This window comes from Cervus elaphus, chromosome 27 (assembly GCF_910594005.1).
Source record: "Cervus elaphus chromosome 27, mCerEla1.1, whole genome shotgun sequence".
Classification (NCBI taxonomy): domain Eukaryota; kingdom Metazoa; phylum Chordata; class Mammalia; order Artiodactyla; family Cervidae; genus Cervus; species Cervus elaphus.
In genome coordinates, this window is record NC_057841.1 from 9,127,186 (window position 1) to 9,264,161 (window position 136,976).

Consider the following 136,976-nt stretch of genomic DNA (forward strand, 5'->3'; position numbering starts at 1 on the left):
AGCCATAATTTTGGTGGGTGGCTTGGGGTCAGGGCTGGGCTGGAAGATGGTCAAAGAATAAAAAGATGGATTGGGGTTCCTCATCCTTGAAAGGAGAAATCAGACACCATGGGGGACTTTCAGTCTGGTGAGTGACTGGATGGGATGATCGGATGAGGATTAAAGGGCGGGGATTTGTGTGTGTTTCCTTCACTTTTATATTCCTGGTTCCTGGCACTTAAGTGAACCCGAACCTGTGACACTCTGTACCCAGTTACCTTATTTCCTCGGTTACGAAAGCAACACCTGGTAAACTCAGTGTGACAGCAAGGCCTTGATAGTTTCCTCTCCCAGAAATTCAGCTTTTGTTTCTGTAGAGGCACGTCCTTGGAGTGGGGACTCCCCTGCTGATTGTGGAGTATTCTGCAGAATGAAGGGCAATTTTGTGAGGGGTGTCCTTACCGAACTGACCCTGCCTCAGCTCACTGGCATAAGGCTGGCCCTCAGCCTCCACAAAGGACTGCAGTGAGACCACTCTGAAAGACCACTCAGTTTGTAAAGGCATCACACTGGGTTGGTTTTTTGCACCAACACTTGGCACACCAACCTAGCTGTTCATCAGAATCACACAGGGAAGCTTTTAAAAAAAAGTCATGTCTGACTTTTCATGACCCCACGGGTTGTAGCCCGCCAGGCTCCACTGTTCATGGGATTTCCTAGGCAAGAATACTGGAGTGGGTAGCCATGCCCTCCTCTGGGAGATCTTCCCCAACCAGGGACTGAACCCGGGTCTCCTGCATTGCATTATCCACCACAGAAGCCCTCTGGCACATAACAGGTGCTCAATAAACGTCTTGGCTGAATGAGCTAGACAAACTACAGAAGAGAGAGCTTCGCTGAGCGTGAAGGGTTTCCCTGCCTGGCCATCACCAGATCTGGCTCTCATCGTGGAACCCTGCCTCTGGAGATGGTCATATTTGAAGGGGGGCTTGATTCAACACCCATCTCCTGAGTGCTGGAAGGGCAGGGTGTCCTGCAGTGACTAAACAGTTTCTTAAATATTACCTGACCCGGGGAAGCTGCAGGTGCACACTTAGCTATAAACAGAGTGAGGCAATGCTCTCAGAAGAAGGAATATTGGCAAGCTCACAGCAGTGCTTTTCCAAGCTGGCCGAGCCCAAGACTCTCCAAGACAGCAAACCTGCAGCCTCCATCCCAAACCTCTAAGTCAGACACTCTAAGGGCAACACCGGAACCCTCCCCTGACTTTTTTTAAAAGCTTCCCTGTGTGATTCTGATGAACAGCTAGGTTGGTGTGCCAAGTGTTGGTGCAAAAAACCAACCCAGTGTGATGCCTTTACAAACTGAGTGGTCTTTCAGAGTGGTCTCACTGCAGTCCTTTGTGGAGGCTGAGGGCCAGCCTTATGCCAGTGAGCTGAGGCAGGGTCAGTTCGGTCAGGACACCCCTCACAAAATTGCCCTTCATTCTGCAGAATACTCCACAATCAGCAGGGGAGTCCCCACTCCAAGGACGTGCCTCTACAGAAACAAAAGCCTGCATTTCTGGGAGAGGAAACTATCAAGGCCTTGCTGTCACACTGAGTTTACCGGGTGTTGCTTTCGTAACCGAGGAAATAAGGTAACTGGGTACAGAGCGTCACAGGTTCAGGTCCTGTGAAAGCTTTCCTTCACAAGAGGGTTGGGTAAGCATCCAGCATTTGTTCCTCGCATGGCATGTCATGTGACATTGAAACAGACAACACTTTGTACCAAAAGACCCTGGGTAGCTTACTGCCATCATGGGCCTGGACACTACAGAGAATAGGAGGTGTGTGCGGAGCTTTGACCAAGGAGTCTCCAGGAGGCACCAAAATAAGTGCCTATTAGGGACTTGCTTTGTGGCTCAGCTGGTAAAGAATCCACCTGCAATGCAGGAGACCTGGGTTCAATCCCCGGGTTGGGAATATCCCCTGGAGAAGGGAAATGCTACCCACTCTAGTATTCTGGCCTGGAGAATTCCATGGACTGTATAGTCCATGGGGTTGCAAAGAGTCAGACACATGACTGAGCGACTTTCACATCGCTTGAACTATCACATGGTGTGTGCTAAGTCACTTCAGTCATTTTGTCCGACTCTCTGTGACCCCATGGAGCCCACTAGGCTCCTCTATCCATGAAATTCTCCAGGCCAGAATACCGGAGTGAGTAGCCTTTCCCTTCTCTAGGGGACCTTCCCAACCCAGGGATCAAACCCAGGTCTCCCGAATTGTGGCGGATTCTTAACCGTCTGAGCCACCAGGGAAGCCCAAGAATACTGGAGTGGGTAGCCTATCCCTTCTCCAGGAGATCTTCCTGTCTCAGGGATTGAACCCGCCTCTCATTGAGTCTCCTGCATTGGCAGGCGGGTTCTTTACCACTAGCTCCACCTGGGACACTATCATATAACACACCTGTGCTTGTATCTTTCGGCTGCTGTGACACATATCCACAAACCCAGTGGCTTATAGCAACCAAAGCTGACTCCCTTACAGTTCTGGAGGCCAGAAGTGCAGAACCGGTTTCCCGGGGCTGGATGCACAGTGTGAACAGGCCGGCTCTCCTGAGCCCCTGGGCAGCGATTTCCTCACTTCGTTCAGCTCTGCCGTGAGCTCCAGGCCACGTCCCCCCTCCCACACCCTGCGATCATCGCCTCCTTCTCTTCCGGAGTCTGATAGCCTTCTGCGTTCCTCTTAGGGAGGCACTTAGTATTATTTAGGGCCACCAGGTAAGCCAAGATAATCTCTCCATCAAAAGGTCCTTAATGTTGTCACATCTGCGAAGTGCCTTTTGTCACCTACGGAGGTACTCACAGATTTCAGGAAAGAGGATGTGGACGTCTCGGGGAGGTCACTGGTCAGCGCTGTGCAATACCGGCCTGAGCGAAGACCCAAAGGCAGGCACGGAGCAGATTCACTGCCTCCCTAAATGTAGCCACAGTCAGCCGCACAGAGAGAGGCACACTTTGTTTGATGAGAAGGAGAATTACGGAGCTGAGGGAGGCTTGGCCGGGGCATGCAGAAACAGGGGCTGCCGGGCTCTGCGGGAGTTGAGTGGGGTCCAGACCCGGGTCTGAGAAGGCCCAGCCCAGGGGAGGCAGCGGGGAGGAGAAGGGCAGAGCAAAGGCCTCGCTTCTGCAGGGATGTGTCCAAGGGGCCCGCTCTGCTCAGGACCACCGTGAACCTTTTGGGTCACATGGTTATCAGTGGGTTTCCCTGAGGCTCAGTGAGTAAAGAATCCGCCTGCAATGCAGGAGATGTGGGTTTGACCCCTGGGTCAGGAAGATCCCTTGGAAGAGGAAATGGCAACCCACTCCAGTATTCCTGCCTGGAAAATCCCACAGACAGAGGATCCTGGGGGGGCTACAGTCCATGGGGTCGAAAAGAGTCTAACATGACTGAGCGACTAAGCACGCACTCACACACACACTCACCATCACTGCTTCAACCTGCTCTGAAGATCGTTTGTGGCCTGAGCTATCAGGTTTCCGAAAGGAAATACTCGATTTTCACTTGGTTTATTTTGTCCTTTTAACCTAAAGCCACACTGCTCTGAGAAAATTTCTCCGTATGTGAAGCAAGAGTTCACTCAGGCACACACTGGGAAAGGGGGCGGTTTCTGCGCCTTGCAGCTGTGACTGTTGAAATAGAGACCGACAGCTTACACATCACTGGGAGCCTGTCCACAAGTCTTCCTGGGGAGGTCGCAGCGAGGGGAGTATTTTTAAAAAGTACCTCAACACTATGCATAGTAGGTCACGGAACTCAAACAACTGTATTTTAAGAAGAGACATTCTTTTCCTTAAAGCCATACGTGAATAATACTGTTTTTGTCTTGGACACCAAATAAAGTCTTTTAGGATGAAAGACTCCTTCGAGCTGCTAATGCTTGGAACCGACTTGGACGTGGGTGTCCGTGCCCCCCGCCCCGAGTGTGCGGGAACCGGCTCTTCTCCGCAGAGGCTCCCAAAGGGCCCGTGAGCTGTGGGGCCGGCCTGCGGCGCAGAGGAGAAGCCGGGAGGGTATCGCCAGCTCGGCCCCGGGGGAGCAGGGCGCGGCCTTGGGGCGCCCTCTGAGTCTGCGTCCTCAGGGAGGAGGCAGGGGCCGGCCGCGGGGCGGAGGTTCCCGGCTCCTGCGCTTCCGCCTCACAGTCCGCGCGCCCTCGTGTGGCTGGGGCCCCGAAGACCCGCACCCAGGCCGCTGTCGGACAGAGAGCCGCCCTGGGGCTGGACACCAACAGCAACAGGGGAGCGAGGCCTGGGGCCCGGCCCTCGTCCAAGCCAAACGCCCAACACGGGGGAAAGCGGACCCGGGGCCGCGGGGTCGGGAGGAGCGAAGCCACGCGGCCGCTCGGGGCTGCCGAGAGGAGAGGCTGCCGGGGCTCGGGCTCCACCCGCATCGCAAGGACCTCGGTCAGTGCTAGCCCCTCGGCCGCTGCCCGGAGCGCCGGTCGGATTGCCGAGGAATCTAACCCGAAAGGCTTGTGAGTGTTTCACAAGACCACATCTGCTTGGAAGAAGCAAAAGGAACAGACATTTTGCCAGGAACACACCCCGCAGGCCCCCAGGGCCCGAGCTCTGCGGCATTTCAAATGCTGTCGGTGGGCCCTGGTTCCCAGGCCTGCCGCGTCCATGGGCTTAACCTCCGCTGACTTCAGCATCGACCTGACCTCCTCCTGAGAGATGAACCAGACCCCATCCCCTAGGCCTCGCAGTTCCCGAGGCCTCAGGGGCTCTGTGGGCGCCACTGCCAGGAGCCCCGCCAGCCCGAGGGCAGCAAAGGCCACAAGGACCCTCACCTTGACCATGGGGGCCTGCCGGTGACCTTGGGCAACCTCTCCCCTTTCTACGGGAAACCTGTGCCCGGAAGCGACTTCCGTCAAGATTTCGATACCGCCCCGCCCCAGCCAGCAACCAGGGTAGCTCAGCTGGTAAAGAATCCACCTGCAATGCAGGAGACCTGGGTTTGATCCCTGGGTGGGGAAGATCTCCTGGAGGAGGGAACAGCTACCCATTCCGGTATTCTGGCCTGGAGAATTCCACGGACAGAGGAGCCTGGCAGGCTACAGTCCATGGGGTCGCCGCAGAGAGTCAGAGACGACTGAGCGACTCATACTCACGCCCTCATTCCCAGAGCAGCTGCACCTCTGTGGCTGTAAGACAGAGGGTTGACGGGCTCTCAATCTCTGGAACCTGGGGTTCTACTTCCCTCCAGGGCTCTTCCTTTCTGTCTGTCCCAGCGCTCGGACCAGGATGACAGGGAAGGCTGATTCTAGTGCAGAGATCTTTGGCTCAATGAGCGGAAGGAAATGTTTGATGTTTCAGTGGTTGTGGACAGGTTTCTAGAGTAAGGCCCAGGCCTGCCCGTGAGCAATGCTCAGGATAGATCGGTCAGCACTTCACGTGTCTTCATCCATTCCAGCTAATGTAGCAGATTTCGATTGACTGGCAGGGTGCGTATGAAGGGTTATAAACAGCAGACATTTATTTCTCACAGTTCTGGAAGTTCACAGTCCCAGCGTATCTGGAGTCTGCTGAGCACCCTCCTGCTGGTTCTTGGGTGGCGTCCTCTGACTGTCCGTGTGAGGTGGAGGGGGATGGGAGCTCTCTGGAGTCTCTGATGAGGAGCTAATCTCACCTGCGAGGGCTCCAGCCTCATGACCTGTGTGTGTGCGTGTGTGCGTGTGTTTGTGTGTGTGCGTGCTCAGTCATGGCCAACTCTTTTCGACCCCATGGACTGTAGTCCACCAGGCTCCTCTGTCCACGGGATTCTCCAGGCAAGAACACTGGAGTGGGCTGCCATTTCCTTCTCCAGGGGATCTTCCAACCCAGGGATCAAACCCACATCTCTTGCATTGGCAGGCATGAATTCTTTACAACGACTGCCACCTGGGAAGCCCTCATACCCTCTCACCTCCCAAAGGCCCTACCTCCTCACCCCACCACCTTGAAGGTGAAGTGTCAACGTGTGAATTTTCAGGGGACCTCAGACCTCAGTATCTTTCAAACAGCCATCCTGGAAGCCTCTGTCCACGTGCAGCTTCCAGGAAAGGGAGGCTGCCTAAGACAACAGCCACGACAGCGTCTACTGCCTTCCTCTCACATTGCCAAGGTCAAGAACCCTGGAGGGGAGAAGAGGGCTGGAGGCCAGGGCGCCGGAGGCCGACGGTGAAGGTGCTTCGTGGAGCCACACGAGGCTCAGCTGGCATGGGAGGACGTGGGGGAGGACCCTACCTGCTCCCACAAAGGCGGTCCCTGATCCAGGCTCAGACCCAGGGCGCTGAGCTCTGCGTGTGGCCGGGAGGAAGTGCTGTTACTGGACCCAGTGGCCCCAGGCATCCAAAGCCCGCAGGACAGTAACGTTCGGGGCTCCTCTGCCTGGATGATAGGCACGTCCTTCCTTGCGGACCCTGGAGCCGGGAGCTGACCTGTCTCGTTGGACTGGCGCTAATGGGGCATCAGTGTTGTCACCCGAGCCCCCGAGTCATAACATACAATGAGCTTCTCTCTTTGGGGGTGAGGGTGGCAGGTAATCAGAATCAGTTGCTGGAAAACACTCAAAAAGGCTCCCAGCCCACCCCTATCCCGCTTTCTCTTCTCTTTCTTCTCCTCCTTCTCATTCTAGTCCTCGCGGCTCCCTGGTGAGGTCGTGGGGGCAGGCTGGGGCCCTCCCAGCCCCAGGGCTCCTTCATCCTGACCTTGGGGGGCGCCGGGCTGTGCCCACGATGCGGTCTGCCGCTCCCTCAACTGGATACCCTGCACAGAGCCCAGGCCACCCGCTAAGAGCTGCTCAGAGCGATTTGGGTCATCAGTTAGATCAAAGAGGCATTATAGTCCAGTGAATGGCCGGCTCTGAATAGATGTGAAAACAGCTTTTGCTAGAGTCCCAGAGTACCAGAATCCAGGGGTGGCAAAGGACCTGGAACCAAACCTTTCAGTGCTGTAGGACCCCTCAGATCAGCCAACTGCTGGAATTCCATCTGGCAACATCCCAGCAGGTGTTCAGTCAACATCCCAGCTCTTCTAATGCCCGGGAGCTCATTACCATCCTAAGAGTCTCATTTGGTCATTTTAATTGGTATAAAAATTTCTCATATGAGTCAAAGTCAGTTTCCATTTAGCTTCTGCCCATTAACCTCATTTGACCACGGAGACTGCAGAATACATTTTTTTCCTCCTCTACACTCATTTGTTTGGCAAACATTTGAGAAGTTTCCAGAGAGCAGTAGGGGAAACAAGGGGCTTGGACAAACCTCAGATAGAATTCTCAGACGAAATTTGCTGATTTCTGCCTGAGTGGCCTTGGGCAAGTGATTTTATCTCACTGGGTCCCAGTCTCTGCCTTGTTAAGTAGGGGTTAAAAACACACTGAGCACTGAAGAATTGATGCTTTTGAATTGTGCTGGAGAAGACTCTTGAGAGTCCGTTGGACAACAAGGAGATCAAACCAGTCAATTCTAAAGGAAATCAACCCTGAATATTCATTGAAAGGACTGATGCTAAAGCTCCAATACTTTGGCCATCTGATGTAAAGAGCCAGCTAGTTGGAAAAGACTCTGATGCTGGGAAAGAATGAGGACAAAAGGAGAAGCGGGCAACAGAGGATGAGATGGTTGGATGGCATCACCGACTCAATGGAAACTTATGTAGCTCACCAGGCTCCTCTGTCCACTGAAGTTTGCAGACAAGAATACTGGAGTGGGTTGCCATTTCCTTCTCCAGGGCATCTTCCCAACCCAGGGATCAAATCCACATCTCCTGCATTGGCAGGCAGATTCTTTACCACTGAACCACTTGGGAAGCCCTTGCAAATCACACAAATTCATAAAAATCCTCTTTAAAATATTCTTTCTCCAAGATCCTTTTTCCTGTAGCAGCTGTTTCACTCCTGCTCTTTCTCTCCTTATCTCCTTATCCCTTATCCCTTATCTCCTCTTTTCTCCCTCTTATCTCCTCTTAAGCTTGGCCAACCATTCTTTTCTCCCACTCTGCCTCAAAGTTTTGTCAACCTGCACGCTCTGGCCCGGCCAGAGCAAGACAAGACCATCCAGTCTGTCCCTGTAGGGCCCCACGTCATTTTTCCACATTTCAGATCTTAGTTAATGGCTTACATCTCCAGTCGCACCACTTCCCACCCCTCCCCACTGGCAGGATTCTAGAGGGCACAGAGCCCCACCTGCCTCTGTGGTCCCCGTTGCCCAGGCATCGGGTGGCTGGTGGCACGAATGCTTGAGGAGTTCAGCTCAGTAACACCTGGTCCTCTTCCCTGTGGCCGCACTTCTACGACAGCCGCTGATCTCTTTGCCACGTAAACAAACTGGCTGAATCAAGGTTATGTTCCGAGCCACTGGGAGTTCCTCATTCCTCTTGACCTGCACTTGGGGGGTCGTGTATCCCCTCCTTTTGGTCTCCTTTTAGTAGGAAGCAGGACAGGGAGGACCAACTTCAAATGGTTGGTAAGCTACCGATTTTGAAGCAAATGTATGTCAGGGCTTTGTATGTTTCTGTGGGCTTTGCTCCCTGCTTTCGTTGGCTTTATCCCAAGCCTCTTGGGCAGTGGTTTTTGGCTCATTCAGTGAATGGCTTTAAATAAACTTCTTCTGTCCCGAGCATTTAATTTAGTGCTTGTCTGCATGTTGTACTCAGAGTACTCCTGGAAAGTGTCCCTTGTTAATGAATCTTTCTGTCCCTCAGCTGGCACCCTCCCTTGTGGGTGCTGTCCAGCCTGTTCACCTAGGCTGATGGAGAATCCTAACTGGTTCTCCCCTGGGGGAACTGTCTCTCAGATTCCATTTCCTGGGGTGTTGGGGGGATGATCTGAAAAATACGGTACTAGGATATCCACAATATTTAATCGCTCCTGATTAGCATACTTTTCTAATTAGAAAATTAGAGATATCACGGAAATATTTCATGCAAAGATGGGCTCAATAAAGGACAGAAATGGTATGGACCTAACAGAAGCAGACGATCTTAAGAAGAGGTGGCCAGAATACACAGAAGAACTGTACATAAAAGATCTTCACGACACAGATAGTCATGATGGTGTGATCACTGACCTAGAGCCAGACATCCTGGAATGTGAAGTCAAATGGGCCTTAGAAAGCATCACTACGAACAAAGCTAGTGGAGGTGATGGAATTCCAGTTGAGCTATTTCAAATCCTGAAAGATGATGCTGTGAAAGTGCTGCACTCAATATGCCAGCAAATTTGGAAAACTCAGCAGTGGCCACAGGACTGGGAAAGGTCAGTTTCCATTCCAATCCCAAAGAAAGGCAATCCCAAAGAATGCTCAAACTACCGAACAGTTGCACTCATCTCACACGCTAGTAAAGTAATGCTCAAAATTCTCCAAGCCAGGCTTCAGCAATACATGAACCATGAACTTCCAGATGTTCAAGCTGGTTTTAGAAAAGGCAGAGGAAACAGAAATCAAATTGCCAACATCTGCTGGATCATCGAAAAAGCAAGAGAGTTCCAGAAAAACATCTATTTCTGCTTTATTGACTATGCCAAAGCCTTTGACTGTGTGGATCCCAATAAACTGTGGAAAATTCTGAAAGAGATGGGGATACCAGACCACCTGACCTGCCTCTTGAGAAACCTGTATGCAGGTCAGGAAACAACAATTAGATCTGGACATGGAACAACAGACTGGTTCCCAACAGGAAAAGGAGTACGTCAAGACTGTATATTGTCACCCTGCTTATTTAACTTATATGCAGAGTACATCACGAGAAACGCTGGGCTGGAAGAAGCACAAGCTGGAATCAAGATTGCCGGGAGAAATATCAATAACCTCAGATATGCAGATGACACCACCCTTATGGCAGAGAGTGAAGAGGAACTAAAGAGTCTCTTGATGAAAATGAAAGAGGAGAGTGAAAAAGTTGGCTTAAAGCTCAACATTCAGAAATCTAAGATCATGGCATCTGGTCCCATCACTTCATGGCAAATAGATGGGGAAGCAGTGGAAACAGTGGCTGACTTTATTTTTATGGGCTCCAAAATCACTGCAGATGGTGATTGCAGCCATGAAATTAAAAGACACTTACTCCTTGGAAGGAAAGTTATGATCAACCTAGACAGCATATTAAAAGGCAGAGACGTTACTTTGCCAAAAAAGGTCCGTCTAGTTAAGGCTATGGTTTTTTCCAGTGGTCATGTATGGATGCGAGAGTTGGACTATAAAGAAAGCTGAGTGGTGAAGAATTGATGCTTTTGATCTGTGGGGTTGGAGAAGACTCTTGAGAGTCCCTTGGACCGCAAGGAGATCCAACCAGTCCATCCTAAAGGAGATCAGTCCTGGGTGTTCATTGGAAGGACTGATGCTGAAGCTGAAACTCCAATACTTTGGCTACCTGATGAACCTGTGAACTGGGTCGGTGCATCTTGCCAGGCCTCCCTTCCAGCCCTGTCCCATGCAGTTTGGGACCCTGAGGTAATAAGGCCTGTGCTGGTCCTTCTCATTCCCACCTTTCTCGCCCTCGAGTCCGGCACAGGCAGCGCCGCCTCCACCGGCTGCATGCTTGCTGAGTGTTAACTGATGGTCTGATACAAGGCTTCTCTTGGACATTGACTTTGCTCCACAGGAGGATGACAGCCCTGTCTTCAGAGGGTCCATCCCTCTCCCTCCATCTCCTTTGGTTTTTCTCTTACTAACAACTTCTTTATTCTTTATTATCAATTTCTACCTCATTTTCATATTTTTTGATTGCATGAGAAGCCTCCAGGAATTAGCAGAGGAAAGGGAGGAGAAAGACCACTAATGGCGAGACAATGTTTCTTTTATTCTCCAAACGCAGCTGTGAGTAGAGTCAGGAGGGGATTTTGGAACAAGTCGGGCAGCCTGGAACTGAGTTTTTGTAAGCACAGAAACATGCTAGAACTTCACATCATTTCTGCATCATCTTCCTCTGTTAGATGTGGCGTTTTAATATCCCTCTGCTCCTTCCTTAAAACAATAACAGCCCTTACATAATCTGGTGGCTGGACAGACAAGATAAGCTCAGCAGTTAGTTGTTTCGGAAGTGTGAATTTTAAGATTAGGAAGCAGAAAGGAACACGTTGCTCGGGAAACTCGAGACTCTCAACAGGAATAGATGGGCACGCTTCCATTTTCAAGGTGACCGTGCCAAAGCCTAGGAACTTTCTTTAAAACCAGAACCCAAAGTAATTCATAGTCCCTCTCTCTCTGTTTAACCTTAAAAGCTTTTTTTCCCCTTCCCTTGAATTGTTTGACTTCTATCAGTTTTAATACACTAAACAGAAGAGATGGGGGTGGGGTGGGGGTGTGGATGGCCTTTGGGTCCCCAGACCCAATTCCAGGACGCATGTGCAGGCTTCCTCATACCAGCACACCATTCTCAGATGCCAGCTGATGAATTCAACTCAACTCTGAGGCCCTCTATCCCGAGACAGACTCCAATTGCACAGGCCAAGGCCTCAGACCCAGAAGGCGGCCTCCACATCAGATACCAAACTCAAGTCCAGGTTGTTATCTGCACTTCTGACCCACCGGCTGTAAACCAGAGGCTCCCACCACCCCCAGTGCAGGTTCCATTCATGTGCTAGAATGGCTCCCAGAACTTGGGACACCTGTTTTCTCACTAGACCATCGATTCACTCATTGTTTAGTTGCTACACAACAATGCACAGGCATGAAATTAAAAGACGCTTGCTCCTTGAAAGAAATCTATGACCTACTTAGACAGCATATTAAAAAGCAGAGGCATTACTTTACTGACAAAGGTCCATCTAGTCAAAGCCATGGTTTTTCCAGGAGTCATGTATGGATGTGAGAGTTGGACTATAAAGAAAGCTGAGTGGTAAAGAACTGATGCTTTTGAACTGTGGTGTTGGAGAAGATTCTTGAGAGTCCCTTGGACTGCAAGGAGATCCAACCAGTCCATTCTAAAGGAAATCAGTCCTGAATATTCATTGGAAGGACTGATGCTGAAGCTGAAGCTCCAGTACTTTGGGCACCTGAAGCAAAGAACTGACTCATTGGAAAAGATACTGATGCTAGGAAAGATTGAAGGCTGGAGAAGGGGATGATGGAGGATGAGATGGTTGGATGGCATCAATGGACATGAGTTTGAGCAAGTTCTGGGAGTTGGAGATGGACAGGGAGGCTTGGCATGCTGCAGTCCATGGGGTTGCAAAGAGTTGGACATGACTGAGTGACTGAACTGAACCCTACACAGGCATGATGGCTTACATCATTGGCCACTGGTGGTTGATTCAACAGCCAGCACCCTCCCTTCCCGGAAATCAGGGGGCGGGACTAAGGGTTCCATTCTCTAATCACATGGTTCTCTTAGCAACCAGCCTGTACCCCTGCGTGGGAGTCCCTGATGTGTTTTCAGGAACTGAAGACAAGAGACCACGTATTATCTCATTGCCCTCATTGCTCAGGGAACTGCAAGGGCTTGGGGAGCTGTGAGTCAGAACTGTGGCTGAGTGACCAAGTATACATGTCTCATGCTATTTCTCATCTGAATGGCCAAATACGCTTTTCCAGGGATCAAACCTTCATTTCTTCTGTCTCCCGCAGTGCAGGTCTTTACCACCACACCACCTGGGAAGCCCATATTTTTGCTATGAAGCACAATATTGCCAGCAGGCACTGTAGCACACACTAGGATTCATATACGGTGCTTGTCAACACAAGAGTGAGTGAAGAGTGAAGGCAGGTTTAGATGCTTTAACAAGCATACGAGGTTACCTGAGGAAGGTGTGCCAGCCCCGTGGTTCTCAGAGGAGCATCACCTGGGAGCTTGTGGGAGATGCAGGTTCCCAGCCCAGAGTAGTGCATTCGAGAATCATCCTCCTCTGGGACAGTCAAGGAGTCTAGTCTGCAGGAACCGTTGTCATCCCTAGGTCCAGCTTCCACTGTCTGAGTTGAGATGTTCACCGGCAGGATCCCTCTCCCAGCCTCCATAACCCCTGCAGGTACATGCAGTTCCACGATTGGCGATGCAGTCCTTTTGTTATTCAGTTGCCCAGTCGTGTCCGACTCTGCGACCCCATGGACTGCAGCACTTTGAGGCTAGGCATTACTGCCCCCTTTTTAAAAAAGGACACTGAGAAACACTTTTACCTATACTGGGTTCTTTCTGTGGCTGCCAGGGCCTCCTCAGACCCAGGGCTATTTTGACTGTACAACCAAAGAGAGTCACAGCTCCTCCAAAGACATCTTGTGTCATTTCAAAGACTCAGGCCCTCTGAATTATTTTAATGTCATAGAATGAGATGAAAAAGTATGAGGAGGTTGGGATTGAGCACGTCAGAAAACTAACACAAGTACTCTGCATTTTCTGCATACAAACATCTCCCTGGGTTAGGGGTTTCCTTCCTCTATTGCTCACAGAACAGAGAGTGGCCTCCGGATTCCAGGTTTATACCCAGCTTTGGGCTAAGGAAGTGTCCCCTACATTTTACACAGGGAGGCGAACCTGGACTGAAAACCTGGAGAGTTCTAATCTCCCTCATCTGTAAAAGTTACCCAGGTTAACTTTTCTGGAGTGGAGCTACCTTCTCAGGGGAGAGGTGCTGAGAAATACTTATTTGAAAAGTATTTAAAAGTGCTTTTTGCAATTGCAAGGCCCTTTAAGTCTTGAATGGTTGCTAATCACTGTTTTCCCCAGGCTCCTAATTTCTCCAGGTGCCAGAGACCTGTGAGATTAAATGAAACCTTAGTAAATACCTTGAGTGCTGCATTTGTAATGTGGATAATTAACTGTGGTATTTCAAGTTGGGAAATCTGAGGCCGTAAAACATAAACTGGAATCCTCTGTGCTGCCCCCCACTCTCCCTTTGGAGCTCTTATTTATAAGAGAGGGAAGTAGCAGCGTTTCTTGAGAATATGCCTGGAGATCTGGAACTGGGCAAATGCTTGCAAGCCTGAGAAATAAGACGATGTCGTGGGTTACGGTCCTGAAGCATGTCTCGTCCCCTCGTGTCTCAAGGTGTTGGGCTCTGCCCCTTGTGCTTCCTGGCGTGCCCCTGGCAAGCCCCAGCTGGTCCAGGAGCAAGGGCATGATGCTCGTGTGAGCTGTGTGCTTGAGCAGTCCCCAGTGCAAGCTGAATGGTAAGGCACGGGTGGGAGACGAGGCAGTATGGAGAAGCCAAATGCCGGGAGCCTCAGGGAGGGGCGAGAAGCCCCCGGCCAGTGGCTGAGAGCCCCAGGGAGGACAGCCAGCCGGAGGCGGTGCCGCCGAGTTCCCCCTGCCCTGCCGTCCACCCGCAGAAGACCCCAGTGCTGTCTGCTGTCTCCGGGTCTCATTAATGTATGAGCATCTTTTCATGTGTTTGTGAGCCATCTGTTTGTCTTCCTTGGAGAAATGTCTGTTTAGGTCTTTTCCCCACTTTTTGATTGGGTTGTTTGTCTTCCTGGTATTGAGTTGTATGAGCTGCTTGTATATTTTGGAAATTAATCCTTTGTCAGTTGTTTCATTTGCTATTATTTTCTCCCATTCCGGGGGTTGTCTTTTCACCTTGCTTATGCTTCCTTTGCTGCACAAAAGCCTTTAAGTTTAATCAGGTCCCACTTTTTACTTTTGTTTTTATTTCCTTCAATAAAAAATAAATTAAAAAAAATGCATGAGGAATAATGCTTGAAAACACACAATGGTAAAGTTTCAAGGTGAATCAAATTGAGTAAAAACTAAGCCCTATAAAAAAGTCCATAAAATATGGGCATTTCATCAATATGAAAAGTGAAAGTGATAGTCTCAGTTGTGTCCGACTCTTTGCGATCCCGTGGACTGTGGCCCACCAGGCTCCTCTGTCCCTGGGATTCTCCAGGTAAGAACACTGGAGTGGGTGGCCTTTCCCTTCTCCCGGGCATCCTCCCAACCCAGGTGATTGAACCTGGCTCTCCTGCACTGTAGGCAGATTCTTCATCCTCTGAGCCACCAGGGAAGCCCTTCATCAATAGGCCAGTCCTCGTTTCCCCTCTTGTTTTAGCTTGGCGGCTTTGGGATGGCCGTGTCCAAGTTCAAGGTGGACACGAAACAGAGCAGAACAGCTGTTCTCTGTGGGCAGTGAGCGGCGCTGATGATGGGAGGGCGCTGACGTCCGCCGGCCCTGCCAGTCCCCCCTGCTCTTCTCCACGTACTCAGGAGGCCCAACTGACAGTGCTCCACATCCGAGGACTGTGTGTGTGAGTTCCTGAAATTATGAGAGCCAGCAGCCTCTGACCTTAAGCTCCACGTAAATAGGAAAGTGCAATGTTCTCAGCTTGGATTAGGAACGTCCTCGCCTGGGGCCTGGCAGGGAGAGCCCGATGGGGGCCAGGCTGTGGGGAGGAGTGAGTGCCGTCAGGGGCAGAGGCAGCCGCTGTGAGGCCAAGAGGGCTGTGATTGCCGCACAGCCTGGGGTCACTCCCCGTGTCCCGCCTCCCCTCCCTGTAGGTCCGGGTGCTCCGCCCACCCGAGAGGTTAGAAAGGTTCACACAGTCAATCCGTTCGCAATTCCCATCACAGGATAGGGTGGGGATAAATAAACGCAAAATGTTCATGGAAGAACTCAGAACTCTTTTGAAGAAGGGTGTTGTATTAGTCAACACTCTCCAGTGAAATAAAACCCATCAGGTATATGTACTTCTGTTAAACACACACATACACACACACATATGGAGGTTTATTATGAGGAACTGCATCATGAAATTGAGCAGCCCTGTGATCTGACCCCTGGACTGTAACCCGCCAGGCTCCTCTGTCCACGGGATTCTCCAGGCAGGAACACTAGAGTGGGTTGCCATTTCCTTCTCCAGGGGATCTTCCCCAACCAGGGATCACACATGGGTCTCCTACGCTGCAGGCAGATTCCTTACTGCCTGAGCCACCCAGGAAGCCGTGAGCAGCTGGTAACTGCGGGGCCAGCAGCTTAAGGGCAGTGACAGACACGCATCCGGAGAGGAGCTGAGTTGTGGCCCTGGCTCCCCAGCCCGTAGGAAGTGGAGGTTTCCAGTGTTCACTACAGAGACTAGAGGAATGCATGACATCTCCTCTCGTTAGGCTGTGGTTAAGTCAGGACTTGTGGAACTCAAACCAGAGCCTGGAGGAGAAATGAAAGTCAAATGTGAGGGCGATGGCTAGAGTGGGGCTTGGTGTGCCAACAGAGGCATGGTAGGACCTCAGAGGTGGGGTGGAGGCGGCTGACCATTTCCAGTTAAGCTGTGCAGAGAGATACACTTTTATGTACCCCAAGAAGAAATAACCATCAAAAGAGAATTAAAAGAGCCCTCAAGTTGTTCTATTTAAAGTTGATGCAGGCTGCCACATGACTCCGTAACCCACTTCACAGCTCCTTCTGTAGCCCACTTCCTCTTTCAAAGCACAAAATTCTGAATGATGGAAAAAAAAAAAACATGCCTCTTGTTTTCTTCCCTTTAAATATCACTAGATTCCTCAGAATTTGTGACTTTAAGGACTTAAAATAATTCAAACTACCTCTGCCACAGTGTCTTCACCCACTTTCATCAGCTGCTCCTTTGTTAATTTACAAGGCAGAGACCTGTACAAGAATATCTATGATCCAACTCAAGGGACTTCATCTTCTGCAACAAGAGAACTGACCAGTGTCTTAAAACTTACTAGAATTCCAATGTCGTGAGAACTAAGTTGAATAAATTCTTAGCTGAACTTCCCAGACACTATTACAATTATGAAAGGGAGAAGGTAGTGGGGTTAAGAGCTGGCATTAGATATCAGTAGGCACCCACATGAGTTTGGAGGCTATTTTTATGTTCTAACCACTTATGGAAAGCAAGGCAGAATCTGTAATTCCCAATTCATGATACTCTTCCTCACTGAACAAGAGCAATAAAACACAATGACTGTGCGTGAGACCAGATTTGTAAAGAGAGATGAATGGAGAGAGAACAGAAAAATGCAACGATTTCCTCCCTCGTATGAGATGAGAGTTTGAATTTGTCCTTGAGGCTGAACATCTTTTTCTTCTGGGAAGCCACTGCAATGGGGAAAGACCCTCTTCTGGGAAAGGAGATATGTGAAGCCATGTGGCTCTGGCTCCAACCCCTCTGCATGGTAATATGAAGGTTGTAATTATTGTGGCCAGTCACATTTCTTCAGATGGTGATCCTTTAGAGTAATTTTCTTTCCCAAATATGGATTTATACTGCAACGTGTCATTCAGCTGCTAAGTCATGTCGTATTCTTTGTGAGCCCATGAACTACAGCACGCCAGGCTTCCCTGTCCTTCACTGTTTCCCAGAGTTTGCTCCATCTCATGTCCATTGTGTCAATAATGCCATCCAACTATCTCATCCTGTCGTCCCCTTCTCCTCCTGCCTTCAGTCTTTCCCAACATCAGGGTCTTTCCCAGTGAGTCAGTTCTTCGCATCAGGTGGCCAAAGTATTGGAGCTTCAGTTCAGCGACAGTCCTTCCGATGAATATTCAGGGTTGATTTCCTTTAGGACTGACTGGTTGGATCTCCTTGCTGTCCAAGGGACTCTCAAGAATCTTCTCTAGCTCAAGAGTCTTTGAACTTTCACCACAGTTCAAAAGCATCAATTCTTCCCTGCTCAAATTTCTTTATGGTTCAACTCTCACATCCAGGCCAATATTTTATTATTTGTTTTTGTGAAGTCGCTACATTGTTCCTCAAAGGCAGTGTTGAGAAAAGTCCCCAGACTGTAGGAAATCTAAGCAGGTCTGACCTTCACTTCTCTGCTTGGAGGAGAGGCCACTGGAAAAGAAAGAGAAAGAAGAAGTCCGGCCGGCAAGGCCGGATAAGAAGGGGAAAGAATCAACTGGACTTGGGGTGGCCCATATATACGCCATACACGGGCTGTAACAAGTCTTGTATGAGACAAGTCTCAATAAGTTTAAAATAAATGACCACAGTAGACTTCCTAGAAAGCAAAAACAGAAAAAAAAAAAACATCTGGAAAAGTCATAAATATTTGAAAATTAATCAAGCTTCTAAGGAGAAATTTAGAAAAACTCAATTTAAACTGAATTGAGATGAAAGCACACGTTAAAATTATGAGATGTGCTTAAAGCATTGCCTAGAGGGACATTTATAAATGCTAAAAATGCTTGTGTTGGAAAAGAGAAAGCTCTAACACCAGTGTTCTAAGTCAGTTCACTCTCTGCATCATGCGACCACAGCCTCTTCACAGAAGCCCTTGTATCCAGCCTGTGTTCCTCTAACCCCAAGTCCCCCATTCCTTCTGTCCAGCAGCATCTCTCACTGCTCCTTCCTCCTTGCCTCCTTCTAGCCTCACAGACCTTCTTTAGTTAGACTCACCATGCCTTTCTCTGGTCTTCTCACACACCGGTTTTCCTCTGTCTAGACCGCTCTTTCTGGGCTTCCCGGGTGGAGCTAGTAGTAAAGAACCCATCTGCCAATGCAGGAAGTGTAAGAGACGAGGGTTCAGGCCCTGGGTCGGGAAGATCCCCTGGAGGAGGGCGTGGCAACCAACTCCAGTATTCTTGCCTGGAGAATCCCATGGACAGAGGAGCCTGGTGGGCTATGGTCCATGGGGTCACAAAGAGTCAGACATGAGTGAAGCAATTTAGCACGCATGCAGACCACTCTTTTACCTCCAGGGTGCATTACGAATTCTCACCCACAGAAATATCCTTAAAAGTCTCTTCTTTCTGGAAGACTTGCTGCTGCTCTAGATAGCTTCCATAATAGCTCATTGTATAGAGTCGGCCAAAAATTCGTTCAGTTTTTTCTGTATACTGTTGCAGAAGGAACTCTTAGGCTAACCCAACACCTCTTTTCTGGCAGCATTTAACATCTCTTCGCAGCCTGATTGCCTCTCTTCCATGCTGGATTTGGGGAGGATTGACTGGGTCTTTTACATCTGATATATATCTGGCCCATAGCACAGTTCCTGGCAGATGTGTGTTGTGTCTTTAGCTGCTAAGTTGTGTCCAACTCTTGCGAGCCCCTGGACTGTAGCCTGCCAGGCTCCTCTGTCCATGGGATTCTCCAGGCAAGAACACTGGAGCGGGTTGCCATTTCCTTCTCCAGGGTCCTGGCACATAGTAGGCGCTTTCTAAATATTTGACAAATGAATAAATGAAAGCCTATTTTTAGTGGGAATATGACCACTAAGTTTTTGGTTACAGTCGACGAGGTCAGGGTTTTAAGGTTACAGCTTGCAGGCAACATTGGTTATTTCCCAGCACCCACTTGCTGCTGCAGCTTAACAAGGTCCCTGAATTCTGTTTGGGGATCCACGTGGTTCCCAGGAAGTGTGTACTTACCGTGGCTCCAGTAGTTACTTAAATATTCACCTTTGAGAAAGCTCATCAGCTGTTGTGGTTTTAACTGCTTGAAACTGCAGTTTCTCAATTCTGAGTTAGTGGGACTCCCTCTGAGGCTCCAGGGCCCTCCCATTTCCTCGTCTCCCCGCGCTGAGAGCCGATGTGTGATGTTGTCCAGCAGTACCCCTCTCATGCTTCCCTGGGAGGAGGGTTTGGGAGGGCCTGGGGAGTCGCCCAGTGCCCTCGGAAGAGCAAAAGCAGAAACTCGGCACACATCCGAGGGCAGCATGCCTGATGTCGTGAAGAAGATGAAACAGATAAGAATAAAAGAGGAAAAAAACCAAGGGGAATTAACCTAAACAGCATCACTCCCGTGATAATTTTGTGTATGTAACGCAAAAGGAAACAGCTGTCTGGCCAAGAGAAAAAAAAAAAAACGTGTCTCGCTCCATCAATTGTTTAAAAAAATTGTATCGGAGTGTAGCTGATGCACGATGTTGCGTTAGTTTCAAGTTACAGTAAAGTGAATCAGCTATGGAAGTGAAAGTGGCTCAGTCCTGTCCAACTCTGCAACTGTGCAGTCCATAGGATTCTCCAGGCCAGGATACTGGAGTGGGTAGCCTTTCCCTTCTCCAGGGGATCTTCCCAACCCAGGGGTCGAATCCAGGTCTCCCGAATTGCAGGCGGATTCTTTACCATCTGAGCCACCAGGGAAACCACACGTATCGCCTCCTTTTCGGATTTCCCGTCGACACGGGCTGTTACAGACAACCGAGGAGAGTTCCCCGTGCTGCTTCTCTGGGGGCAGGAAAGGAGTGAGGTCAGGCAGAGACACTGAAGACGCTCTGAAGGGGACTTCCCCAGTGGTCTGGTGTCTGAGACACCATACCCCCAATGTAGGGGGACTGGGCTCAATCCCTGGTTGGGGAACTAGACCCCACATGATGCAACTAAGAGTTTGCATGCCACAAGTAAAGATCCTCCATGCTACAGCTAAAAACTAGGACTTGAGTGCTGCAACAAAGATGGAAGATTCCACATGTTGCAACTAAGAGCCAGTGCAGCCAAAGAAATAAGTAAATGAATATTAAAGAGGAGAAGCCACATGCACACCCACGGCTGATTCATGTCAATGTATGGCAAAAACCACTACAATATTGTAAAGTAATTAGCCTCTAATTAAAATTAATTAATTTTTTTTAAAAAGAAGAGACACTTCTGAGGTACTGAACCTCCCATGTATAGTTTATAAACTCTTTTGAATCCATGATATCTTTCACAATGAGGAGATTTTTTAAAGAGCAAGATGGGACTAGAAAGCAACAATTATCTTACCCTCGTTATTATAATGGTAACGGGAACAGCGTTTACTCTGTACGTCAGTCTCTCACTGTTCTGTGAAGGACTCAGACTCCTGGGCCATGATCTCTTTCTGGTCTAATGTTCTGTCATTCAGCAAAGTGCAGGCAGGTTTGAAGGAAACTTGAGGGGACATTTGGTCTATTTCTATACGTCCCAGAAGATTTGCCAGTTAATTAAAGCCAGTCTAGGCAAAAGTGACCCAGTTTGACTTGGAAATTCCACTCTCCCCTTCTCCAGGAAGAGATTACACAGCCTTGTTATGTAATCAACTTTAAATATCTGAAAATGCTTCCTTCTGAGTTACCCAGATGCTCTATGCTTTGCGGTCTCTCTTCAAACAGTGAGATGATGCTGTTGGAAGCAGTGAGATTCGAAGTTGGAAAGCTTCGGGAGACTGAGTCTAAGGGGAGCTGCCTGTTGGAAACGTCACGGTCCCCAACATCCAGAGGAAGCCGCCTACCCACTCCTCCAGCACCGCAAGGTGGAGACGCGACCTGGGAGACGCGCGTGCAGAGAGGGAGCAGCAAGGACTGCTGGGTGATGCTCTTCTTGGCCCAACAAAATCTTTGTCACGTTGGCAGTACAAATACAACTCGGTGATCTCTCAAAGGAGAACCCGCCTGTTGTGTGTTAATGTTCCTATATGCGAGGGAAACTCAAAACCATATGTTTCAATATAAATATTTTCTGATCAAGTAGAGCAAGCATTCTGGTTCTCATAGCCCCCAGATTTGAACTGCACTTGAAATCAGGTTAACTAGAGCTAAATTTAATCTTTGTGCAACCAGATTGGGTGTACACAACCTGGGGTATTGAATGTCCTACTTTATGTTGTTTTTATTCTCAATTTCATCTAGTTATTTCCTCAGGGACTGCAGAGCAATAGTAGGCAGCAAAGTAATGAAATGTGGTAAATCTGGTTAAAGAGAAATATGACTAAAAATACTTTCCTTTGTTTCATCTCAGCAGCCCCATATATAGCGTGGCTTTCTTTAGTTTATGAAGTATTAAAACTAGTTCTTAGGAGAGAAAAGGCAGGCTTGGATTTATTGCTCTGGGAAACATAGCTTGCTTAATGTTATAATATCTAAGAGTTCTTTGTTTTATAGATACGCCATAAAAGTCTAGGTCATAATCATTAACTGCCTTTTATGTGTGTGGGAGTGTGTGTGCACATGCGCATGTGTGTGGGGGTGCGTGTGTGTGTGCACATGTGCATGTGTGTGGGGGTGTGTGTGCACATGCACATGTGTGTGGGGGTGCGTGTGTGTGTGCACATGTGCATGTGTGTGGGGGTGTGTGTGCACATGCACATGTGTGTGGGGGTGCGTGTGTGTGTGCACATGTGCATGTGTGTGGGGGTGTGTGTGCACATGCACATGTGTGTGGGGGTGCGTGTGTGTGTGCACATGTGCATGTGTGTGGGGGTGTGTGTGCACACACGCATGTGTGTGTGTGCACATGCGCATGTGTGTGCACACGTGCACGTGTGTGTGCGCTCAGGTGCTCAGTCCCGTCTGACTGTAGCCCGCCAGGCCCCTCTGTCCATGGGATTTTCCAGGCAGGAATGCTGGAGCAGGCTGCCGTTTCCTCCCCCGTAACACTGTGTAGGGACCCACTAGAAGGACACGATTCTGCTTTGAAGAGTGTCTGGTGTTAGCATCTGCAGAGCTAACAATGTTAGCAAGCGTGTATACACATAGTTGTTTCTTATCCAGTGACTTTGTCAGGATGAACCTCTAGACACTGAACTGCTGGGTGGAGAAGCATGAAGCAGGGCATCACTCTGGGCAGGACGAGCTGAGCCTCACAGGGCTGCCTCGTGAACCCCACACCTCAGGGGGTACTGCCGCTGCCCTTTGTCCTTGCTGCTCGCCCCCAAAGGCAGCTCTCTGCTTTCAAGCTGCTGTTACATTCTGGGAGCCCTGGGCACCCACCATCCTTCAGAGAACTGTCAGAATGCAACCGTTATGAACTACAGCCCCATTTTAGCACCTTACAGCCCCAAAAGTAAGACCTTTCTGGCTTCTACGCTGTGTGAGGGTTTTCTGTTTTTTGGTATTATTTTTCTCAAAATAACACACACACATACCCCATGAAATATAACCTACACATTAAAAAGTGCATAAACATATAGATAGAGTTTAATGGACAATTATAAAGTCAATGCTTGCATAATATCACCCAGGGCAAGAAATGAAACGGAAATTACCACTGTTCCAAAAGGACTTCCCTACCATCTACCTGCCCAGGTTACATTCCCTCTTCTTCCTTGGGAGGCACCACTGTACTGGATTTTTAAACAATTTCTTTGTTTTCTTTTATAATTTTTATAATTTTATTTTCCTTTTTAAATTTCATCCCCAGGGGCCTCCCCGGTGGCTCAGTGGTAAGAATCTGCCTGCCGTGCAGGAGATGCAGGATGCTGGGGTTCGCTCCCTGAGTCAGGGATACCCCCTGGAGGAGGGCAAGGTAACCCACTCCAGTGTTCTTGCCTGGAGAATCCAACGCACAGAGAAGGCTGGCGGGCTACAGCCCGTGGGGCTGCAGAGTCAGACACGACTAACTTAGCACACGTGCACGCATTCATCCTTAAACAACGCGGTTGGACTTGTCCTCTTTTTGGACTACCCATGAATGGAAGCTCTTTTGTTATCTTGCTTCTTTATGTTTGTAAAATTCCTAACAGTCATTTAGATTGTGTTTGAGCTATTATGAACAGGGATAGTATGAAATCTTATATGTATCGGTGCCTTTCTGGACTCTGTTCAAGTGGTGTGTTAATCTGCATACCGATACCATATTGTTTTAATTATTACAGCTTTGTATAAATCTTGCTATCTGGAGAGCAAGTTCTCCCTTCTTATCTTTTTTCCTCTAAGAGTCTTTGTTTATTCTTGACTTTTACATTCCTATATCAATTTTATAAGAAGCTTATCAAGTTCTAAAACAAATATGTTGAAATTTGGATTGAAACCTTTTTTGATTTTTCCATCATTGAGTTCTAATCTATGAACATGACATAGTTCTCCATTTACTTGGATAGTATTCTTTAATATAATTCAATAAAGTTCCATTTCTTCCTAAAGGTTTTGGTATTTCCGATAGTTTTATGTGTCTGATACTATCTTAAGCTAAGTTTTGGCTTGAGGTTTCTTGGATCACCTTGGTGATACACATTGGGGCAGAAATCCACCAGGGGGCCCTTTATAGGTCCCTGGGGGAAGAGCGCATGGAGCTGGTTACTGAGGGCTTCCCTTGACTGTGGGCACAGCCTTCAGGGTCCCAGCAAAGCGCACGTGCCGCAGGGACCGCGCTCCTCCTCTAGGCTCTGTCTCTGCGGGCTCTGGACCTCTGCATTTGTCTCCCCTCACTCTTCAACGTCATGAAAACACAGCTCCATTTCAAGTGTGGATTATCACGTATCTTAGGAGCAAAAGTGATTTTGAATTCTCTGTTTACCTTTCTGGCTTTTTTCTTACTGTAATTCCTTATGTCATTTTGGTTCTTGGATGTTTCTATGAACTTTAAGAAAATTCATCCAGCGTTTTTAGTTGCTTTCCATGAGAGGGTTAGCTTGAACAACCTAGCATGCCATTATCAAAAACAGGAACTCCAAAAAGGTAGCTAGTTTTCAAATTCTGATCCAGACCAGAACAAGCATTTACCAAGCTGAGAACCAAAGGGAAATGAGGGCAGTGAGGCTGTATTTTCTTCATAAAAGTCCCATATTTCTTTCTTTTTGGTAGTAATGGTAAGGGGCAGAGCTAGAACTGGATTTGGAAAAGGCAATTTATATAAAATCCTTACTCTTAGAAATAAAACCTTATAATGATTTAAATAGCATGTTTTAAAAATTCCATTATGTTATTTATCTTAGCTAAACGATTATACTGACATATGTTCCCTCTGTGTGCAGACCCAGGATTTTATTTTAAAAGCCGCTTAACTCATGTTCTTCAGAGATTTAAATATTTTATTCCCAAACTATTTTAATGGTGAGATAAGTAGATATTTAATAAACCACAAAGCCAATTATTTTTTTCCCGGATTTCTCCTTGAATATGATTGCAGGTTTCAATTTTATAAAGGAATATATATTTCTTTTTTCCTACATTTGTCACCTTCTAAAACATGATATAATTTATTTGTTATGTTTACTATTTGTCTTTCTGCCAGTGTTCACTGGTATATCCCAAGCATCTGCAATAGCTCTTGGAACACAGCAAATACTAAATAAATGTTTGTTGAAAGAAAAGAATGTGAGACTTTGGGCTTCCCTAGTGGCTCAGGGGTAAAGAATCCACTGGCCAATGCAGAAGACATGAGTTTGATCCCTGATCTGGGAAGAACCCACACACCACGGAGCAACTAAGCCCGTGGGCCACAACTGTACAGCCTGTGCTTGTGAGCCCCAGAGCTGCCATGCTGAGCCCACACGCCCCAGGGCTGGGGCTCCACACCGGAGAAGCCACCGCAACGAGGAGCCCACATTCCGCAGCTAGAGAGGAGCTCCCCACTCTGCAACAAGAGAAAAGCCCACATGCCAGCCAAGACCCAGCACAGCTGAATAAATAAATAAATGAAATTATATTAGAAAAAGGCATGTGCAACTTTGAGAACAAAGGTTTTGTTAAGGGGTGAGAACCTAAAATTGTTTACATGGGTCCAGCAGTAAATGCATGTGAAGAAATGGAATCACAGAGGTAAAAGAATTTATTATTTATCCAAGCCTTTCCAGTCCTACTTACAGTCACTCTGACAGAGGGAAATACATCTATTTGAAGAACATTTCTTTCATTAAAAATAAGACACTATGATACCATGTAGGATACAACATAAGTATTTTAACCATCAACAAATAAAGACCATGACATCTTTAAGCACTTATCAATACTGACCGTTCGTAAGTATCAGCAAATACTCAATATATTGTCAGTTTCAGCATAGCAGCAGATGATGTGAAATTTGAAAAACAGCAAAAACTGGTTAGTAAACTGGCTAGTCAGATAAAAGTTAATCATTGACTAACTCATATTTCTTACTTGCTATGTAAGCAATAAATAAAATATAAATAAAATGATATAAAAATTATAGTAATATATAATAAAATACAAATAAAATAGTGATATAGTAAGCAAAATTGTGAAATTTAAAATATAAAAGGTGGAAAAAAATTTTAAATGTCTATGAAGGTGAGTTTTAACATCAATTTCAGCATACTTTGTTTTTAAATGCAATGGCTGATCTTTTCAGATTCTGCATTTAGGCAAACAAAATCACTTATTTATGGTTTTAAAGTTGTAATGGCACTAAAGAAAAATGATTTGGGGGCAGAGTTAGGGGTATCCCACAATGCATATAGATTACCAAAAATTTAAACAAGAAAATAATTAAATTTTCCTTAATTAGACTTGGAATTATTCTGGCTTTCAAAATTATAATCTTTAAAATGAAACAAAAACTTCATTGATTTCTCCACTGAATTTGAGCACAATGTGGCCTGAATATGGACTAGTAAATTATCAATCAATTTATCTTTATAGTAAATCATATATACATACACATATATGTATATGCATTTATATGTTATATATGTATATATATATTTGGTAAATTTTCATTTAGATATTATAAATATTACAAGATGAAAAATAAACCTACTCTATACCAGAAAATAGACTGATCCTAACATAAGCAGGCTTTTGCCATGTAGGCTAATATTTATCTAAAGAAATACTTTCCTATAAATTCTAAGTTTTAGACACTAATGGAATGAAGGAAGGGCTATGAAGATTTTGTATATAATGAACAGGAGGATACAATACACTACTTGATCAAGTGGATTTATCTTTTTAAATTACTTTGCTAAGTCTAATAGTAAAATAAATTTTAACTCCTTAGGCATGCTAACAGAACAGTGACAGGAAGGCAGTCTAGAGATACATGGGACAGGAGGAACACTGGTTTCAGGAATGAGTATGTGTTGTGGATGACTGATCAAGTCATCAAATATTTATCCTTATTAACAGCACTTTCATAAACAAATATTTTCACCATAGCCTCACAAAGTGACATACTGTTTTTTACTGCAGTCTACTAGTTGTCCATCATACTAGTTTTAGAATGAGAAAGACATATTCAAAACAGGGTTTAAAGCAGATGTACTTCCCTATGAAAATGGTAAAATAATTATAAAATAGAGATAATTCTGGAAAATAGAAATTTTTACAGCAAAGGTATACAGTAAACTAACAAGGTACAATTTCAAGAGCTATAATTATATTTACAGTTTTGAAATAAAATTTGTGTTCATTTTTGCCTTTAATAGCAATGGTTTAGTGAAGTAGTAAAAGCAGCAAGTCACACTGAAAAAATCTAAGTTCAACTTATATTTGACTCTCTACTAGCTCTTTTTTAATGAAGGACTATTTCAGTGGGACATCAATAAGGATTCTTGGTTTCTTTAAATATCTTACCACAACAATTATATCACATTTTGTAAATTAAATATCTAAAATGTTTGAAAGCCAGAATAATACTTGTTAGAACAGAAGCTCCATTTCAGTTTCCCTCTTTTTAAATATTAGACCAAATTTCATTATTGACATTTGCTTCGATATATTTATACTTCTGCATCTTGGCCAGGAACCCAGAATGGAATGGGACTGCTGGACACTAGACCACCCAGTCAACTGCAGTCTTATCATTGCAAGACTGAACGAATAAAATCTCCCTCCAGTATCCTGATTATATGATTGAAGGCTCTAGTTCTTCTGTGAAATCGATTTTATTTTTATGGAAGGCTTCCTGTTAGTTTGCTTATTAAACTAAAATGAAATTTAGTGATTCAACAAAGATATGGTAGACCTTCAAAATGTAATGTATATAAACACATTCTTTTCTTTTTCTTTAAAAATATTCTATGGTTTATCTGTAAGAGAAAACATATTTAGGCTAAAACCAAATGATGGGCTGAATTCACTTTAAATTAGTATAGTAAAAAAGTGTGTCAGTGATAAATAGATGAAACAGAGTGGCAAAATATGAACAATTCTTGAAGCAGGGTGATAGGTACTCAGAGGTTTTTTATACTATTATCCATATGTTCTGTGGTTGAAAATTTTAATAGTAAAAATAAAGAATCCAAGCAAGTTTCAATAATAAAAACAGTAAAGGTAAAATAAAGACATTTCCAATGAACAAAACTACTGTATAACTGGACATTTTGCAAAGATCTGTACCAGACTCATTATGTAAAGTGTGTTGTTATAGTGAAAAGTTGGGAACAACTTAAATGTCAATCATTAGGAACAGTCAAATGCAGTAGCAATGTATTTGATAGCAATGGAATACTATCCAGCGATGAAAAAGCCTGTTGAGTGAAAAAGTGTTTCCACAGCAGCATATGGAGCCTGATTCCATGTTCACAGGAGTGTGTGCATATCCATCCATTGTTCAGAGTGGTTATCTCTGCAAAGAGGAATTGCAGGTGGTTCTTTACTTCTAACCTTTTCTTGGGCCTGTTTTGTATTATTCAAAAATTTTACAGGCATATATATTAATTTTATATTTGGGGGATATTGTTTTCTATAATGATATCCTATGATTTTTCTCATCATGTTATTCTTCCTAGCTGATGGAATTATTTTTTTAATTGTTAAAAATTGTGTTAGGTCTTATGTGATTCAAAGAGGTGACTTATGTGATTCCCAGGTGACTCTAGTGATAAAGAACCTGTCTGCCAATGCAGGAAACTCAAGAGATGTGGGTTTGATACCTGGGTTGGGAAGATTCCCCTGAGAAAGAAATGGCAACCTACTCCAGTATTCCTGCCTGGGAAATTCCATGGACAGAGCATGGAGGGCTATATTCCATGGAGTCACAAAAGAGTTGGACAGGACTAAGAGACTAAATAACAAAAAATTCAAAGTGGCAAAGTGCTATACTTCTAAAATAATATGAAACTCAGAGTAGATTTCATTATCTTAAACAATGGAAATAAAAAAATTTTCCTCAACCACCTACTGGTTGTTTAAAGAAAGACATAAAAAACTACATGAAACAAAAAATTATAAAATAAATGAAAATAGACTTAATTATCTTTTGGTTAACTCAAATCAGGCTAAAATTCTATTAATTATGGAAAGAAATAGCATTTGGAAGAGAAAATAAGAAAATGCTTTCTAATTTGTTCATAATAAACTTGAACTGAAAATATTCCAACAATTCTATGCAGAAAAATATTTGTGTATATTTTAGTAACATGTCTGTTCTTAAACGGATGGCAGGACAAAATAAAATGCTTTTTCCAGATGCATGATTTTGTGATTTCAGAGCTGTGGACTAGCATTTTCAGCTAAATCTCATGTTTAACTCTAGTCAGCACTGTAAAATTCTTTGGAGTAAACTTGAACTTAGTGATTAACTTTGGAAACATCATTTGAGGTTAGTTATCTCGGGGGAGAGTCCAAAAAGTAGGTGTTCTAACGGCTGTGAAATCTTACATCTTTAGGCAGTCTGTTGCTGCAGTACCCTCCTCTTAGTCTGCCGAGACCCTAGAACACAGTGGGTGGGAGCCAGCGATGGGACCCCTCTACCTCACCCCTCTTTAGGGACCTCTTACAACCACCACAGCTGCTGCACACAGTCCTTCGTCAAGGGCTGTACTGTCCCCACCATTTACTATTTCCTAGATTTTAAGGCTTCAAGGATTAAAGGTAGCTCCTTTGGTACATGAGATTGGGGACCCCTAATCTTGGTGATTCCAATTTGGGTGATGTCACAAAAAACAACTCAGAAGGTATCAGCGAAGTTACCTGCTGGATATTTCCTTCTTTCACATCCATGTCCTAAGCTTTAGGAATGAGAGACTTCCTGGGTTTTGATCCGTCCAAGTGATGTATCTGTAACCAGATTGAAGAATCACATTTTATTATAAATTAATTGTATATACTTTCAGGTGTGTTAGATACTCTAATTCTCAGTGTGTTTCTAGAAGATCTTTGGCAAATCATTTATATCTTTATTTAGGGGGTTTAAAAGTGTATCACATGATGAGTGGCCCCAGATTAAAACTGCATTTTGGTTTTTTACCTGCTTCCTAGAAGCACGGGATTGTCCACAAAGGACAGTATTGGAGTGAGGCTTCTTTGACGTTTTTGGAGAGTCCTGACATAACTTCTTTTTAGACCTGGGGGCTGTTCTGCTGACTGTTAATCGGTGGTCAGTTACATCCGATTCTTTAGTTTGGTTAATTGACTCTAGCGGTTGGGAATCTTCGGGATCTGTGTCTGATTCAAAAATATGTGGCTGGCTTTTCACTTTTAGTGACTCATGGCTTTTCCCTAAAGTCTGTGTTATATATTTGCTTGTCAAATTCTCTTTTCCATTCACTTGGGAGCCAACAGCACTTTTTATTACACCTAAATTGCTAGTTGGCATCTGAAATACTGAACTATTAGACAGTTGTTTATTTTCACTTGAACTCATGATCAATGATCTTCCACTAGAAAGGGGCTTTTTTGTCATATTTCCATGGGACTCAGTGTTTTTTTCTTGCCGAGATCTACAAGTCTTGAGATTTACATTTTTAGCCTTCACCTGAATGCTATGATGACGTTTTTTAGCAGTTGGATCTAAATTCGGTTTATCGTCCTGGATCTCACTAGATTTAAGGGAAAACAACTTAGATTCTGTATCAACACGTTTTCTTCTCAGGTTCTCAGCTGGTAAGATACTTTTGTTCATCTGTAATGGTCGACTTTTGAAAACTGGTATGAATTTAGGGGCAATATTATGTTGGGGGCTAAAGTCTGTGTCTTGAACTTGAGCACTTCCTCTGTTGGGCGTGGGTACTCCCAGTACCATCGCGGCCTGGTCGGACAGCGGTTTCTTGCTGCTCTGCACAGACTCCGGTTGGAGGCGCAGAGCCGAGGACCCCGCGGGCTTCGGCCGGCTGGCCGAGGGCGCCCCCTTGTGGCCCGCAGCTGCTGAGCACGGCGGGAAGCTCGGAGCCCGGGCGGGTCCTGGGGAAGGGGCTGGAGCTGGAGCGGACCTGAACCTCTGTCCAGCCGTTAGATTGGGCAGCTTGACTTTGTTTTCCTGAAAGGATAAACATTAGAAAATGTAAAACTGTCCTTAAAGGAAAAGAAATAATTTATAAAATATCATCAAGATAAGAATAAAAAGTAACACTACAGTGTATAGAACAGCTAAAGAAAAACAAAAAACAAATGGGCCTTATTGAGGACATGTGTGTGTCTCTTATGACTTTTATCCTACTTTTGATACTATCCATACAAGTTAATGTTTTCAGATGAAGTTATGTTCTAAACTGTAGTAAATGAACTGTAAAACCCATACGCGTAGCTACTGCCGTTGTGTTTCAAATGTGCTCATGCGTCTGTCTCTCTTCTCTCCGTTTTTTTCCCTTTCAGCTTCCCAAAGATCATTTATCAGTATTGGTCACCAAAAAAAAAAAAAAGAGGACAATGTAGCGTTCTTATCTTTTAGTGTGCATGTTCACTCTCCCTAAGTAAATACTAGACTCTTTGAGGGTAGGAAAACCATGAGTTACTTACTCTTACATCCTTCACATTCTTAAATCCTCCACAGTTACTAACAAAACACTTATTCAAAGAAATTAAAGTAATGGAAGAGGCATTTACACTGGGCCTTTCAGAGTAAGTGCAATACTGACTATAGGGCGCTGACTGTCTTAATCATTTTGTCTTCTCATTGCCTACTAGAGTGCTGGTACCTGGAAGCGTTTTGGAAACATTTGTCAAACTGACTTGTCAGATAATATCAAGGAGAAACAAGTGTTCATAGACTTCTTAAACAAATTGTAAAAAAAATATAAAACATCAAATAATACCATTTTAACCATTTTTAAGGATACAGTTCAGTGGCATTAAGTATATCCCCCACTGTACTTCTGCTGTGTAATCATCACTACTATCTATTTATAAAACTTTATGCCAAACAGGAACTTTGGAGGCTTTAAGCAATAACTCCGTTTCCTTCTCTTAGCACTCTTTCTAGAGCCTAGAAATCTAAAATGAACTTTTCTCCTTTGCAGCTAGGATTCAGGATGTGATTTAAGATCAACCAATCAGATGCACGCATAGTATATATGGAAGAAAGAAGTGAGGTAAAGTCATGCTTCTGTAGTTTCTGCTGAAAGGTCTACTTATGGATGACTTTGGAATTTTGGTGGCAGAGTGAGCAGAAGTCCAAGTGTCCACTCACCAGCTTTGTAGATGTCTGGAAACAGAGTTTAGGACAGTCACTTTCCTGGCGTGGATCACATTAGGTAAACATACCACATGCGCTTTACCACACATCACCAACCTCACCCTACGAGGCTTTCCTCTGTACACAGGTGCTACCACGGGGAGGATGATTTCTAAATTTGCATAAAATTCTATCTCAAAAAGATGCTTTGTCAGAAGTGACTAACATCTTAAAGTGCCTAGACTGAATATTTTCTGTTTGACAAAAATATGGTTCAAGAATTAAGTTGAAAGCAATTACAGAAAATCCAAGAACATTTTTAGACTCTTGGTTTTTATAAACTGTAATAACTGTTAAACAGCATCCATACTACTTGAGATACAAAAAGAAAAACTCAGTCAGGCAGATTTATATAATAGGTTACTTGTATTCTGATATAAAACTCATCTAGAATTTGTATCTGAAACATTTACATTCATGTCCAGTTTTGTCTTCAGGAATATACCTAAATATACCTGAATATTTTCCAGGAATATACCTCTGATGGAAATAATTTCCAGGGTTTTTTTTTGCCCCCGAGCCTGTCAATATATTATTTATGCATTCTTTCAATTTCTAAAATATAGTAAATAGCTCAAAGGGGGAAACCTCTAGGTTTATATTAAAAAAATCTTTAAAGGCTACAAAAAGGGCTTATGTAAACAGCAGATGAAATCATAAATAATTCACAGAACTTAAAATACATAAATTGTCAACTAACCAAAGCTTTGTGAAATAATAACCTAAGAGAAAACATATGCTTTACCACATTATGACCACTATTCTGCCAGGTGTCACTGTGGCTTAGGTGACTTTTAATTTCTAGAACTGCATACAATTTATATAACTTTGTACATTAATGTAAAATTACAGAGGGAAATCAAAAGCTTTAACCTATATTTAAATAGATATCAAATAGAGGTCCAGAATTAAGGAAATATTTAAATAAAGCTTGAAGACTAACCAAAATGATGGATCATATGTGCTTTATCTATTAAAATTTGGTTCTGTGCCTTGCACCACCTGAGTGTTTCTTTAATTAAAGTCGAACCAGGATTCAGTTAAGCTCAGATTTAGCTAGAGGTTTGTGGGAAATATGGGTCTTGGAAGAAAGTGTTAAGTTTCAAAGACATGACAACAGGGAAACCATCATTCAAATGCAAAAAAAGGGAACATTTTCCAGGGTAAATGATCCATTTTTCCCAGCAAATAACTGGCATAAATAAAAGGGAAAGGAGTTTGGGATGTTATATAATAAAAGAGATCTAAAAGATATAACAACCAAATTAAGTGAACCTTGCTTGGATTCTGATTTAAACAAAACCTCGAAAATAAATCTTTGAGATAGATAGGGAATTAGAGTATGAACTAGGCTCAGATGGTAATAAATCTGCCTGCAATGCAGGAGACCCGGTTTCAGTCCCTGGGTGGGGAAGATCCCCTGGAGAAAGGAACAGCTACCCACTCCAGTATTCTTGCCTGGAGAATCCCACGACAGAGGAGTCCATGGGGTTGCAAAGAGTTGGACATGACTGAGCAACTAAGTACACACACACAGAGGAATTACTGTTAAATAATTTTTTAAAAAGCTCTTATTAGAAAAAGACACATATTAATGCTAAAGTCTTTACAGATTAAATAATAGTACATCCTGGATTTGTTTTAAAATATTACAGTTTACCCCGCATTCCAAAAATATGTCAAGGAGTAACCAGATGGTAGGCATACAAGAGTTCATTATACTATAGTAACTTCTTTTATGTATCTTGGAGAATTCTCATAATTTTTTTTTTTAAAGCTAATTGGGCTAGGCACTGCTGCTAATTTATGAAACCCTTTTTTAAGTCAGTTGAGTTTTTTCAAGCAGTTTGATCCATTTATTTTTCATTTTTTAAATTTATTCTTTTTTAGTACTGCATGACTCTTAGACCTAACAAGGTGGTAGCAATAACAGAAACTAACATTTACTGAAGGTTTAAATACAAGCATCTGTTCCAAGGAGGATTATCTAATCTAAAAATAAAACCCACAAAACCCTGTGCAGTCTGGTTCTGGGAAGGAAATGGTGATATGCTGCGTAGAGCTCCTTCCAGAAAGGGGGATCCCCGCTGCTGGGTGCTATCAGCAAACCTCCTTTGGCAGTCAGCCCCTGCAGAGATGGCCTCAGTTATGGATGCCCATCTCACTCAAGAATTTGCCTGTCTCGAGGTGGCCCAAATCTAACAACAGATTGGAAGGAGGCATAAAGCCCTGCTATTTTGGCCAATGCAGAACCACCGTGATTGGCCATTTTAGTACCTGCTTTGGTTTTGACTTCTCCCTTCACCCAATCTTCCTTCCCTGCCTCCCATGGGTGTTGATTCCAAGGGTAGTTCTCAACAATCATCACACACACTGGACTCTGTTTCAGAGCAGGCTACCTGAAGAGCCCAATTTGTGATGAGCACTAGCATTACCACTACTGCAATGCCCCATTTTACAGCTGGGGGAACGGAGGCCCAGAGAGATCAAATAACTTGTCCAAGATTATACACAGGCTTCCCTTGTGGTTCAGCTGGTAAAGAATCCACCTGCAATGCGGGAGACCTGGATTCGACCCCTGGGTTGGGAAGATCCTTTGGAGAAGGGAAAGGTTACCACCTTAAGTATTCTAGCCTAGAGAATTCCATGGACTGTATAGGTCATGGGGTCGCAAAGAGTTGGACATGACCGAGCAACTTTCACTTTCAAGATTAAATAAGTAATAAGGGGTTCAAACCCAGGCAGCCTGTCTCCAGAGCCTGAGATCTTAACCACAAATCTAAACTTTCCAATTTTAGAACTAAGAATCTGATTCTTCAGGTTTCAGTTTTAATTTTACAATGTATTTAATTGTGTGGCTTTGGTTGAATTACTTGAATGCTGTGAGCTTCAGTTTCCCTTTCTGCAAAATTGAGGAAACAATTTTTTACCCCAAGAGTCTATTTTGGTAATTAAATGAGAAGGCATACAGAAGGCGCTCAATAAAACTGGGTAGGAGAAATTCTTATCGTCAGCGTTCCAATTGTCAGAGGCAATATAAAGACCAGAAATTCCACATAAGTGTTATTTTGCATTTGAGAAGCAAATATTCACAAATACATTGTCTGCATTCACCATTTCCAAAACAGACATGGGCTAGAAATATTAGGTAGTCAATAAATATATAAACATATTTGATAAAAGTGCATGATGTAATGACACGTCTTCTAAATTCTTCAGATTTAGACTTGGCCAACAACTAAACTCTTTAAAATGTTATGTCTGGTCAAAATTTTAAGATTCATAAAGTTCAAAAAGACATCAGCTGGTATTCATTCACCCACATGCCCTTCCAGCAAAATGGCCTTACCCATAGTACCTGATATCTTGGCTGTCATGCTTTTGTAGCATTTATATGAGGTGCTGACCCTTAACCCAAGGACACTAGACCCCCATGCTGGCTAGTGACAGATGATGTGATCTGGCTTGAAAACATAAAGCAAAAAATGTCATGAGGCATAGTCTTATAGCCATAGCAAGTCAACATACATGAAAGCCTAAGTCATTTGCACAGTGGAGGCTACAATAAAACAAGGTGCTAGTAGTCAAGAAAGGAGACTCAGCAATATTCCAGTAATCCATATTATATCTCAAACTGCTCAAATTATTCAAACCTTTGTCTTTCCTTCTGATGAAAACATATTATATCTGTCATGTAAAAGAAAGATTCTTGTTGAAAAATTTAAATTAAATATACATTTGTTCTTCCAAAGCTTCCCTTTTGATTTTGTTGCCTTTTGACAAAAAAATTGTATCCTATTGTGTGTGAAGATAAGTCATCTTATTTTCTTCATCAGTACTGCTTAAACTGCTACTTATTATTTTTTTTATAAATAAGATTTCACTTAGCATATCATCTTACAATAAAAATGCTCTCAAGTTAATTCAATTTCTATCAATTATTCAAAGGCTTTCTCAAAAGAACTTCAAAGAAAACTTGGATTTATATGAGGCTGCTGCTGCTGCTAAGTCACTTCAGTCGTGTCCAACTCTGTGTGACCCCATAGATGGCAGCCCACCAGGTTCCCCCGTCCCTGGGATTCTCCAGGCAAGAACACTGGAGTGGGTTGCCATTTCCTTCTCCAGTGCATGAAAGTGAACAGTAAAAGTGAAGTCGCTCAGATGTGTCCAACTCTTAGTAACCTCATGGACTGCAGCCTACCAGGCTCCTCTGTCCATGGGATTTTCCAGGCAAGAGTACTGGAGTGGGGTGCCACTGCCTTCTCCTTGTACGAGGCAGATGTTTCCAAATTATCTTGTAAGATCATTTATTCTTTGATTCTTTGAAAAAACACGTAATGAACATATATTAAGTACCAGGAACTTAGGATATGTTCTCTGCCTTCTAAGAAGTCACGTTACATTAATTAGAAGAAAAACAACTACCATAATACCAAGGTAAATACAATAATAATAGGAACGACAGTACAAAAAAACAAAGAGTATCAGGGAAACACTGAACGGAGGGGAGAGACCCAGCACAGTGGGTTAGGCTGTCCATCGCTGACGGCAACGATCCGAGCAACACACGTGCAGAGCGTGTCCAAGAGAACTCGGTAGGACATGGAAAACTACTCACCTGCAAATGCAGTGTGGTTAGTTCTTGTGTGCAGTAGCACGGTTTAGTTGTCATCTTTATGGGAAATCCACATATATGGGGCAGTTTAGATTTTAAATCTGAAAGAAAGCTTTTCAACACACCTTCCATATCTACCCTTGGAAAGAACTGTATGGGTTGACTTCTGATGCAACTGAGAGGGTACCTGAACATTGTTAAAGAACAATGGAGTATATTTGCAGATAGGAGACAGCATTTTTTTTTTAACTGATGTAAAAAGGTCTTAAAATTGTAACTGCTAAAAAGGCACAAATAACTAAATCCTAACTACTTTAAATTTTAACTTTCACAATAAAAACAACTCACAGTAGTACCCTTATTACTATATGGCTCTCACCACAGACAGGCAAACTAATGATTTATAGAAAAGACATTATGATCTTCATAGATTATAAATGTAAATATTCACAGTAAACAATAAACAGGTTGCATTTCCAGGAACAGTAAAAATTCAGCACAGAGAAACACCACATATGAATTGCATTCAAGCTCTGAATGTGGTTCTTTGAGCGAAGCAGTTAACTTTTTCAGATATATAACATTCTGAAGACTTGGAATAATGTCTTGGTATTTAATGAAGGGGAATAATTGATAGCTGTTAACTTCAACTTTATATTAAGATTTGGGTTAGGAAGTATAGAATACAGAAAGAGAACACTAGGCTCCTCCCTCTTCCTTTTAGAGACCAGCTGGTCAGAATACAAAGAAACAAATACGATGAAACCAGTATTAATTAACATGGGAGAGTTTCGCCTGAGTACTTGTGCTCTCTCCGTGTGTAGATTTTTAAAAATAACATCAAGAAAAATATTTTCTCAAATCAATGAGGTGCATTAAGTGCTATTTAAATCCTCTAAACTTTGCCTGTGAAATTATTCTCCAAAAAAGAAATTTTCATTGACATTCTTTCAATTCCACCCTTTCAATATGCCACTGGAGGGAGCCCTTGGCTAAGGAGAATCCTATACAATTATTTTGTTCCTTTCTACTAGGAGTCATGCCTGGATCCTAGGGTGGGCAGAGAGCATCTGTAAAGGATATGTGAAGATCCTTTCTCCTATCATTTTGAAGTAGATGCTACAGTATATTTTAATAGTTCCAAGGTCTTCTGGAAGCTTATAGCCGTACTAAAAATTAAGAACAAAGTTGAAATTCTTTTGAGTGAAAGCTAAAGTTAAGGTTAAATTACAAGAAGCAAAATTAAATAGCTACTAATGTAATATATATTTCTATTCCTTACCAGGCCATCCCAGTGCATCTGGAAATCTTCATATGAGTGGAAAGGACAGTCAGGGGGTATAGAGTGAAGAATACTTATCATTCGTCCCATTTTCATACTATGAAAAATACAGTTGGTAAAATATTATGAGCCAGTGCTTAGACAGGGAGCTTCCCAGGTGGCACTATAGTGTAAAGAAACTGCCTGCCAATGCAAGAGATATAAGGGAACTGGTTTCGATTCCTGGGTTGGTTTAAGTCAACTATGTGATTTGGAAAGCATTCAAAAATTTTAGCAACTATCAACATATAAGTAATAAGCTACTCATTTGCTCCCAGTTCTAAATTAACATTGTATTAAATTCTTAATAAAGAACTGTTAGGAAAAACAAAGTTGAACTGATGCAAACAATACGCCAGTTACAAACACCCAACTATGACTAACACAGTGTTGCCACACAGACGTAGGCCTGGTGATTTCAGACTTCAGGGAGAAGTCTGTTAAGAGTTGAATGAATCGGAAGCAAATCTATGTTCCCTATCTACCTCTTCTCTGCTTCTCTGCTTCAATGACCAAGTTATAATGCAGATTCCACTACTTAAGTTCTTCCTAATCTGGTTAAAATTTCATGCTAATAGTCATATTTATGTTAGTAACAAGTCATTTTTTTCCCTTGAAAATAGTGCAAACTTATAACTTAGCTCAAATCAAATGATAATGAATCATTAATTATATGTACACGTTTATAAGGTTTTATTGATGTTATATATAGTTGTAATTTCATAATGAGATATCTAGAAATTTTACTGTTTTAAAATGAGCTCTAATAAAGATACAAATGTGTAATAAAATTATTTTAGTAATTTGATGGCTTCTGCAAGTATGACAATATTGTTTCAGTATCTTTTTAAAGTTATAATTCAGTTTCCAAAATCCACAAAAATGGTTTATACTTTGCACATAATAATGTTGAAGCAAAATAGGAGAAAACTACTGTATCCCAAACCCACCCCAGATAATACAAACTGAAATCTCACCTTGGCAGAACATAGCACCAGTTGCTTAAAATGGACTGTTCCTCAATAACAGCACTCTGGTTAGTTTCAAAATTCTTTATAATACTCTGAGAAATATCAAATTCTCTTAGCTTTTGATAGAAATAAGAATTTAATGCATAAGTCCTCCAAAGAATTTGGCAAACAAAAGGAAACATTTAAAAACACAGATTTCATTAAAATAAAAAAAAAGAAAGATTTATCACACATACACCATCAGTTAAGAAACAGTTTCAAAGTCTGTTACATTGAATCATGTATAACCACTTTACACAAGGTAATCAGTGTTTCAGCTCACCCCTTTTCCTCCTCTACACAGTTTATCAAATATTTCATACTTTCCCTCTTATTGTCCAAAGCCAAACTCCTATTTTGTACTTACTTGAACTGGCTTTCAGTTTCTTTAATTATGTTAAGTGGGAGTTGAATTTCTGTCCAAAGGAAGATATTTACATTCTGTCAGAATAGCTTCTTAATTAAATTTTAAACAAATTTTTTAAAGTAGAGGATGAGGATGTGTTAGGAAATTATACCTTCCTCTGGTCTTCTGGAAGCAAGAGGACAGAACCAACAACTGCACTCTCTTTTTGTATCCCTTCTCCAAGATATGGAATGCTTTTTTCTTTGGTGCTCAGGTGCCCTGTCTGTGGCAACTACTTGCCACTTACAGTTTCCTCACTCTGGGTAGTGTGGGCCATTTTCTTACAGCGAGGCAGAAGTTGGAGAGACCTCAAGTGAGGTGCAAAATAAAATATTAACGGGTGGAGGACACTGTGTTTAGAGAGAACATTTCACATCCCTCGCTCTTATTCATTCATCTTCGGGGAAACAACATTCTAACTCTACTGCCTGCGGCTTCTCAGTGAACTCCAGCTGACCCAGCCAATTTTCCAATTCCTGGACAAGCCATCAGCATTATAACAAGGCCCTGGCTTAAAGCACTGCCCCCCACACTGATTTATCTGCATTCTGCCAATACAAACCTTACAGGCCTAGATCTAGACCCCTTTCCTCCACATTCAATGACTAATCCTGCTCTGAATTTCCATTTTATTTCTGAGATTAATGGAGATACTAGAAATGTATGTGGTGAGGCATAGTGTGGAGGTTTTAGTGGGTGAAAGATCACAGCGGGTTTGGAGCCTTAGGGAGGTTCCTTGTCAGTACAAGATATTCACTGGCTCTGTGACAGAGAAGAACCAACCTGAAATATATGTGATAGACCATTCTCAAGCCCTGTCTCCCAAGCCTGACCTTGAAAGGTGTAACACTTTCCATTCATATAGAGATAGAAAGCTGTGGAACCTTTGTCTTGCTGGAGGTTTATAGGAAGATCATGACTTGACCTACAAGGACAGCTGCAATAACAAAGGCTTCAGGCACCAAGAAGTTTGTAACAACCAGCCACACCCGCTCCCTCTTTAGTATAAAAGCAGCCTGAGCTGGAACTTGCTAAGATGGCTCTTTGGAACACTAGTCCACCATCCTCTCCATCTGCTGACAGGTCTTTGCCCAAACACGTCGTGTTTCAATCTACTGGCCTGCCATGCAGCGAGCAGTAAGAGTGTGGACTCAGTAGCAACTCCAAGTACTTATACTCAGGTCAGCTTTCCTACTGGCTTACATAACTGTTGAGGGCCAGAACATAGATCCCATTCATTTTTGACTTGTCTACTGCCTTAACATAACAAGTAATCAAACAATGAATGAATGGAGAAATGAGTGGAGCGGCGTTTGAGCTGGTCCCTGAAGAACAAGCAGAGTGCATGGCACATCAAGGGGCACATCAAGGGGCACGCTAAGCAAAGAAGAGTCTTCAGTCCTGTGCCTGGGCTTCCTCAGTGTGGCCACTGTGGGTCATCTGGGCTGGAAGACTCTTGGTGGGGATGGAGTAGAGGTGCTCCGGTGTGCTCTGGAAGACTCAGCGGCATCCTGGCCTCTACCCACTTAACGCCGTAGCAACACACCCTCCCACCGAGTGATAGCCCAGTTTTCTCCAGACGTCACAGATGTCTCACAGGGAAGAAACCACTCATTTCACCCTCCACCCCTCTCTGTTGAGAACCACTGTCACAGAAGAAGGAAAATAACAGTCACTGAGTTACCATTAATGTGAAAGTTTCTATACTGGGTGCTATGAGAATAAGCAAAATAGAAGATAGATCCTTTTACTAAGAAGGCAAAAAGTGTTAGGTGTAAAAAAAAAAAAAGATGAAAAAAACCGTAACAATGCCAATGTGGGTTTATTATTAATATATTTAGTATGAGCTGAAATAGCACTTTTAATATTTGGAGGTGAAAGAAAAAGCAAAGAGCAGGTGCTGAGGCAATGCAGCGTTGTGGAGTCTTGAATGCTACCTAAAGAGATTTTTGAGCAAAGGAATAACATAATCAGATCTGTGTTAGACAGACAGAATGATGTTTTCTTTGGTAAACAGATTTAAGACAATATCAGTATGTCAAGTATTTAATAATATGGATTTTGATAATAAATTTCTCATCACTCTTGTTAAAAATTAAAACTTCCTAGCATATCAGTAATGATAATAAATAAATTAATTATATAGTAATAAAAATACATTAATTATATATAAAGAAATAAAAATATGTGGTACCTGAGGTGGTGGCAGTCTGATTGTGTGAGCTTCTATGCTTAGACAAACTTGAGTTGCTGTTACATTGATATCTAACTCTGAAAATAAAATATTAACCATGAACTTTCTGGAATTATTACTCCAGCCTAACAAATTAAGTATTTTAGTAACATAAGAAATTAACTCAATTTATTCAAGTTAGAAATTCTGTTAAGAATTGATTTTTTTTACACATGGTAAAATTCAATTAGTCACCTTATATAGTGAATATATTTATATTTTTTGATGGTCTACAGATGAGACATCTAAAAGAAGACAAACGCACAGAACAGTACATATGTGGGTATAATGTGTAGGGCACAGTTACAATGAGAAAAATGAGACATCCCACAATTGAGAGGAAAACTTAGCAGACACCTTCTAGAAGCCTGACATTTATTATATGTGAAAAATGAAGACTCTTCTTAAATCAGAATAGGTACCATCCCACGTTTTTGACTTACTAACAAATGTCCTCAAATATACTGGCAGATATATTTCAAATCTTTCAGAGCCCCAAGGCATCTGTCTTGCTTTCTCATAATTAAAATATTGAAGGCAAAAGGAGAAGAGGGCTGCAGAGCATGAGATGGTTAGATAGCATCATCGACTAACGGACATGAATCTGAGCAAACTCCGGGAGATAGTGAAGGACAGGGAAGGCTGGTGTGCTGCAGGCCACGGGGTCTCAAAGAGTCGGACCTGATTCAGTGACTCCACAACAACATCTAAGTCAGATAGTGCTACCTGAAATAAAGCATGCAGGGGTTTCTGGTGTACTGGTAATGTTCATTTCTTGATCTGAGAACTGGTTCTAAGGATATTGTAGTTTGTGAAAATCCAATGAGCTATACATCTACAGCTTGTAAGTTTTGCTACAGAATATTACATTCAGTAAAACTAAAAGAAAAGATTCTAACACCTGAGTGAGGAGTGTTGCTGTCCTAAACTGCTCTCTTTACCCTCTGACAGCTTAGTCTCCTGACAGTGTCTGGGGACAGGCGAAGAAGTCATTCACCCAGAGCTGGAGCACAGTGACTGTCACTGCCCAGCTTACACACGAACCCAGAGCAAGAGGGGCAAACGGGCTTCAGCCTGAAGCCAACTCAGACAGAACAGTCCGTGGGTGACATGGAGATTTAAGGCTACGGTCAAATGCTGGTAAAACCACCATGACTGACAATGTCTACTTGGCTTAGGATTCCCATCTATCTGCCATCTCTGGACTACTGATAGGAATGTGTCTATCTGCAATAGAACCACGCACATCAACGAAAGAGTTAGATTAGACCAATCTGTGGCTCTTCAGGCAATCTTTTTTTGAAAACAAGAATCATGTACTCAAAAACCCAAAGCTTTTACTTACAACAGTACTAAAGAATTCTTATAATATGGTTCTAGAGACTATACATTATAAATACCTGCAAAATTAAACTGTTTTAGTTATAACTTTAACTAGAGATATTAAAAATGTAGCTTTTATATCAATTAAGAAAAGTGAATTGTTTTCTCATGAAGTAGAATATATATTTTTGAATCAGAAGTGGTTTCCTGAGTGAAACTGATTATAACAGTATCTGATTAACTTTTGATACAACCTAATCATCAAGATTTTAACAACCCAACAATCTATAACATTTTTAAACAACTATTTTATTAATGTTTTATCTATTAACTTTTATATTTTTACTTACCAACAGCACTTTGCTTTCCCATCTGAGAAAGAAATTCTCTTCCTTAAAAAATTCATAGAATACACCATATTATTAAAACTCATAAATCATGCTTAATATAACTTCCTTATGCAAAGTTATCAAAGCTGCAGAAAATGCTTTACAATGCAGTTTTATACAAATGAATATCTGATGATAGTTCAGAGAAAAAAATATAACACTCAAAAATATCTTTTATATTAAAAAGACAGAAATACTCAATTCTTCCTGCACATATTTTTTCCTGGTATAAAATAGTTAGAAAACAGATCACAACACAAAATTCAGAATAGACTTTTGGTTCCAACAACACTAATAATTTGTGTTCATTTTATTATAGTGCTCCATAACTTATATTTATTCCTTTTTAAACATCAAGTATTCTATAATGAAACCACTTTTTTTCCATAGAAACACTAGGAAATCTCCTCTGGATATAATCACAAAGGAAGGAGAGGACACCTTTGTTGATGGGGGCTTGCTTAAGAATGTTTGGTTGGGGCTATGCTTTAAAAACCATTCCCTGTGGATACATGTATAATATATGTATGGCTGAATGTTTTTGCTGTTCACCTTGAACTATCACAACATTGTTAATCAGCTATGCCCTAATACAAAATAAAAAGATTTTTTTGAAAAAAAATTCCCTAAAAACAATATATTTTGAAATTAAAAACAGACGTACATAATAGAAGTAATCTGGTTCAGAAAGCCCTAATGATTGAAAGAGATAAAGTCACCTTGTACCAAGAGATGGCCAGCTTTATTCCAGGCTGGAGCAAGTCTAGCTGTGAGTGAATATGAAAGGCAGTTTTGAAGAATTATAGGAATTACTTGCTGTGGAGCCTCCACCTAAAAATATTAAAGCACAAAATATGGGCAAGTTCACAGTAATTGTTATGCTATACTATAAACTCAGAGAAAATGTCTGTGTGTTTAGATCACCTCCCAACAAAACTGGGTTATTCTGGGTAGAAGTTACAGCCATCACTCCAGCTAATCCTATCTGGTTCTGAAGTTAAAGAAGTGTTAAAATAAATTCACTTTGATACTATGACTGTAATGGCCAAATTCTACCAGTTTATCCTGCCCCAATAAGCCTAAATCTTTGGAGCTCATGTGCTCCAAAGCTTACACTTTACTTTGTATTCTGCTCTGCACAGAGGAAGCCTTGCCAAACTACACTGTAACATGTTTCATTACTGTTCACTCTAGTCCAATATCAGAAAAGTTAAATGTTTACATGGGCACACATGGAACCAGCAGTATGCATGTGTTTGCACCAGATACAATGCAACAAGTATCTCTACTTGCACACAATTTTCAAAGGTCAGAATATTCACTTAGGACCAATGGGATCCAGACACATTGTCCCACTTGAAATAACTAAAACACTGGGTAAGTTAAATGAAACAATGTTTCACAAGACACAGGCCATCAAGCAATAAAAAAAGACAAACCCCTAGGAGTTGGGAAACGCATGAGACCCCAGCATATTGATTAAAGAGGCTTTCCAGGCTGCAGTGCAGGGAAGGGGAATCCTGGAAGAGGCAGCCGGCTCCCTGGGTTGAATGGACAGAACTGAGAGTCTAGGGAGGCCACGGGAGCTACAGTTTGGAGGGCAAAGTATTGACAGAAGAGAGCTTCACAGAGAGAAAACTCTGAGATCAGCAGAGTCCCTCCTTGAGTATTCAGTTGCATATGGAATAGCATATTCATATGAGGAAACACTCAGGGCTGTTTGCTATACAAACATTCTTGCAAATGCAGCCAGAGAAAACACTGCCAGGGCCTTTGTTAGCACGACAAAAGTGAGACAGCCAAGAACTGTCACCCAATAAATAAAAAGGAGGAAAATATTTTTCTATGTTAAGATTCCCAAGGGCAAGAAGTTTATCAGGTTCCCAGCTTTACCTCCAGAAACAAGCAAAGTGCTCAGTATATCATAGATGTTCAATGACTATCTGCTGTGATTATTACTCATGTACAAAGTATCCAGATGAAGACAAATTGAGCATAATCGTGAAGGCTCAACACAGGTGAGAACACTGCTTTCCCACGGATGGTAAATGATGGCTAAAGTCAGCTTTCAGGTTATTCAAGTATTTCTTAGGGAAGTGCAAAGCATCTCTGGGTATTATTGAGACTTCATCATTCTCCTATAACTTAGGCATTTCATCTTGAAGATGACCAAAAACCTCATCATCCCAAACTCCACTAGATCTAGGAACAGAGGCCAACAGTGATGCCTGGACAGGCTGCTAGAATACCCAAGGATGCGGTGCCTCAGACACCCACGCAGAGACATGATGGGAGCTCCAGCAAAGTCTCAGCAGCCTGAGCACTGAGACACGACAGGTGCTCTACCTCAAGTATTCATTTCTTTTTTCTTTGCTAAGATCCAGACACTCATCACCATGGGGAATAAAATCCATATTTTTTTGTTCCCTTACTTATTAGCTATATGATTGTGGGCAATTTTTTCACCTCTCTGGGTTTCAGTTTATCTGTAAACATGGGATATTCACTTCTTGGAAAATAGAGATGACAAATGAAATTATGTCACATAAAATGTCTGCAAGAAAGTACCCAATAAAATTAAGCCTCTTCCCCCTTTCTCTATTAAATGTGCACAAATAAATTGTCCTGAGAGAAAATATCAGTTTTTTCACATGCATAGAAACAACTTATAAGAAAGGTATTCTAATTTTTGTTTACTGACAAAATAAGTTGAATGTACAAAATCAATAAAACAACATCTGGAATTATTATCCTTTTAAAAACTTACCTTAGCTCTGTATTTTTCCATATAGGCATGAAGTTTTCCAGCTTTATAAAATGTTATCTATTTAAAAAAATCCATATTTATAAAAATGACTTAAATATATTATTAAATAATGCACTACATAAAGAATTTAAACATTTATACAGCAGAACACAGCAGAGGACCATCATACTAACAGTTTCTATGCTCTGGAGAAAGAAGCAAGTGATAATCATTCTCTTCCTGAAATATTGGATTGACCAAAAAGCTCCTTTGGTTTTTAAGCAAAAATAAAAGACACATTTTTCATTTTCACCAAGAACTTTATTGAACAATGTATTCATCATTTTGTTCTGCTACCTTCTGCCATTTTTCAGGCAACTTCATAATTCCATCCTCCAAAAACTTTTTATCTTTTTGAGCAAAGAACTATTCCAGGTAACTTTTACAGTCTTCCAGGAAACTGACATTTTTTTCCATTAAGAGAATTTTGTAAACAAAAGGAAATCTTAAAGTCCAGTTTCTTGTGAGTATGGCAGATGAGTCAGAATTTCCCACCCAAGCTGTAGCAGCTTTTGCCTGGACATCAAAGGAACATGCGATCTTCTATTATCTTGATGAAGAATATGCCTTTTCTGTTAACTAATTTCAGACACTTTTTGTCAAGTGCTGCTTTTAGTTAGTCTAACTGGGAGCAGCTTGTTGGAATGAATCGTTTGGTTTTCTGGAAGGGGCTCATAATGGAGAACTCCCTTCTAACCCCCGCCCCACCCCCCCCCGCCCCCCCCCCCGCCCCGCCCCCCCCCCGCCATATACACAACATCACCTTCTCTGAATAAAGACCAGGCTTAGTTGTGGTTGGTGGTGGTTCATTTCATTTGTTCCACAGTCTTTTCAGTCCCACCTTATTTTATAGTATCTATTTTTCATCACTCATAACAATTTGTTTTAAAAATGGAAGCTTTTTTTATGTTTAAGTAGAGAATTGCATGTAGAAATATGGTCAAGGTTTTTCTTGCTTAACTTATGTGGAACATAAACACCAAAGTGATTAACATAACCAAGCTGGTGCAACTGATTTTCAGTGCTTGATTTGGAAATTTTGAGTTGACATGTCAGCTATCTCCCACGTGATATAACGTTGATTGTTCTCAATTAGTGTCTCGATTTGATCGCTATCAACTTCAAACTGGTAACACCAAAGAAGCTGAAGTTGAACAGTTCTATGAAGACCTACAAGACCTTCTAGAACTAACACCCAAAAAAGATGTCCTTTTCATTATAGGGGACTGGAATGCAAAAGTAGGAAATCAAGAAACACCTGGAGTAACAGGCAAATTTGGCCCTAGAGTACAGAATGAAGCAGGGCAAAGGCTAATAGAGTTCTGGCAAGAGAACGCACTGGTCATAGCAAACACCCTCTTCCAACAACACAAGAGAAGACTCTATACATGGACATCACCAGATGGTCGACACTGAAATCAGACTGATTATGTTCTTTGCAGCCAAAGATGGAGAAGCTCTATACAGTAAAAACAAGACCGGGAGCTGACTGTGGCTCGGATCATGAACTTCTTATTGCCAAATTCAGACTGAAATTCAAGAAAGTGGAGAAAACCACTAGACCATTCAGGTATGATCTAAATCAAATCCCTTATGACTATACAGTGGAAGTGAGAAATAGATTTAAGGGACTAGATCTGATAGACAGAGTGCCTGATGAACTATGGATGGAGGTTCATGACATTGTACAGGAGACAGGAATCAAGACCATCCCCAAGAAAAAGAAATGCAAAAAAGCAAAATGGCTGTCTGAGGAGGCCTTACAAATAGCTGTGAAAAGAAGAGAAGTGAAAAGCAAAGGAGAAAAGGTAAGATATACCCATTTGAATGCAGAGTTCCAAAGAATAGCAAGGAGAGATAAGAAAGTCTTCCTCAGCAATCAATGCAAAGAAATAGAGGAAAACAACAGAATGGGAAAGACTAGAGATCCCTTCAAGAAAAGTAGAGATACCAAGGAAACATTTCATGCAAAGATGGGCTCAATAAAGGACAGAAATGGTGGGAACCTAACAGAAGCAGAAGATATTAAGAAGAGGTGGCAAGAATATACAGAAGAACTGTACAAAAAAGATCATGACCCAGATAATCACGATGGTGTGATCACTGACCTAGAGCCAGACATCCTGGAATGTGAAGTCAAGTGGGCCTTAGGAAGCATCACTACAAACAAAGCTAGTGGAGGTGATGGAATTCCAGTTGAGCTATTTCAAATCCTGAAAGACGATGCTGTGAAAGTGCTGCACTCAATATGCCAACAAATTTGGGAAACTCAGCAGTGGCCACAGGACTGGAAAAGGTCAGTTTTCATTCCAATCTCAAAGAAAGGCAATGCCAAAGAATGCTCAAACTACCATACAATTGCACTCATCTCACACGCTAGTAAAGTAATGCTTAAAATTCTCCAAGCCAGGCTTCAGCAATACGTGAACCATGAACTTCCAGATGTTCAAGCTGGTTTTAGAAAAGGCAACCAGTCCATCCTAAAGGAGATCAGTCCTGGGTGTTCATTGGAAGGACTGATGTGGAAGCTGAAACTCCAATACTTTGGCCACCTGATGCGAAAAGCTGACTCATTTGAAAAGACCCTGATGTTGGGAAAGCTTAAGGGCAGGAGGAGAAGGGGACGACAGAGGATGAGATGGTTGGATGGCATCACCGACTCGATGGACATGGGTTTGGGTGGACTCTGGGAGTTGGTGATGGACAGGGAGGTCTGGCGTGCTGCAGTTCATGGGGTCGCAAAGAGTCGGACAGGACTCAGTGACTGAACTGAACTGTACTGAACTTCAACTCATCTATCTGGCCATGGAGCACTGTCCAGAAAGAAATCCCAGCATGAAACTTTGTAAACCACTTTCGATATGTTCAATCAATCACAGCACCTTCTCCATACACTGCATAGATCTTTTTGCTGTTTCAGCTGCTTTTTACCTTTCTGGTATAGTGTTAGTCGCTCAGTCACGTCCGACTCTTTATGACCCTGTGAACTGTGGCCAGCCAGGCTCCTCTTTTCATGGGATTCTCCAGGCAAGAATACTGGAGTGGGTTATCTTCCTTCTCCAGGGGATCTTCCCAACCCAGGGACTGAACCTGTGTCTCCTGCATTGCAGGAAGATTCTTTACCATTTGAGCCACCAGGGAAGCCCACCTTTCTCATATAATAAAGTATAATTTACTGAAAGTGTTTCTTTTTTCTTCCATCTTCAATATTAAAATGGCTACACAAAAATGTATCAAGTTTGATTTTTTTAAAAATGCATGCTGATATGACAGCTGTCACAATACAGTCTAACAACTGTTTCAAATGAAGTGAAAGACAATGAAGCACTACAAGTGTCGTTTTACAGAAAAAACCAAATGAACTTTCTGGGAAACCCAGTAGAATCTATGGGTACATTCCTTAGTGAAGAAAGCCTTTCTGGAAATGAACTGAATCCAGAAACCATATAAAGTAAAAGGCCAGTAAATTTCATGTAATAAATATTTAATACCTTTCTTATTAAGCAATAATTTCTTAGACATGAATAAGGAAAATGGACACAAGTGGAAGATCAAGAGAAAGTTCAAAACATATTTTTATATGGTGACTTTCTTCTTCTTCTTGCTAAGATTAGGATACTCATTTCCTAAGTTTTTCAGGTAGAAAAGAATATAGAGACCTTACTGTCTACTTGTTCACTAACATCTTGTCTTTCTTAAAAATATTAAGAATGAGAAGATAAAAAATGGATATAAACCTAAAACCTAAAGAAAAATAAATAAACTAAAGATTTTGAACTATCTATCGGCATTATTAATAAATATTAATTTCTGGGAAATTAAAATCTCAGAATAAGAGCTATATACAGCACCAGAAAATATATTTCTTGTTCTAATTTTACTAAGTAAGAAAAACATTTTAATGAAATTTCCAAAATAAAAAAACATGTTGGCCCAAGTTCTTTAAACACAACTGGAGATCTGTTGGAACAAGGAACTTCTTTTATATTAAATGTAATTCTAAAGAATAAAATATAAAGAAGGATTAAGTCTGTGCTATCTTAAAAACTATGCCATTAACATATTTTATCCATTGATAATCTTTATTTTAACATCAATGACAGAGAAAACTAAATACGAATTCAGAGCCACAAAAATGGATCTTAAACATGAGGTATATCGAAGTTAAAGTCTGTTAATGTTTTGATCAACCTACAACACAATGTAATTAGTCTTCATAAGCTATCTTCAATTTGAGCTATAATTAATACCCAAATTAATGCTTATCAATATTGCTCTAAATAATTATAAATGATACTTTATAAAATGTTACAATACTAACCGCCATCACCACCCAAATTTGGGTAAATATTCCAGGTACAGGTGATGTAAGGATATCTTGGTGCAAAAACAGCAACTGCCTGTGGAGATGAAATGCATTCATTTTAAACTGGACTGCCCACTCTCTGTTTTCATTTTATCAGAACATTTAAATATTGCTAGTTCCAATGAAAAGTTTAAGCTTCTTCTAGGCAGGGATTGTATTATGGATTTCCATATGATTCTCCACACTTAGCATGGTACCTTGAATATTGTAAGCAATCAGCCAAGATTTGAATTGAGAGAACTATAAAGTTTTAGATATGATATTAATATAAAAACTTGTCTGCACATCTGTTTCTTATCCCTTTCATCTGTGAACTAAAATTTCTCTTTTAAAACTCCATTTCTATTTTAAGTATAGACTTGAAAAAGTCTAAGCACTATGAAGACTTCAGTTCTTCTAACTCCTATTTCTTCCATTTTCCTTTTTTTTTTAAAGTGGTGGTCAGAAGCACTGGAGAAAAGAGTTTAAGGAACAGTGTAGTTATCAACTACTTCAATGTCAGAACTATTGACTAGATTATTTTCCTTCAAAAAGGAAATTTTTTGAAGGAAAATGAAGTGGGTAGTGGTTTTAGTTAAGTATTCAAAAGACAAGTGAACTTACAGCAACAATCATTACACTTCAAATTACCATCAATAATTTTATTAGAAAAGATGGTAAAAACACAAAAGGGAATAGAGGTAGGAATACAAAAATTTTCAAAATTATTAATCATCAAGGAAACAAATTTTAAAGGCTAGGAGTGCATGTGTGTGGGGGGTTACATCAAAACGTGAGATGGGTCAACGTGTTTCTGCTAGGCTCATCTTTGTTGGCACTGTGGTGCAGCAGGCTTATGATTTTTTTTTAATGTTTATGTATTTGACCGTGCTGGGTCTTAGTTGAGGCACACAGGATCTTTTAGTTGCAGTGTATGAACTCAGTTGTAGCATGCAAGAGCTAGTTCTCCAATGGGGGATCGGACCGGGCCCCCTGCCCACGGAGCATGGAGTCTTAGCCACTGGATCACCAGGGATGTCCCCAGTACGTGCTTGTACAAGATGTGCCTTTGTCTGACACAACCACGTCTTTGTCTTTCTGTTCTAGCCTCTTTGTCAGTTATTGGGACAATGAGTCAAAGCACCCCTCTCTATGGGCAAGACCACCTTCAATATGAGAGTGAATGGCAGAAAATCTCTCTTAAGGTTTTCTACTTACTTGCTTCCCTAAGGGGTCACAAGTAAATGCTCAGTGGGTATCAAATTATACCTTAGCAGGAAGGGTACAGATTCCTGGATGTACTTGAGTGGGAAAATACACAGTGGTCAGAAGACAAGTTTATAAAGAAGAGCAAAATGGAGGACACCCAAGAGTATTTTACTTCTGACTCCTAGCCATCTTATAAGTGTTTGCTCCTCTCTAAGAAATTCAATTAGAGATAGAATCTTGTTATGTATTCTAAGAGTTCTTCCTTGAGTGTCTCAAACAATTTAAGGGACTAATACATGGTGGGTCTTCAGTGTTATACTTTAGGCGTCAACTTCTGGAAGTGTTTTCCAAAGACTATCTTAGGTTAGATATTTCAAGATAATTCTTGGAGAAATATTCTTACATCAATCTGAAAATCTAAAAATTATATTAACCTAAAATGTTTATGGTATCTCCTGAAGTGCTTCATAAATAGTAGGTACTTCATAAACAGTTATTAATGATTATCTCCCAAAACTTAAGACTAAGTTTTGACTTAATCCATTGATTTAATTCATCAATGTCTATAAAATTTGATTAAAATAACACACAAGAAGCCACAAATACAAAGACTCAACAGTGAGATATTCTATATGAAGTACTTTAAGTCCTCCCTTAAATGTAATTCAATATACTTGGTCAGAACAATACTGAATTCCTTTATTCTAAAATTGTATAAACAGATTTAGCAAATGAGTATCTTGCTTTAAAGGCGATACTATTAAAACAGTTCTTACAGATGTAAAAAGTTTAGAAAGTATTAGTTACAAGATTGTGTTTTTTTTACCTGCATATCTTCATTTGTCTGCTCCTAATCTCAGTGTCTGCCACTCCGTTATGCAATATTATCTTGACAGCACAGAGTTTGTGTAAATCTGGAAGTGTGATGAAGAACAGTGACTGCTGCTTAGAATCATTCATATTTTCCTGTTGACTGAATGCCTCAGTAATCAGGTCTTTAAAAACAAACAACAATAAAAACATAGTAAACTTTTATTTATTTTACCAATAGGGTAAAGCATTTCAATCCATCACAGAATATTTGATATTGCATTGGTATACAATGGCAAAAACAAGTTTAGCAAATATTAGCAGTTAAATACCATTTACACTTTACCTTTGAGGTTTTCTAATGATAACCTAGAACTTGGGGGGTACAAGTTTTATTAGGATATAATTCATATCACATACAATTCGCCTATTTAACATGTATAATTAAATGGCTTTTACTACATTCACAGAGTTGCAACCATCACAATACACTTTAGAACACTCTGCCACTCCAAAAATAAAATCTATAATTTTAAACCTGCAGTTCTATACAGCAAATAGAATAATTTGAGTACAAATATCACAAAGAACCACCAGCAATGTGCATCAAATGCCTACTCTGTTCTGGGTACTAGATATGTTTCTGCTACATTGTTTTTATTTAACAAATTCTTTCTAAAATTTTTGGTTATTAAGTTTCTCTTTGTTTTCAGGAAAACAAAATCTTTCCTATGACAACAATACTTCTTAAAAAAATCAAAATGTAGAGCAAAGCCTTCTGCTATTTTAAGTTATCTCTATAAAGCATTTCAAAGCTGAAGAATATATTTTTCACCATTTTACACTAAAGAAAATTGTTTACTGAGATCTTTAAATTGTTATCTAGTTTCCTTTTCCACAAATTCCCTGGCTTTACAACTTCTCTGTGGGACACATTTTACAGTTGATAATTCACAGGGCATACCTTTGGGGTCTGTCTTACATATAACAGAAAAGAAAACTGCAATGTGAAATGATTTAAGCTCAGTTTCTCTCGGATACACAAACATATCCAGGGAAGGTAACTGGTATTCTGGTACTTCAAACTTTTAAGCATCCACATATTTTCTCTCTTTAAGAAAAGAAGCAGTAACACAGTCCTGGAATCTGGAGTGTGAGCAGCCTTAGGTCTGATCTCAGTAACCAAATACCCTTGTGGTGCCATTTGACCAATGGCAGCATTGCGCTTCTGGCTCCCACACATCTTTCTTATTCAAGTACCACAGTGCTTGAAATTTTCTTCATTAAAGATCATGGAATTCTTTTAAAACTGCGAGTACTCTTATAAAGATTAAAACAAAGTCACACAAGGTGTTAATTAATTTGGTGTACCTAATTAAGAAGATTTCTGATAGTAAAAATAGAAATATTCCTTCCTTCTCTCTGTTTTTCTACTTTCTCTCTCTATGCTAAATGCTTACTATTGTGGAAAAAAAATTTTTTAAATGAAGCACAAAGTTCCAAGGCCAACACAATCTACTTCACCAAGGTAAAGAGCATCAATAACGAATGAAGTAAAATAAAAAACAAGAACTGATTACGGCTTGGGCCCAGAAGTACAAAAGTGCATGTTAGTGAAAATAGTTAGACAGTTAAAATGCAGATTTGTTGCTTTCATTTCTGAAACACATTTCCCACTAAAATTACTTTCTGCCTCAGTTTTCCTTTAAATATCTTACAGCAAAGTCACCAAAAAATTCCTGTGAGTGGTCCTCTCCTTCTCTTGTCAACTTCAAAGACTGATCAGAAAACTGTGTGTAAACAACTCTGACCTGTTCGGGAATAGGCAGGAATTTATTTAATTTTATTATTTAGCATTACACGAAAAATTTTTTTTTCAATTCATAACTGGCAGAACTTACAAATTAAAAAGTACAAATTTCTTGCCCTAGATTGTGTAAGGACTGCATTGGAAGGCTCAAAATTCGGATGATCTGTTAACAGATTGTTTAGAGAGTAGCACCTTTTAAGCCACTCCAGTATTCTTGTCTGGAGAATTCCATGGACCAAGGAACCTGGTGGGCTACAGTCCATGGAGTCACAGAGTGAGACACGACTGAGCGACTTCACTAACTTCACTTACCTTTCACATCCAAGCTGATTAATGGAAAACTTGCCGGCTACAAAATAACATTTTGATCACATTTCTGCCCTGGTTATAAGTATTACAGTAAGGAACAGGTACCTACAAAATTGTCCATTTGATGACTCAAAACCCCAAGAGAACCAAGGTCATCGTGAGCGCCCAGTCTGTGAAGTCAGTGACCTGCTGGTTAAGCAGCGTCCAGCCCTGCCGGAGCTTCACTGCTCCTCCCTCTATGGAGCCTTGGTGGGAAGAGGCCTGACTGGGGGTCGGATTCCCACCGGCCCTACACACCGCTTCCAAGGTCAACAGGCAAGTTTCCTCCCCTGGGGCCTCATTTTCTTACGCACTGCATGGAATTGGTGGAAATATCTCCAAGGTCTTTACTTACGGTAAGTGCCTTATTTAAAAGGTGATTCTATAAATTACTGATTAAATTAGATGCCCTAATATTGGAACCCGTGGGCCTTCGTGAAAGAACGAATCTTGGTTCCTTTCTCTTTCAAAAGCTACAATTATCTCTTCAGCAGGCGCCTCCTGTCAAAGCAAGGCCATCAAAACCGCTCAGGAGGCGACGCCCGAGCCTCGCGGTGAGGCAGCGGCAGGCTGGGAGGCCGGCCTGGAGCAACCTCCGCAGCTCCCTCTCTCCCTCTCGGGCTCGTCAAGCAGTCGTGTTCCGGGTCACGCCCAGCCCACCTCAGTCTCCTGGCCTGCGTGTCCTCGCTCCTCAGCGCCCTCCCCGTGGCTCAGGGGTACTGTGTCCAGCATTCCTGGCCATCCCAGACCTCCCCTCACCACCCCTAGCGCCCCCAACTTACCCCAACTTATCCCAGCGTACCCCAGCTCTCTCAGCATGCCCGGAGGGCTCCCAGCATACTCTGCGTGCTCCCAGCATGCTCTGAGCGTTCCCAGCATGCTGCTGTGTACCCGTTTTTCCCGCCATAGCTTTTGCTGGCATGAGCCATTCATCCTGCACCCACGGTTCTCTGAGAGAGAGCTGGCTTTGGCGTTGGTGTGGCCCGGCGCGAGGCCGTTGCCGTCTCCCAAACAGGGGTAGGATGCATCCTCAGGGTATGCCTCTGGGGAGGGCCAGTGACTGAGCCCTGCGCTGACTAAAAGACGGGCTGTCTGGCCTCCTTCCCACTTTTGTTGTGTTTGTTTGAACTTGTCCATAATAAAAAGCTTTGAAAAATTATGTTTTTCAGAAGTAAAATAGATTGAAGATACAGGTCACAAATTGGGAGAAGATATTTTCATGAAAGTAATCCACGAGTGGTTAGTTTACGGACTATATAAAGAACTCTCACAGATCAGTTAGGGTAAGACTGTGTCATAGAAAAAAGCAGTAAAGTCATGAAGAGGTATTTTGCAGAAAAAAGGATGGCTTATAAGCCTATGGAAAGGTACTCAACATTGTTAATTATCAAATCTAAATAAGACCACAATGAGATACCATAGAATTGACAAAATAGTAAGGATTCAGGATTAGATCCCCCATACACTGTTGGAATGCAGGAATGAAAATTTGAAAATAATATGATGTAATCTTCTGAAGTTGAATACTGTAACATACCCTTAGACTTAGAAATTCCTTCTATACACTTCCCCTAAAGAGATTCTTGCATATGTGCACCAAGAAATATGTTTGTAGCAGCATTGTTTGTTGAATAAAGTAAGTAGCTACAACAAGCAAACAAAATCCCAAATGTTCAGGGACAAGGGAATTGATAGATAAACTGAATTATATTTACATAATTATATATTATATGGCAAACAAAAAATAATGAACTACAGTTATGTGCAACAACATGGGTAAACCTTTCAAAATTAAAATGTGAACGTATCATAAGTATACACTTGGATGGTTTTTCAAAGATGACCATCCTTATATACCTACCACCCAGATCTAACAGTAGAACATTATCTGTATCTAGGAAGTGCTCCTGGTGCCCTCTCCTAGTCACTTACCCACTTTGTTCAAGGTAACTAGTGTCCCAGCTGCTAATACTATACATTAATTTTGCTTGTTTTGAAGCCTTATATTAATGGAATCATATAATACAAACTCTCCTGTGTCTAACTTCTTTTGTAAATATGTTCATAAGATTCATCCATATTGTTGAGGGTAGCAGTATTTTATTCATTTTCATTGCTGGATAGGATTCCATTGTGTGTATATATTTATCCTTTCTGAGGTTGAAGGACAATTAGATTGCTTCTAGTTTAGAATTATTATGAAGAACGCTGCTAAGACCATTCTTGTTCACTTGCTATGTTCACCTTCTATTCAATATGGATGAATTTTTAAAAACATGATTTTGAAAAAAAAAAAAACAAAACATGATTCTGAATGGGGAGGAAAGTTCCAGAAGACTACATACAGTATAATCCCATTTTTATAAAGCTCAATCATTCTCCAAGAAAGCTGAATAAATTGTTTGTTGATATATCCATATGGGAAAAACTGTTTGTTTTTTTACTAAGCAAAGACATGATGAACAGAATTCAGGATAACAATGATTTTGGGGAGGCAGAAGAATGGGATATGGGAAGAGCCCACAGTCCCCAAGTCAAGTGAAGTGTTCATTGGTATTTATTTATAGTACTTGGCAGAACTCTGTTAGCCTTTGCCCTGCTTCATTTTGTACTCCAAGGCCAAACTTGCCTGTTACTCCAGGAATATCTTGACTTTTGCATTCCAGTCCCTTATGAAAAAAAGGACATCTTTTTTTGATGTTAGTTCCAGAAGGTCTTGTAGGTCTTCATAGAACTGTTCGACTTCATCTTCTTCAGCATTAGTGGTTGGAGCATAGACTTTGATTACTGTGATATTGAATGGTTTGCCTTGGAAATGAACTGAGATCATTCTGTCATTTTTGAGATGGCTTCAAAATATATATGCACATCCACTTACATCCATAAGTAATGATATAATGTTTTATACATAATGATGTAATGTTTCATACATAATAGTGGCCACCTGGGCTCCCAGGTGGCGCTAGTGGTAAAGGATCCCCCTGACAGTGCAGGAGACATGAGACACAGGTTCGATCCCTGGGTTGGGAATATCCCCTGGAGGAAAGCATGGTAACCCACTCCAATATTCTTAGCTGAAGAATCCCATGAACAGAGGAACCTGATGGGCTACAGTCCATAGGGTTGCAAAGAGTCAGACACAACTGAAGTGATTTAGCATGGCAAGAATTTTCATTCAGAGAAAAACTTTGCTCACAGGATACATTTTGATGACAAGCTTGTTGGCAAGCCTATTCAGTTTTCCAGATATGAGTTACTTAAGTTTTCCTTTATCTCACTCACAGGCATTCAAGATGGGATGGAATCCTAAGAATTCTGCCTGATAGTTTGACTGTATATATCTCTTTTATGAAGATTAAGATCATTGTATTGGTTTAGATCATGTTTAAATTGTCAGGACATGCAAAGATAAGACCATATTTTGTGAGTAGCCAAGTACCACATGAAGATGAAGGTCACTTCTAAAAAAATTACCTGGGGAAGAGTCAGCTGTTTAGACAGGAAACTGGAACTAGGATGACAAAACCTTGATGGTTTTAGGGCTGGGTTCAGCATGTCTGGAATTTGAAGAATTTGGATGTCTAAGATTGTATTTATGGGCAGAATATAATCCGCTGCCCTCAAACACACAGAGGGAGAGGTGGACTTGGTAGGGTGGGTCCCTAAAAAGGGTCCTCACTGGGTGTGAACCTCACAATCACTTGAGGTTTGACAATCAGACAGACTTTTTGAATTGGCATCACTGCTTCGTTTATTAAAGGTGAATGAACTATGTCAGGTTCTCATAGTGAAAAATTCTTTTATGCTATCCTTTAGTAAAGTTCATTTGAATATTCTGGCCCTGCTGTAAAAAGCAAAGAAAGGGTTCTGTCCACACGGATGCCCGTGAGTCAAGGAGACAACGTAGTATTCACAGGAGGTACTGGGGAGTATCAGCAATCAGAGAGAGAATCGGGGACAGAAGGATATGGAGGGATGCAGTTGTGTACCTGGAAACAAACGTTTACTTCCTTCTAGCATCAGCCTCAGAGGTCCTGTGTGTGCATGCGTGCTAAGTGGCTTTAGTCATGTCTCACTCTTTGCAACCCTATGAACTGGGCCCTCCAGGCTCCTCTATCCGAGGAATTCTCCAGGTAAGAATACTGACGTGGGTTGCCATGCCCTCCTCCAGGGGATCTTCCCAACCGGGGATCAAACTCGTGTCTCCTGCATTGGCAGGCGGGTTCTTCACCACCAGCGCCACCTGGGAAGCCCTAGAGGTCCTAGATGGCAATTTTATTCTGGTAGGAAACTGAGTTTCTGATATTGGGCCCCCAGCTTTTGAGAACTCTACTGCCCTCTCCATCATCCATGTTACTTGTACACTTAGGTGGCTGCATTGAGCACCTTGGACTAGTGTTAAATCCACTCATGCATTTTAAATTATTTACATTCTGCTGTTTGCTTTTAGCATTTTTCCCCTAATTTCCTAGACCTAGAAAGAAATAAAACTGTTTTACTTTTAATAGTGTTACCAAACTAGGTTTGTCTGACATGCAGCAAGCCAAGTGAGGTTTGGCAGAGAAAGGGTTTATTCTCAAGGCCACCAAGTGAGGAGAAGGGAGAACAAATCTCATATCCACTTCCCCAAAGGCAAGGCACTTGGGATAGTTATGGGATAAATCTGAGGTGGCAGGAGCATGGGGAAACTGGAGGCAAGAAAGGTGAGGTAATCATCATTGTGCAGCTAAGCCCCAGACTTCTTCATGGGACACATGCTCAGAAAATAGTGGCATTAGTATGTTTTTAGGGTGGAGGTTTTGGCCTTCTGATGTTAAAGGTCACCAAGTGGACATTTTTACCATCTTAACCAGTCTTAACTGGCTGGAGATTGAACTGGACACAGCTGACTCCAAGTTCCTAATAAACAACTTGGGCAAACATCTCTTATTATTTAGGCCATGTGACACTTAGAGACACACAAGATTTTGTAAAAACAAAGCAAACTTGATCAGTGATAGCAGGTTACAGGTGTAATAGAACTAACTGATGATTACCCCCAGTTTCAGTAGATGTCCATGGAAACATTAAAAACTTGGCTGATGTTCTTGCTAGTGACAGATAAATTAATCCATATTTCTCAGTATGATTATTGTATAATTATGGTTTCTCCAATACTTACTTGCCCTCTTCTGTATCACATTTATACCCTTATTCATTCAAAACTATTTGTTGAGCATGTGCTGAGTGCCAGGCACTGTGCTAGGCTCTGAAGATACAGATGTGACTAACCATTCCTGTCCCTGAGGAACTTTTGGTCCAGTGAGAAAGACAGACACATAGACCGGTGATGTAGTGAGTGTGTGATAGTCATGACTGGAGAATAAAGGAGCAGAGAGAGCATTACTTGTAGGGGAAGGGTGTGGTCAGCACATGCCTCAACCACAATTTACTCCTAAGCTGAATCAAAAAAGGCCCTGAGTCTTTGGCCAGGATAAAGGGGGTAAGGAGAATAAGGGGTAAGAGGTAAACTTATGGTAAGTGTCAGAGGACAGGGCTTGAGCAAGGATATGAAAGTGAGGAAAGAATGCTACATGTGGGAGATCTAAAAATAGCTCACTGTTGCTAGGCTATGAGGCTTGAGGGGGAAATGACAAAGGATGAAGCTAGAGAGAGGAAGCAGATATTGAATGATCTTGGATGATCTTCAAATTCTCGGTAAGGAATTTGAACTTTAGTTGTTGGGAGACATTGGAAGGTATTAGACAAGTAGTCTCAGATGGTAAAGAATCTGCCTGCAATGCAGGAGACCTGGGTTTCACCCCTAGGTTGGAAAGATCCCCCTGGAGATGGGAATGGCAACCCACTCCAGTATTCTTGCCTGAAAAATCCCATGAGCAGAGAAGCCTGGCAAGCAACAGTCCTTGGGGTTTCAAAAAGTCGGAAACAACTGAGCAACTGATACTAACACAGACAAGTAATGATGTGATCAGATTTTAATTTGGGGTTCATTACTGATGGAAGATGGGTCTCAGAAGTTCAAGACTAGAGGCTGGAAGAAACTGTAAGGGAGTTATTGTAAACAGATAGGCAGCTAATCATGAAAGGCAAATCTGGGGCAGTGGTAGTAGGGATAAAGAGGAGACTGACCTGTATGATTCCCAGTCTTCTGACTTGGCGGGCCTGATGATGATAACACCATCAGCTGTATTTCATAGAACTGTCTAGAACCCTGACCTCTACAAAGTTAAATAGTGTATCTGGAATTTTCCTTATCTATACAATTTTACTCTGTTCTATTTACTTGTGCTGGAGACAAAAAGATTTTTAAAAGTAAATTTAATATTGCAATCATGTACAATCAAACATTTAATCTTTTTATTTACCTGCTCCTACTTAAAGATGGACATATTAAATACAAGGAAATATGTAGGAATACATACAAGAAAATATGCCTAAGAATGTATTTACAATAAGATTTCCTACATATAATTAGCTTGCCTTGTCTGAAGTTACTGAGGAAAGTTGCCCTACCTCAGCAGTGAACTTATGACATTTGTATTCTTTGTGATCAGATGATATCTGTTGCTCTCTGCTCCTCATTTCTGCCTCTGATATTCAATTGATTAGAGATTATCAGCTGACATTCTGGTGTGTTATAAATATACATGGGTAAAAACAACTTCAAGTCTATTTTAGAGTGAATGAAACTTTAAAAAATTTAGTAAGCTTTGGAAATTATTGCTAATAGATGGGGAATTGTTTGGAAATCAACTACATAGGGATATATACTAGAGAAATAGATATTTTTAGAAGGGAACAGTTAACCTATGCTAACATATTTAAAAGACACGGGTTTAATGCAAATTATCCATGTAGATAATTTGAATTGGAGTCCATCTTTGTAGAGTGCCCATTTGTCAAGGGAATCTGCTTTCTATGATTATAGCAAATATAATGATTTGTCAATGGGAAGTAAAGAGCTGCTGAAGTGTGTCTTGTGCATGAGTGGCAGGAGGAATTAGAAAAGGAATAAAAACTGTAATGATGTTTCCTTATTTTTGCTTTTTAGTAGAAGAGTGAGTGCTTTCTACAGTATATTTCACCTGAGGAACTTCAGGAGTAGAGTTGGTTTTCTAAATGTTTATTAAAATTTCTTTGCTGGAGGGAACGTCAGGAAGTTTGTAAATATCTGTATTCCTTTTAATTTCTTAGAGTTGTTTCTAAGTTTGCCTAAATTTACTTCACCTTGGTGGAGATGGAAATGGCATCCCACTCCAATATTCTTGCCTGCAGAATCCCATGAACAGAGGAGCCAGGGGGGGTGCGGTCCATGGGGTCACCCAGAGTTGGACACAACTGAAGTGACACACTTCACCTTGGAGCACTTGCCATGTAGGATGTTTCCTTATACCTGTGTTTTAAAGTAAGGAAGTCTTGTTTGATAATAGCATTTGCTAAAATCTGTTGATTTCTTTCTTTGTGCCAGACCCTGGCTAAACATTTTATAAACAATGGCTTAGAGAGTTAACTGATTAGGTCATAGTCATGCATCTGATAAGTTACTAAACCAGGAATAGGATCCAGGTCACTGGCATCAAAGTTTTGTTTTAACCACTTCTGGAGTTACTCAGAACTGGCACTGAAATCTGAAACAGTCTTGACATTGGATTATAGAGGCAGTTGTCACTGACACACTGCTCTGCCAGAGTTGTGGGGAGATTCAGCAGACCTGGGAACTGTTAGGCAAATGGTATACATAACCTGATTTACTGTTTTTAAAGCATTTAGGACAGTTATAACACTAAATACATGTATTTGAAAAGAGGAAAAATCCCAATTCAATAATCTAAACTCTCACCTCAAGAAACTAGGGAAAAAAAAGGGACCCAAAGCAAGCAGAAGGAAAGACTCAATAAGGAGCAGAAATCAGCAACCAAAAAAAGATAAAAGAAAAACACTGGAGAAAATCAGAGGCCAGAATCAAGCTCTTAGAAACAAATCAGTAAACCAACAACCTTGTAAATTAACTATACTTTTTTAAATTTATTATTTTAAATTATTTATTTTAATTAGAGGCTAATTACTTTACAATATATGGTGGTTTTTGACATACATCGACATGAATCAACCATGGGTGTACATGTGTCCCACTATCCTGAAACCCCCTCCACACCCCTCCCCACCCCATCCATCTGGGTTGTCCCAGAGCACTGGATTTGGGTGCCCTGCACCATGCATCAAATTTGTACTGGTCATCTATTTTACATATGGTAATATACATGTTTTAATACCATTCTCTCTTATCATCCCACCTTTGCCTTCTCCCACATAGTCCAAAAGTCTGTTCTTTACATCTGTGTCTCTTTTGCTATCTTGCATATAGGGTCATTGTTACTTTCTAAATTCCATATATATGCATTAATATACTGTATTGCTGTTTCTTTTTCTGACTTACTTTACTCTGTATAGTAAGGCTCCAGTTTCATTCACCTCATTAGAGCTGACTCAAATGCATTTTTATAGGTGAGTAATATTCCATTATGTATATGTACCACAACTTCCTTATCCATTTGTCTGCCAATGGACATCTAGGTTGTGTCTGTGTCCTAGCTATTGTAAAGTGCTCCAGTGAACATTGGGGTGCACGTGTCTCTTTCAGTTCTGGTTTCCTCAGTGTGTACGCCCAGCAGTGGTATTGCTGGGTCATATGGCAGTTCTATTTCTTTTTTGTTTTTTTTTTTTTAAAGGAATCTCCACACTGTTCTCCATAGTGGCTGTACTAGTTTGCATTCCCACCAACAATGTAAGAGTGTTCCCTTTTCTCCAGCATTTATTGTTTGTAGACTCTTTGATGGCAGTCATTCTGACAGACTTGAGATGGTACCTCATTGTGGTTTTGATCTGCATTTCTCTGATAATGAGTGATGTTGAGCATCTTTTCATGTGTTTGTTAGCCACCTGTATGTCTTCTTTGGAGAAATGTCTGTTTAGTTCTTTGGCCCAGTTTTTGATTGGGTCGTTTATTTTTCCAGTATTGAGCTGCATGAATTGCTTGTATATTTTGGAGATTAATTCTTTGTCAGCTGCTTTGTTTGCTATTTTCTCCCATTCTGAAGGCTGCCTTTTCACCTTGCTTGTAGTTTCCTTTGTTGTGCAAAAGCTTTAAAGTTTAATTAGGTCCCATTTATTTATTTTTGTTTTTATTTCCATTACTCTGGGAGGTAGTTCATAGAGGATCTTGCTGTGATCTATGTCAGAGAGTGTTCTGCCTATGTTTTCCTCTAACAATTTCATAGTTTCTCGTCTTACATTTAGATCTTTAATTTATTTTGAGTTTATTTTTGTGTATGGTGTTAGGAAGTATTCTAGTTTCATTCTTTTACAGGTGGTTGACCAGTTTTCCCAGCACCACTTGTTATAAACAGATTGTCTTTTCTCCATTGTATCTTTTTGCCTCCTTTGTAATTTTTTTGAAAAGCACATTGAAAAAAAGAAAGGAATTACATATCATAAGCAGGTAGGGCTTATTCCAGAGATGCAAGGCTGGTGCAGTATTTGAAAACCTGCCCCATTGCATCATGTGAAATGGATAAAGAGTATTTGGAATGTTTGGGAACTTGTCTTCTTGGCCTTGCACTCCTACGGAGGAAGCAAGCAAGGGGGCAGGAAACCAGGAGCAGCAGCAGCCAGTGGAAAGAGCTGTGCCGGTTCAGGTTTCCTGGGGGATGACCTACACGTGTAATGCACCCTGTCCTTCTTTTTGGAAGTAAATACGGTTGCTGAAAAAGGCCTTAACAAAAATCAGACTACTTTTTTTTTTTTTTTTAACGTGAGGGAATTCTCTCCCCCGCCTTTTTAAAATGGAACATTTATAAATCTTCCTATGGATGCTCAGCTGGGGAGGTACTGCTCCAGGCTCTATTCCAAGAGCTATCAATCATTTAGAATTTACCTTAAACAATATAGCAGTGAGAAAAGACAGAAGACACTAATAGAAGTACTCGCCTACTCAGGGGTCAAGAGAGAATCACTTCAGAGCGACCGGCGTCCTCAGAACCTACACTTGAGGCCGCTTTTGCTTTTACGGAACAGTTCCCGGGTTGTTCTTTTTCTTTTTTTCTCCTGAGAGAATGGGGCAGTTCTGGGGCGGGAGGGGATGGGTCAAGCAGTCACAGAGCCCTGCTCCGGGCAGCACACTCGTCCGGCCGAGGCGAAGGGGGGAACTGCGTGTGTCCACGTCCACCAGGTTGCTCTGCATCTCTCAGCCTCGCAGTCCACGCCTACACTCGCTGCGGAAGGACTGTGTTACAAATTAACGAACGCCCAGGTCTGACCGGATTGGGAAACCGCGGCGATTTTGATGTGGGGTCGCTGCCCTGCACAAGGTGGACTCCGCGCGGGTCACCCCGCCACATCCACGCGATCCCGGACGCTGACCCCGGCGCCACCGCCTTCTGCGCAGAGACGGGGAAACCCCGCCCCCCGCGCGCTCCTAAGCTGTGATTGTGAAGGGCACCTTCTGCAGCCAATCAACACCCGCTCACTGGGCGGGGCCCGCCTGGTTGGTGGAGAGTGTCGGTCGGGGGCGGGGCCCTTGAGCGACAGGAATTCTGACCAATCATCGGAGGCCATGCTTCGGCCCCTCCCCTCCTCCGTGCTGGCAGCCCTGCCTGGGAGCCGAGCCCGGCAGCGGGGCATGTCCCAGGGCGAGTTCGCAGAGACTGCCGCTCTTCTCCGTCCCGCTCTCCTGCTGCCTTTAGGGCCTTAGGCTCTCTGCGTTAAGAAATGGCCGGGGAGTCCAGCAAAGCCGTTAAGTACTACACCCTGGAAGAAATCCAGAAGCACAACCACAGCAAGAGCACCTGGCTGATCATACACTACAAAGTGTACGATTTGACCAAATTTTTGGAGGAGGTGAGTTGATGGAGGCAGGATGCCGACCGGGGCTTGGGGGGGCTCCCTGCCGAGACTTGCCTCGGCTGGGGGCGGGGGGGCGGGATTGATCTGCGCACGACTCCGCGTGCACACCGGAGTGTGGTCACCCGCGCGGGATCACCGGGCTCTGCACACCTGGGAGCTCTCCCCTCATGCACACGTCTGTGTCTCTGCCTCCCTCTGTGTGCGCGCTCCCTGAGTGCACAACTGGGAGCGGACTCCGAGTTTGTACCCCTGAGTCTGCGCGCCCGCGTGTTTGTCCCCGGAGGCTGCACCTCCGGGTGTGAACACCTGGGGGCGACCGGAGGTGCATAGGTTCTGCGGCCAGGTGAGCCAGTTTCGCATCCCGCGGCGCGCCCTCGTACGGCGGGAGCCGCTTCCCAGGACCGTGCGCGGGCAGGTGGGAGATCCCCGCTTCGCACTTGGTGGGGAGCAAAGTCTCACGTGAAGTTGAGGGCGCAACCACGGGAGGATTTTTGAAGGTCCTGTTTATCTTGAGTTTGCATAGGCCAGGTCTTCATCTAGGACCAGGGTCATGCCACTTATTCCTGGAGTGTATTCCTAATTGGAGCCGGCGCCACTCCACCATCCACGCCCGGTCACCCGCTGTTCACCTAGAAGGCGCCCACTGACATTTAAGCTATCCAGTGCTGACTTCAGAAAGGCGCAGTACTGGACTCCAGCGAGCGGCTGGGGTGGGGGTTGGGGGTCGGGGGGCGAGTGGCTGAGGAAGGAGGGAGGGACAGATAAGTGAACAGAACCAGTGCGACTTCACCCTTAGGCTTGCGCTTTGAGAATTGTAAAATAGCTGGGTAACTTAGAGGAAAGCAATCCTTTGCCTTGATTCTTTGCATTGATTATAGTTTTTTGCAATAAATTCTAAGGGGTTTTTGTTTGCTGCCTCTGGCTGTTTTGTCACTGTGTGTGTGTGGGAGGGGGGGGGTTTAGTCATAAATTTTTTTTTAAACAATTTTTTATTGGAGTATAATTGCTTTACAATGTTGTGTTAGTCTCCGCTATACAACCAAGTGAATCAGCTGTATGTATACATACATCCCCTCCCTAAATATATTTTTTAATTGAAGGATAGTTGCGTTACAGAATTTTGTTGTTTTCTGTCAACATGTAACACTCTCCTTCATTCCCCCAGACAATAAACAGGAATGTTTAGTGATGGGAATTCTTTACATAGCTTGTGAGAAAAATGAAGATAGAGGCCTGGTCTGAGCTGGATCACAGTTTGTATCAGAAGACATTTGTTTTGCAGAGAATGTTTAATTTTTTTAAAGTTTGAAGTTGTTTATTAGCAACATATTTTACTGTTAAATTGTCACCAGGTGATGTACCAGAAGATAAAATAGTGTCTTGATGTGGTTAAGAGTGGTTTATAGCATAGGGTCAAATCTGTCCTATCCCTTCTGCTGAGCGACAGAGCTTATTTGCTATAGACTTCAGTCTTGCATCATAACATCAGGCCTAATTGATACCAGATGTCTACTTACAACTGTTCCTTCCCCATTCCCACGGTGTGTATAATTGTGGGATTTTAAAATCCAGTGTGTACTTACTTTATTGGTGTCTATAAAAAAGAATAGTATGAAAAAGTGAAAGTGAAGTCGCTCAGTCATCTCCGACTCTTTGCGACCCCATGGACTGTAGCTGGCCAGGCGCCTCCGTCCAGGCAAGAGTACTGGAGTGGGTTTCCATTTCCTTCTCCAGGGAATCTTCCCGACACAGGGATCGAACCCAGGTCTCCCGCAGTGCAGGCAGATGCTTTACCGTCTGAGCCCCCAGGATGTTTTATTTAATGAAGCACTTGCCACTTTTTCTCTTTTGTAGGGTCTGTCGTGTTCCTTGCTGCCTCACTCACCAGCCGTCAGTATCATCCCCACCCCCTCACCCCCACCCCAAGACAACCAAACATGTCTCCAACTCTTGTCAAATGTCCCCTTGGGGAGAACAAAGTCACTCCTAGTCGAGAATCACTGCCCTAAGGTATATCTTGCATGACTTTTTTAATGGATACATTTCTCAGAAGATAAGAGATTATTAAACTGTACTATAAACCATTTACTTTTATATTTCATTCTTATGAGGTAGAAAAAGAATTGCACAAAGTTTCTAAACAAAACCGGAAGAAATGCAAACCAACTGATCAGTGGGTCAATTAGCTGCCAGCAAATTCTGTTTATTTCTCACTCAGTTTTCAAGACTCTGTTTAAAAGGAGCTTGGGGAGAACGTCTCTCAAGAAAAAATGTGATGAATTGCATTTATCACTAATATTTGATAACTAATACTTGTAGCTAGGTAACTCAAAACTACTGTTTGTAGTAAGATAAATAGAAATAAATTTATAATGGTTCCTGTATACCAAACTTTTCTTTGGGCTTCCCTTGTAGCTCAGTCGGCAAAGAATCTGCCTGCACTGCAGGAGACCCTGGTTCGATCCCTAGGTTGGGAAGATCCCCTGGAGAAGGAAGTGGCAACCCACTCCAGTATCCTTGCCTGGAAAATCTCATGGACAGAGGAGCCTAGTGGGCTGCAGTCTATGGGGTCACAAAGAGTTGGGCACGACTGAGTGACTAACAAAGTGCTCCTTCAGAGCATATTATCTACCTGTAACGCATTTGAGTCAGTTCTAGTGAGGTAGTGAGGTAGATGAACCTAGGGCCTGTTATATAGAGCAAAGTAAGTCAGAGAGAAAAACAAACATTGTATATTAATGCATATATATATGTATATATGGAATCTTGAAAAATGGTATTGATGAACCTATTTTCAGGGAAGGAACGGAGACACAGACAGATAGCAGACTTGTGGACACTCGGGAATGGGAGAGAGTGGGACAGGTTGGGAGAGCCGCTTTGAAACATGCACATCGCCACATGTAAAACAGATAGCCAGTGGGAGTTTGCTCTTTGACACAGGGAGCTCAAATCCTGTGCTCTGTGATAACCTAGAGGATGAGGTGGGAGGTGGGAGGGAGGTTCAAGAGGGAGGGGACATAGGTGTACCTATGACTGATTCACGTTACTGTATGGCAGAAACCAACACAACATCAAAAAGCAGTTATCTGCCAATTAAAAAAAAAATTTTTAAAAATTTAAAAAAAACACTTGAGTTTGGAACACCGCTACCCTCTGGTACTAACACCGTTCCTTTTGATCAGTGGTCCAGAATCTGCCAAGTTCTTATCATGGAGACTGTGGAACTTGAGAGGAAAGAGATACCCTTTCTATTCTCCAAAGCTTCCGTTTGAGGAAGCAGGAGTAACACAGTAAACAATGCAGTGGGCAGGGATTTAAGCACAGAAAGCTGCGCTCTACCAGCCAGAGTCTAGTCCAGTGATGGGGCGTGGACCCAGAGCGGCTGTGTGAGGCGTCAGGCTTGGGCTCTGGTGAGTAGGACCTAATGTCAGTGTAACAGATGGGCTCCCAGAGCTGGTCTGGGTTCGGCTAAGAACCAGGACAGTGGCTGTGCAGTGGGGCCTCTCAGAGGTGAAGGCGTGCAGCGAGCAGAGAGGCTCACCAGCCAGGTCTCTAGCTGGTCATCCGCAGTGCCGACCTTCCCAGAACATCTGATTTCACTTCGGAGGGGCCAGCTGTTCTGTTTGCTGTTATCACTGGTTTCCCTTTCTGGGACCATCTCTGATTAATGCCGTGTCATAGTCTCTGGCTTTTGGCCCCCTAGCCCAGCCATCCTAAGATTCCCCCCGTGACTTCCTGCATCTTAAACACACATCTCATTCAGAGACCTGCAGGGGGCTCTGCCGGTATTTCACGTCTTCCTAGACTCCTATTCCATCACTCTATTATTCCAGTGCTGTTTAATTCCATCCCTTCTTCTGAAACAAAGAGCCCGGAAGATCTGTTTCTCCCTGCTTGCACTGCTTCCTTTCTTTCATCATTTAAACTCCAGAAATTCATTAAACTTTCGCATGCTAACTAGAGAATATTCTGTGTGTGTGTGTGTGTTCAGTTGCTAAGTCTCTCAGTCCAACTCTTTTGTAACCCCATGGACTGTAGCCTGCCAGGCTCCTCTGTCCGTGGAATTGTCCAGGCAAGAATACTGGAGTGGGTTGCCATTTCCTCCTCCAGGGGATCTTCCTGATCCAGGGATTAAAACTGCATTTCTTGCGTCTCCTGCACTGGCAGGCGGATTCTTTACCACTTAGCTCCATCAGAGAATATTTTGCTTTCCCTAATTTACCCAAATATGAAAGAAGTTTGTTTTTTGTTTTTTGCCTTCCTACCTCTAAAGTGGACTTTCAGTCTTTATGGCCTAGATTTCCTTATATATCATAGCTTTATATGCAGGTGTGCATTCAAGTTGACAAAGTGTGTATTGCGATGTGTGGAAGGGAGTCCTAGTCTATGCCTGTGCTCTCTGCCCCTCATGTGCCTTATTTAACGTAAAATAGCAGGATGACAATGGTACCAACTTCAAAGGGTTGAGATAAGAATTAAACAAAATAATGCTGGTTAAACAAACAGCACGCCGGCAAGCGTGTGGTCCGCACAGTAAATGGAAACCTCTGTACCTGCGCAGGTCACGCATGGGCGCGGCTTCTGCAACGTTGTATGTAGCCGAGTGTGAATATGAGATTGTAGGTGAAGGGGTAAGTTTGGCACGTGATGTTGAATTGAAACAAGAGAGTGTTATGAAAATTATATCCTCTGGTCGAGAATACCAGTGACGCTTCTGAGTTGTGCATTGAGCTCCATCTCCTGGAATAATAGTCTTATAAAGCTGTTTTGTTTTCCAGAGAAGAGGAGACACCTGAGAGGGAAGACTGGTTCGCATTTGCTGGCAATCTGAATAGCAGCAAGTGTTTGGTTACTATCTGACACTGGCTACCACATTCTGAGCCTTGTTGCCTACGTATTTTGAAAAAGGTGGTTTGTGTTTTTTCAATTCTGATTTCTAGTCTATGAAATCATATTTGTGAAGTTGAGTCTTGTCATTTCTGACTGTGTTGTTAGTGAGGTTAATGATTCTAGAACTTTGGGGCCGGGAACAGAAATGATTTGCTTTTCCCTTTCTGCAACTGAGGCAATAGCATTTATCCAGGTCTCACCAGTACTGTGGAATAGGAGAAGAAAGTATGACTTAATAGATGGCAGTAATATTGCTTTCAGTTCAAGTCATTACATGTTTCATTTGTGAAACAGACATCTTGAAAAATATTAAGAAGCATAATACTTAGTGTCAAGCTGCTCCCCTTCCTTTATATGATCAAAATGGAAATGTTTCTACAGAATATTTTCTGGTGGGCTTGGGGATCTGGTGCTCTGTTTCTGCACCTTAGATGTTCCTTCACAGCTTTCTGCCTCACGGAGCTGTCGGCCCCTGACTCACTTCTGCTTTTGGAGTCTTAGGCAGTGCTCTCTATAGCAGGTTTTGTTTTAGGGACTTACTTTCTGTGGTTTTCCTTCAATACAGCTACCCACTTTGCAGAGACAAATGGTTCCAAGCCTGGGGGTCCAGGAACAGAGTGTGGGTGCGGGTGCCTACAACTCAGTGTCTTTAATTTTGAAAGACACAAAAGACCCTACATCTTTACCCTTGGTAGGACTGTCATATTTAGTACTAAAATCCAAAGTGCCTTTGCCTTTTTTCGAGGAAGTTGGATAATACTCTGAATCTTATACTATTAAAAAGCTACAGTTGCAAATATGTCTTTGAGTATGAAACAGAAAGGTTATTATTATTCAACATATGTAGTTTAGTAAATAGAACTCAGAAAATGGGAAATCCGTAGGAGGGAAATATAAAGGGGGCCCTGGTGGTAAAGGTAGTGTAGGCTTCTTGGTAAACGGGCATCAGAGCCTCAGCTCACATGGCGTTGTGAGCCTGAGGGCAGGGCCTCCTGTATAGTTTCTGCTTATGTCTGTGGAACTTTCTGGTGCTTTTGAGAAGAAGGCCCAAGAGTGCTTGTGAGGCTACTTTGTTTTGTAACAGTAAAAAAAAAAAATCAAACACTTGACATTGTTGACTTCTGGTGTTTGTTTTTTAAGGTGGATAGAAGTTATGACTAAGAGAGACAGCTTATGCCGGCCAGTTTAGATAAGTCAAAGAATAGATAATGCTCATTTCTACTCAGTGCAGATGTCTGTTACAAATCCTCCAAAGCCACAGAAGACAGCCAGTAAGTACCAGTTAATATCATGGAGTCAGAACAGCCCCTGTCGCATTAGACATTCATGGGAAGGTATTGCGGGGGGTTGCGGGTGAAGAAAGCCAGATCTAGTCCTAGTATTATTTTTTAGATGACCTCAGGCAAGGCAGGTAAATACTTTAAATCATTTTCTTCATTCCTCTGTGGAGAATATCCTGTACCTGCCTGTACTTCAGATTTGTGAACACTGGAAGAAGAATGTGTGTGAACATGCTTGGAAAAGTATGTTAATATTTCACTTAGGGTTTTCTTATGAAATAAGTGCCATAATTACTTTTTGTCCTGCGGTAGGACCAATATTTTCTTTGTAGGAACACATCTCGGAATTTACAATGATGTGCTCACTTCAGCAGCACATACACAGAAATTGCAGTGTTAGCCAGTAAATAGGAATGGTTCAAAATACAAATTCACTAGAAGTATGTTGTTCAGTCACTCAGTCGTGTCCAACTCTTAGGGACGCCATGGACTGCAGCACGCCAATCTTCCCTGTCCATCACCATCTCCCGGAGCCTGCTCAAACTCATGTCCATCGAGTCGGTGATGCCATCCAACCATCTCATCCTTTGTCGCCCGCTTCTCCTCCTGCGTTCAATCTTTCCCAGCATCAGGGGCTTTTCCAGTGAGTCAGCTCTTCACAGCAGGTGGCCAGGGTACTAGAGCAAAGTATTGGCCTGAGGTAACAGCAGACTAGCTCAGGATTTAAGATGTAGCGGCTCAAAGCCACAGTTCTGAAGTCGGTTTTCTTGGGAACATTTGCTTCCCTGTGTTTATTGGCGGGCTGCTTGCGTCTTGCACTGCGTCGTGAACGCAGGAGGGTGAGTTGGAGAGGTGGGCAGGGAGCAGGTGGCCTGTGCTGACGCGGGGAAGACCTGGAAGCTGCCTGGTTCAGGGCGTGGGTGGCCTGACCGCCTAAGGTGTCAGGCGGCCCTGGGCCCGTGTGCAGGGCGGCAGCCGCTGGCCCTTCTGTGCTGAAGGCCCTGGCCTGCCAGTGTCTGCCTGCTCTTGCTAACTGTGGGCAGGCTGTTCTCTGAGCTTCATGCAGCTCTGTAACAAACTGGCCAGGACACCAAACAGATCCAGCCTGCTTTCAGAAAGTGTTAAGGCATGCTGGGCACATGCCTTCCCCTGGTGGGATTGACAGTGACAGAATGGACACTTCCCGAACGTTGGCTGACCCTCAGCGTGTGCCTGATGGAACTCTAAATGCCCTTTGTGTGTACACCCCTCCTTCACACTGATGCTTTTACTCCTCGAAACCATCCTTGCAGGTTGTTGTTGGTGGTGGTCGTGGTATTCACCTTTTTAAAGCAGGTTGTTGGTGGTGGTGGTCATGGTATTCACCTTTTTAAAGGATAAAAAAGGTGGCTTGGAACGTTCAGTAACCTGCTCAAGACATTCCATTAGTGATGATAAGCCAGGGTTTAAATCTGGGACTGTGACTCCAGTGATTTTGCTAATTCTGTGATTAGGGTGTGAGAACTAAGGGAACTAGTACAGCTTTAAAAGAAAACAGTCATCCTGTTGGTCCACAGTCGCTGTTACTTACTTTGGGATTTCCTCCCCAGCAACTGCCATCCTGGGGTTCTCCTTAGGAGCCAGGGAGAAAGCGAAGGAAATTGGTGAAAGAATGAGAAGAAAACCTTTGTAAGTCAAAAGGCAAAAATGTGCTTTTCTCTCCACCCCTCGCTGTCATTTTACTGTGTCGCCTTCTAGAAGGTGGCAAAACCAGCCATCGCCCGTTTCCTCAGGGGAGTTTTCGAGTAGATTCTGGGGGAGTCTTCAAGGATGACTCCTCGTGTTAGGATTTGTTCTTCAGGATGATCTGAAGAATCCGTATTATTTCAGTCAGGAAGCAGGTGTTGGGCATGGGTGCAGAGGCTTATTGTTGTTCTCTGGAGGCCCTCTTAAATAACTGGCCTGGAAGAGCTTGTCCTGCATGGAAATCGGATGCGGCTTCTGCTCTGATAAAGCCCTTCTGTGGGTTCAGTTGACCCCTGCCCGCCCCTCCCCACCCCCTTGCTGATTTCGGTCCTGTCCCCTGCACTGTGGGTGGAGCCGTGTTTCCTTGACTGCCAGCATCCACCCCCGCCCCCAGCAACTCACATGTGGCTCTGGGGGGCCTCGGGCAGGCCTCTCCCTCCCTCCTTCACGCCGTTTCCCGTCTTCATCCTCCTTTCTTGTGACAATAGTTCTTAGACTGTCTTCCCTTCAGAGCACGTGTCCTGCAACCCTGCTGACTCAGACGGTAAAGAATCCGCCTGCAGTGCGGGAGACCCAGGTTCAATCCCTGGGTCAGGAAGATCCCCCGGAGAAGGGAATGGCCGCCCATTCCAGTATTCTTGCCTGGAGAATCCCATGGACAGAGGAGCCTGGCGGGCTACAGTCCATGGGGTCGCAAAGATTCAGACACGACTGAGTGACTAACACTTTCACTTTCATCACATTGGCTGTTGCTTTATGAGTTTTCAGTTCAGGTCGTTATTAAGCTGTTATTATACGAAAGGATGTAATTTCTGGAAGGACATAAAGAGCTGCATTTTCTGGAAACAGACTGTCGTTTCTGTTCCCCGTGCGTCTGGAATAAAGTGCCGCCCTGTCCTGGTGCCGGAACCTCAGCTGTTGCTTCACCACCACCTCGCCCCATGCCTTTCCGTGTCCCTCACACGCGGGGCTTGTTTCTGCCCAAAGACTTGGTGCGGCTTCCCTCTGCCTGGGTGTCCTTCTTTCATCACGCACTTCAGCTCGCGGCCCAGGGTCTCTTCCCGGCACGGGGATTTCCTGCCTCTCCTGCAGTGTCAGAGAGTTCCGGGCTCTGTTTCCCAGTTTGCCTCAGCTGACTCAGCCAGGGTCACGACTTCAGCTGTGCTGACAGCTCCTGGATTTCTACCTCCAGCTTACAGAGACCTCCCTCCCTCCTACACTCTGGATTCTTGCATCTGAAACCCACTTCACGTCTCCACGCAGATCTCTGGCACGCTTCTCAGACCCAGCGTGTTGGACTGGGCCGACCCTCCCTCTCACGGTATGCTCCGCGGGCACCTTCCCCGTCTCAGTGAGGACAGGCCCATCTGTTTGCTCAGGGCAGAAACCCTGGCGTCCTGTCTGACCTTCTGTCTCTCTCATGCCCACACTGTGTCCCCCAGAACATTCTCTGGGCTCAGCTTTTATAATTAAGCCAGAATCTGACTGGTCTGTCTTCTCTACATGGCCTCCCTGCTCTGAGCACCATCACCTCCTGCTTGGTGGCCTTTGCCTCTGACTTTTACTGTCTTATAGTCAAGTGCTATTTAAAGATGTCAGATCATGTCACTTTCCTGTTTAAACATCTTCAGGGGCTAATGACACCACTCAGTTTAAGACTTTGGATATAGCTGCAATAATCAAGAAAGTGTGGTGCTGGCCCAAGAGAATGTACATAGATCCGTGGAGCAGAGGAGAGAAATCAGAAATCAGTTCCGTTTAGCTCAGTCGTTCAGTCGTGTCCAACTCTTTGCGACCCCATGAACTGCAGCACACCAGGCCTCCCTGTCCATCACCAGCTCCCAGAGTTTACTCAAGCTCATGTCCATTGAGTCAGTGATGCCATCCAACCATCTCATCCTCTGTCGTCCCCTTCTCCTCCTGCCCTCAATCCCTCCCAGCATTAGGAGCTTTTCAAATGAGAAAGCTCTTTGCATCAGGTGGCCAAAGTATTGGAGTTTCAGCTTCAACATCGGTCCTTCCAGTGAACACCCAGGACTGATCTCCTTTAGGATGGACTGGTTGGATCTCCTTACAGTCCAAGGGACTCTCAAGAGTCTTCTTCAACACCACAGTTCAAAAGCATCAATTTTTCGGCGCTCAGCTTTCTTCACAGTCCAAGTCTCACATCCATATATGACCACTGGAAAAACCATAGCCTTGACTAGACGGATCTTTGTTGGCAAACTAATGTCTCAGCTTTTTAATATGCTGTCTAGGTTGGTCATAACTTTCCTTCCAAGGAGTAAGCGTCTTTTAATTTCATGGCTGCAGTCACCATCCACAGTGATGTTGGAGCCAAGAAAAATAAAGTCTGACACTGTTTCCCCATCTATTTGCCATGAAGTGATGGGACCAGATGCCATGATCTTAGTTTGCTGAATGTTGAGCTTTAAGCCAACTTTTTCACTCTCCTCTTTCACTTTCATCAAGAGACTCTTTAGTTCTTCTTCACTTTCTGCCATAAGGGTGATATCATCTGCATATCTGAGGTTATTGATATTTCTCCCAGCAATCTTGATTCCAGCTTGTGCTTCCTCCAGCCCAGCGTTTCTCATGATATACTCTGCATATAAGTTAAATATCAGAAATAGATGCACACAAATGCTTCTGACTTTTGACAGAAATGCAAAAGCAATCTGATGCAGGAAGGACAGCCTTTTTAACAAATGGTGCTGGAACAATTGGACATCAGTAGTCAAGAATATAAATCTTGACCCAAACATCACACTTTTTACAAAAATTAATCCCAGGTAGATCATTGATGTAAATATAAAATTTTTAAAACTTTCAAGAGACTTAAGATTAGGCAAAGAGTTCTTAGACATAACAGGGAAAGCATGATCCATAAAAGAAAAAGTGGTTAAATTGGACTTCATAAAAATGAAAAAAAAATCTGTTCTTTAAAAGACACTGTTAAGAGAATGACATGACAGAGTCATGAACCAGTAGAAATCTTTTTCTAATCTCATATCTGACAGAAGACATATTTAGAGTATATAAAGAATTTTCTAACCTCAACAATAAGGAAACAAATAATGCAAATAGAAGAACGGGGGAAAAGACTTGAACAGACTTTTCCTCCAAGAAGATATATGAATAGCAAATGTGAATGTGAAAAGATATCCAACATCACTGGCTGTTAGGGAAATGCAAATTAAAACCACAGCTACTACAACATAACTGTTAGATTGGCTACAGTAAAAAAAAAACAAAAACTCCAGGTAACCCAGATGCTGGTGAGGACATGGAAATCCTGAACTGGTCATGCATTGCTGGTGAGATACAGTGGTACAGACACATTGAAATCAGTGTACACATTTTAAAATCTATGCTAAACGTAGACTTACTGTGAGACCCAGCAGTAGCCCTCCTTGACATTAGTCCTAGAGAAAGGAAAACTTATGTCCTCGTAAAAGCCTATATGCAGATCCCAGCAACTAGAACAATGCTGGCACAGAAAGAGGACTTGACACTGATTAATTGAACGAATAATTAAAAGTCGGTAAGTATAAACAATGTCAGACAATAGATGTCTGACAATGTCATACAACAGAATGGCTGTTGGGCTGGCAGCTTTACTTGTCAAGCCCCAAACTGCAAACAGCTCACATGTTCCTCACTGGGTTCCTGATTAGACTGGTAGATTGTGGAGGGAGTATCCCAAACCGGAAACAGCTCACATGTTCCTCACTGGGTCCCTGATTAGACTGGTAGATTGTGGAGGGAGTATCGCAAACTGGAAACAGCTCACGTGTTCCTCGGTGGGTTCCTGGTTAGACTGGTTGACGCGTGGAGGGAATACCACTCAGCAATAAAAAGGGAACAAAGCAGCCAGTGGCTCAGTGCTATAGAATCTACCTGCTGCTGCAGGAGATGTAAGAGATGCGGGTTCGATCCCTGGGTTGGGATGATCCCCTGGAGAAGGAAATGGCAACCCACTCCAGGATTCTTGCCTGGGAAATCCCATGCACAGAGGAGCCTGGCCAGCTATACTCCATGGAGTCGCGAAGAGTCAGACACGACTGAGTGAATAAACCACCACCACCAAGGCATCTCCAAGGAACTGCATCACTTGCCACCCAGTTGCACCTGGTTCTGTCTCTGGTATCTCAGCCTCTCTGGCTGCTGGCACATCCTACATCACACACGTTGATGCCCTTGCTCTTCTGCGAACTTGTCAGGACTCCTCCCCCTGTATGGAAAGTTATCCCCCAGATCCCAGCAGGCTTCCTCCTTCACCTGTTCCACAAGGCCTCTCCTGACCCCCGTTTCCCACCGGCCATCTCCCCAGGCCCCTGCATTCCTGACCCCACCACCCTGCTCTGATTCCTCTTTTTCCCTATCACCTTCTAACATACTGTATAATTTATCTATCATGTTTGTGGTTTATCTTCCTGTCTCCACTGGAATGTATACTCCGTGAGTGCAGGAGTTTCTTTCTGCTTTATTCCCTGGTTATTTTATTCCCTAGCAACTGGAATAATGCTGGCACATAGAGAAGGCTCAATAAATATTTATTGAATGAATAAGTACAAGTTTATAAGTGCAAAATATTAGAAAATCAATGCAGAATGGCTGTTGTTCTACCTTGAGTAATTTCCTGACAGCTTGTTTCGTTTCTCTCTTACCTCTAGTTGCCTGTTGTAGCCATTTTTTTTTTTTTAATGCTAGCCGTAAAAGGAAAGACAGGCGTGACGATTGATGTTGAGGACACGGTTCCGCCCTCAGGCGCCCTCTCTGTCCCCCTTGGGTCTCAGCTGTCACCTGTCCCGTGCTCTCATCTTCTGGCCGTTCCAAGTCCAGGTGGATCCCAGAGGAGACAGAGGGCCAGCCCCTTCTAGAGCGTGACCCATCCTCCTCTGGGCTCTCAGCCTCGGCGGCTTTGCTTGTTCTTACGAGGATCGTCGAGTTGATTCAGGTCACGCAGTGTGTGGTGTGTGTTCCAGCTCCTCTCCAGGCCTCAGTGTCCCCTGCTCTTGTCCCTCAAAGGCAGACATGGCCCTGCCCCATCCTCTCCTCCAAGGTCATGACCTCTCCATCAGGGACTTAACGTTCCCTTCAGGGGCCAAAGGAGTTGCTGTGTCTCCAGTGAATTTGCTTGTTTTACCTACTGAGACATGTTTAGTGATGGTAGAATTAAAAATATCGATCCAGGCACACTGACTAAATGCCAAGTTATCTCTGATGCATGGTAAATTTGGAGCCACACGTTTACTGTCTCATCACTAAAAGTAATGATTTTGCTTTTCGTTTTTTTAAGGAGAGAAACTAATAGCATTATATTAGCAGCTCACAGCTGCATTGCTTATCTCCATCCTGGTGACCTTTAAGAATTATTTCACGCAGAAAGTGTTCTTTGTCCTTACGATATGTTGTTTCTGTGAACTCTTGTCATTGATTCTGTGGCTCAGTAGGATCAAGTCAGTTAATTATTCTGCAGAAATCTCTTGACAATGAAGGGCAGGATGGAAAGAAGGGGTCTTTTGGGGGTTTGTTGCTGGAGTTGAGTTTGCAGGGTCCAGGTGCTGTGTGAGATCTGTGCAAGGCTCTTTCTGGCAATATTGAATGGCGTGGTGAAGAAAGGGAACTAAGCTGATATTACTGGAACACCTGTTGCACACCAGGCATTCTGCTAGTTATGTCATTTAATCTCTGAAGTTTAAGTGGGAGAGGTATTTCATAATGGAGGCAAGGCAGGTCAGGAAGAACTGGTCCTTTCCTGGGTTGCTCTGCCAAGACGTGGCGGGGCTGGACCTTGAATGTGGCTTCCTCTGCGTCCAGCCCAGGCGTCCTTCCATAGCATGTACCGCCTGTCTGGGCTTGGGCAGCTGAAGACCAAACCACAGCCACAGTGCCGGGGCTTGTGGACAGACCGGAGGGTCTGACTTAACGTTTTGACGAGTGACTTGGGCAAGTGTTACCTATAAAGTGATTGGGAGGTGACGTGCTTGAGTTCCTTTCTCATTGCCTCCACCCCGCATCCAATAACAAAAACAAATGAGAAGGTGGTCACACAGCTGTCTTTATTCAGGCAGGATCCAGTTATTTACAGTACCTGCAGTTCCTCCAAGTGCCGTTGTGTCTCTGGGCCTTTGTGTTCTCCGTTTTCTTTGCATGGACCATCCCCTGAGAACCTTCCACTCCACAGTCCAGGCGGCCCCCAGGGGCCGGCTTCTTGCCTCAGCTCCAGAAGCGCACCGCCCTCCCGCCCTGTGTCCTGGCTCGGCACCGGCGCTGACGGTGTTGGCCCTCCCTGGGCTGCACATCGCTGCGGTGTGACTCCCTGAGGGTCGTGGCCGAGCACAGAGCCTGGCATGGCGCTTGGCAGATGTTTGAGTGAGCAGGCGCGTCTCATAAGCCAGCCAGGTGAATGCAAAGATGGGTTTGTATTACATTTCATCTCTCATCTTCAGAGTGAAATGAGGAGAATTACTCCTTGGAAGAAAAGCTATGACCAACCTAGACAGCATATTAAAAAGCAGAGACATTACTTTGCTAACAAAGTCTGTCTAGTCAAGGCTATGGCTTTTCCAGTAGTCATATATAGATGTGAGAGTTGGACCATAAAGAAAGCTGAGCGCCAAAGAACTGATGCTTTTGAACTGTGGTGTTGGAGAAGACTCTTGAAAGTCCCTTGGACTGCAAGGAGATCCAACCAGTCCATTTTAAAGGAGATCAGTCCTGGGTATTCATTGGAAGGACTGATGTTGAAGCTGAAACTCCAATACTTTGGCCACCTGATGCGAAGAGCTGACTCATTGGAAAAGCCCCTGAGGCTGGGAAAGATTGAAGGCAGGAGAAGGGGACGACAGAGGATGAGATGGTTGGATGGCATCACTGACTCAATGGACATGAGTTTGAGTAAACTCTGGGAGTTGGTGACTCACAGGGAGGCCTGGCATGCTGCAGTCCGTGGGTACGCAAAGAGTCGGACACGACTGAGCAACTGAACGGAACTGAATTCAGGTGATGCCTGTGAGCCTCTGGCCCAGGGCTTTGAGGGCCCAGTGAGAAGCTGCACGGAGGCCCGGGGCGGTATGGACCCGAGGGCCCGCTCCCTCCCCAGTCCGTGGGGAGCCGAGCCGCACAGAGGTCTGAGGGTCCCACCAGCTTCATGGCCTTCACCCTCTGCCTTCTCAGAAAAACAACGTCTAGAAATGATAGGGACCATTCAGCTATCTTGTTGTTGTTTTTCCTAAATCTTATGTAAATTGATTGCACTCCAAAGGATTGTTTTCATTTTTGGCTTAACTATTGAAGATAATCTCTCTAAATAGTTTTTTTTTTTGCCTAGTCATTGTTTATAGATGGTCTATTTGTGCCGCCTTTTCTGGCAGTGTTGAGTGTTTGAATTGAAAGGTCCTGTTTAAAACTCCAGAACTGGTGGACTTTGGATTCACATAAGATTACATTTACATGGAAAGGATTTTGCTGCTGTTGTGTTTGTTTGTGCTCAGTTAAGCACGTCCTCAAAGGGAATGCCTAAGACCCGACAGGTACTGCATTGCGGGTCTACATACCCTGTGGGGTTTCTTACTGGGAAAACCTCGCATCCAGATGGAGCCCTGAGATAGAAACAGGTCTGTCTTTGTAATCTTCCTTAGTTGGTGAGGCCGAGGAAGGTGGGTTCCCTGATGGCTCAGCGGGTAAAGAACCCCCCTGCCAATGCAGGAGACACAGGAGATGTGGGTTTGATGTCTGGGTAAGCAAGGAAGGAAATGGTTACCCACTGCAGTATTCTTGCCTGGAAAATCCCATGGAGAGGAGCCTGATGGGCTACAGTGGGCTACACAGCCTGTGGGCAAAGCACACACGACTGATCACACACTCGGGATAAGCCGTGGAGTTCCGCAGCTTTAAACGGGCCACGTGTCTTCTTGGTGAGATTCTTGGAAATTTGGTTGTGAATAAAGCTGGTCATGTAGTTTCTGTCAGTGTGGAGTTAACCCTGGTAGCCTTGCTATCTCTCCTAAGAGAAGCAGTCCCATGAACACTTGAGCTCCACCTGCACTGAGCACTTTTTTCAGATCAAAACAAATTCTTACCAGTGGAAGTATTTGGAAAGAGGTAGGGTGCATGGGATCATGGCTAGTCTGGCTTTGTAAGTGAAGAGTGACATGCTGGTTATCAGGTTTAAGTGTGTGGATTTTTCACAGCAGGTAACTCAGTGGTGTTTACCTGAAAACACTGGTGTGGCACTGTTAATTAAAGGTGAAGTGAGACTCTAAAGTAGCACAACATTGTAAATCAACTATATTTCAATTTTTTAAAAAATGAAGTGAGAATCTGAGCTTGTTTCTCTTAGCATTGTGCAAAGGACTATAAATAAGGCTTAATTCATCATGGATATTTGGAGCCCTGTGAAGAAAAGTTTACCAAATTCCTAGTATTTTCTTCCCTTTTGAGTTCATTCTTTAGAAATCAAGGCATGCCCCTTTTAGATCGTTGAGTACCATACAGACTCTGCCAGGGTCATTAATTCACATGACCAGGTAGTGGGGAAGGGTGACCTCTCCTTTCCGTTGGTCGTCTGTCATATTAGCATATTGAGGGTTCCTTGTCACCTGTCCTCCAACTGGAATGAGCTGTCCTTTCCTTGGTATTCATTTAACACTTTTCGTTTTCTGCCTTATTTGCATTCCTCTCATTTTTGTACATTTGGCAAACCATTGACTTTGTTACATCCTAAAATTCAAAAGTACAGTTACAACTATATTATTAGATAAAGTGTAACTGCAAAGCCTAAGAGACCACTTCTGACCTTTAGTGATTGTAATTGGAAGGCTAAAGTTGTAAAAGATTTATGTTAGATTAATACAAACCAAAGTTCTGTATGAGATTCCAGTTTTTATTGCACTATCCTCATACAGACAAGAACTTCCTACTCTCGCCCTGTAATGCCCAAGGTTGGTAAAATGGTCAAACAGGTCATACTTGATCCTGAAATCTGCCACAGAGAAGAAGAGTGGTTTGGTTTGTGGTCATCTTCAGCTTTTGTGGTGGCCTCTCCTTGAATGAGTCTGTTGACAAAAGCTTTTTCTTCCAAGACAGTTTGGCTTATGTTGAGCTCCTCCTCTATCCAATGACCCGTAGCTATGGGCCTTCCCACCTTGAAACCAGGCACTGCCATGACTGTGGGCTCCCCTCATGCCATCACTTGTTTATCATCACCATGCAGAGGAGCATGCTTCTTGACATTCAGAGCTCATCTTTACTGTCTCGCTCTCATACGCGCGCGCACACACATACACACACACACGATGAATAAGTGCTCATGTCTTTCACTGCAAATGAAATCCTTTTCAGTTTTCACCTAGGTTGTCCCTGTCTCTTGAAAAATATTTGCACTGTCTGCAGCTACACTTTCCGATGTGGTAGCTAGTAGACAAAAAGTGGCTACTTAAGTTTGCATTTAGGCACTCAGTTGGCTCAGTCATGTCCGACTCTTTATGACCCCATGAACTGTAGCCCACCAGGCACCTCTGTCCATGGGGTTCTCCAGGCAAGAGTACTGGAGTGGATTGTCATGTCCCCCTCCAGGGGATCTTCCTAACCCAGGGATCGAACCCTGGTCTCCCGCATTGCAGGCAGATTGTTTACTGTCTGAGGCACCAGAGAAGCCCTGGTTGGTTTAGTCACTAAGTCGTGTCTGACTCTTGTGACCCCATGGGCTGTAGGCTGCCAGGCTCCTCTGTCCATGGGATTTTCCAGGCAAGAACACTGGAGGGGCTTGCCATTTCCTTCTCTAGGAGATCTTCCTGACCCAGGAATCAAACCCGGGCCTCCCACATTGTGGGCAGATTTTTTACCAACTGAGCTATGAGGGAAGTCTCAAGAGAAGCTCTACTTAAGTTTAAATGAATTAAATACAATTTATGTTGTTTTTCAGCTCTATTTCAAGTGTTCAGTAGCCACTTGTGAGTAGTGGCTACCGTATGGACAGTTTAGACATAGAGTATTCCATCACTGCAGAAAGTTCTAGGACAGCACACACCGGAGCACTCACTGAAGCAGCTTTTGTGAAGAGTTGCATTTTTGTTGGCTTGTTTCCATACAGCTATGACATTGGGTGGGATTGTTTACCTCATAATTCCAAGCCACTTCTGAATTCACATCTTACTGGAAACCAAATTTCTAATGTCTGGCAACAAAATCATGCTTTATTGTGTTGTTTAGTCTCTCAGTCATGTCTGATTCTTTGCCACCCCATGGACTGAAGCTTGCCAGGCTCCTCTGTCCATGGGATTCTCCAGGCAAGAATACTGGAGTGGGTAACAGTTCCCCTCTCCAGGCGATCTTCCCTACCCAGGGATCGAACCCAGGTCTCCTGTACTGCAGGCAGTTTCCTTACCACTGAGCCACCAGGGAAGCCCTGCTCCACTGTACTTCTTGATTTTTTTCTTCACCAAATGTGACCTTAAAAAGCCATCTGTCACACACACAAAAACGAAGCTTTTATCACAGTTGCAACAGAAGATGCTGCCTCAGAGGTCAGTTGAGCGTTAGCTTGCTGCTCTGTGGCGTGAATGAGGGGCAGCTGGGGACGCACTGGCCGCAGCGAAGGCCGGTCCACGGCCGCCTCTCAGGGACAGGGGCTAGACTCCTGCTCCAGCAGTGATGCTTGTTACTGCGTGCTGAGGCCCAGTCGGGGCTCTCGGGTCACTCAGGAATAGTCAAAACTCTGAGGCTTTATCAGTGAAGGCCAAGGTCTTTCCTGTGTTTTTTCCTTCAGCCTCAAATTCATTGTATGCTTTTTCAGAATCCAATCATGTCGATTTTTCGTGTACTTTTGGGTGTCCCACACAATGCTTTGCACTTAGTAGTAGGAAATATTTTGATTAAATGGATGAATCTATTGGCAGGGCAAGAACAGAGGCACAAATAAGAGAATAGACACAGCGGGGGAAGGAGGGTGGGCCACACTGAGAGGGTAGCGTGGAGACACACATTGCCACGTGTGAACTAGACAGCTAGCGGGAAGCTGCCGTGTAACAGGAGCTCAGCCCACTGCTCTGTGGTCATCTGGAGGGGTGGGGTGGGATGGGGCGTGGAACGGAGGTTCGGGAGGGAGGGGATGACGTTGTTATGGCAGAGACCAGCACAGCATTGGAAAGCAATTATCCTGCAAATAAAATTTTAAAAGTGAATTAAACAGTAACTGAATATGGAATTATATGTTTTCTGAATGGTGTGAACTGTTGTATAGTTCAGGGAAAGGAAAGGGGTGTGCATGAGAATAGCTGCAATGGGAGGGTTGTGGTCACTTAACCAGTTGTATGCACTAGTTCTAAGACCAGCGTGTAATCAGCTCTGCATGTTGCCTTCCTGCAAAATTACTTACAGATGTTTCTGTAAATATCTGTATTTTACAGATATTTCTTGTATCTGCCAGGTGTCAGGGACTGAACTAGGTATGGGCAATGGTGATGAATGAGGCAGACAAAAGCCTCCATCCTCCTGCATCCTGCAAGTGACTGATAAAATAGGACTTAAAATGCAGGGAGGGGCTGGGGGCCATCTGTGGGGACAGTGAGGGGTGGGGGTCATGGTGTGGGGGGGCAGGGAGGGGCTGGGGGTCACAGTGTGGACAGTGAGGGGTGGGGGTCATGGTGTGGGGGGGCAGGGAGGGGCTGGGGGCTACGGTGTTGGGGGGACAGGGAGGGGCTGGGAGCCCTCTGTTGGGGGGACAGGGAGGGGGTGGGGGCCACAGTGTGGGGACAGTGAGGGGTGGGGGTCATGGTGTGGGGGCAGGGAGGGGCTGGGGGTCACAGTGTGGACAGGGAGGGGTGGGGGCCACAGTGTTAGGGGGACAGGGAGGGGCTGGGGGCCACGGTGTGGGGACAGTGAGGGGTGGGGGTCATGGTGTGGGGGCAGGGAGGGGCTGGGGTCACAGTGGGGACAGGGAGGGCCTGGGAGCCCTCTGTTGGGGGGACAGGGCAGACTCTTTGGATGCGCAGCTCGGTGAAGGTCTGTGGAAGGCTGACGTGAGCAGAGATAAAGGAATCTCATCAAGGTCAGGGAGATGAGCATTCCACAGGAGGTGGCTTTGTTTCTGAGAGGGAGAGCCATCTTAGCAAGTCTGTGAGCCGGCCCTCAGGCCGTGTGGCTGGGACTCAGATGTGGCCCTTGGAGGGTGAGGGGAGACGTGCAGTGGCGGGGGGCATCCTCAGTTCATCACTAAGGTGTCTGCCTGCCTCTTCTACTTTACCTGTTGCCTCTCTTGCTTCCACTCTGGCCAGCTCCCCTGGACTTAGCTGACATCTGAGCATCCTCATGGCGTGAGGGCGTCAGGAGAGTGGCCTGAGGGGAGGATCGAGATGCAGCAGTGGGCCAGGCAGGGCACAGTTGTGGTCGTCTGTTCAGGGGGTGCTGCTGCTTTGATCTGCAGTGGTAGCGGGGGAAGTGGGGAGGGGAGGTTAGATTTTCAATATGTTTTGAAGGTAGCCCACCAAATTTGCTGATGATGGGGATGAAAAGGAAAGAAGAATGAAGTTTGATTTCTAGTTTTTGGCCGCAACCACCAAATACAAGGGCTTCCCAAGTGGCTCAATGATAAACAACCCTCCTGCCAATGCAGGAGACCTGGGTTTGATCCCTGAGTCAGGAAGATCCCCTGGAGGAGGAAATGGTAACCCACTCCAGTATTCTTGCCTGAGAAATCCCATGGACAGAGGAGCTTGGCGAGCTGCCATCCGTGGGGTCACAGAGAGTCAGACATGTCTGAGCAACTGATGCATGGTGGCAGCCATCGCTGAGAATAAAGACTGTTTACTGGGGGCAAAGGGCAGCGTTAAGCTTGGGTTATGTTATGTTCAGGGTGCTCCCTAGATGTTGCATGCGTGGGCAAGTAGGCTGTTGCAGGTGGGAGGAGTCTGGGCTCAGGAGCAGCCTGAAGAACTGCATGTAACTAGAGAACAGGTGATGTTCTGCGTGGGAGACCAGGGGAGCAGGTCCAGGTAGGATGGGAGAGTGCCAAGGACTGAGTGCTGGGGCTGAGACTCTGAGAAGGTCAGGAGTGGCCTGCGGGGTTGGAGGGAAACTGGGAGAGCCTCTTGTACTGGAAGCCATGTTAAGAAAGCATTTCAAGGAGCAGAGATCCACTGCCAGCGTCTCCAGAAGCATTGATGCTGTGAGTGGTAGGAGGCCGGTTGTGATTTCAGTGCCTGGTAGCCACCATTCTGTTTATCCCACAAGAATTCACCTTGTCTCTGTGAAAGTGTCCTTAGGAACGGGTAAAGGTTGTGATGATTGAAAGTGAAAGTGAAGTCGCTCAGTTATGTCCGACTCTTTGCCACCCTGTGGACTATAGCCCACCAGGCTCCTCTGTCCATGGGATTCTCCAGGCCAGAATACTGGAGTGGGTTGCCATTTCCTTCTCCAGGGGATCTTCCTGACCCAGGGATTGAACCCAGGTCTCCCGCATTGCAGGCAGACACTTCAACCTCTGAGCCACCAAAGAAGCCCAATGTGATGATTGACGTTTTCTGAATTATGGACTATGCCGGTCTTTCATCTTTTAAAGTCTATTTTATATTTATTTCCCGGAAAATAGTTCTTAAAGACAAAAAGGGTGCCAAAAACGAAAGCTGTTCTGGTTATTTTATTGGTATTGCCTGGTTTGTATCTGGAGATTCTCCTATGTTACCGGTGCACGGTGGTACCTGGTGACCTGATAATAAGTAGTGACTTCACGGAAGGAGATACGGAGTTACTGGCTTCCAGATGTGTGGACACAGTGAGTGCGGGGGTGAGGGCAGGTGCCTCAGGAAACGGTCCACCCCCTAAACCTGGTCTCCTTTGCTCACTGTGGTGTCTGGCATAGCTTGGTGTCTGGCACATGGAGACACTCAGTATGTGTGTGGAGTCAGTTAACTTTGTGTGCCTGTGCTCAGTCATGTCCAACTCCTTGTGACCCCATGGGCTGTAGACTGCCAGGCTCCTCTGTCCGTGGGATTTCCAAGGCAAGAGAACTGAAGTGGGCCATCATTTCCTTCTCCAGGGGATCGTCCCAACCCAGGGATTAAACCCATGTCACTTGCATTAGCAGGCAGATTCTTTACCACTGCACCACCTGAATTAATTTTTGTTTGTTCAGTTGTTAAGTCGTGTCCAGCTCTTTGCAACCCCATGGACTGCAGCATGCCAGGCTTCCCTGTCCTTCACTATCTCCCAGGGCTTGCTCAAACTCATGTCCATCGAGTTGGTGATGCCATCCAACCATCTCATCCTCTCTCGCCCCCTTCTCCTGCCTTCAGTCTTTCCCAGCATCAGGATCTTTTCCAGTGAGTCAGCTCTTCGTATCATAGGGCCAAAGGATTGGAGCTTCAGCTTCAACATCGGTCCTTCCAGTGAATATTCAGGGTTTATTTCCTTTAGGATCGAATGGTTTGATTTTCTTGCTGTCCAAGGGACTCTCAAGAGTCTTCTCCAGCACCACAGTTTGAAAACATCAGTTCTTCCCATATCCTTAACAGGACCCAAAGTTAAGGAACTCATGAGTGAAGCCACCTACACAGAGGAAACAGCAGTCTGTGAATTTGCATAATTTCTGGAAATAGTCATTTTGTGTCTCCCACATTGTTGCTTCTGTACCTCTCAGGCTGTGCCCAAGAACAAACAGACTGACGATTAACAAACCGCGTTTGTTGCTGTCACAACCTTGGAGTTGCCTGAGGGAACTTCAGGTTGGCTTTCAGACTGAGCTAGCCTGTCCCTCCAGGGCAGCTTCCCACATCTGATTGGATTCTAGTATCCTGTGTCCCAGTGGAAGACTTACAGAAGTGTGGAAATGCGTACAAGATGTAATGTTATTAGTCATTTAAAAAATCATATTAAGGAAAGATAGTCAATGACATTGCAAAGTATTTAATAAAAATGCTGAATAATATTTATTGGTTATATTAACACATACATTAACACGCTTATTTTTCAAAAATTATATGAGATAAGTACACTATTTTCCCAAGTTCACAGTGTAACGCTAGGCAGTACTGTCTCTGTATATATTATAGTCTCCTTTTTTTATCTAATGAGTCTGTATGCCTTAGGTAATGATCATGATTTTCTTTTAAAAATTATTCATACATATACGTATATGTCTGGAGGAGGGCATGGCAACCCACTCCAGTATTCTTGCCTGGAGAATCCCATGGTCAGAGGAGCCTGGCGGGCTACAGTCCATGGCGTTGCACAGAGTTGGACACGACTGAATGGGCTTAGCACGCGTGCATGCACATGTATATGTATAGCCAGTCTTCTCTGGATGGTGAGATTATGGGTGATTTAGGTGACTTTTATTTTCTTTCTTGTGCTTTCCAGTATTTCTGTACTGTAGATGGATAGCTTTTACAAGTAGTAGAGAAAAAATTAAGTAAATTTCTTTAGCCCTAGATATGTCTAACCGGTAGGAGGAGACATAGGTTTCAAAACACAGCGACTGCCCACCCTTGTCCAGTGTTTCTGCCTCTGTGCCCACCCCTGGTGGGAGAGACGAAGAACAGCCTATTGTCAGTCAGGTAGGGGAGAAGACTCTGTTCTCTAACTGGGCACTTGTGAGTGACTGGCTCAGGGCAGGGTGCATTTGATCTCAGAAGCTTTTTCCCCCTGCAGAAGTGTTTAGGATGACGTAAGCAAGCACCTCCTTGTCTTTGTCTGAGCACCCTCTTCCCCAGCCCGAGAGTCTCTGGACGTCTTCAGCTGTGTCGGCGCCCGGCCGCCCCGCCAGGCCCCGGTCCCTGCGTGGTGGCTGTCCTGGGCTGCACCAGGGGAAGCAGCCGGGCTGCTGAGATCTCAGAGGAGGCTCTCTCCGCCCTGCCCCCTGTGGAACTGGGCTCTTTCTTCTTTGCCCCTGTTGTTCCCTCTCAGTCACATGTCCCCCTGCCACCATCTGGAGTAGGTCTCTCCTACACGTGTTTGCATTGCTTTGTCTTCCTTCTGGAAAGTGAGTCTGTCCAGAGGCAGGGACTCATCTGCTTGCCTGGACGTTGCCATACTTTCCAGGCATACAGAGCACTTTTCAGAGATGAATTGTCTTGCATGTAGTAAGTCCACGATTAGACAAAAGAAGTCACAGGTGAAGGTATATGAATAAGTTAAAAATAGATTGGGTAAATATTGAGAGTCTGCCTGCAATACAGGAGACCTGGGTTCGATCCCTGGGTTGGGAAGATACCCAGGAGTAGGAAATGGCAACCCACGCCAATATTCTTGCCTGGAGAAAGCCATGGACAGAGGAGCCCAGCGGGCTACAGTTCATGGGGTCACAAAGAGTCAGACACAACTGAGCAACTAACACTTTCACTTTTGAAGATTGAGAAGAGTTTTATGGCAAAGCAAGGGGGACTTTCTCGAAGGATAAAAATGTGTGCATAATGCTTTGATTGCTATATGAATAACTGGGAAATGAACATCTTACTGTTGGAGAAAGTTTTTCTGTACTTTCAAGTAGGAAATTGAATACAAAGGAATTGTTTCATTTAGGAACAAGTTAACACTCTCACACTGTCACCTATGATGGCCAGAATAACCTTTTTGGTTAAGTAAACCAACCACTTCCTTTTAGCTCATTTGCCTGGAGAAAAATATTCATTTTTCTCTCTCTTCTTCAAACAGCATCCTGGTGGGGAGGAAGTCTTAAGGGAACAAGCTGGAGGTGATGCTACTGAAAACTTTGAGGATGTTGGGCACTCTACAGATGCTCGAGAATTGTCCAAAACATTTATCATTGGAGAGCTGCACCCAGTAAGTACCTTATGGGGGGGCCTTGTTTCTCTTTAAGGCTACGGCTTGACCTTTGGCTTGACCTTACTCAAACCTGTAGACTTGCATATTACAAAATGTAAAAAGGAATAAAACAAAAAAGCAATTCCTCCTGACTGTAGAACACCATTTCATCAAAAAATAAACTGACCAGAAATTTCTTTGCACTCCCTGGTTACATTTTTCATGAGCACTCAGAATCCTCTCATCCAGGGTCAGGTCCTGGGGACAGTGCACCCCAGGCTCTGAAGTCCTCTGAGCAGCAGATTTTAGAAGGTGGGGTGTTGACCCAGAGTAGTGTTATTTTTAATTTTTTTCTTTTTTGACCAAATTATCTTTCTTAAGAAGCTCGTTTCTTTTTTTTTTCTTTCTTTATATTTATTTAAAAAATTTTTTTAATAAACAAAAGTTTTTAAAATAATGAAAAATTAAAATTAAATTTTGAAAAATAAATATATAAAAAGAAACTCCTTTCTACTTTTGTTAGTTTGAGGATATTTTAATTCTAAAATGTGATTTAGACATTTTTTAAAAGATCAGCTGTTAAATGAATAAACCCTGCCTTCAGTAAAACCCACACGCAGTCCTCATCCTTCTGACTCTACCTGAGACCTTTGAGAACATCTCCCTTGGTGCTAGTCCATGGACTGACTTTGGGAAAACAGAGGCTTGTTTCAGCTCTTCTGTAAACCCAGGGGTGTAATAGGAGTTTAGGCCCTTGTGCAGCATTTTGAAATGTGCATGTGTGACTGCACTCAACTGTCAACCAGCATTGCCAGGAACTTTAGAGATGTGCAGACCTGGAGTGTGGAACAGGCAGGCGGGACCCCGCACCTCCGAGAGGGCGTGGACCTCCCCTCCGAGCCAGTGCCTGCCTGTCTCCTCCCCTGTCTCTGGACATGTTACCAGTGGCCCACCCGAAGGCCTGGAGGTGCTGCTGGAAGTGGGCCCCAACGAGGAAATAACAAAGCAAAGAGCCTCAACCCCAGTGAGCACGCCGAGAAACCCTATAAAAAACACCCCGTGAGAATGTGTGTTGTGTCTGGTTGTTGCTTCTTGTAATGGCCGTGGGTGAGGAAGGGTTGAAGCAGGCTCTCTGGGGAGGGCCTGGAGCTGTTTTAGAGCAGTTTCCATTGAGTGAGAAGGTGGGGTTTTGGGTGGGAGGAGATGGTACTTTGAGAAAGGCAGCTTCATTTCCCGGGAAAGTTTATTCACCCACATATTTTCATCTTTATCTTCATATTTTCCCGAAGTGATGTCGTTTGATGGTAATCGGAGAGGACTGCCCTTTAAATGTTCCCTCCTGTCCTTATTCTTTCCCTTCTTGCGGGGTTGGAGCAGGTGAGTTTCCAGGCTGTGGCTGTAGCATGTTTGACTCACCTGTGATCAGCCTTTGTTGTTGAGTCACTAAGTGATGTCCAACCCTTTGTGACCCTGTGGACTTGCAGCCCGCCAGGTTCTTCTGTCCATGGGATTTCCAGGCAGGAATACTGGAGCAGGCTGCAATTTCCTTCCCAAGGCGTCTTCCCGACCCAGGGATCAAATCTTCATCTCCTGCATTGGCAGGCAGGTTCTTTACCACTGAGCCAATCACCCTTTTAATGCACTTTATTTCAGATGGAGGTTTGAGTAGATTATGACCCTACAGTTGAGAGACTGCAGGAATTCACTGACTATACCACACATATTGCACACTCACACACGTGTATATGCACACATCTGAAAGGGAGTTTCAGAGGACAGAAAGGAAAAATCTAATTAGATCTCAGCTGCTCCCTGAATTACAAATCAGAATCTAATAAATGTATATACAGATCAGCATATAAATATGACTATCCCAAACGCTATTTTAAATTTTGGAACTCTAGATTACAATACGTCTCAGCATTTTAAATTGTTGCACTCGGATGGATCAAACTGGGTATTTAATAACGGGTAGAACCTAAAATGCTAATTATTGAATAGCAGTTTTTAAAATGTCAGTAAAAGTGAACACTTCAGAAATGGTAGTTTTGTAGATGTTTTTCCTTTCATAATAGGCTTTATTTTTTTATTGCAGGATGACAGATCAAAGATAACCAAGCCTGCGGTACGTGTGACCATCTGTGGTATCTCGGTGGCTACATTATCTTCGCTGTATTTCATACCTGTCAAACTGGAGGGCAAAGGTCATTTACTTACCTGAGACCAGCGCAGGTCTTTCTAGGTTAGATGAATATGTACCCTGTTGGCTCAGCAAAATTTTTTATATGTTTAGATCCATCAGTATATTTTATTAGGATAGCTTTATATTCTTCTCGTAAGATTGTCAATACTTAAAATAACATTTCCATCATCATTATCAGCAGATACCTTTTGAAGGGCTACTTCTGTTTTTTATTTACATGAGTAGCCTTGTGCTTCTGAACTGAACATTTGACATAAGTCTTTTTTTCGGAGAACTTAAAATCTCAGGAGAGCCTTCATACTTAAACCTTTAAGGTGTCTGTCAATGTCTTCTTCATCTCCACATCTCTGGGACATAGTAGGTGTTCAATAAATATTTACTGGTTGAATTTAATGCTAATTAAAAAACATTTTGATGCATTTTTCCTTAGGAAAAGAAAATAATTCCAGTAATGTTCATTTTATGCCCTGGTTCACCCGCCCTTCTCTCTGAACTGATCAGCTCATTTGTATGACCTAGTACCTTCTTTGAGGCTCCCTTTTGGATTGCTGAAATTCTGGGGGGCTTGAAGTCTTTTGCTTTTTCTTCAAGGGAAGAAGTGTAGTTTCTCCTGTTAGGTGTTCAGTATGTTATCTTGGCACATGTTGTTCAGCTATAGTAAAATGAGGATTTGATAAGGCTCATCACCTGAACTTAGAACTGACATAGATCCAACTGTGTCCTGAACCGTGATTCCTGCCAGCAGAAAGCACCAGTCAGAGCTAAGGTCTCCTACATAATCGCTTTACTCCCGAGAGACACACTCTTTCCTCCTGTAGAACATACATGGCTTTGCTTACTGCAGAGCAGAACTGGGGGAATGCGGGGCTGGAACTTGCTGGTTTTCAAGGCCAGAAGCAAACACATGGACACTTTTCTAGATTTATCTTTCTTGTGCTTCTAGCTTACCAGAAGAAGAGAGTTCCTTGTTGTGTCTGTATAACTATCCATCTGTTTCCAGGCTGATAAACGTACACTGTGGTCTGAATTTTTGAAATGTTGCCTGCTTAAACTGTTTGAATTGTGAAACAAGATGCACCAAAGAGTATTAGCTTGAACCTGCCAAAGGGAAACAGATTGAGTTGCCACGTTAAGGTATTTGTATTAATAAATACAGAGACAGTGCAGTTTTAAGTGAGCAAATCCAGATCTATCAATTTGACATGGAGGATATCAGTAATGGCAGTACCTACTGATAGGTTTCTGTGGTTGCTATCTTAGAAGCTTTGCTACATAAGTGAGCTGATTTGATTCTCAAGGTATCATAGGGGAGCTCCTGGACCTAGCAGAGAAAGTGTAAAGAATGAAAGTCAACCTTGTTCCAAGCTTTGACTTTGTCAAGGTCACACACAGCAGAACCGCTCCTGTGGTTTAACCACCCATTTAAGGAGTAGTGCTTGCGAGTCTCTCAGGCCTCTGTAAGCTCTGACCTTTGCATAAGAGCATCGCTCCATCAGCAGTATTTTTAGGGAAGCCTTCCAGTGAAGGAATGGGCTTAGTCAGATGAACTTATAAATGATTTGCATGGGCTTTGCATGAGAGCTTATCACGTGTTGATTTCATTGCTCACCTTTTCCTACCTGAAGCTGAGACCCTCAAGTTCACTGTGTGAACAGGAGGCACAGCCTGTAATAAAGACTGAAGTCTTTTCCCTGTCTTCCTTGATAGATTTGTCAGTTGCATACCAAAACCCAACTGGGGCCCAGTGCTGAGTGGTAATTCAAACTTGTCTTAACGCTGAAGCATCCCTGGGTTATTATCTAACAGATAATAAGCAATCAAAAAATGCGTATTGTCTTTTACAGTGCACCTCTTTAGAGGATCTTTGTTGTTGCTGGTGGTGACCACACCCTAGTAGTGCATTCCACTCACGATACCAACGAAGGTGGAGGAAGGCAGGCCAGCGAGTTTCCATGCAGAGTTGTTAGCACGTTTGGTGCAATGCATGTGCTGGGTGTGACAAAATAACCTCTGTTCACTGTTTCAGGCTTAGCTTTCTAGTGTGCCGATAACACTTCACCTTAAATGGACTGTTGCATTTGTTTCGGAACTGATTATGTCTTTAAATGTCTCTAATAGCTAAATAATATTTTCACACTGTCCAGTTACCTCTTGTAATCCTTGTTCATTTTATTTGCCTATACAAAATGTGAAAACTAATCGTGCAGAAGTTATGAATACTTTTGTAGTCTCTGAGATTTAATGTTGCTTCAAAAGGTAATGACTGTGAAGTTTTCTTTTTGAATGACTGTGTTTTTCCCTCCTCCTGTGTCAGGAATCTTAAAGGCCATGTCTCCAGGTTGGTGGGTGTCATAACTGCTTTGCCTGATTTTCCCCTGGAAGCTTTCAGTCTTTTTACGGGAATGTCTTTAACGCGCTTTGCTGTGTGTAGCATTGCCTTGCTGCAGATCATTGAGCATTTGCCAATGCTTTTTTACTTTGTGCTTTGGGAAACTACAGCTGCATTATTTCCGTCTACCTTCCTACTAATGCTTTTGCTGGTGTGGAGCTTCGAGAGTGCTTCTTAACAACTTTTCAATCCCGAAAAAGCTTACATCCTACTTGGTCTTGGTTACCCCATTGTTTGGGGCAGACTGTCTTCCCAGAGCCATCTGCAGTTCATTTTCATGGTACTGATAAGAAGGACCTCTCTCAGAAGGTGTTGGAAGGTAAACCAGGAGATAGCCGTGAAAGCCCCTGGCATTTGAGGATTTCTTGGTGGGTGACGGTGTGATGTCAGCCAGTGAGGCCGCCAGTTTTTGTTTTTAAAAAAAAACCCTACCAGAGTTAAAGAAGACCAGGAAAGGTGGTCCAGACTGTTACAATTTATGCCACTTCTTTTTTTTGTTTTTTTTTGGTTGACACATTTTTTTAATATAATCTGGGTACACTTTTACTTCTATGAGATTTGATGAAATAACTGATGTTTTATTGAACATTTCATTCCTGCTTTTGAAGAATGAAACTGGTCTCCTTAAAGATGATGATACATTTTTTGTATTTATAAATGATACCTGTGTTCAGTTTCTACATTAAGCATTTATGTCTGTCATAAATTTATTATTTATGCATTAAGCATAAATGTCTGTCATGTACAGAATTAGGTATCCTATTAATTTTTAACATTTTCTTGCAAATTTTCAGGTTATGTTCGTAAGTAATTTAAATAGAGACCCTTCTTAAAAATTTTTTCTTCTGAAAAAATGGTGAGTTTGGGTATATAAGTGAAGCTTATGATGTCATTTTTCCTTCAGACTTTTTTTTTTTTTGAAGAATGCATTGAATAAGAAGAATGAATTGAATAAACTGTTGTGGTCTTGTTTTAAAGCAGATTGAATTGAATGAAGAGTCAGTGCATTTGTCAATTGAAATGAACAGTCAGTTGAAATAAAGCAGTCAATTGAATGAACGTTCAGATGTTCCCTTTAACTTACCTTTTTTTGTGTTTCAGGAAAGTATTATTACTACCGTTGATTCTAATTCCAGGTATGTGGTAGTTTTCTTTAAAAGTATGACTGATCACAAGGCTCCTAGAATCAGAGTTGGACTGGGGGCTCTCTCCCCACATCCGAGGCATCTCTGTTGCTTGGGCTCCCACCATGCTCCTCTCCGTGGACAGGTTGGGGTCCTCTCCACTTAGCACCCAGACTACCCAGGGCCTGCCTTCCTAAACTGTCAGATGGCTCAGACATTTCAGACAACCCCCCGTCTCACACTGCTGCCGCCCCTACCTGGAGGAACAGAGCAAATGGAGGCTCCTCCTCCCCACTGTGGGCTGGACAACTTTTTATCTTGAGGCGAATATTCCATCTCCTTCCTCATTTGATATGTGGCCAGTTTCTTAAATTGTTATGATTATATCTCCCTAAGTATGGTTCGGTTTTCCCTTGTCCCTTTTCTAGTCTGTCCTGAAATTGAACTCAGTGATCCAAGTATATCTTGGGTCACTTGTTCTAGGCCCTTGATTTCTTCATAGTTTAAGATCATATTGATAGCTCCCAGGTGGCCCAGTGGCAAAGAATCTGCCTCCCAAAGCAGGAGATTCAAGTTCAATCCCTGGGTCGGTAAGATCCCCTGGAGGAGGAAATCGTAACCCACTGCAGTCCACGGGGTCGCTGAGTCAGGTGCGACCTCGCATGCACAGGATCATCCTGACATTTTTGGCAGTTCTACCATCCTTAGACTGCCATCAAATACAATTTTTTTGGACCCAAGCTCGAAGCCACACACTCCTGCCTGTTATATTCCACCCTGTCGAAGTTTGCTGTCCCCAGGCTATCACATTCTGGTACATTCCCCACGGTTATTTCCTCTTGCTTTACCCTGAAATGTCCGTCTCCTCCTAAATGGAAACTGAAAACCTACCAAATTACACTCATAATCCTTTTGCAATTTAAATCTTGATTTCGAACTTGCTCTTCGTGAGGAGTATTAAAGGACAGGAAGTTTATGACAAAAACCATCACGTGTGTGTCAGCTGTTACCTGCTCTTTCTCCAGATTCTAAAACCCATACATTATTTCTGTTTTCTAAGAAATTAGAAGTTCACATGATCTTTCCAGCCCTGCCCCTGATTAACCTGTCATTTATAGTAGATCAGTATATTGGGACTGAACAGTATATAAATTAGGGATTTTTGTGAATTCACAGCTATGGACCGCAGATTCAATCATTTGGGCATGGTTTTTCTTAACATGTTAAACCTACTGCACACAAGTAGCGATTAGATTTTCTAACTAGAATCACAGCATGTTGCGCTGTGGTTCTGGTAGCAACCTCAGTAACCGTGTGCTTCACATCCCTTAGCTGTGCAGCTCGGGGCACGTGATTTGCCCTTGGCTATGGAGCCTGCTGATGGCTTTCGCTAAATGAGAAACCTGGTCTTCTGCTTCGCAGTTCAGTGCCATTGTTAACTTATGGACATACCTAGATCAATACCTGTTTACTTTTCTGAACTTGTGATATGAAACCCAGAATTGATCTCCTTTCGATAAGTCACTAGTGTTTGGTGGCATCTGTTGAGGGAGTGATACACAGCTGTTTGTATGAATTCATAGAAATAGATCTAAGTGGGACTGGGAGGCCATTCATTTTCTTATAAGGCTGGAAGGGTGGAGCAGTGGCCGTTATACCAGGACATGTGTTGTACTCACTTCCCTTTTAGCAATTTAGAGTGAGCTTTTCATCCAGAAAGGTTAGAGGGGTAACAGAACATTTCCACGGTGACTGTCCTGGTAAGGAGACGGAGCAGAGTTTTGCGTCTCCTGCATGGAACATCATGCAAGCATCATTGCTCTTTCTTTCCAGCTGGTGGACCAACTGGCTGATCCCAGCTATCTCGGCACTGGTTGTAGCCCTGATGTATCACCTCTACACTTCGGAAAACTAAACGCATTCTCAGAAGCCAGTGGAAGAAAAGACTGCTTTGGTCCGGGAAGAAAGAAGCCACCACTCTTAACTTTGACTGACAGAACCCTTCACCTGAAAATAATCTGAATACACCTGTTTTCCTTTCCTCCTACATTAGACACAAACCAAAACTGTTCCATTCTTTCAACTACTGAACTTCTAGAGTGTGCCTTCTTATTCGTCACCTTTGTTCTGATGTTCCATCACTACATCATTTGCTTATTGTGGACAAGGTCTTTTAAAACATACCACCATGCTGAGCTGTCTGTTGGGTATATAATTGTCTTTCATGTTTAGAATCTGATTACTTGGCGGTCATTTAATGCTCTCGTCTTTCAGACCCAAGTTGTCCAAGGTGAGGAGGGGTGTCCTTGGGTCATTTGTTATGCTGCTTCATCTAATTGAATGATCAGATTTTGCATGTTTCTAGTGTAGGTTTTTTTTTTTTTTTTTAAGGAAATTAAGGAAGGCCCAGAAATAATAGCTTAAGGATTGCTAATCATTGTTCTACAAAAAACAACCGAATAGATAATAAAAGGAGAAAGTGGCCTGCGAGACCTAGAAAAGATACTCTATCTTGTCTTTGATTAAAAACACCAGCAGTGTCAACAAGAAGCCTGAGAACCATGAGACAACATTGCCGCTGTCCCATCTCTGAGCTTAAACAGTTTGCACAAAGCTTCTGATTGCACAGAGATCTTCAGCTGACAGTTTCTCAGGTTCTACAGACTCTCCTTCAGAAGTGAAAACTGCTTTTGTGCCCCCATAAGGAAATCTTGATTCCCTAATCTGGCTTTTTTGGGGGAGGGATCTAACTAGCATTTATAGAGTATTTTCTTCTACTACATCAAAATATGCACTTTTAAGCTCAGACGAAAGTTTGAGTGAGGTAGACAACATTGTGGGTCACAATTCAAATTTAAGAGAATCGTACAAAGCATTTTCTAAGACTGTGAATCAATGAAGCTAGGCAGTAATGAAAAAAAAAAAGCCGGAAATATAAAAATACTTGCAGGTGGAACAACACACTGCCAAATAACACGTGGGTCAAAGAGATCTCAGATAATTTTAAAATGTCTTGAACTAGTGATTCACTAATTTGTACAAACACACACTTGAGATTATGGGACATTTGGAGTCTTGATTTTTGGAGAAATTTAGCTCTGGTGACAGGCCACGGGGAACTCTGGTGTGACTCTGATTCAACCATCCCATTCTTGTTTATTTTCTACCCTGTGCTTTTTTTTCCTCTCAAGAAACTTGAGAGATGAATTTATAGACTCGAAGTACATCATAGTTAGCTATGATTGTCCATTGGCATACTAGCCGACTGACGAGCCATGGCATTCATCAGAAATATCTAAAGCACATTAAAGAAGTTGTTTAAATTTCAGAGCATACATAGATTTTTATAATCAATGACATGTACCACCCTCTGCCTCTTTTGTGACTGGAGGTTGGAGTGAATGTTGGAGAGCTGTGGGGGAGGTGTCTGTATCACATGGGAAAATGCCTGGCAGAGGACTACTTTGTCCAGATTTTAATAAACATATTCCTGGAACAAAACTCATGCCTCTCTTGATGGACCTGAAGCGCCCGCCCTCCCTGTGCATGTTGGTACATCCACAGACAAGTCAGCAGGCTCTGCTGTAACGTGCTGTCATGACTGTTAGTCATGGATAGGTCAGCTAAATAAAAACCGTGGACCTTCACCCTGCTTTTTGAGGCTACCTGTCAAGGGTTTCCATGTCGAGTTCCCCAGTTCTTCCTCTGGGATAGCAGAGCAGTTGGTTCACAGCTCCGGATGTGGTTTTCAGCATCATTATGAATGGTGTGTCTGGAAATAGTATAACCAAAGCGATTGAGGCAGGCCCCTCACCCCCACCCCCGGCCCCATAGCTGGTTCCTGTGAAGCTTGAAATGACCACCAAACTCACACTCCAGTGAATTATTTGTATGTCTCTCATCTGGATCTCTTAGAAGCTTGCTTTAAATTAGAATGAGGATGAGATACTTGGCATGGGAAATTTGGGCAAAGTGACTGTGATTGCAATATTTACAGTTAAAAGCCGTGTCCTGCCCGTGTGCAGAATCTGTGAAGCTGGGTTGCCCCAGCCTCCAGGCGCCTCTTTCTGCTCTGCCCTGACTGCATGTCTTTGCTGTCACCTTATCTGGAAGCCCAGTTTGGTTTGGCTTCGTATCAGGGTGGGGAGCTCTGGGACTGGGGGTGGTCCACAGTCGCCCTTAGAGATCAGGGTCCACTCCTGTGCCACCAGCATTAGCAAAGACAAGCTTTCATATCACCTCTGTCCTCTGCGAGCCTGATCACGGCCCTGGGAGGAGTGGGCATGGAAGAGAATACGTGATGGTGGGCATCGGGCTGGACTTACCTGTCTGCTGTGTCTAGCTGCCCAAAGGGTGGGCAGACTTGGGGGAGGGCAACTGGAGAGGAAGCCGTTTTATGCAGGAAGCCTGGCCTTGATCTCTAGAAACTGTAGAAAGCCATGCAAGGGATTCCCATGGTGACTGGAGGAGGGGCGGGGGGTTCACCTGGAGGCGTGTTTTGTAATCAGTTGTTTGAGAACCTGAAAGATCTGCAGTCATTCTCTAAATTCTAAAACATAAATCACAGTCTTAATTTGTTTTTTTGAAAGTCAAACATGAACATCAAACATCAAGATAGAAAACGAATACCAAGTTGTTGGTGGGAATGATGCATCTCTCAAGGAAAGTCCTAAAAAATGGAGAAATAGGTAACCTTGCATTCTGCTTCTGTCCGCTGTTGTCTCATGCCTCAGTATCTTCCTAGTTATTCCACTTTCCTAGTGAGGTTGATGATGCAAAGAACCCCTAAGTCGTGAAAATCAGCCCTCTGAACTTTGGAAGCAGAATTTCTTAAATAAAGGCTAGCTGTTAGGGAGGGTGAATAGGCAGCAGGTCTTTCTGATCCCATGGTTAGTTAGTCTCTGCACCTCCTGGTATTTGGCTTTTCCAACTGAAGTTGACTCAAGGTTTCAGGCTGGCCTTGAAACAGTTACACTTCTGGGGTGGGGCTGTGGGTGGACTCCACCACTCCCTTAAAGAAAGAAACAAGTGAGACAAAAGTTTAAAACACTTATTTATATTTATTTATTTGGCTGCAACAAATCTTAGTTGCAGTTTGTGGGATCTATTTCCCTGACCAGGGATTGAACCCAGGCCCCCTATATTGGGAGCTCAGAGTCCTAGCCCCTGGGCCACCAGAGCAGTCCCCAAGTGAAACAAACTTGCTTATATCTGCAGCTAACATCCTCCAAAAAGAAATTATACAAAAGGAACAACTGCAAAAATTGTTTACCTTCAATCCAAATAATTTAAGAAACCATTAAAATGACATTTTAGATAAGAAAATTCTATTTGTTTTGATATTCTTGGAGCCATGGAGAAATTCTGGTACAATTAGAAGTTCTGGTAGAAAGAATTTAAAATTCACATGATACGTCTAAGTAACATTGATCCTGTGGCAAGCATTCAATCACTTTGGAAACTCTTGTTTCATTGCCCTAATATTTTATTCCTAACAATTTATTTCACCTTTATGATTATGCTTGTCATGTGATAGCTCTTCAGGAAGAAGTCATCTGAGAATTGTCAGATGGACATATTTAGTACAAGTCACAGCATTGCTCTCACATTCACTTTCTCAGTTAACCAGTTCAAGAACACAGTACAAGATTCATAATTATCTTGGAAGAAAACATAGGCATAGTTCTTGATGATTTTGTAGTAGGTGATCATTTCTTAGATACTGATACCAAAAGCACAAACCACAAAAGAAGAAATAAACTGAATTTCTTCAGAATTAACAACCCTGTGTTTTAAAGGACCCCATCAAGCAAGTGAAAAGACTACACACAGAACGGGGGAGAATATTTGTGTATCATATTTTAATAAGGGACTTCTAAAGAACTCTTACAATGCAATAAAAGATAATAATTGAAAAACAAGCAAAGGATCTGACTGTACATTTCTCCAAAGAAGAGGTGCAAAGCCAATGAGCACATAAATGGGTTGATTTCAACCAGCATTAGTCATTAGGAAATGGAAGTCAAAGACACAATGAGATACCACTCCACACCCACTAGGAAGGCCATCATAAAAAAATCTGATGGTGGCAAGTGTTGACAAAGACATGGAGAGATTGGAACCCTGTGCCTTGCTGGTGGGAACGTAAAATGGTACAGCCACTGATGAAGACATGACGGCAGTTGCTTAAAAAGTTAACACATTCCTATGATAAGTCATTGGAAAAGCATATTAAAAAGGGAGTGTATATATAACTGAGTCCCTTTGCTGTATGACAGAAATTAACACATTGTAAATCAGTTATGTGTGTGTGTGCTCAGTCATGCCCCACTCTTTGTGACTCCATGGACGGTAGCCTGCCAGGCTCCTCTCACTGGAATTTTTCAGGCAAGAATATTGGGGTGGGTTGCCATTTCCTACTCCAGAGGATCTTCTTGACCCAGGGACAGAACATGTATCTCCTGCATCTCCTACACTGGCAGGCAGACTCTACCACCATACCACCCTATACTTCAGTTGAAAAGAAATTAAACATAGAATTACTGTGACCCCAAAATTCAGTATGTTCAATAAAATTGAAAGCATACTCATACAAAAGGACTTCCAAAGTGGCACAGTGGTAAGGAATCCACCTACTAAACAGGAGACATGAGTTTGATCCCTGGGTCAGGAAGATCCCCTGGAGAAGGAAATGGCAACCCACTCCAGTATTCTTACCTGGGAAATCCCATGGACAGAAGAGCCTGGTGGGCTACAGTCCATGGGGTTGCAAGAGAATTGGGCACAACTTAGCGACGGAAACAACAGAAAAGTCATACAAAAACCTGTACATCAATGTTCATAGCAGCGTTATTCATAATAGCCAAAAAGTCCAAACAACCCAAGTATTTGTTCATCAACAGATGAGTGGATAAAAGATGTTTTATATCCATGCAATGGAGGGTTATTGGATGATAAAAAGTACTGTGTGTGTTACAACATGGCTGAATCCTGAAACAGTACGCTGAGTGAAAGTGGTCACAAAAGGCCATACTGTGTATGACTCCACTTACATGAAGTGCTCAGAACAGGCACATCTATGGAGACAGAAAGGGGTTGCCTAGGGTTGTGGAGAAGTGACGAGTGACAGCTAGTGCATATAGGGTTTCTTTTGGGGGTGATGAAAATGTTCTAAAATTGATTAAGGTGATAGCTACACGTATCTGTGAGTGTATCAGTACTAAAAAACATTGAATTATGCAGTTTAAAATGGGTGAGTTGTATGGTGTGGGATTATAATATAGTTCAATAAAGCTGTTACAAAAAATTCAGCACAGGGCTTCCCTGTTGGCTCTGTGGGAAGGAATCCCGTGGACATGGGTAATGCAGGAGACATGGATTTGACCCCTGATTTGGGAAGATCCCACATGCGGTGGAGCAACTCAGGCCATGAGCCACAACTACTGAGCCGTGCTGCCCAAGAAAAGCCACTGCGGTGAGAAGTCCACGTGCCGCAGCTGGAGAGTAGACCTCGCTCTCCGCAGCTAGAGAAGGCCCGCACAGCAATGAGGACCCAGTACAGCCAAAAAAATAAAATCATAAAAAAAAAGTCAGCACAAACAGCCCCTGTTGTTGTTCAGTCACTAGGTCCTGTCCCACTCTTTACTACTTCATGGACTGTAGCCCTCCAGGCTCCTCTGTCCATGGGATTCTCCAGGCAAGAATACTGAAGTGGGTTGCCATTTCCTCCTCCAGAGAATCTTCCCCACCCAGGGATTGAACTCACGTCTACCTGCATCTCCTGCACTGGCAGGCGGATTCATTTCTACTGGGCCACCAGGGAAGCTCAAACATCTTCTACCTCCAAGACATTGGTCCTTTCCCTTGTCTGTCATCTTGGAAGCATCCAGCCGGTCATGCCAGCTTTGGGAGTCACTCGCATCCCACTCACACACTGCATCACTTCCTGAAATCAGCACTCTGGTAGAAGTGACCTCTTTCAGGATGTGGGGTGTGAAGACAGAGAAAGGAATCTTTCTTTTTACTTAATATTTTGTTCTCTGATATGTTTTTTGAATGAAAATGTATAACTTGTGCAGTTAAGACTAAGAAACACCTCTATTGATCTGTCTGTTCTCTACTCAAAGCCACCTCCCTTCTCTAACTCCAGTGTCCCCGCCTTAGTGCAGGCCTTCAGCTCTTTTCTGAATGTCTGCTGCAAATGCTCCCTGTCTTTTCCTGCTACTAGTTCTGTTCCATGGTGTATCCTTTAAGCCTTGTCCAATTCATGGGACAGAGGAGGTGTCTGTTTGTTGACGGATTAACTAAACTAATAAATGACTGAAGTCCCTTAGCTGGTCTCCCACCTCACATCTCTGTTTCTAGTCTTTTGTGTGTTTTATTGTATTGTTCTAAAATACCACTTTGATATCACCCTTGCACGAAAGCTTCAGTGATGGCATAAGTCTAAGGCAGTGCTGAAGGCTCTTGGTAGGGCTGCTCCTCAGCCTGTAAGGATATTAACTTTAAGAACTACAGCCAGAAGGCTGGCTCCCAGTTTTGCATACTGGAGCCCAGGTACGTTTGTGGTCAGGTGTGAAGTCATGTCCGACTCTTTGTGACTCCAGGGACTTGTAGCCCGCCAGGCTCCTCTGTCCAAGGGATTTCCCAGGCAAGAATACTGGTGTGGGTTGCCATTTCCTCCTTCAGGTCATCTTCCTGACCCAGGGATCGAACCCGCATCTCCTGCGTTGGTAGGCAGATTCTTTACCACTGAGCCACCAGGGAAGCCCAGGTATGTTTAGGCTCTAGCAGTTTCTCAGCAATGACAAGAGACGGAGAAAGGTGTTATCTGACAAAGCACTGATATTCTTAGCGTGTCAGAACCAGTTGGCCAGTGAGGCTAGGTTAGTACCTAGACCTTGGAGCCTGTCCAAAAGATGGAGGGTTGAGAGAGGCTGGAAGGTTATCAGTTGCAAACAGGAGGGCAAGGCTGCTTACACACCCAGAGGTCAGGGAAGTTCTGTGCTCTTGGAGCTGAGTTTGATTAACTTCTGCTAGTTACTCTTTATCTATGCCGAGCTGCAGTATCTCTTGACTTCAGCAAAGCCACCCCAGACCTGAGCCTGTAGACTCTCCCAAGCTGGTAAAGTTTACTTGGCAGTAAGCCCTCCCTAAAAGCTTTCCTTTTAACAAAAACCTGTAGGTCTTAAGGGCCCTGACTGACACTCTCCTTCTGGGAAAATCGTGATTATTTCAGTATTCAAGACTTACCACTGAGGCCAACGATAACTAGAGAAAGCATATTTCTCTTTCCTCTTGGTGTGAGATTGGTCACTGATTTACCCCTAGACACTGAAACACTGGATATCTCATAGGAGAATTCCCAACAGATACAACTGGGAACAGCTCAATGTTTTTGGCTAAAATCCCTGAAGACAATAAAGAATCTGCCTGCAATGCAGGAGACCCAGGTTTGATCCCTGGGTCAGGAAGATCCCCTGGAGAAGGAGAAGGGAATGGCTACCTACTGCAGTATTTTTGCCTGGAGAATCCCATAGACAGAGGAGAGTGGTGGGTTACAGTCCATGAGGTCACAAAGAGTTGGACGCAACTAACGCTTTCACTTTTTTATAAATTAGAACAAAACGCTTTAAGGGAAATCATTGCCTTTATCTCCAATGCTGTGACTGCTTATTATTTTTCAGAATCATCTCTTCTGCTCATTATGCCCATTCTTGATTGCTTCTTTACTTTTCAAGTTCAAACTGGATTCCATAACACTTTGATTTCTCTTCTCATGAACCTGTTCCCACCAGAGTCATTGTGTGGCCCTCTTCACTTATGTCCCTCTTCTGTTTAAAGCTGAGTTGTGTCCAACTCTTTGTGACCCCATGGACTGTGGCACCATCTTCCAGAGTTTGCTCAGACTCACGTCTGTTGAGTAGGTGATGCTGTCCAACCATCTTATCCTCTGCCATCCCTTTCTCCTCCTTCCCTCAGTCTTTCCCAGCATCAGGGTCTTTTCCAGTGAGTTGGTTCTTCACATCAGGTGGCCAAAGTACTGGACTTTCATCTTCAGCATCAGTGCTTCCAATGAATATTCAGGACTGATTTCCTTTAGGATTAGGTGATCTCCTTGCTGTCCAAGGGACTCTCAAGAGTCTTCTCCAGCACCACAGTTAGAAAGCATAATTTCTTGGGCATTCAACCTTAATGGCCCAACTCTCATATTTGTACATGACGGCTGGAAAAACCATAGCTTTGACTATTCAGACCTTTGTTGCAAAGTGACATCTCTGCTTTTTAATACACTACCTAGCTTTGTCATAGCTTTTCTTCTAAGAAGCAAATGTCTTTTAATATGCTTTTAACTATAACCCTGGGAAACACAATTCAAGAGCTTCCAGTAACAAAACCTAGATCTGTCTCTTAGGAGACCAGCCTCATCCTTCTCTATGATATGATATGGGTAGGATTGACCCAACTCCTAAATCCAGGATGATTAATTTTCTTGAGCTAAAAAAAAAAAAAAAAAATCCTGTCTCTTGGCCATAGTGGGAAAATATTTTGCACTATCAGAACCAAAGAGGCAGAAGAGCTGTTTGCCAGTGATAATGGGAAAGCGAAACTCCTTCCCTCCTCTGTGTGAGCACACACTTCTGTGTGACCACTTCTCTTCTCCTGAATGATAGATGTAAAAGTATATTTCATGGGCTGCTGTAGCCATTTTGGCATCATGAGGTATTTTGGGTCCTACTGGGGTGGAGACTCATGAGGTCTGGAATTGAGCCTGTGCCCATGGAAGAGAGACTGAAAGGACTGAGAAAATCTCCATTCTCGGAGACACTGGCTGAGTTGCTGGATCATGCCTCTCTTTCAGATCTATCATGGGGCTTTTCTTGAGGTTGGAAGCCTATGATATTGCTGATAAATTGACAGATGTTGACCTATAAGAATGGCAGTTTCTTTTGGTTCAGCGTGAGAGTTGACATTCGTAAATCCCTTTGAACGTCTAAGTCAGTCTGAGGTGAGCTGTAGCTAAGACAGGCTGGAACTCAGAACCTCACAGCGAGGAGAAGCCGGGTGCTGACCACTCCAGGACACCTGGTGGCTGTTGCTGCCACCAGGCCCCCTACTGCTGATGCCCAGGTGACACAGAGATGCACTGTAGCAGCGATGGCCACGGGCTGCTTGGCTGACGCCCAAGGCGGGTAAATGAGGGGCAGGCTCGCACTAACCGACCCCAGGTTTCCGAGAGCCCCTGCCCAGGAGAATTTGATTCAGAGCAGATCTCAGCCCAGCTCAGCAAGTCAGAGTGAATTCACTGGCAGGGTCCTCCTCCATTTGGGGAATGTCCTCAGACTCAGAGGACGAGGGGGACCACAGCTATCTTCGAGAAGAGTTGTCTCTGCCGTGAATGTTGCCTCCTCTTAAACATCTATGTGGCTGAAAACAATCATGCATGCATGCTAAGTCACTTCAGTCATGTCCAACTCTATGACCCCATAGACTGTAGCCCACCAGGCTCCTCTGTCCATGAGATTCTCCAGTCAGGAATACTGGAGTAGGGAGCCATGACCTCCTCCAGGGGATCTTCCTGACCAAGGGATCGAACTTGCATCTCCTGCATTGGCAGGCTGGTTCTTTACCACTAGCACCACCTGGGAAGCCCAGTTGGAAACAAGTGCCTTCCGGAAATGTATGAGGATGGATGGCGGGGCCTCCAGGTGCCTGCAGCTGTTTGGATTTTTAACTTTAAGAGAATATTTGGGAGAAGCCAGAAGGGATTTGGGTGCAGTGAGGTAAGTCGGACCAACGCCAAGCTTGCTGGCTGAAGGAAGGTTTTTGTGAGTTAGAACATGCATACTTCAGACAGTTGATCGTTTCTCCTCATATTGCTCAGTAACTTGAGACCATAGTTTATCAGTGTTATTAACCCATGGTGTTTCCTCAGGGAGCAAGTATTTGCTTAACTGGGGGAAGAGGAATTAAGTCAGAGTCTAACCTGCTGCTCCTCTGTCGCGTGTGTCTGTTTTACCCATTTCTCCCGACGGCGCCTCCTCTGTTCCTGGCCGAGCTGACGGGGCCCCGGGCAGGTGGGATACCCTGAGGGGCGCTGCACCCCGGGCCTCTTCACTTCTGCCCCTCGCTGGGGTAGGAGCTGGTGTTCAGGAGGGACGATGCCTGCTCCATAAGCCAAAGAAGGCAAGTCCTGGGCTTTTCTCAGTCCAGCCAAGGTCTGTGAAGGTTCTAGCACTTCTTGCTCTCCCAGTCATCAAAGGGTGGCTTGAACACAACCACAGGGTGAAACACATTGTTGGCAAAGCCGCCGAGCCCAAACATTTCAAATCAAGGGTTCTTTGGTTTCACGATTTCATGGTTCTTTCTCTCAAGACAGGGAGATTGAATTAAACTCGTTTATTATTATTTATTATCGTCGAAGATGGTCCCCTTGCTCTCGATGACATCAGTTTGTCTGTTTCTACACTCTGTCTCCAAAAAAATTTGCCCATGCTCCTTACTGAGCCAAAGCAAACAGGAGACAACTCAGCTTGTCGGTGCACCTTCTGGTGGGCAATCTCTTGCATTGCCAGGGCCGACAACCGGGGGACTATTAAAGTCCTTAACCACCTACTCCTGTGCATCGTACTAAGTTGCTCAGTCGTGTCTGACTCTTTGCGACCCCACGGACTGTAGCCCACCAGGCTCCTCTGTCCATGGAATTCTCCAGGCAAGAGTACTTGAGTGGGTTGCCATTTCCTTCTCCAGGGGATCGTCACAACCCAGGGATCGAACCTGTGTCTCCTGCTTTGGCAAGCGGGTTTTTTTTAACCAGTAGTGCCACCTGGGAAGCCTAGTTTATTCTTAAGGAGTCAAAACAAAGAATTGCACAGAATTATACTATTAAAGTGAGAATCAGATTCCAAGCATCTCTCAGTGTTCCCCTTTCTGAAGTGGAGACAAGTTCCCAGAATTCAGCAGTGTTTGATACTCACATGAGGTGAGTCTTCTCCTTGTAACCTTTTCTCCTTAAAAGCAGAACCAACTCCTTCCCTTGCACTGCTTAAGCTGCCTTTGATTCTTGTGTGAGCAGAAGAGAAGAAAATGATGTATTTAATACCCAGTGTTCCTGCTCTAACAGTTGGCCTTAAGTATAACCAAATGAGAAAATAATAAAGCGACCCTGCAAACTGTAGCTTGCCTGGCTCCTCTGTCCATGGAATTCTCCAGGCAAGGATACTGGAGTGGGTTGCCATTTCCTTCTCCATGGGATCTTCCTGATCCAGGGATCAAAGCCAGGTCTCTTGCATTGCAGGCAGATTCTTTACCAACTAAGCCACCAGGAAAGATCCTATATATATATATATATAAATGTATATTAATGTCATGTATACATGTGTGTGTTCGTGTCTTTCTCCCAGCTTCCAGTGGCTTGCCGGCTCTGATGGTCTTGCTCTGCAGAGTCATCCCCCGTTTCTGCCCTTATCTTCATACTGTTTTCCATGCATGTGTCCTCCCAGGCCATCTGGTGAGGACGCCAGCCACACCGGATGGGGTGCCAGCCTGCTCCAGCTTGACCTTGCCTTGACTAATTGTTTCATTTCCAAACAAGTTCACACTGGGGGTTAGGACTTCAATATATGAAGTTGGGGAGAAATCACTGCACCCTGAGCCATTGGTAAAGTTAATATTGGGCCAGAATTTCAGGGAAAATGTGACCCAGGGCCCATGTTTTTAACTTTTTAGAGCAGAAAAGTAATGTGCCAGAAATTGGTTTTACCTCTCATTGGGGGAAGAAAAGCAATGAAAATGAAATGGCTACTAGATCCAGACGGGCTTGTCTGTCCTGGGAAAGTGGCCCTGGGGCAGTGCCCAGAACCAGCTCATGCAGGGGCACGGTGGGAGGCAGCCAGTCTGGACATCGTCTGGGGAGGGACGTGTATAAAGCTCTTTAATGTGGGCAGTTCGGAGGTCATCCCACTCTTTGGGCTCCCTCTGCTCCTACATGTCCTCATGAAAGCCAGAGGGGCGGAGAGCAAGGCCAGGAGAAGCACAGGACCCTAGTGTGAGCTGTGATGGGGAAACGGCTCCCAGGCGAGCAGAGCACTGTGTGTTTTGCACGTGGTGAAGCGCAAGGACTTGGCAGTGATGTCAAAGTGAAATTATGCCAGAGTTATCACAGCTCAGGCGTGCAAAAATGGAGTCAGACCACCCCTGAGGATCTGGACTCAGACACATCTCTGCACCACTGAGAACCTCAGCTGTTTTCTGTGAACGGTACCAAGGACACCCCCAGTCACACCTGCCAGCTGCCACCTGGCAGTCTCAACGTCCCCTCTGGTAACTCCGCAACCACCGCAGCCCCCCACGGGCCCCGACTTAACAACCACCCTCACTTCTTGCCAGATCCAATGACAATCCTTAATAAATAACTCTTGCAACTGAAATCTTGTGGTTTTTGCCTTTATAGACAACCCCGCTTTTTTTAGTCTGGCAGAACGCGATCCAGGTGCTTCTTGAACTTGTGTATCCATGGCTGTGGTCCTAACAAACTCCAAAAGCAAACACCTTTTTATTTCAATAAGGTCTCAGTTTCTGAAATGTTGGTTACCAGCACACAGGAGCCCAGCGTGAAACCCTGTGCCCATCAGGGATGGTGTGCGCCTCAGGTGGTTTTGTCAGGGTCTGCTCTTCCTTCTCAGTTGAAAACCTCTTCCCAGCTTGGCGGTGGCCTTCCCTGCCTTCCCAGGGCACATGACTCAGCACATCCTGGGAAGAGAGCTCGGCCAAAGGTGCTGCGAGGCTTGTGAGCAGAGTCAGGCAGGCTTGTGGGCACGCCTGCTCTGTGCAAGCCCAGTACACGTGGGTGCCAGCTCCAATCCCAAGGTCACGAGTCTAGTGAACTGAATTTTCAGTCTTTACCTGGGAAGAAGGGGCGTTTGCAATGGATACAATGCGGTGTAAATAGAGCCTCAAGCTCTATGTTGAGTCTGTGATGAACAAAGACTTAGAAGCCATACCTCCTCACCATCGCTTCTCAGGCCAGCACTGCAGCGGGCTCAAACAAACAGGCCTCACCAAAACTTCCTTTCCTCTCCAGGCTGACGCTGAGGGGCAGGAGCTGAGTCAGGGCACCTCAAAGAGAGGGCCGGGGAGTGAGTGCACGGGATGGGGCCCGGGCTGAGAGCCTGGAGCAGGATCAGAGATGTCTCCAGGGGACCGCGGCTCCCTGTTTAATTCTGTCCTGTTGTCTCTTTGGGGCCATTATTTGCCCAGTGAGTTTGTCCGCAGCCCTTGTCTTGACTTCTGGACCGTCTGCTCTGCGTTCTCCAGTACAGATGCTGGGAGGACCTGTGTGCCTCTGCTGACTGTCGACTACCGTCTCTGCAGATCATGAATGAGCCCTCCTGGGTCGGGGGATCTCTGTCCAAACCATGGCCCTGGTTGCGGAGAACAGCCCTAGTGCTTCTTGGTGGTGATGCACTGCCGCCTCGCGGTACTTCGGCCATGAGAGCAGGCCCTTTTTTCTTCTGGCAAAACTGTCCTCAAGCATTTCATGTATTGAAATAAATATTACTGTTTAATTATGAACTGCTTCCATTTTATTTTCCCTTCATATTAGATTGAGGTTGTTATGATGATTCTTTCCGAGAGTGTGTAAGTGCTATCATCTAGGGATTACTTCAGATTAAGATAGCATCACAAAATCTTTGTTTTAAAAGGGTGCATAGGTGCAAAGGGTCTGATTGAAGAAGGAAATAGTGACCCACTCCAGTATCCTTGCCTGGGAAGTCTCATGGACAGAGGAGCCTGGCCGCTACAGTCTGTGGAGTTGCAGAGAGTTGGACATGATATAGCAACTAAAACCACAACTTGGGGTCTGATAGCATTGAGAACCTGTAACTCCCGTGTCTCCTAACATATAAATGTAAATCATTTCATTCCAAAGAACAATTGCATCTTTCCTCATGTTTCAGGCGTTGACCCTAACTTAGAGACACCTGTCAAGTTTTAGGGAGATTCTTCCACCAGAATCAACATGGAAGTAGTGAGCCTGTGTTCATGTACAGTGGGTGCAGGTGAAAGGTGCAGGTGTGGGATGTGAGACGAGCTCCTTGCAGCCACTCTGCTGAGCTCAAGTGGGGAAGCGTGCACCGGGGCTGAGCTCAAGTGGGGAAGCGTGCACCAAGAGCCTTTGGCAGAGACTGCATGCCCGTTTGATTTTATCTTATCTGCTGGGTGTTTATTTGCTCTGGATTTCTGCTCTGCCATGTAGACCTTGGATAGAACCCTTGGTCATGAATTATCATGACTTCTGGTTCAGAGTGGGTGTGATTTGCTGGACTGGGGAAGAGCCACGGAAGCATCTGGTGCAGAATTCAGTCCCTCTGCTACATGGCATTCTTACACTTGCATTCCCAGAGCCTTCTCGCTCATTTCTGCGTGTTTGGGGTAATGATTCTATGGAGCAACATGCGTCAGTCCCTGAGCTGAGCACCCCTCCCCTTTGTGACGACCCCCATCTGTGTGCTCCAGTGGACACCTGCACTCCCGGTCCTCAGCCGCTCGAAGACAGTGCTTGCTTCCTCCCCTCCTTGCCCCAGAGACGAGACTCTTGGCGGGCAGGAATATCACTGCCGGTCATCTCACCTCCCTGGGAATGCCACAGGGTACCCTTGGGTCACATTTGCTTTCTCCACATCTCTCCACAGAGCAGTTTGTGTCAAAGTTTACCCATGCACACCGAGGTCGAGGTGCTACTTATGTGAGCCATAAGCTTCCTTCCTGTTGGTCTGAGGTCAAACCACCCATGACGATTCTCTAAGCCCCAAGCAACCCTGATGGGTCAGCCTTGTGGGGTGGCCCGTCTGCCCCCCAGAGCCTGCCTCTGAAGTGCACGCGTCACCCTGACAAGCCTGCGAGGAAGCAGGAGCCCAGACAGTCCCCAGGGAGTGCAAGTCCTTGGAGTGGGTTCCAGCATTTCCTCTGTGCCCTCTGTGCCTGGCGGAAGCAGGTGGCCATACCTACCGTTTCCTGACTGCTGCCTGCTAAGCATCACGCCTCCATCCTTTCACTCCAGCCTCACAGCAACCCTGCAAGCCCAGTTAGCATCTCACAGAGAAGGAAATGGAGATTCAGCAAAGCTCAGTGACTTGCAGAAGGTCCCTCAGCTCAGAGGACTCACGCGTGTGTGTCTAATGTCATCGCTCTGGCTGCGTTCAGGCTTCTGGACCCGGCTCTGCTCTTGGCATCCTGCCCCCTCCGGTTCCCAACATCTCTGTGCTCCTTCCACCCTGGCCTGGCTCATAGGAGCTCGTACATTTATTCTTTACTGGTAAAGGAACTGTGATGAGCTGCTATCTAGAATAGCGGTATCATAAAGACCTCCAGAGCTACAGTCCAAGGGATCACGAGAGAGTCGGACACGACTTAGCGACTAAACAACAACAACAACAGAAGATCTCCAGACACTGCTGGCCTGGAGAGTGTCATAGGTCAGTCTGGATAGGGCAGATGTATGATTTTAAGTTGTGGGGAGCTTGATAGTCTGTGCTTTGTTGTAGCTACAACTGTGTGCTTATTTATATTGAAATTATATGTGAGAGAAGAATGTGATGGGTTAAAAACTATGTCCCCCGGAAAAGACATGTTGGAGTACAAAGTCCCAGCACCTGAGGATGTGACTTTATTTGGAAATAGGGTGGTCGCAGGTGCCATTGTTAAGATGTGGTCTACTGGAGAAGAGTGGGCCCTAATCCAGTACGATCTGTGTCCCTATAAGATGCTCTCGTGGAGACAGACCGAGGGAGAACGTCTTGTGCTAATGAAGGGAGAGAGAAAGTGATGCAACCATAAGCCAAGGAAGACAAATGCTGCGGCAGTCTCCCGGGCTGGGAGGGGGGGCCCTGCCCTGCTGGGCTCAGACGGAGCACAGCCCTGCCCACACCTCAATTTTGGACTTTTGGCCCCCAGTGCTCCAGGCTGTCCGTGTCTGTTGTTTTAAGCCCCTCTGGTGTGTGGCCTCTTGTGACGAGCATCTCCAGGAAACTAGATCAGGGAGAAACGGGGCGGTGTCCCGTTTGACTCACCTGGTTAAGAGAGGCCGACCCGCCCTGGTTCTCCAGAAGGTTAACCGGTCATGCATGCCTGTGTGCCCACGGACCTTGGCCTCATAGCATACCCAGATATTTACACAGTAGGAAAGATTCGAGTAAGCCTGTTAATTAAATAAGAATGCACATTGAAAGGCAATTTGAAAGAGCATTCAGGTTTGTTTGAAAGGTTGTAAAATGAACTGAGGTGTGTTTTTGTTTGTTGACGATAAGAATGGTGGTAATGTGATGCTTTCTGTAATATGAAGCACCACAGAGAGGGCAGAGGATCAGAAATGCAGGCTGGCAGCCACACGGTAGAAACTCATGGAAAGGCCCTCCCTGATAGCTTTGGAAACGAGGACTTGGGTTTTCCTGTGATCAACGTGCACCAGTTCCTTGGTGCCCACCTGTCAACTACCTGCTGGGACCGCCTTCTTTCAGCTGAACCCACATCAAATTCCTAGAGTTAGGAATGCCTCTTTCTTCCTGCCCCTTTGTCTGGGCCTTTCTCACCTGCTGAATGGCCCCCATGTGCCCTTTGATCATACTTCTCACCACCATGTCACCCACTGGGTTAATCACGCATCGGGTTGCTGGGTAATCTCTCCTGGACTAAATGTTTCTCGTATATTAAGAGCTAATTTGGCAATCAGCCATATCCAAGATGTGGGAATTTCTATAAGAACCCAGTTTCTTCAACAAGTAAATAGGATTAAAAAGGAAGGGGAGCTATCATGGGTTAAAACACTCGTAAGAGATAGACTCGTCATGTTCGCTTAGATCTTAATTTAGATCAACTATGAAAAGACACTTTTGGGATAACTGGAGAAGATTAAGCATAGACTGTGTGTGTGTGTGCTATGTTAAGTTGCTTCAGCCATGTCCGACCCCTATGGACTGTATGTAGCCCGCCAGGCTCCTGTGTCCTTTAGAGTGGGTTGCTAAGCCCTCCTCCACGGGAGCTTCCCATTGACTGGGTACTATTAGGTAATCAGATTATTGCTTTTTGTTTTGTTGGAGATGATAATGGTGCTGTCCTTAATTTTGGAGATGCATATGAAAATATGTCTAAAGTGTGCTTGAAAATTTTCTTGCTAGAAAGTATAAGGGAGCAAGGCGTGTGGACAAACTAAGAACGGTGGGTAAGATCACACAGGTTCTTGCGTGGTTGTGTGTGCCTGAAATTTTTCAAAAGACAGTGGTTTAAAAAGCACACATGAACCGTGTGATTTTTTTTTAAGGTTTTCAAAATAATATTTATTTCTTAGAAGTTAACATGTGCACAATAGGAAACCAAAAACACAAGAAGCAAACAGCAAACTCACTCATAAGCACAGCAGTTTGCCATCTGGTGTGTCCCTCTAGGGCTCACGTGTGTATTTTCACAACTAAGCATCCATTTTTATGTAATTAAGACCACACAGTTATGGACCATGCTGTTTCACGTATCATGAATATTTACCATCTCAAAGCCCCAAAGCTGTGAATATCCTGATAACCAAGAGTACTCTTGGAGCTAGGTCCAGTCCTTACTCTCTGAAATGCTGGAGGGGAGGTAAGAGGAAGGCGAGGGGAAGGGCTCTTGGCTGATATTCCCGCATCTAGAAGACACTTTAAGGCTGCAACCATAGGTCTGTACGTGCATTTTTGTAAAGTGCCTATGTTTATTGCGGACAAGGGCCACATGCTCTTTGGTGCCAGGCTGCCGCAGAGCGTGCGTGGGCATCCTTGAACTCATTTCCTCGATGACGGCAGAGCGCTCCCTATGGTTTCCACGAGTGTCCCAGAAGGTTCACTGCTCTGTGTTTTAGTTAAAAGATGCTGGTGGCTTGCTGTCCAAGGTCACAGGAAAGATTCAAACCCTAGTGACCCGTACGGGGGTTCAGATATTGATAGCTCCATCCCGGAGGGATGTTTGATCCTGGCGATACCTGCGCAGAGCCATGCTCTTTGCACCAGAAACCCAGTCCTTTATCACAGTGTCTGTATTGATTTTCTCCTCTTCGCCTGAACTCTAGGACTCTGTGTTCCTGGGAGAGAACCGTGTTTTATCATGCTGGTTCCGATAAAAGCTGACCCTTGGAAAGGACATCCCCAAGATAGAGATGCACGAATTTGTCCAGTCGTTCAAGACATTGTTGAGCACTATGTCCACTGAAAGACCTAGAAGCAAGTACGCCTCGAAGCAATGAGCACACCTGCACCCAGACCTTGGTGTCGAGTACTATTTCCCACCAAGAGGAGCCAGCCGGACTCCTTGTAGAAATGGCTGATTTCAGAGCTATGACAGCGTAGATTGCATGAGTGTGGGGTACCTTATGCCACAAAATAAGGAGCGATTAAAAATCAAGATGGGTCATGTCGGAAGGACTTGGGAGCCTACTTGATGGGATTTCATTGGCCAAATCTAGCTCGGTTTCAGTAGCCAATTAAGCACAGTAGTGACTTATTAACTGTTTTAAAAATAGCCACCTTCAGGCCATAATGATAATTAAAGGATAAATAAATGGGAGAGAAAGGAGGGTTGCAGGAATGCCCAGTGCTGGCCAGTGACGTGTGAGGAGTGTCAGCCATGGGCCATCGTGTGCAGCCATCATGGTAAAGACGGACTCAGGCAAGAATTCCTGCTGGATGCTGAGTCTAAGGGGAGGTTTGTGAGGATCAGCACACATGCACCCATTGCAGGGGAAACCAGTGGGACCATGTGTGTGTGCTAAGTCACTCAGCCGTGTCCGACTCTCTGTGATCCCATGGACCAAAGTCCCCAGGCTCCTCTGTCTGTGCGATTCTCCAGGCAAGAGTACTGGAGTGGGTTACTATTCTCTCCTTCAGGGGATCTTCCTGACCCAGGGATCAAACCTGGGTCTCCTGAGTCTCCTGCACTGGAAGGCAGGTTCTTTACCACTGAGCCACCTGGGAAGCCCGCAGGGGAACCCTGCTATGGGGAGCCGGGTGACGCCTGATGGGTGTTGTCAGAGAGGGGCCAGTGGCCACTGCACGTCTGCAGTGAACACAGCACTGCTCATGTGGCTCACCGGCCAGAAAGGTGGCCAGCCTTAAATGAGAGCAATTCTGTTCAAAAGGGAGGAGGAAATTATTCTTCAGAAACACAATACCGTAAAAGATTTTTTTTTTTTAAGCTACTGGAATGCTCCAGGGTAAAGGTGACTAAGGAGACACAGCGTATGGATGAAGTACCAGATGCTGGGTGCTTGCTCTGCTGGAGGGAAAAGTGCCATAAAGGGTATCGGGGGTCTGTTGGCAAAATCAGAACACGGATGGTGCCCTGGCAGGCGAGGTGGTGGCAGAGAATGCAGTGTGTCTCCCGGTGGCTGCGGGATGTCACGGTGGGCCTGGGTCTGCTGCATGCTTGCCGGAGCTGCTGCCAGGAGGGGGACAGCCCTGTCCAGCATGGGTCCGCACCCCATGCTCTCCTCCTTTGACCCCCACCTCGTGTCTCTGTCCTTCCCAGCCAAGCCCGGCTAGGCCGCTCTGCTTCTCCAGGTCCCCATGAGCTGCCAAAAGGTGCAAACTGCTCACTCTTACCAGTTGATGAGCTAAAGGATATTTTCTTCTAGCACATTTGACATTTCTTTAGTGAGTAGTTAATGATTTGCTTCCCTGGCTTTGTTTTTTATGATTGAGTCTTTTTCTTTTGGTGTCCTGGGTTCTCAACGTATTTGTTTCTGAAATGGCATTTCCGATGCAGAAAGTGTATATAATCAGAGTGTGTGGTTTTCATTAATAAAAGGGTTGTCTTTCAGTCATGTTGTCATCACAGGACCAGGCTACAGCACCCCTCACTTAGGGTGGCCACACCGTCCAGGGAAGCTGGGGCCTATACTTTCTGGAGAATGGCTGGGCATCACAGCAGATATTCACTGGTGAGGAGGCCTCCATGATACCCAAATCTTTGTAGAGGCCTGGGGCTCCCAAGCCTAGGAAGGGCAGAGGGCAGAGGGCAAGTATCTGACCATGTCCTCCTAACCTCCCTGGCCGCTTCTCCTTGGAGCTGTCTGTTTCCTGCATTCTCTGCCTCTGGGATGTTCTCTGGCTCTGCCTTGGACCACGGCTGGCCAGCTGCTGGGCAGGCTCGTAAGGCCTGGGAGGCAATCTCCTAGGAGCGGCTCCATCAGTGAGGGCCAGAGTGGGGCCCAGCACCTCCACCACCTCCTCTCGGCATGGGACGATGCTAAAGTGTGACGTGTGTCCTCGCTGAGCCCTGAGGCCCGCACCATGTCCCCACTTCACTGTCACAACCTTGGCTGCCTGCCTGCCGTTCCCTGGCTCACCCCCCCACATTCACTGCTTGTTCTCGTGGGCTCGTCCCAGGATCGACCTCCTGGGACCTCCTAGCCCAGTTTCAGATCATAGGCTTTGATGGCAAAAACCCAAGCTCACAAACTCAAGTTCCATCCAATCTGTGTCTGTGCCAATGTTCACCGAGTTGATCTTTTCATTTTCCTTTTTAGAAATAATCTTCTAAACAAACCGCTCAATAAAATCTTAATTCATATTAAAAAAAGATATCATAGGGCACATTAAGCTACTTAAGAAACATTTGTGAATTGAAAGCAAGGATGGGAGCTTCCCTGGTGGCTCGGGAGTGAAGAACCCACCTGCCAACGCAGGAGACGCGAGTTCGATCCCTAGTCTGGGAAGATTCCACGGGCACCTGGGAGCCACCACCACTGAGCCTGAGCTCTAGAGCCCGGAAACCACCACCACTGAGCCCATGAGCTGCAACTACTGAAGTCCTGGCCCTCGAGCCCATGCCCAGCAACAAGGGAAGCCAGCTCAGTGAGAAGCCCGCTCACTGCAGCTGGAGAGCAGCCCCAACTCCCTGCAACTAGAGAAAAGCCCGCAGAGCAACGAAGGCCCAGCACAGCCAAAAATAAATAAAGAAAGCCAGAATGTTCATATGAGCCCTTTATACAGTGCCAAGGCATAATGCTATGTAATATTATTTTATGACAATGACAAGCCATCTGTAAATATTCTTCCAACAAATATTTTAGGAGCTATTCTTCTCAGCTGTTGGGTTATTAGAAATTGATTTCAAGGATTATTAATTTGTGACTGCTTCACATATATTGCCTGGTTGATGGAAGATGCCAACAGAACTTGACCACGTGACACATCACCTTTGGAACTATAGGAATCATCAGTCTCTAGAAAGCATGATGACTGACCAGCACCTTCTACTCCTTGGCGCTTTCATCTATTGAGCATGTATTTTTCAAGTGCTGCTGTGTGTTTGAACCTTTCGTTTCTAGAGACCCGGAGCTGTGAGCACCTCGCGCAGGTGGTGGGCGGGTGCAGGAAGGGAGGGCAGTGGCGTGGGACCCCTACCATCACAGATGTTTGCCCCGTGTTCCAAGAGAGCCCAGGATGAGAGGCAGATAGATCAATAAATGCGCGTGACACGTAGGATTAGAAATACTGTGTGCTTTCTTCCCAAACGCGAGCCTGGGTTGTCCCAAGTCTGGCTTCTCAAATTTTTCATTTGAAGTCCCATCTGTCGCAGTTGGGATTAATATTTCAAGCCCTCTTGCGACACAGCTTGGGCTGGCGCAATCGATCGCTTACAGGGCGGCCTGGCCTCGGGGGGCATCGGGCAGGACTAGAGGGCTGTTGCCTCATTGTAATCTCCTGGGCTTCAAGTGGGAGCACACATCTTTTTCTTGGCAACCGGCAATGGTTGAAACAGGAAGGAGTGCTGGACTTAGGAGCGAGGAGAGATGGGTTTTCAGTGTGGGCTTTGCCCTTGACCGTGTGACCCTGGGCAGCAAGCCACGCCCCTGTTTGGGTGCAGATTTCTTCAGTGGCAGAGCCCTGGGTGGTGATGAGTGCCCCTTGTTGCAGAAGGGCCTGTCTAGGGAAAACATGGCTGACAGGTCTCCTCTGCAAAAGAGAAGAAATGGCAACCTAAAGCCAGGAATCGCAACGCTCTGTGTGCCTTTGAATGTAACATTTGAGACTTCTTTCTCCTGAAGATAGACAGTATGTCACTTGTAGGTGGCTCCTTATTAGACGAGGTCACCCTAAGACCTCTTGCAGCTGATAAGTTTGACCTCCCCTCACCTCCCCAGTCTAACCTCTGGTAGTAGCAACGGTTTTTACTTGAGATACTTGGAATGTCTTGAAAAGATATGCAGAGGGTTGCAAAAGAGGTGCTTGGGATCGGCTTGCCAGGGCAAAGTTCTGGATGCACCTGTGAACTGGAAGGTGCGTGGGCGAGGGGGCTGGCTCATTCTACCTCTGCCTGGAGCAAGTCCACACTCCCCTCCCAGCTGGACTACAGGGATCCGGTGGACCCAGAACCTCACATCGGGAGTGGTGACCTCCTTATCTGACATGGGTATTTGCTTGTTCGATTTTACCTTTGCCGTGTTTTCTTTGCCCTTGACATTTATTCACATTCAGTAGTTCTATTTACAAGTCACAAGAGTTCATTTAGATGCATCATGGCAAGTCCTTGGGGTGGTTGCCCGTCAGAACCTGTTTTGTGAGCACGATCTGCATTACGTACCTGGGTTCTACTCACCCTAAGCCTGCCATGCAGGGTACGGGTCCTTGGCAGTTTTTGCTCTCAGATTTCTTTCTCATATGTTCCCTGTTCAGCTCTGTGTCACTTGGGGCTGACCCCGACTCCATTTCCCAGACTCTCAAACTAGTCAGTCAATCCTAAGGGAAATTAACACTAAATATTCATTGGAAGGACTGATGCTGAAGCTGAAGCTCCAATATTTTGGTCACCTGATGCAAAGAGCCAACTCATTGGAAAAGACCCTGATGCTGGGAAAGATTGAGGGCAGAAGGAGAAGGGGATGACAGAGGACGAGATGGTTGGATGGCATCACCAACTCTATGAACATGAGTTTGAGCAAACTCCGGGAGTGAGTTTTCTTCTTAGTGAAGAACAGGGAAGGCTGGCGTGCGGCAGTCCATGGGGTCGCAGAGTCAAACACAACTAAGCAACTGAACAAGAACAGCAGAAAGGTGATTCAGTCAAAGGGGATCAAGGTCGGAGACAGACTGAGCAGGAAGAAGGGACAAGCCACCGGGACTTTTCTCCCCATGTTTCCTTGTGTCTCAGGCAGTGGCTACACTTTCTGGCCCTGGCTTTCTGTTGGGCAGGCCTGCCATGGTTCCTACCTCTCTGGGCTAAACCATAACCTGTTGTTTGAGTTGGGATGCTGGTTGAGTTTAAGGGTTTGGGATACTAACTAGAGGCTACATTCCACTGATGTGCAGTAATAATGATCACGCAGATGGTGCTGGAAAGCTTCTGAAATGACTGTCCAGTTCTGAGCTGGAAGTCTTGGGTTAGGCACAAATCCAAGAGGTCACTCAGAGGTCAGTGTCAAAACAGCGGTTCATTTCTTGTAGCCATAAGGAGAGCCTGGCTGCGGATCAGGCCCAGTATCTAACTGTGTGGGCAGCAGAAATGACAACCAGGACTTCCCTGGGGGTCTAGTGGTTAAGAATCTGCCGGCCAATGCAGGGAACACGGGTCCGATCCCTGGTCTAGCATGTGCCCCCCTGGTCCACATGCCGGGGGGGCAACTGAGACAGTGAGCCGTAACTTACTGAGCCAGAGCGCCAGAGCCCGCGCTCAACAAGAGAAGCCCCTGTGGTGAGAAGCCCTCCAGTCTCAGCAAGAGAGCAGCCAGCCCTGCTCACTGCAAGCAGAGAAAGCCCGTGAGCAGCAACAAAGACCCAGCTCAGTCAAAAATAAGTGAATAATATATTTAAAAAAGAAAACCAAATGACAGCCACAGTAAATCCCTTATGTTAAATTCGGGGCACTAGTGGGAAGAGGAAGGACCCAGGGATTTGGGAGGGAGACATCTGAGTGGACTCAACCAAAAACCCTGACCACCCCTACTCCGATTCCTCCAGCCTGTCTCACTAGATTTCTCCCTGTCTGAGGAAAGTAGGCTTTCCTGCATAAGGACTGTGTGCTGAGGTCTGTTCTTGCCACCTGCCTTTGCCTCCAGACTTATAACCCCAGTGGGTCCCAGGATCTTTGTTCCCTGTAAATGCTTGTCAAAGGGTCTCTACTGCAGAGAAGACTCAGTAATAAGTGGACAAGATGGTCTGTGCTGTGGACCAGCATCCTCCTCCAGCTCCGTGGAGGCTCAATGGGCCAAGGGATGGAGGTTTACGACAGCTCAGCACAGACATCCTCTTTTTCAAGGCAACCTGGGTACCACCACCGCCAAGGGCCCAGTCTGCCAACAGGACAACCATGAATGGAAGCTATTGCCTGGTAACTGTTGAGGACAGGGATGAGAGGCATTGCCGGAAACCTAGCAGTGAGTTACTGATGTTGTGCTCAGCTCATCATGACTGGTTCTTCCCAAATGGAAAGGCATCCTTTCTGGGTATGGGTTTGTCCTCCCTGACTGAATTACTTACGTGAACTTCAGACACCCCTTGCCCAAGGTCCTGGAACCCTGCATGGGGACCTTCCTTCTCCCGGTGAGGACATGTAGCCCTGGGCTCCTCTCTTCTCACCCTCCAGTCAATCATCACGTGGCCCTGAAAGAACAGAGCAGCCTGGCAGGCAGCCCCTTGGGAAGCTGGGTACCATCTGACAGGATATGGCAGATGTCTTAAGCCAGTAGATGGGTTGATGATGCTCTTTGGCCCTCAGTCTGGGAACCACAGGGTGGGACCTAATGACCCACAAAAGAGTTCTTGCTTTCTATTCTTACAGCTTTGAAATCTGCTGGTTTAGATGCTTCAGTTCTCATGTCAAGAGAGGAAAACTTCCAACAACAAGTGATAAACTGGGATAAACCATAATGGAAAAGAATATGAAAAAGAATATACATAGATATGTATAACTGAGTCACTTTCCTGTACAGTAGAAATTGGCACAACATTCTTTGTTTGTTTTTATTTTAATTGGAGGCTAATTACTTTACAATATTATAGTGGTTTTTGCCATACATTGACATGAATTAGCCTTGGGTGTACATGTGTTCCCCATCCTGAACCTCCCTCTCACCTCCTTCCCCATCCCATCCCTCAGGGTCATCACAGTGCACCAGCCCTGAGCACCCTGTTTCATGCATCGAACCTGGACTGGCAATCTGTTTCATATATGATAATATACATATTTCAATGCTTTGGCCCATTTTTTGATTGGGTCATTTATTTTTCTGGAATTGAGCTGCAGGAGCTGCTTGCATATTTTTGAGATTAATTCTTTGTCAGTTGCTTTGTTTGCTATTATTTTCTCCCATTCTGAAGGCTGTCTTTTCACCTTGCTTAGAGTTTCCTTCATTGTGCAAAAGCCTTTAAATTTAATTAGGTCCCATTTGCTTATTTTTGCTTTTATTTCTATTACTCTGAGAGGTGGGTCATAGAGGATCCTTCTGGGATTTATGTCAGAGAGTATTTTGCCTATGTTTTCCTCTAGGAGTTTTATAGTTTCTGGTCTTATGTTTAGATCTTTAATCCATTTTGAGTTTATTTTTGTGTATGGTGTTAGAAAGTGTTCTAGTTTCATTCTTTTACAAGAGGCTGACCAATTTTCTCAGCTGCTGCTGCTGCTGCTGCTAAGTCACTTCAGTCGTGTCCGACTCTGCATGACCCTATAGATGGCAGCCCACCAGGCTCCTCTGTCCCTGGGATTCTCCAGGCAAGAACACTGAAGAGGGTTGCCATTTCCTTCTCCAATGCATGAAAATGAAAAGTGAAAGTGAAGTCACTCAGTTGTGTCTGACTCTTCGCGACCCCTTGGACTGCAGCCCACCAGGCTCCTCCATCCATGGGATCCTCCAGGAGTGGGTTGCCATTGCCTTCTCTGCACCACTTGTTAAAGAGATTGTCTTTTCTCCATTGTATATTCTTGCCTCCTTTGTCAAAGATAAGGTGTCCATAGGTGCATGGATTTATCTCTGGGCTGTCTATTTTGTTCCATTGATCTATATTTCTGTCTTTATGCCAGTACCATACTGTCTTGATGACTGTAGATTTGTAGTATAGCCTGAAGTCAGGCAGGTTGATTCCTTCAGTTCCAGTCTTCTTTCTCAAAATTACTTTGGCTATTCTAGGTTTTTTGTATTTTCATACAAATTATGAAATTATTTGTTCTAGTTTAGTGAAAAATACCATTGGTATCTTGATAGGGATTGCATTGAATCTAGAGATTGCTTTGGGTAGTACACTAATTTTCACTATATTGATTCTTCCAATCCATGAATATGGTATATTTCTCCATCCATTTGTGTCATCTTTGATTCCTTTCATCAGTGTTTTATAGTTTTCTATATATAGCTCTTTAGTTTCTTTAGGTAGATTTGTTCCTAAGTATTTTATTCATTTCATTGCAATGGTGAATGGAATTGTTTCCTTAATTTCTTTTTCTGTTTTCTCATTGTTAGTGTATAGGAATGCAAGGGATTTCTGTGTGTTAATTTTACATCCTACAACTTTACTATATTCATTGATTAGCTCTAGTAATTTTCTGGTGGAGTCTTTAGGGTTTTCTATGTAGAAGATCATGTCATCTGCAAGCAGTGAGAGTTTTACTTCTTCTTTTCCAATCTGGATTCCTTTTATTTCTTTTTCTTCTCTGATTGCTGTGGCTAAAACTTCCAAAACTATGTTAAATAGTAGTGGTGAGGGTGGGCACCTTTTTCTTGTTCCTGACTTTAGAGGAAATGCTTTCAATTTTTTACCATTGAGGATAATGTTTGCTGTGGGTTTAGCATAACACTCTAATCAACTAGACTTCAGTACAATTTTTTTTTTAAAAGGAAAGGGGTCTGCATAAAACTGGACATTACCTCAATCACCACCTGACTGTCTTGAATTCCCTGTGCCACTCAGAGCTTCAGGTCACATCTCCCCTGTATCTGGCCTTACAGGAGAGATTCTAGATAAACTTTCTTGATCTACTCATTCACCAGTAGAAGGTTTCAAGGTGGACTAATACTATGTTTTGATCACCTGGGGAAGAGGGTTGAAATTAGGAAAACTATTAATAAGTCTTAGCATGAAAATACTTGAATGCAAAAGAGAAAGTAGGTTAATTAGTAATTAGCAGCAACAGGTGTTTAGAGCAGAAATGGGGAGAAGGTGGACACTTCTATTGGTTCATGTTTCTACAATACGGTTTGGAGGGAGGCAAACTTATATGCAGAGTACATCATGAGAAATACTGGGCTGGAGGAAGCACAAGCTGGAATCAAGATTGCCGAGAGAAATATCAATAACCTCAGATAGGCAGACGATACCACCTTCATGGCAGAAAGTGAAGAGGAACTAAAAAGCCTCCTGATGAAAGTGAAAGAGGAGAGTGAAAAAGTTGGCTTAAAGCTCAACATTCAGAAAACTAAGATCATGGCATCTGGTCCTATCACTTCAGGGCAATAGATGGGGAAAAGGTGGAAACAGTGGCTGACTTTATTTTGGGGGGCTCCAAAATCACTGCAGATGGTGATTACAGCCATGAAATTAAAAGATGCTTACTCCTTGGAAGGAAAGTTATGACCAACCTAGATAGCATACTAAAAAGCAGAGACATTACTTTGCCAACAAGGTCTGTCTAGTCAAGGCTATGGTTTTTCCAATGGTCATGTATGGATGTGAGAGTTGGACTGTGAAGAAAGCTGAGTGCTGAAAAATTGATGCTTTTGAACTGTGGTGTTGGAGAAGACTCTTGAGAGTCCCTTGGACTGCAAGGAGATCCAACCAGTCCATCCTAAAGGAGATCAGTCCTGGGTGTTCATTGGAAGGACTGATGCTAAAGCTGAAACTCCAATCCTTTGGCCACCTCATGCGAAGGGTTGACTCCTTGGAAAAGACCCTGATGCTGGGAGGGATTGGGGGCAGGAGGAGAAGGGGATGACAGAGGATGAGATGGCTGGATGGCATCACTGACTCATTGGACATGGGTTGGAGTAGACTCCAGGAGGTGGTAACAGACAGGGAGGCCTGGCATGCTGTGATTCATGGGGTCGCAAAGAGTCAGACATGACTGAGTGACTGAACTGAACTGAACTGAATCTTCCTGATGTGTGGGAGGCCTGAGTTTGATCCCTGGGTCCAGAAGAACCCCTGGAGAAGGGAATGGCAACCCACTGCAGTATCCTTGCCTGGGAAATCCCATGGACAGAGGAGCCTGGCAGGGTACAGTCCATGGGGTTGCAAAGAGTCAGACACAACTTAGCGACTAACTAACAACTTGGAGCCAGGCTGCCTGAGCTTCGAAGTTGGCCCTGTCCCTTGCCAGCAGGTGACATCAGGTGATTTGTACAGACTCTGTCTGAGTTTCCTCTCTCATAGAACAGAGGTGGTAACAGCTCCCACTTCCTCATGTCGCTGTGAGCAGTCAGTGAGGGAGTTCATGTAATGTGTTTGGAACATCATTTAGTGGGTATTCAATAAATGTTTTGGTGGTAAGGTGATGTTCATATAGGCACAGATTGTGGGCTAGAATTGTCACATGTTCAGATTGATGAAATCTAAATAATGAACCATAGTTTAGAAAATAGTCCTTGAAAGTATGTATGATTTACCTGCAATTTTTGTTCATGTGTGTTTTGAACGTGGTACCTGCCCTATTTTAACAGCTTTATCGAGATATAGTTCACATGCCAATGGATGCTCTATTTTGAGAGTGGAAAATATTCTAAATCTGGAGTCCTGGCTAAGATTGCAATAATAATACGGTTATTGGACATGCACATCTAAAAAAAGAATTTCTTTTCTATATCATTTCCCACAGTTAGAACTACGTCTGGTTATTTTGATATATAATTTCATTTTCAAAGGTAACATGAATTACACTGCAAGCACTAGTTCAATTAAACATTTTGTAATAATTCACCTTTATATCTCTCCTATGAAGATCTTTTATTTCTGAGTGCTTGCAGCATAATCAGGCTTCCCAGGTGATGCTAGTGATAAATAACCTGCCTGCCAATACAGGAGACATAAGAGATGCTAGGTCGATTCCTGGGTTGGGAAGATCCCTTGGAGAAGGAAATGGCAACCCACTCCAGGATTCTTGCCTGGAAAATTCCATGGACAGAGGAGCCTGGGGGGCTACAGTCCATGGGGTCATATACGAGTTAGACATGACTGAAGCAACTTGGCACACACAGAGCATAATACAATTATATCATCTTACTGATGAATGTTTATAAGAAACTAAGTAAAATCATTATTAAATATTCAGCATTTTTATTATCAAATGTGGGTATTCATTTTCTTAAGTTACTTTTGCTTCTAGCACTGAGTGGAATTGAGCCGACATGAATAGGAACGATTTCACAGTTCAGTGAACCAAACTAATGGGTCTTATCTTTTCCATGCTTTTTAATTTCTATCATTCCAATGACATGGTGCCCTCTTTTGATTATATGTCATGGACTTAGAAATAATATTCCCATTTCACACAAATGGTATAGTTTTTCTGATAGATGCCATTTCTCACTCTTCCATACCAATTTATTTTTGGTTGACTACTCAAGATCTTAAGACAATTACTCTTTGGAAAAGCAAAACTAAATGTCTCACAAGTCAACTCCTGCTGATAACACCCTGGTGTCAATGAATCTGCTACTGTCCTCTGCCTCCTCCTCCCATTCCCCCAACACTGCTGCCCTTTGCATGGAAGCATTTTATAGAATGGATTCCCAGCTACTCAGTCATAGCCAGTGAAAGATAAATTTTTTACTAGTCTCACAACTCTGAGAAAAAGTGAGTTGCTCACTCCCAGGAAAGTGAGTTGCTCACTCACTTAAGCATATGAGCTTTTAGTCTACAGGAAACTTAGAGTATGGGTACTATGCCATGTGTCTCCTTGTTAAAAAGGAGAAGCTGGGTGTTAACTGTCTCAGTCACTCTGATGAAGAAACTGAAGTTCTGAGAGGCAAAGTCACCTGATGGCAGTATAAGAAGGTTCCCAGAAAGGACCAGGTCATCTGAGCAATGGATCCCCAGCACTAATCATAAGCCCTTAAATAAGCTAGGCATGCCTTGAATGACTGTTGAAGGAAAGATGTTTTTGAATCGCTGCTTTCAACATAGAACACTCTCAAATAAAAGGTAAAAAAAAAAAAAAAAAAGAGTTATGTATGATCTGACCCCCGGAAGTTGTCTTAAAAAAATAACCCCCCAAATCAGCTTACTTACTTGTCACTTGGATACCCATATGATGGATGTCTGTGCCTTGCAGGTGAGAACCATTCCCACCTTCACCCAACAACTTGCCATTTATTTGGGGGTGGTCCCTGCTCCCTGCCATTCCCATTCCAACCAAATGTCTCTGGCAGAATTGTTGGGTTCCCATTAGGGCCACACACGGCTGTTGTTGTTGTTATTATTACTGCTGTTCAGTCGCTAAGTCACATCTGACCCTTTGCGACCCCATGGACTGCAGCACACCAGGCTCCCCTGCCCTCCACCTCCCGGAGTTTGCTTCAATTCATGTCCATTGAGCTGAAGATGCTATCTGACCATCTCGTCCTCTGTCATCCCCTTATCCTCCTGCCTTCAGTCTTTCCCAACATCACCGTCTTTTCCAAGGAGTCAGTTCTTCATATCAGGTGGCCATAGTGTTAGAACTTCAGCTTCACATCAGTCCTTCCAATGAATATTCAGGACCGATTTCCTTTAGGATTGACTGCTTTGATATCCTTGCAGTCCAAGGGATTCTCAAAAGTCTTCTCCAGCACCCACTTTGAAAGCATCAATTCTGCACTGCTCAGCCTTCTTTACGGTCGAACTCTCACATCCATATGTGAGTACTGGAAAAAGCATAGCTCTGACTACATGGACCTTTGTTGGCAAAGTGATGTCTCTGGTTTTTGATACGCTGACTAGGTTTGTCATAGCTTTCTTTCCAAGGAGCAAGCGTCTTTTAACTTCATGGCTGCAGTCACCATCCACAGTGATTTTGGAGACCAAAAAAGGAAAACCTGTCACTGCCTCCACTTTTTCCCCTGATGGGACCAGATGTCATGATCTTGGTTTTTTGAATGTCGAGCTAAGCCTAGGCCATCTCCTAGGACATTCTGCTGAGGAGAAGCCAGTCACCTGTGGGCGGGGTCGTGACCTCCCTCACATTTGGCTGTTCAAGCCTGGATTCCAGGCCTTTTTCTGTTTCTTTTGTGCCTAAGCTTGCTGATCTGGTTCCGGACATTCGAAGCTAAAGCCTAACTTGCACAAGATTAGTTACACACAGTGTCAGTTTATTCCTGAATAGCACCCATGCATGCATCCAGACACTCAAGAAACGAGTTAGCACTTGGGAGGTGAGCCGATATTGGGGGCTGGCGGGAGGTCTGAGCCAATATTGGGGGGCGGGCGGGGGGGTCTGAGCTGTGTGGTACCCTGGCCGCAGGGCCTCTGAGAACCCTGGTTCCCAGGCCTGCATCACTTGCCACCTTCCAGCATGCCTTTCTCTAGAATCTGTGCTGCTCACCACCCTCCTAAACACATTTCCTAGTGTAACAACAGCCTTCTTAATTTAGACATATTTTTAAAACATACTTTAATTTTTTTTCAGCTTTACAGCAGTGTAGTTGATGAAGAGAATTGTTAGATATTTAAAGTGTACACAGTAGTGACTTGATATCCATATACACTGTGAAAGGAGTCCCTCATCTAGTTAGTTCACCACCACCTCATGTATTTATCTTTTGTGTGTGTGAGACCATTCCAGCCCTACTCTTTCAGCACATTTCAATTACACAACAGTGTTGTTTAGTGTGGTCAGCATGTTGTACACTTGCTCCTCAGATCTCATTCATCTTATTAGCTGAAAATTTGTACCCTTTAAAAACCAACCTCTTCTTATTTCCCCCAACCCCCAGCCCCTGACAACCACTTTTCTGCACTGTTTCTGTAAGTTTGACTTTTTTATTTTTGATTCCACATATACATGATATCATGAGGTATTTAGGCTTAGACTTTACTTAACATAATGCCCTCAAAATCCATCCACGTTGTCACCAACAGGAAAAGGCGCTCAGCATCACCAACCATCAGAGAAATGCAATCCAAACCCCAGGGAGATATCACCTTACACCTGTATGGATGAATACTATCAGAGAGAAAAGAGGTAACAAGTGACAGTGTGAATGTAAGGAACAGGGAATTCTGCTGCGCTGTGGGTGAGAATGGATTGGTGCAGCGACTATGGAAACAGTGTGGAGGTTCCTCAAAAACGTAAGGATAGAGCTGCCATTCCAATTCTGGGTATGTACCTACAGGAAATGAAAACAGGGTATGGAAGAATTATCCGCACCCCACGTTCATGCTGTGTGATGCACAACAGGCAAGAAATGGAAACCTATTTTCCAGGGGATGAATGGATAAAGAAAATGTGGCACATATATACATACAATATTCCATTACCATCCATGGAGTTGCAACGGGTCGGACACAACTCAGTAACTAAGCACACAGCACATGTATGTAGACACGATAAGCATACACATAATGTAGAACATATACATAATATATAACACATTGTATAACATATATAATATATAACATGAAAAGTGAAGTGAAAGTGTTAGTTGCTCAGTCTTGTCCGACTCTTTGTGTCCACATAGACTGTAACCCACCAGGCTCCTCTGTCCATGGGATTCTCCAGGCAAGAATACTGGAAAGGGTTGCCATTCCCTTTTCTAGGGGATCTTCTTGGCCCAGGGATCAAACCCAGGTCTCATGCACTGCAGACAGATTCTTTACCATCTGAGCCATGAGGGGTATAATAACACATATTATATATAACATATACATAACATATACATGGAGAAGGCAATGGCACCCCACTCCAGTCCTCTTGCCTGGAAAATCCCATGGACGGAGGAACCTGGTGGGCTGCAGTCCATGGGGTCACGAAGAGTCGGGCACGACTGAGTGACTTCACTTTCCCTTTTCACTTTCATGCATTGGAGAAGGAAATGGCAACCCACTCCAGTGTTCTTGCCTGGAGAATCCCAGGGACGGGGGAGCCTGGTGGGCTGCTGTCTTTAGGGTCGCACAGAGTCGGACGTGACTGAAGCGACTTAGCAGCAGCAGCAGCAACATATACATGATACATAATAAATATAGTACATATATAATATATATTATATACATATATAATGTAATATTATTCAAGCATGAGAAAGAAGGAAATCCTGCAATTTGTGAAAATATATATTTTTATATTCAACTATTTAAATTGCATTTTAAGTGAAATGATTGCTTCCTAAAGATATATAAGGAGATGTTAAACTTATCTTTCTTAGATAATTTTCTTTCAGAAATATTCTCAGAAGGTACTTGAACTTTTTCCTGAAATGTAGCTACATGCTAACTTTCTTCTCAGACTGATTCGTGGTTAAACCATTTCCAAACTCAAAGGAATCTAAAACTCCAACTTATCTGGATGTATTCTTTAATAGAAACTCAATATAAGGACTCTGCCCTCATCAGTGCACGAGATCCACAAAGCTAAGCTGCCGCATTTAGAGATTTGCCTGTGTCCTGAATTTCAGTAACTTCACAGTTGTGACTTTTTGTCTCATGACTTTTGTTCATAAAAGAACTTTCTTTGGGGAAAACTTTCATAATTACAAACTATTTAACTACCACCAACTTGTGGAGGTGGTGGTGTTTTGGGGCTCCTGTGTGAAAATGTTAATCTCTCAGTTCTGTCTGCCTCTTTGCAACCTGGTTAGCCCGACGGGCTCCTCTGTCCATGGGATTCTCCAGACATGAATATAGGAGTGAGTTGCCATTCCATTCTCCAGGGGATCTTCCCGACCCAGGGATTGAACCCGGGTCTCCTGCATTGCAGGCAGATTCTTTACCATCTGAGCCACCAGGGAAGCCCCAAGACTTGGACTCCTGCTGCCGTGGAAGCCAGCACTTGAAGAGGACTTGGAGATCATTGGGCCAGCATCCCTCGTCTTACCTGTCACTGGAAGCTCGGAGGGGACAGGCCCCAGGTCCCTCTGCCATCACAGGAGAGGACAGTCAGCTCAGCAGCTTCCTTCGGCTCATCTCCAAACTCCCCGTCAAGCTGGCCAGGACTTGGGCCCATAGAAGCATCAGGCCACCAGCTCCAACCTGGACTCTCTCCCATAGGGAAAGCAGCATGGGAGAAGCAGCCGGCAGCTATATGTAACTTGTGCATTTTGGATGAGATTGCTCCAAGCCCGGAGCTCTCGCCTTTGAGTTCTCAGGTGACAGCAAGGCTATCAAAGTCCTCTCTGAAAGTATTTAGAGCCCCAGTCCCTGGGGGAATAGGCAAGAAAAGGGAAGTTGACACTCGGTAAACATTTAATTACGCAGTCACTGTTAATCCTCACACCCAGCCTGTGAACGAGGTCACTACATGAGTTTCTCACGGCTGCCCTAACAAAGTGCCCCAGGGAGGCTCACTCTTTCACAGCTCTGGAGGCTAAAGTCCCGAATCAGGGTGTCTTGGGGCCGGGCTCCCCCCAAGGCTCTGGGGAGGATGCTTTCTGCCTCCTCCACTTCTGGTGGCAAATCCTGGGTGATCCTAGGCTTGTAGACACATCACTCTGGTCTCTGCCTCCTCCTCTCCCTGTCTCTCTGTCTTCTCTTGTCATAAAGACACCAGTCGTTGGATTCAGGGCCCTCCCTGATCCAGCCTGATCTATCTTACATTGCATGTTAATTACATCTGCAGAGACTCTATTTCTATATAAAGCTACATTCATATATCCTTTTGGGAGACACAATTAACCTCCACAATTACCATCATTTTACAGGTGAGTAAGCCTCTGAGGGCTCCCCTGCTGACTCAGTGGTAAAGAATCCACCTGCAATGCAGGAAATCCACTTTCAGTCCCTGGGTTGGGAAGATCCCCTGGAGAAGGGAATGGCTACTCACTCCAGTATCCTTGCCTAGAGAATTTCATGGGCAGATGAGCCTGGCGGGCTACAGTCCACGGGGTCACAAAGAGTCAGACACGACTGAATGACTAACACTTTCACTTCACTTACATTAGATACTTGGGAAGAAAATCAGAAGATCTATGCATTTGAGTTTTGTGAACAAAGATAGAAGTGGCACCTACTGTCTCCCCTCAGACCCCCGGCCCCAGGGAAGACCCGCTAGCATTCTGCTTCCCGCTGGCCCAGAGCGGAAGGTGGAACTCCATCCCATCCACCCAGCCTCTGCTGTTTTATGGGGCAACCCCTCCCCCAACCCCCGCTCCTGGGCGACGGGGTCGGACCTTCTTCTTTCTCAGCACTTCTCCCCAGTTTCAGGGTCTTATCTCCTTTACAACCTGTCTGAGGTGCCTGAGCAGTACTGGCACAGAATCTGGTTGTTGTGAAATAAGATTATTACAACAAGACACGTTTTTCCTGTCTCCTTCTGCTGACTGTCACTCAGCACTCATGACTGAGATGACTTTTACTTCTCTCTCCAAGGAGAAAGTAACAATAAAAATGATTGCTGGCACTTGCTGAGCTGGGCGTCCTCTGACTGTGGCATACCTGCTCCCTCCTGGTCCTCCTCCCCGAAAGATTTGAAGCGATTGCAAATATCCTGGCTCAGAGATGAGGAAACAGAGACTGAGGAGCTTGTTCCAAGCTTCTTGGGTCATAAGACCTTCAGGCTCCATGCTTTTACCAGTACAAGGCTTCTTGTGCAGGAAAGTGACATCTTCCCAGCCTCTGAGGTGATATCTACTTCGTTCTCCTCCTCACTCCAGTAAAATAATTACGAGGGGATGTGTAGAGTTCGTTGTCTGGAGTTTTCCAGAATGGCATGCCAGTCGAGCTTGCCTTTTCCTGCACTCATTTCTGCCTTCTGGTTCTCCACCCAGACAATAAAAATCCCGGCTCAGAGCTCTGAAGGGAGCAATCTAGAGGAAGAGCCGACATTTCCCGCCTCCACCCCCAACCCAGGGCATTTGGATTTGAGAGAAGACAGTGGTCAGTGGGTCCAGAGTTCTCAAATCAGCGGCATGCATGTCAGCTTTGTGGGAAGCGGGCAAGACAGACACTGAAAAGTGAGGGCTCTGGCCCCCTTAGCTGCTCTGTAACCTTCACCTCAGGGCTTGCTCCTATCCTTCAGCCGTGTCTGACTCTTTGTGACCCCGGGGACTGTGGCCCGCCAGGCTCCTCTGTCCATGGGATTCTCCAGGCAAGAATACTGCAGTGGGTTGCCATTTCCTCCTCCAGGAGATCTTCCCCATCCAGGGATTGAACCCGCATCTCTTATGTCACCTGCATTGGTAGACATGTTCTTTACCACTAATGCCACCTGGGAAGCCACACAGCAATGGACTGGAAACGCTTCTGAAGGGTGCCCCAGGTGGGCCTGAGGCTTTTCCAGCTCTGCTCTGTACTTTCTAATTCAAATATTAGGAGTTTCCTTTCTTGGAACTTTTTTTTTTTTAATTTTAGCTGCACTGTGAGGCATGTGGGATCTTAGTTCCCTGACCAGGAATCAAACTGACGCCCCCTTCATTGGAAACTCAGAGTCTTAACCACTGGGCTGCGAGGGAAGTCTCTCTTTTTAGAACTTGATTGCCCCAAAGTGGAGTAGAAATAGATGAAATATTAAAAACTAATCCCAGGAACAAAGAGCCCATCTTTAGAGGGATAAGGATGCTATTTTAAACCTTGGAATGTAGCTTCTAGCAGTCTCCATTTTCTCTCTTTGGCATCTAGCTCCATCACCAAAGTTTACCTCTGGCAGCCCTGGAACCTTCCTTATCAAGATGCCTGTTGAATATTAGACAGTCACACTCAACCATCATGAACTTGTTCATGGGATGAGCTAAGCTGAGCTTCCTTTAGGAGAGTGTCAGCATCAACGGAACAGATTAATGGTGTAAATACAATTTCAAAGGTGTTTCTAACACTGAAGAGATTAACGGAATGTTTGCAAGGGTGTCAGAGCATAGTTTATCATGGGGTGCCACTTGCCAGTGTATTCATCAGCTCCAGTCTCCTGCAGCTCTACTGGTAGGTATACCTTGATTTTAGTTATTACAGATAATTGACATGGGGCTTCCCAACAGCTCGGCAGGTAAAGAATCTGCCTGCAATACAGGAGATTCAAGAGACCTGGTTTCCATCCCTGGGTCGGGAAGATTCCCTGGAGGAGGACATGGCAACCCACTCCAGTATTCTTGCCTGGATAATCCCATGGACAGAGGAGCCTGATGGGCTAAGGTCCACGGGGTCACAGAGTTGGACACGACTGAAGTGACTGAGCAGATAGACATAAATGATAGTGATTACCCTGGATGTGTGCTTGACATATGTCACTATCATTCTCCGACTTTTTACTACTTCATATCACCTTTTCTCCAGTGCCTTGCCTTCCGTGTTTCCCAAACCGGACTCCTCTTTCACAATCTTGTCCTTCTTGTCCATATTCAAAAACTTGCTGACATTTTAAAATCAACCTTTAACTCTCCTGGTTTCTCAGAAACCAAATCCTGCTCCTTTAGCTGCTGAACACCTCCTCTTTGGGGGCGGGTCTCCACAGTGGCCACACCCACCGACCCTCCCGAACCCACCCACCTCTTACTCCAGACCCCGCCCACTGCCCTTCCGGCCCGCCCACCGACCCTCCCGACCCCGCCCATCGCCCCTCCTGTCCCGCCCACCAACTCTCCAGACCCCGCCCGCGCGAGAAGCACCCTCCTTTCCTGTCTCCTCCACACAATTGCATAACGGGACAAAGGGACACAAAAGGGACAACACGTGGATCCGAGTTTAAGGAGCGTATCTTCTGCATTGTGTCCAGAGAGATGCCCCGGACATAGGCCACCTGGGCCTCCCTGGCCCCCTCTGCCCACCGCCCCCCTCGACCCCCCACTCACCTCGGCCCTCCAGCTCTCCCCAGAGGGTGTGAGTGGTCTCTCTGGCAGGCCGGGGTACCTCGTGGCGAGGGTGGGAGGGGTCCCTTCCCAGCCCTTTCCCACCCCCCGTGGTGTCCACTGGCCCCTAGGAACCGCTTCCTGCCAGACTGAGTCATTCTGTCTGATCCCCTGGGCCACCTGTGTGCCTCTGGCTGCACTGGGGTCCTGGGGTCCCTGCGGGCTGGGGGCGGTGGCTCTTTGTGTCACCTCTGACATCTGAGCACTGCTGTGTGTGTGCTCAGTCATGTCTGACTCTGCGACCCCATGGACTGTAACCCTCCAGGCTCCTCTGTCCATGGGATTCTCCAGGCAAGAACACTGGAGTGGGCTGCGCTGCCCGCCTCCAGGGGATCTTCCCCATCCAAGGATGGGACCCACGTCTCCTGCATTGGCAGGAGGGTTCTTTACTGTCTTAGGCACCTGGGAAGCCACTGAGCACTAAAGCTGCGTGTTTATCTAGGTGACTGTCCCCAGGCCCTGCTCCCCAGGATGCGGGAGTTTCAGGCCTGAACACTGAGAGGAGTGCGCTGGGCCCAGCACTCACAGAGCTGGACTGTGCGCCCGAAGTCAGCCCCCTTGGGGACGCCCCTTCATCCTCATCAGCTCGGTGCCCTCAGATCCCTCCCTGTGCAGTCTTCAGGAGCAGGACCTGGGGGGCTCTGGAGGCTCCACCCCCACCTTGAGGGGCTTGGCCAGCATTTCTGCCACCCTTCTCTCCTGCTGAGAACCCAAATCCCCAGGGTCAGGAGGTGGAGAGGCACCCCAGCCCATGGCTTTGACAGATGAGGGCCAGAGCCTGACGTCAGACATGGTTTTCAGGGGCATCTTCACCCTCAGGCCCCTCTGCCCCCGTTTGCCATTCTGGGAGCTCCTGGGGACAGAGAGGTTAGCTGATACCTCCCAGGGCTCAGAGCTGCCTTGATTGCCCTCTGATCAGAGCTGGCCCCGAGCCCAGGGCAGAGGTGAGTGGGACAAAGGCCAGCACCCGTTCTTTTCATTGGCAGGCATTTTATTTGTTCAACGACTTACCAGTTACCTCCTCATTAGTCCAAAGGGAGGAGAAGGCCTCCCCCTTCACCAAAAGGACCCAGCTTAACACCCACCAGATTCAGATTCCTCTGGCTTCTCAAAGTGGGAGGGGAGGGAGATTTTTAGAGAAAAACATGGCTTTTGGAGAAAATACATTTTGTT

General features: G+C 44.4%; 2 protein-coding genes across 2 annotated transcripts; one reads left to right on the forward strand and one right to left on the reverse strand.

Moving 5' to 3' along the window:
- Positions 1-29,471: 29,471 nt before the first annotated feature.
- Positions 29,472-55,382, reverse strand: C27H18orf63 (chromosome 27 C18orf63 homolog). Its single transcript, XM_043888747.1, has 14 exons — positions 55,333-55,382; positions 54,111-54,203; positions 52,409-52,577; positions 50,350-50,428; positions 45,990-46,046; positions 43,942-44,053; positions 43,184-43,225; positions 41,472-41,548; positions 38,839-38,948; positions 37,823-37,919; positions 37,624-37,709; positions 36,544-36,727; positions 29,724-30,731; positions 29,472-29,533 (listed from the first exon to the last, which is right to left on the reverse strand). Exons 3-14 carry the CDS (start codon positions 52,540-52,542, stop codon positions 29,480-29,482), a joined length of 2,040 nt encoding a protein of 679 aa, XP_043744682.1. The 5' UTR covers positions 52,543-52,577; positions 54,111-54,203; positions 55,333-55,382; the 3' UTR covers positions 29,472-29,479.
- A 9,817-nt stretch (positions 55,383-65,199) lies between these two features.
- On the forward strand, positions 65,200-99,331 carry LOC122684806 (cytochrome b5). Its single transcript, XM_043889213.1, has 5 exons — positions 65,200-65,446; positions 90,004-90,132; positions 92,210-92,239; positions 95,808-95,842; positions 97,664-99,331. Exons 1-5 carry the CDS (start codon positions 65,318-65,320, stop codon positions 97,743-97,745), a joined length of 405 nt encoding a protein of 134 aa, XP_043745148.1. The 5' UTR covers positions 65,200-65,317; the 3' UTR covers positions 97,746-99,331.
- The last annotated feature ends 37,645 nt before the right edge of the window (positions 99,332-136,976 follow it).

What these genes read in the sequence shown, in the direction of transcription:
- C27H18orf63 (XM_043888747.1), bottom strand. Translation starts at nt 52,542, where the DNA reads ATGAATGATTCTAAGCAGCAGTCACTGTTCTTCATCACACTTCCAGAT. An exon ending in TCAGACTGCCACCACCTCAG is followed by an intron (nt 38,949 to 41,471) that starts GTACCACATATT and finishes TTCTATCAAAAG; the next exon opens with CTAAGAGAATTTGATATTTC. An exon ending in ATAGGAGAAAGGATCTTCAC is followed by an intron (nt 36,728 to 37,623) that starts ATATCCTTTACA and finishes AACAATGTTCAG; the next exon opens with GTACCCTCTCAGTTGCATCA.
- LOC122684806 (XM_043889213.1), top strand. Translation starts at nt 65,318, where the DNA reads ATGGCCGGGGAGTCCAGCAAAGCCGTTAAGTACTACACCCTGGAAGAA. An exon ending in CAAAGATAACCAAGCCTGCG is followed by an intron (nt 92,240 to 95,807) that starts GTACGTGTGACC and finishes TTTGTGTTTCAG; the next exon opens with GAAAGTATTATTACTACCGT. An exon ending in ACCGTTGATTCTAATTCCAG is followed by an intron (nt 95,843 to 97,663) that starts GTATGTGGTAGT and finishes CTTTCTTTCCAG; the next exon opens with CTGGTGGACCAACTGGCTGA.